Source organism: Gobius niger, assembly GCF_951799975.1.
Source record: "Gobius niger genome assembly, chromosome: 1".
NCBI lineage: Eukaryota > Metazoa > Chordata > Actinopteri > Gobiiformes > Gobiidae > Gobius > Gobius niger.
In genome coordinates, this window is record NC_136852.1 from 8114998 (window position 1) to 8259176 (window position 144179).

General features: G+C 41.3%; 2 protein-coding genes and 1 long non-coding RNA gene across 7 annotated transcripts in view; 2 read left to right on the forward strand and 1 right to left on the reverse strand.

Moving 5' to 3' along the window:
- Positions 1–11307: 11307 nt before the first annotated feature.
- Positions 11308–70291, forward strand: LOC306977108 (calmodulin regulator protein PCP4-like). Its single transcript, XM_079575278.1, has 3 exons — positions 11308–11470; positions 55574–55625; positions 69421–70291. The coding sequence occupies exons 1-3, from the start codon at positions 11462–11464 to the stop codon at positions 69546–69548; spliced, it is 189 nt and encodes a 62-aa protein (XP_079431404.1). The 5' UTR covers positions 11308–11461; the 3' UTR covers positions 69549–70291.
- Positions 70292–70516: 225 nt separating this feature from the next.
- On the forward strand, positions 70517–70909 carry LOC306967735. The gene is made up of 2 exons (XR_013793203.1): positions 70517–70697; positions 70746–70909. It is a non-coding gene; the product is annotated as an uncharacterized lncRNA (long non-coding RNA).
- A 24539-nt stretch (positions 70910–95448) lies between these two features.
- The window catches only part of LOC306975571 (cell adhesion molecule DSCAM-like), a 231536-nt gene continuing 182805 nt past the window's right edge, over positions 95449–144179 (reverse strand). For 2 of the 5 annotated variants that reach the window (XM_079573155.1, XM_079573157.1), the window contains 22 exons: positions 138176–138372; positions 136872–136968; positions 134846–134974; positions 133182–133349; positions 130768–130838; positions 128384–128627; positions 126236–126382; positions 121548–121703; positions 121304–121437; positions 119528–119681; positions 117386–117503; positions 117140–117306; positions 116783–116881; positions 114374–114562; positions 112340–112630; positions 111255–111431; positions 110823–110853; positions 110461–110576; positions 108639–108803; positions 103006–103206; positions 101507–101809; positions 95449–96723 (listed from right to left, as the gene is read on the reverse strand). In XM_079573155.1, coding sequence (XP_079429281.1) covers positions 96206–96723; positions 101507–101809; positions 103006–103206; positions 108639–108803; positions 110461–110576; positions 110823–110853; positions 111255–111431; positions 112340–112630; positions 114374–114562; positions 116783–116881; positions 117140–117306; positions 117386–117503; positions 119528–119681; positions 121304–121437; positions 121548–121703; positions 126236–126382; positions 128384–128627; positions 130768–130838; positions 133182–133349; positions 134846–134974; positions 136872–136968; positions 138176–138372 — 3872 coding nt within the window. In that variant the 3' untranslated portion in view covers positions 95449–96205. Of the gene's footprint in view, positions 96724–101506; positions 101810–103005; positions 103207–108638; positions 108804–110460; positions 110577–110822; positions 110854–111254; positions 111432–112339; positions 112631–114373; positions 114563–116782; positions 116882–117139; positions 117307–117385; positions 117504–119527; positions 119682–121297; positions 121438–121547; positions 121704–126235; positions 126383–128383; positions 128628–130767; positions 130839–133181; positions 133350–134845; positions 134975–136871; positions 136969–138175; positions 138373–144179 lie in introns of all 5 variants that reach the window. The other 3 variants (XM_079573156.1, XM_079573159.1, XM_079573158.1) reach the window with 3 other exon arrangements.

The window sequence follows — 144179 nt, forward strand, 5'->3', positions numbered from 1 at the left end:
TAGTTTGATTGGTTCATGATTGGTTTTCTCCACTGCCATGTGGATGTAACTAACCTGTTGCAGCTAACTCAGTGGCTTTCATCTGCGAGATGGTGTTGCTTATAAAAAGAGAAGAGGTCGACCGAGGCGCGGTTTATTACATGCAGCACTGATGATCTGATGGCAACATCTCATTCATTTCTTCGTTTACTGTACATCGCGCTGCCTTGTGTTCTCCCTTAAGCATGATCGGCTCCCACAGGTCAAACTAAAAACTTTATTAACGCCGTGAGCTAAACAATGTTCATGTCTCGAGTGAAAGAGTATAGACTATGTCGGTCCTGCTGTGGCACGGATCGGCACTCACTGGGCCGTAAGTGCGACCACAACAAATGCACAACCCGTCTCCCTCCCCCCTTCCTGGCTGTGGAGTCTGGTTGGAGGAAAAAGGCTCATGTATACAACTCTGCCTTTAGCCATCAGTGTTTCTCCACTCCATGTACTTCCCACTTAAATACGCTAAGTCTAGGCATGGCAAGATCTGAAAGTGCGCTCCTACTAAGAGCAAAATGTTATGCTATAGTCTGCATTTAGAAACACAGAATCAGGTTCTATATGTGCCCAAAGAATGAGATCAGCAGGACCAGGTTATTCCACCAATGGATTCCTTGGCTCGGACATGTTCCAAGACGACAATGCCAGGATTCATCGGGCTCACATTATGAAAGAGTGGTTCAGGGAGCAGCATTTTCACACATGGATTGGGGCCTCAGGACTTAACTTTTATTGAGAATCTTTGGGATGTGCTGGAGAGGGCAATGCGCAATGGTCACACTCTCTCATCATCAATACAAGATGAATGCCACAAAGCGAATACGTGCTGAAACAAATAACATTTTCTATAATTGATTATTAGAAAATGTTACAAAATCAAACAGACTTCACTGACTTTTCTGCAGATTTTGCTCTATAACCTAAAGTCCTGAACACATCACTGCACTTTAACAACTTTTTAATGATTAAAGCTGCATCAAACCCCCAGAGACTTAACTGTTGTGTCCCGGAGCTCATCCAATTCCCATGTTTTTTTGTGAGCGCGTAAACGCAGTGTGTTGCCATATAGATCCTCCTCCTATAGCTCTTCTTCTCCTTCTCTTTAGACTCTTATGTTTACTTCTCTGCAGCCCGGAGGTTGCGTTCGCAGTCTCCACGGAATCGCCAGCTGTTTTCCGAAATGTCGATCTGTTTTTCTCCTCCGTCTTTTAACCCTCTCATAAATATTTCCAGCCTTCCTCGTGGTGAACAAAACCAATTACGTCTCCATCACTTCCACCCGGAGCATTTGCATTTTAATTGCCGTTGCGCGACACCCCCGTTTTCTCTCAGCGAAAGGTGAGTTTTGGGTAGATTCTGTTTCGTTTGCTCAAATGCACTAATTGCAATCATGCTTTTTAGCGTGCTGTTGGAAAGATAATTGCGCAGTCTGTGGTTTTTCAGCATCATGCTCTTTGAAACGCACAAGATAAAAACCGCAGCTGTCAAATTCGAAATCTTGGGGCAGATGGTAATGAGCTTTTAAAATGGAGTAAAATGGCGACTCATGATGTGGGGAAGATGCTTTGTAAGTAAGAAGGTAGGTTCAAGGCCCCGATCTTCCACCTGGCGCAACAACAGCATTGCTCAAGACAAAGTTGGAATCTTGTGGGCAAACAACGGTGCGCCTGTGCCTGAGGGCGTCGCTTAGAGAAAAAAGGGGTCGTCTGAGGCGTGGTGTGCAACAACAAGCTTGCTGCTTCTTTCAGGCTCATTTATGCTCCCATTTTGTACATAAATCTAAGGACTGTGGGTTACAGGTGTGTGGGAGGTGAGACAGGACCGGGAGTTGCAGGTGAGTTGGAGACGTGGCGGGGCCAGGGGTTGCAGGTGAGTTGGAGGCGAGGCAGGACCGTGGGTTGCAGGTGAGTTGGAGGCGAGGCAGGACCGTGGGTTGCAGGTGAGTTGGAGGCGAGGCTTGACTGTGAGTTGCAGGTGAGTTGGAGGCGAGACTTGACTGTGGGTTGCAGGTGAGTTGGAGGCGAGGCTTGACTGTGGTTTGCAGGTGAGTTGGAGGCAAGGCTGGACCGTGGGTTGCAGGTGAGTTGGAGGTGAGGCAGGACCGTGGGTTGCAGGTGAGTTGGAGGTGAGGCAGGACCGTGGGTTGCAGGTGAGTTGGAGGTGAGGCAGGACCGTGGGTTGCAGGTGAGTTGGAGGTGAGGCAGGACCGTGGGTTGCAGGTGAGTTGGAGGTGAGGCAGGACCGTGGGTTGCAGGTGAGTTGGAGGTGAGGCAGGACCGTGGGTTGCAGGTGAGTTGGAAGCGAGGCAGGACCGTGGGTTGCAGGTGAGTTGGAGGTGAGGCAGGACCGTGGGTTGCAGGTGAGTTGGAGGTGAGGCAGGACCGTGGGTTGCAGGTGAGTGGGAGGCGAGGCAGGACCGTGGGTTGCAGGTGAGTTGGAGGTAAGGCAGGACCGTGGGTTGCAGGTGAGTTGGAGTCGAGGCAAGACTATGGGTTGCAGGTGAGTTGGAGGCGAGACTTGACTGTGGGTTGCAGGTGTGTTGGAGGTGAGGCAGGACCGTGGGTTGCAGGTGAGTGGGAGGCGAGGCGGGGCCGTGGGTTGCAGGTGAGTGGGAGGCGAGGCTTGACTGTGGGTTGCAGGTGAGTTGGAGGTGAGGCAGGACCGTGGGTTGCAGGTGAGTTCTGACCAGAGGAAGGCTGAGGCACGAGGATGCAGTAGATGACTGACGATCTGGCAGAGAAGTGGTGAAGGACAGGAGCAGGTGCCAATCAGTCCAGGAGCAGAGGCCACGCCCAGGAACTCCAAACAAGGTAAGACAGACAAACACAGAACAGAGGGGAGGGGGAGATCATAAGGGGCACGGACCGTGACAAAAGCAGTGGTGGTTTTGTTTGCAAATAGTTCAAATCACGTTTTAGATTAGCTGTTTGTTGTGTGCAATAGTTCCTCCCGTGGTTAGCTCCTGCTCCGTTGCCATGACTCTGGATAAACAAAGCGTCTGACGGAAAAAGATCTAGATGCAGCCGATGGAGGGGCACCTGCTCAGTGAAGCGACACTTTTCCACATCACCTCTGCAGGACAGCGCTAGTTTAAACTAATCCAGACTAATCCCAAACCTAACCTTAAGGATAGTGGAGTGTACAAAAGGCGTTTTATTGAGATTCATTAAAAAAAGATCACGTGACTCTCCATCGACTGCAGCCAGATCCACTTGCAGGAGACGGACACAAAGCTACATTCGTATCCGCATGCATTTCGAACAGAGAGCATAAATGAGCCTTTATTAAGTGCTCGTAGGACAAAGTATTTTTCCCACTGTGAGTTAAACACTGTCCAGCTCCCGAATATATCAATAGTCCCACTCCAGCTCCAGTAGTAAAGAGCGCGGGGCAAACTCCATGCCGCATTTACGTCTCGTTTTTGTTGCTGCTTTGATGTTTTTTTTCAAGAAGCTTTTAGATCTGGGTAAAGTCAACCTGGAATGTGCTCGGTTAAGGCGGGGGTTAAGAGGTTCAGAGGCAAAATTACAATTTACAGAGCAGTTAGTGGCTCGGTGCAGTCGATTACATTTATCCAACACCTTAACAATCGAGAAAAACAGTAAAAAATAAAGACGTAAAAATGCCGTTTCCAGATTTCCATTCAGCACCTGCTGTATATACTTCCTTTATCTCCTCTGAGCCGTTTTCTATTTTAACTCCACACCCCCCCATTACAAAGCCAAACTTCACAGATTGCGCTATATCTCCCCGAACTTCCCGAGCTCCGTCTAAATCCTCTCCGCCATCTGCTGCACTTGGCAACGCAAAACTCCCTCCGTCACATCAAATTCAACATCCTCCGAGCAAATCTCTCCCCGCTCCCGTCAGCGGCGTTGACGGGCAGCGGGGGACGGTGGGCCGGGTCAGAGCAGAGGCCTTAGAGCTCGTTTGTAATGGCTGTCCAGCGCTCACATCTGTCAGTAAACCCAGAGGGACCTGAACGCATCGCCAGGAGCAGACCCCGCAGCGGCCGGTGTATTTTTAGACCGGTCCTTTTGTTCTGCTCGAGTGGTCACTTTACAGTTCAGCATGTGGATTTCACTTCAAGAGGCTGAAGCATCGATTCTGGACACGAGGGAAAGAATATCATTTAGAGCTAAAATACTGTAAAGCGTTTGGGATGTTTATGCTTCTTTGGTTCAGAATACGCACACCTTTGATGAATATTATGTAAGTATGGGAAACAAGACCCTTTGCGTCGGGGTCCGGTTCGCCCTGTCGATGCTTATTTTCCGGATAGTGACCAGCGTTCTATACATTATCCCGCTTATTATATGGCCATTTGCCAACTGAACACACACAACATAAACTTCGTACACTTTTATGAAGGCCGAAAGGTTTATTTAATGACTTCCGCAACAAATAGTTCCCAAAATTTTGCTAGAAGCAGCAAGGCTAGTAGCTAGCCTGGCTACTTAGCTGAAGGCGCAGTTGGAGGAATGGTGGTGAATCTCTGGGTAAGTTGAAAGTCAGACTCACGCTAACTTCACGAGCAATTACCCCAACTTCTCTCGCAGTGACGGGGACAGAGATAGTGTCGCTACTACGTACGCGCGGAGTGATATGAAAGCACGAACTCCGTTGCCATTGGCAGCGGTCATTATTTTTTTTCTTAGAGGTCCTTTATCAGAAAATAATGACCGGTAGAACGTTGGGAAATCCCATTCAAATCATTGGAGCTTCTACTTACGTTGTGAAGAGCCGTATAATAAATATGTTTAAAGAAATCTATGTATTTTCACTTAGAAACAGAAATGTGGTTTCGTCGGAGAGATTTTAACCTCTTAATCACCACTTTAACTAAGCACATTTTCTCCAGTAAGGCAAAAAAAAGCATCATCAGAGACAAAAATGCAACAAAGTGACACAAAAGTGTAAAAAAGGTGTCATATATGCAATAAAACAATTACAAAAGAGCAACAAAAGCGAGACGTAAGTGAGGATGAAAGAGCAGCAAAAAAAAGCAACCAAAAAGTGATGAAAAAGCAACGTAAGGAAAAACCTTAGATCAGTTTTGAAGGTCTTAGCTTTCAAATGAGGCGTAACGCTGGACTAAAGGCTGTAAGCTCCAGTCGAGAAGCTTTTAGATTTGGGTAAAGCTGAAGTGGAGAAAATGCTTGGTTAAGACGGGGGTTAAGAGGTTAGAGACCCATAGCTGAAGAAGCAATGTTTAAAGCCACACTGTAAAACATTTCACCCAATAAATAGAATAAAATACAAGCATTTATTTACAAAAGGCAGCCAAATACGAGATTTAAATAGATTAGATCCTCGTCCAAATCCACTCTTAGATTACCCACTGCAAAAATAGCATTTTTTTAATGTCGTGCTGGTCCTCATTATGAGCATGTTTTGCAGTGCAGGCAAGAGTTTAATCCAAAATGTTACGCAGTGTGCCTTTAAATTTGTAAGATGTGGAACAAACTCATTCCGCACTTTCGTAACATAATAATGTATGCACATCACACAAAGGTGCATACATTAAATGTCAGCTTTTATATAAAGACAAAACTGATTTCTTTCCACTTCAGTTTAAATTGGACGTTTAAGACTGAAGGACGCCTTGAGTGACGCCACCTGCCCATCGGTCTGATTTACGGTTAATCATTGAAATCATTCCCATTAGGACACACTTTCTTCTCCCTTTGCGCTCGGTCAAGTGGAGCAGGTCCATTACAGCGCTCTGTCAATCACAGGTTCAGCCCCTTCATGTTTCCCCCCGTCCCCCTCACTGAGCCCGGCCCGTCTGCAGCCTCGGTCCAGTTTTCCAGCGTTTTTCAAGAAAGTCCTAAATTATGCAGGAAGGAGTTCGGTCGACGCACAAACACGGCCTCTGGATCTCGGACTCATTTAGCACTTTCTCCACGTGGCGCGTTTCAATCCTTTGCTTCAGGACGCAGCAGCTTCACTCTGCTTTGCACTTGTAGTGTCTGCACTACAAGAAGCACTCTGTAGTAGTGGGCAGTAGAGCTGGGACGATCCAATAGTGATACGATATATTCCAATGCACGAAGTATTACATTTGTGATTTGTCATTATAACAAACGATATTTTACCCCGAATGGATAAGAAAGCACACGTTGAGTTTCCACAATATATAATTAAATATAAATAAGTCTGATATTGATTCAAACATTTTGAAAAACAGTCTGGCTTTTGTTTAAACCAATTAGCACCAAATTTGGATTGAACAAAACTGTCTTCAAGTGAAAAACAGTGAAATATTTTTTTTCCTATGACTGAGTTGAGTATCAAAAGTATTGCGACGCATGACTTCCGATACGATACAAAGAAGTATTGCGATATTATGTTTTGTCCCAGCCCTAGTGGGCAGTACAGGCCTAACGCGATCTACACGACACTAACTTATTGTATTGTATCAATATTGATTGTGTTTTTTTTCTAAATATTGTTGCCCAAACTTCTCAGAATTTTTGTCTTACACTTGAAAAAAATCATCTTATTTTAGGTCTTTTAAAAAAAAAAAAAAAATTTAGATGAAAATGCATTCATTTGTTTAGAATAACAACAAATAACCTAGACACTTAATAAGACAGCAACATTTGAATTGAAACAAAAAATTGAAAGGTAAGAAGAAGAATCCTTCTTGTTCCATTGGCAGTAAAACCAAACCTACTAAATATCAGCACAAATTCTGATAATTCAAGTGCTTTTAAGTCATTATTAACTTAAATAAGATGGCATTAGTGTAGACTGTAGAGCCAAAATATTTACTTCAGTAAAAGAAGAAGTAAACGTGGCACTAAACAAAAACTATATACTGTATATTTAAGTAACTTTTTGTAACTTTAACATTTTGCAAAGATACTTACAATATTACTCAAGTAGAAGTAAACATTCGGAATGATATAAGTAAGTAAGTGCTTTATTTGTCATTGTACAACCATACAACGAAACAGTGTTCAGGTGTTAGTCCTAAGTCGCTGCCCCTGAGCCGTCGCCACTGTGGGTCAACTTGACCAGCATGTGTTTGGAGGTCGGGGAAACCATAGCACCCGGAGGAAACCTGGCTGCCTTCAGTCTCTGATCCTGGGTTCGACCCTGTTTCAGAGCGTGGTGTCCTGCACTGGTCAGCTCCTTCTTCTTCCTCCTGCGCAGCTCCCTCCACTCCACAAGTCTTTCACCATCTTCTCCTCGTTTGTCTCTTTTTTGTTTCCTGTAGCGCCTCTCGTGATGCCTCCACTGTGCTGCAGGTTTAGGGTTCCAGGAAACCACAAGTGCTGTTTGCAGAAAAAGGCAAAAAATGCAGCTGTACCAAGAGAGGGAGGTTGCTGCTTGTTTACACGTCGCCATAACTGCTCTTGTACAGTTTCTCCACAAAATTACTCAGGTTCTTGTAGTAAATATAACTGAATCCTACCTGGCTCTGGAAAAAAGGCCATTTAATTGTGATTTCATGACGTTTTCCTCAGCGCTCCATTCATGAAAGCTTCATTCTTTACACCACAACAATATATATATTTAAAACAATAGATTTAACGCTCTTGGTCACTCGCCTCCTTTGCCATTTAATTCTGGGCAGTTTCAGCAGGACAGTCTCACTTAAAGAAGCTACAGGTCCACAATGTTTTAACGTCGGCCGTTTATTGCACAAAGGGAGGACAAAACCTGCCTTTTCTGTATTATGACAATGGCCACTTGAGAAAAGCCGGGAAAACAATAGCATCAAAATGATTGTTGTATCTTCCACGGTGACGGCTGCTGCCTTAAGCCCACTGTACGCGAGCTCGCTCCCTTTGTTCCCACTCCTCCGCAGCAGAGGGGGGTCGCGCCGACAATAGTACATGATGTGAAATAACACTTTGCATTGACGGCGTGATGAGCGGAGCATGAAATGTCTCCCAGAGCGCCCGGGCCTCCGTCACCATCCTCAGACGCACCCACGCTCCGCAGACTCAGACATTACAGTCAGGGCCGCTCAGAAAGTCCCACAAGGCCACCGGGGGCCAGAGAGGTCTGACAAAAGCACTTCATTCTGACTCCTGACGTCAAGAGAAACAGGAAGTGCTCGGTCTTATAAGGGCCTTCTCCAGATTTGATAAAGACGATGATTTCAACAACACCCAAAATGCTTTCAAAACCAACGCTTTAAAGCAGGGGTAGGCAACGTCAGGCCCGGGGGCCAAATCCGGCCCTCCAGCACAGAACCTCTGGCCCTCAAGATGATTATGTGAAATATAATTGTACAAATGAGAGATCAAATACCTGTTAAAGTGCTCTAAAAATTTGAGAAATAGTGTCAGTATTTTAAAAATGTCCCGGGTCACGGAACCATTTTCAGTGGGTCGCGAGTCTATAGGGAACTTTAATTCAATGTTTTCCATCAGAAACTGCACGGAAGCACTAACTGTGTCTGTTAAAATGAATGTTATTGGGTTGTTTTGATCATAATTTCAGTCTTAAAGGGAAATCTACTGCTTGTTCAACAAAAACTTGTGTGGAAAATACAATATTTATATGATATATGACAATATTTTGTTTTATTTGGGTTCTCGGCTTGTCATCCGAGGGTAATGGTGGGTCCCAAAGCCTTGACACTTGGGAACCACTGATGTAAAACATTGGCATTTGCTAAAATTGTTCTTTACTTTAGGCTACAATGTTGAAAATCGTCTCTCCACGATGCAAACTTGCCGACATCTGCTGTAAAGTAAGCAGTGATTGCTATTAGCCTCATTTAAACCGCTTTAATAGTAGATATTGATGCAAAGACGATGACTGCAAAGTTCTTAGTAAATGTTGGACTTTGTAGCTTCATATTTTGTTGCTCTTTAAGATGTTTCCCTCCTGTTTGGACACTTTCTGTTCACCTTTGCCAATGCTGACATTTTAGATTCTGTCTAATGTTAAAGTTTGACCTCTTGACCCCCGCCTTAACCGAGTGCATTTTCTCCAGTTTAGTTTTACCCACATCTTAAAGGTTACAGCCTATAGGCCAGTGTCACGCCTCATTTGAAAGCTAAGACCCACAAAACTGATCTAAACGGATCTTTTTCCTTGTGTTGTGTTTTCCTTGCGTCGCCATCGTCACACTCTTTTTCCATCTTATTTTGCCACTTTTTGTTGCACTTTCATTGCTTTTGTTGTCACATTTTTGTTGATCTTTTGTGGCTTTTTCATCACTTTTTTGTTGCTTTTTTTGTCAAGTTTTAGTCTCTTTCTTTGTCGCACTTTCATCGGTTCATTTTGACGCTCTTTTCAACAAGCTTTAGATTTGGCCAAACTGGAGAAAACAAGCTTGGTTTAAGAGATTAACTTAAAGTGTTTTATTCATTGTGTATAAGATACTTCTGGTCTATTTTGCAAACCTCTCAAGAGCTCTTATAACAAGTGAATTTCTCCATCGTAAGATCAATAAAGGCCAGTGTTGGGGTAATGTATTACAAAAGGAATAAGGAACAATAAGGAATATAAAAGGAAATCTCTGACGGCACTTTTGCTCTGTGGCATTATTTCTATATTTAGTTTATACTTTGCCAAAAGTAACTCAAAAGTAACTCAAAGTCGTGTAACTCAGCTACATTTTTGAAACAGTAATATGTAATACAAACATGTTACATTTTTAGATTATACTGTACTACAATTTATAAGTAACTTGCCCAACACTGAAAAAGGCTTATCTTAATGACAATATAATATAAAGATATATTTTAAATGAAATGTTCTTATATATTTAAGGTCACATTTAAAGGTACACTGTGTAACATTTTGCACTACGAATGAAGCTTCAGTGCAAATTCAACATGTAAGACATACCTGCAGCCTTTATTCATTGCCTCATCATCAGCAGCCTTTACCAATCATCCAATCACAGCCCCAGCTGTAGCCGCACCTCCGCATCAGCCAATCATCACCCAGGATCCCCTTCTAAAGCCCCCTGGTCAATATACTCGGCCGTTTCCCAGCTGTGCTGCGCCCCTCCTCCGCCCCTCCCCCACCTGGTCTCTCCTCGGCTCTGCTCGTCGTCGCCGCCAACGGCAGCCCCAGGTCGTCCTACCACCACCAGTGTCCGGGCTCTGAAGGAAGAATCTGGCTATGATCCATCAACGCCATGTATTCCATATCTATTACTGGAATCTTCCGCCGGGGTCTGAGCCCCAGTCATGACTCACGTTAAATAAAACGCATTTTCTGTCTTCTCAGGTTGAAATGTCAACAGTACAAAACATGATCCCAATGACAGAAAATAGCCTACTACTATTTTTAATCAAAGAATGGATCTGGATGAGGACCTGACCTACATGAATCTCAAATTCTGCTGACTTTAGTCACATCTCCATGGAGACGAGCTGGAGACGCACCCACTCCCGGTAAAGCTACTGTCATGTCTTTAGGAGAGCTGAGCCGCTCACAGCAGGGGCGGACTGGGACTGAAAAACAGCCCTGGACTCTGACCAGCCTGGCCCAAACTAGCGTAATTGTGCACTTCCACAAATACATTATGTTAACCTCTTACCACCCGCCTTAACCGAGAGCAAAGGAAAGCTAAGACCTACAAAAGTGATGGTAACTTTTTTCCACGTCATTTTTGTCATATTTTTGTTGGTTTTAATTCATTATTTTTTTCTATCATTTGTTTGTGTTTTTCTCACGTTTATGTAGTTTTTTTGTCCGTGTTTTTCTCATGCTTTTGTTGCCTTTTCATCACATTTTTTGTCAATTTTTGTTGTTTTTCCAGCACATTTTTGTTTTGTTTTCATCCTCTTTTTCTCACTATTTTTATGCTTTTCTTTTTAGCATTTAGATTTGGGTAAAGCTCAGTTGACGCGGGACTGGTGGCCCTAGAGCCAGTGGCCCTTCTGTGCTCTTCCAGAATGGACATATGACCAGTCCGCCCCTGGCTCACAGCAAAGGCACATGTTTGATTGCACATTTATGAGGTATTTTTCAATGAGGAAAATATCTGTCATACTATAAATGCTTGTATTTGAATAGTATTTATTGGGTAAAATTCTACACGGTGTGGCTTTAAAGTCATGTATATGAACCAAAATCCTTATCTTTAACATCGTAGCTACCATTATCCTTTCCAGCTGATCCTTCACCAAAAGACATCACCCCATCTCCACCTTAACCTGACTCTGCATTGCTGCGCGCCAGCCTCGGATGGGTGTCAACTTGCGGGGAGACACATTTCCCCGCGGCGGCTCCCATTGGTTTGTCCGTGACGTGATGATACGGAGGAGTTGACCGTGAACTCTTTATAAAGCCCGTGCGTCTGCGGCCGGCGGCTTGAACGAGCGCTGCTGCCACTTGTACCACACAACTACTACGACTGCTGCTGCTGCTGCTGCTGCTACTACGGGTACTACTACTCCAACTTCTCCGCGTAGAGGAAGCTGACAGCTCGACCAAACCGCGCATCATGAGCGAGGTAGGACTATGGCCAGTGAGACTCCATTACGCACAGCTTTTCTGATTCCCCACAACTTTATTCTGTCATCTCGCGGTTTTTTTTCCGTCAAGGAAGTGATGCTGCTTTGTTGGACGCGCGCATCTTTCCCCTCTTTGTGACAACTGTGCGCCTTCCCCTCAGATATAGATTATCCCCGAGTTTCTAACTTAATAGACGGATGAATGTGCGGTGTTTCAAGCCAAGAGCGCTTAGATATGCGCGGAATAACGGTCAGGATTACGAGTGGGAATCCTTCATTGTGTCTGTAATCTAAAAGTAGTCAGGAAAGGAGATTCAAAGCCCCAAAGCCCAGATCTAATATATTCTGTGCAACGTGCGATATGTGCGGAGCGGAGAGGGATATTAATAGCTCTTTTTATTATGGGATTTGTTTTACTCCGCGCGTTTGTCTCCGCTTCTGCTGTTGCTGCTGCTGCTGGTTTGATGTAATACTTCAGACAAAGCTGCAGGAGTGGAAGTGGGAAAGACTCTGAAGGCAAAATGTTTGATGGAGTCCTTGCCCAAAGATTGTGCCTGCGTTATAGCGCGCGTTCATGTCATTTCTGGGTTGATATTATAGTTTTAATCAGGAGGAGGCAGACTGGAGCCTCTTGTCACACTACGGAGCATTCATTAGCATAGAAAAATGCCCAACACTGAGCTTTACAGGGAAAAAGGGGAGCAGGAAATCCTGATATGAAAATGAAAATCTGGTTCATGAATGGGGAAAAAGCTGAAACAGGCTAATTCCCAATCATTTCCTGTTACTCTACTCCTCCTTTAACAATATGCAGAGAGTGTCAAGTCAAATTATTAAATCGTTTGATGATTAATTGTGCTTAAAGCAACACTGCGTATCATCTCACAGAGTCTATAGCAGACCTGGGCAGATTATGAGATGATTGAATCCGGCCCACGACTTGTAGGGCATACATTTCTGAGTATGTCAAAAAAAAAAAAGGAAGTCTCTAACCCATCCTTTTGCAGAGTTATGTTTTTTTTTTTAAAGAAATTACCAGAATGCTCACTCCAGCCACTAGGCGGCAGCATAAATACAAATAAAAGGAAAGAATTCCACACGTGTCCAGCAGAGGGCACTGACACAATGAGAGGTCAGGATATAAACAACACATTGATCCTGTCAGGCTCATTATTTTTCATTTAATTAAACATATTTTTTATGTAGGAGCTTTTGTTGGATGAATCCCGGCAATAAACTCCCCATGTATGTTTTGGCCCCCACTGAAAATTTACCTGGAGACCCCCACCCCCAGTGCGATTGTAGAAGTTAATAAGTATAATTAGTTAAATAAGCTTAAAAAAACGATGCACACACATGCACGTCCTTGGCTTGATATGGCTAAATGTTTTCAGAAAATAACAGTCCTACTAAAAACCAGTATCAGATATTCAAAATACACAATTTAGTGTAATGAGTAAGTGCAGAGAGTTCTTGTTGGTGTGGCTCCGACTCAATTCAGGCTTCTTATGTGGCCCCTTATGAAGATTAATGCCCCCCCTGGTCTATAGAATGAAATGCAAGCCTTGTGGGTGCTTTTATCGGTGGAAAAATATGTGCGACTTTATTGTGACGCCTCAAACCTGCACCGGGACGTCACCTGCTTTCACCGTGCAGCTGCTTTCCATGGCTTTTAAATACGTTTTAAATGTTTTAATCTGACATCTCTCAATGACATCTTGAGTCACTATATAAAAGTTCTCTAAAGATTCATGATAAGAAAGGCACACGATTCCATCACTGTCATATCCTCGTAAAACACAAATTTCTCAGCTTTGAAAATTTGATAATCCACCCAAGTCTGTGTTTGATGTATAAGATCCTCCAAAAGTTCATCTCTCTGGGCTCTGAAACAACAGCTCGAACCACTAGATCTACAGTGCGAAGCGAATGCAGGATCCCGAAACGAAAGACAGCATTTGGAAACTCTGCTTTTTCTTGTGTGGCCGCTCGTCAGTGGAATAAGTTGCCAACAGAGCTGATAACATGTTCTCACGCCTGGCAAAGAAACGGCTCTTGTCAAATCAAGCTTGCACCCACATGTGACCGGATGTATGCGTGTGTGTTTTATCTGATGGTTGTGGATGTGAAGATTTGCTTTTACTCTTATGAACTTGGTCAATGTAAATGCCATTATCCATGTATGCATGATGTTTTTATGTGTTTTACTATAACATCAGCCTGCCCAGGGACTACAGGTGGAAATTAGCACTTGAGCTATAACCTGGCACATCTCTCCCTTTGAGGTTAATGTTTATTGTGCACTGTCCCTGTTTTTTCTAAATAAATAAACTAAACTAAACTAAACTCACTGCCTTAATAGCATTTTCAGAGCATAGTTGAGCTTTAGGGGCATGTTGGGTATTGCTGTTGTGATGTCGCAACAGACATTTTATATATATTGTGGTTTTCCGGGGATTTTAAGAAGTAAAGTATAGAATATGTTTGTTTACTTCACGGCCGGAAGAAGAAGTCACAGAAGGTCACCTAAAGCAGTGGTTCTCAAGTGTGACGCGACCTTTTCCCGGATACATTTCTTTCTATATTCGTCTTTTATAAATATATAGAAACATCTGTATCTGTACAAATGACTGTTGTTTTGTTCATAATTTCAGCCTTAAGATGTTTAGTGTTCATTCATTAATCCGTGGTGGAGAATACAGTATTTAACTTGATTTATAAGAAGTAAAATACTGCCATTCTAAGATTATGCTGGGCCCTGACGACATCCCAGTTGAAAACCACTGACCTACAGCAAACAAGCAAGTCATTATATAAAAGTCTTTGCTTGCCCCTGAATTGGTTTTGCAGTCTTTTCAGTGTTTGCATATTTAAAAATGGCCGGATTCACGATCATTAAGAGACTCTAAATCCATATTGACTTTTGTTTCCGGATTGTAGATCACCAAATAATAGTAAAATCAAATCAAATTCAGCACAAACAGAGCTTTTTCCGATTAGTCGCACGTTCTCCCGGCGCCTCGACCCGAGCCGCTCAAACAGACGAGTGTCAGACGAGCTCAGTACTTCCCAGCAAGCTGTTTAGAACCAGTCGCTCTGTAGCCGTCTCCTTAAGTGATGAATTCAAGGCGTATATAACAGGAAGTATAACAGCGGCTGAATAATTAAACTCACGGCCGACTGCAAACTCAAGCAGGCTTTGCATTGACACCACGAGCATCTCCTGTTGATTAAAAAAGGAGGGGGCACTTTGGCAGCCGTGTGGAGTGGACTCGAGCTCGGAGAGGAGAGTTTGTCTTGACTGTGGAGGAGGGAAAGGGCTGTTCAGCACAATTTAGACAGATGGATGAACAAGGGAGTGGTTATTGGAGCAGGACCCACCATCACACAATGACGACAAGCCAAGACCAGCTCTTCTCTTTGGTCCTCATGGCCAGGAGCTGAAATTGCTGCAATACCACCCCCTCGTGGCCAGGAGCGACTCCAAAAAGGAACTTTTAAAACCAGTGGAGACATTACACTTCCCAAAAATAGCTTAAAAGCTCGTTATTTAACTACGCTGTTAAAGCAGCACTAAGTAACGTGTTTACCTTAATAAATCCTTTTCGTAGTCCCTGTTGGGGTAATACAAGTGTTTATGGGATGATTGGAGGGTCTTTCATCTCCCCCTGGTGTCTCTGGCCAGAAAACCATGTTTGCAACTTGACTGCCACCGGTGCGGAGGAAGCAATACACACTAATGTAATCACGAAGAAGAAGCTAACATGCTAATGGGCAAAGCTAACTGCGGGCTAACGTCACTTTAAACAGTATTTACAGCCAAGTTTGAGTGAAATGTTTTTTTCCATTGTATAATTGGATGCACAGTAACCCTCTCTCCCTTCGCCTTTCCTGTCAGCGTAGTATTTACTCTCCAAGACAATTAATAAGTTAAAAAATCGTAACTTGCTACTACACCTGCAGTTGCGCTTATGGCCTGTAGGGGGAAGAGTTACTTAGTACTGCTTTAAAGAGCGGGTATTATGCTTTTGTCAATCACATAGCACCAGTCTATATCACACTACAATGATGACCAAACCTTCTGTTGGTCTGTAAATGCAGTAAATTAGAATAACTGCCTTGTATAAAATTGCTCTCTCAAAATGGCTGCAGCGAATGTCTTGAAATAGGCCTCTGTCTCTTTAAGAACCTCTCACTCTTTCCGACACGCCCCCTCCACACGCTGTCTGTGGCATCAGTGGGGAGGGGGTTCTGCTGAGGAGCAGTGGTTGGTTACTCGGCTGGTGACGAAAGCTCGGAGGCGTCTCCAGGAGGTGGAGGCGTTTCTAGGAGGACTCAGGCAAACCTATCCCTAAAATGGCCGCCATCAGAGTTTTTACAGATTACTCAAAAATACGTGAATGAGCCAAGGCAACACTTCAGGCATGTTTTTAATGAGGGAATGACATAATAACATGATGTAAAGCTTGAAAAAGTCAATTTTGCATAACACCCCACCCCCTTTAAAGCAGAAACCAGTGGAGACATTACACCTCCCAAAAATAGCTTAAAAGCCCGTTTTTTAACTACGCTGTTAAATTAGAATGTTTTAGCTTGGGGTTTGGATTGGCAGGCTCTACATTGGCCCTTCCTGCCTTCTCACCCGTTTTAGGATTATTTTGCTGTTGAAGCAACGTGCCCCACTTTATTTTCACAAAAACACAAAACTTTAAGCATACATAGTTTTGTCAATGTGAAATCTGTAAATATTGGGCACCATGGTGGCACATTGGTTTGCACTCCAGCTAGAAGGTCCCGGGTTCGATTCCCACCTGGACGGGGCCTTTGTGTGTGGTGTTTGCATGTTCTCCTCGTGTCTGCGTCGGTTTCCTCCTGGAACTCCGGTTTTCCCGACCACTCAAAATACAGTATGTACAATAGGTTAATCCTCCAGCCCGGTGATTCTGACCATTAGCCTGGTAACTCTAAGTAAGCAAGTAACTCATGCCCCTAGAGGCCATGAGCGCCACTGCAGGTGTCGTAGCATGTTGCGTTTTTTTTTTACTTTACTAGTAAATACTACACTGACAGAAAAGACAAAGGGAGCGAAAGATATTGTACATTGTGCCACAACCCAATTACACAATGGAGATTATTTTTCTTATTCAAACTTGGCTGTAAATACTGCCAAAGTGGCGCTAGCCCAGTTAGCTTTGCCCGTTAGCCTGTTAGCTTCTTCTTCATGATTCTTCCGGAGGCAGGGAAGTTGCAAGGGTGGTTTTCTGTCCAGAGACATCAAGGGAGAATAAAAGACCCCCCATTCATCCACACTTGTATTACCCCCAGAGGGACTACGGAAAGGATTTATTAAGGTAAACAAGTTACTTAGTACTGCTTTAACTTAAATCCATTGGCCTGATCCCGCTTTGACACCTACACATAAAACTGTGCAGTTCAGTCTGTTAAAAACAATGTTCAATATCTGTATTTTACCACAGGAAAAAAATGATGTAAGCATTAAATAAGTTCATAAAGCTAAAACCGTCAACAAAACAATAACGACCAGCCATTTTAACAGCAGACTCAGGTACATTTTCAGTCAAGGAATGTTGACAGAAATTAGAGTTTTTTTAAAGCAATATTGACTTTTTTTCTAAGATGACACAAAAAAACATCCAGCGTCAGAATAATCAGTAACAAATATTTGCGGCTTCCTTGCAAAATATGTTCTTTATCTCTTGTATGGACCAGATGGGCCCACAAGTCCATTATTCCTGCTTTAATCTGGCTTGTCAGACTCCTTTGGACATCGGCCCCTTGATATTTATAGAAGTATGAATTGAAAATATTGCATAGTGTCTTGAAAAATCTCTGGGAACATGAAGTAATCCAAAACACCAGCAGAGGGAGCTAGTCTCTATCTGGAAACATACCAAAAAAACGAGCTAGAAGGAGCAAAGGAGCTTAAGTTTGAGCCATTAGCCTAAATCAGGGTAAATCTGTGCTACTTCTTTACTGCAATTGAGCAAAATGGACAAAAATAAGTTTGTCGACAGGAAGAATTGCAAACAGCTCCACAACAATGTCATTTATTTTAAGTTACACACAATTGTACAAATAAAGCAAAACCAAGCTGCTTTTACATTGGAAGCTGAAATCAAGGCAGAAAGCATTAAATCATTAATCCGAGGCCAGCTCAAAAACATAACTTATGTATGTCTGAATTTGAGAAGTAGCTCGAGGACGTCTCCAAACTCCCGCCTGAACAGAAAACCATCAAAGGCTTTGCTGTTTGATGCCTTTGTGCTGATACAGAATAATGTAACGTATCCATGTGTTTCCGTGTCCGTGCGGATGTGTTCGGTCAGAAACGAACGTATTCTTTGCCCCATTAATTTTTATGACCTGCAACATTTTGGCACAAATTGGTCCAGATGGGACTACAGTAAGAAATGCTAATTAGTTTGGATGGATATTAGCATAAGCAGAGGCAGCTCCGAAGCGCAGCATGTTTACTGCCGCATGGCGCATTGGGCTCGTGCTCTGCCAGGCTGCTCCGGTGCCCATAAAATGTCATTGTACATCTGCTTTATTTACGAAGTATGGCTGTGTTACACTGGCTGCAAGGAGTCCGCCATTTTCTGCCTCTGCGGCATCCAAACGGCACAGCACTTCTGCTCTGATCGGATTTGTTTTGGATGCAGACAACAAGTCCTGCATATGGATTTACTTAGTTTAATGAGTAAAGACTGACACCGGGAAGTTGCAGCTCAATGAAGAAAAGTTTGAAAAAAAAGTGAAATAGACATAGGGCTGAACGATATTGAAGTAACTTGTGATATGGGATACGGATTTGCAGGATTGTGATAATGGTGCAATATTTCAGTAAACCATTTCAACATGTTTTAAGTAACTAGTTTTTCAGCAAATTGTGTCCAAAGAAGACATTAAAAAATAGTAAGTAAATAGTAAATGTTTAAGTCAGATGAAACTTGATATTTTGTGATACATTTTGCAGCCCTAGAAAAAGGGATAATTCCACATCCCAAGATAGAACTGGGAGTTGGTCCTTTTGCACAGTGTGGATACACAGGTATATTATCTTAACCTCGTCTTACATCACGTCTTGTGCCCATTTCCAACAAGGAAACGTCTAAAACTAAGGCTGCACCAAAAACATGTTACCTGGATGGAGGGCGCGGCGATAAATCGAATGAATGAATTCATGCTTTTGAAAACAGACGATTTGGAAAATGGCTAAATTGTAAAATCCCCAGCGGAGAAGCAGAGACTTCCTGACGATCTGCTGCTTTACAAAGGCCAAAGTGTTTTAAGAGGTGGAGTTTTCTTCCGCTAAAGCAGAGTTTCTGCTCCTGTGCCTTTCTCTCACTCTCCTCTGAGCGGACCATTTAACTCCGCCCCTTTCCCTTGAGTCTCCATGGAGACGGTTGTCAATCACAGCAGAGGCATGAAGACGATAAAACTAAAACACTTTTGAAAACTCCATGGCTTATTAAGAGGTTTTACTTTTGAAAGCAGACGAGGATTATCTAAAACAGAAATAACCATTTTTATTTAAAGGGTTATATTATCTTCATGGGCCTCATTGTAGCTACATTATGAAATATTAATGAGCAGGACTCTGAGCACTTTTCTTCATATGAAAGATCAGGAGACTTTTTAAAGTTTATTTCAAATAAAATTGATTAAAATCTTAATCGTCCAAACTGAGCAAAAATATTTTATTTTTCGGCCATGTCGCCCTGCCCTACCTGGATGTAACAAACTGTTCTGAGGGTCGCTGCAGTTGGCAGGTTTAGGTTCAGCAACACTATGAGCCCAAAGAATGAGATCAGCTGAACATCCTGAGTGACCAGGTTATTCCATCAGTTGCCTTCCTCTTCTCTAATGGCACGAGCATATTCCAAGATGACAAGGCCAGGATTCATCAGGCTCACACTGTGAAAGAGTGGATCAGGGAGCATGTGACATCATTTTCTCACATGTTGTTAACCAATTTTCCTCACTATATATCCTCTCCATTCAGGATGTATATGCTCACAGAGCCTTCAGGAGATGAGCGACACCCGGGAAGCTGAACTCTCTCCCTCCCTCTGTGCCACTGGGACTCACAAACCGGGATCCACTCCAGCCCCTCAAAGACAATGAACTTCACTCCCTCACGCACAAATCTGTAGCAACTATATGAGCTATGACGCCATAAAAAGAACTGTTTGGATCCAGCAGACGCGAGCGGCCGAATATTGCAATCCCAGCTCTGAATGTTATTTCATCCGTCTGACATTTATGACCACGGCGACTTGACGCATTGTGTGTATTTACGGCGTGCGGAGTAACTGAAGCCATCTTATTTGTGTCCATTATTGCGAATTCGATCTCCAGATACGCCAATGCAGTGCTTTTAACGTTTGAGGAAATGGATGAACTTCAGAGATCGCAGAAAAAACTGAGGGAAAAATCAAGAAAAAAATATGTCATCGGTGCCTCTGTAAATCTAAATGTACAATCTAAACATTACTTAAGGGCGCGCGTGCTGTTCACAGACGTCTTGTACAGTTGACCTTGATATACCGCTGCAAACATTTTTTCTGGCGTTGCGTAAGAGACTTGAGATGAAGCGCACTTTGACACTCTCTGCTCTTCAGGCTGTGAAAGCTGCAGGATTTGTCTCGAGGCGAAAGTACTTTGGTCGTTGCTGGTTTGGGAAAATACTGAATTGCACTTTTCCCTGATAATTGTTGATCCCTCCTGAGATTCCTGTGCACGTAGACGACCTCATCAGAAAACATGTGGCTTTGTTTAATGCTTGCTCTACTGTACTGGACACTCTTGTAGCCAAATGAAAGAATGTCTTATTGTCAATTGACTAAAGAGCGAGAATAAGATTCTTAAAGGGATATTTCAGGATTTTTGACATAGGGCCTCATTTCCTAGTTGTCCAGAGTGTTGTTGATTTCTGGAGATATTTTGTAATTCAAGCAGTTCTTATATTTGAAGTTTGTTCAAAGTTTGTGGCGCTAGGCTAGTGCAAGGCTAGCGCATTTCTATGGTATCAGCTAGCCTGCATTAAAACCAGTCTGACCCGCTCCACAGTGCACCTGAGGCAAATCACTTATAACACCAGACTAACCATATAAATGTCTGTGTCGATAGAAGCAATTTAACCATTTTGCATTTAAAAAAAAACGTATATTTCAGCAGGTTAAGCTACGCAGCGGCGGAGTGATCTGCTAGAAAATAGTCTCTCAAAATGCGATCATTCATGTGATGCAAGGTCAGTTATATTCCAAAAACTATTCTATATAATCCCACCTTTTGACAAGTCCCTCAACCGTCACCCAACCAAGCTTGTTTGTTTATCCCATTATTTAAAACGAAATTTTGTGTCTTGTTCTGCTCCTAAATCTAACAGATTATAGACAGTGAGAGGTTGATGTAACCAGGGGGTATTTGGAATGATTTCATTTTTTTTTAAAAGGGAAAACTGAAAGAGACTAGATGCAAGTTGGTCATTTTTATACTCACTACTGCCACCTCAGGTTTTACATATAACTGCAGCTTATATATTAAGCTCGTGCATGACGGCGCTTCCGACCCGAAGTAAAAACGTTTTGAGTGACAGTGCAGGATTTTAGAGGCAGTTGTGGTGAACAGGTCTGGGCTCATTCTACACATAAGGACATGGCTGGAACATGTAGGGGGAGGAAATACTTAGTATTAACATTTTTAAACTCCGCATCGTCCCTTTAATTCTGTATTTGAACATTATGGTCAAGGTGTGTTGAGTGTTGGCCATTCACTTTCTAACTAACAAGCTATACCCTCGAGGCCGAGTGTAATTGAAAGGCCCCGGTTGTATGCGAGACTGGTTTCGAGGTCACTTCCTTTGGTTTGGCAAAGGGGCCCCAGAGCAGCCTTTGGTGAGGGGCCCTCACAAAGCAAGAAACGACTGTCTGAGAAAATGAAGCTATAGAGAATCTGCTTTCGGATTGCCGCCGTGATGAAAAGGCCAGACAGCCATTTCCCGCTTATTAACTCCATTTAGTTTGCAAATCTAATTAACCAATCCATCGTCAACAGTGTTTACAAACCGCAGTGAAGACACAAGCCGCGTAAATCACCGGAGCTGACACTAAGCTTTCAGTAAAACTATTACGCGTCTCGGCGGCAGAACGCGGAGAGTTTTAAAATGGCCGCTTTGCTTGTTCTCTGATTAATATGCGTCCGTAAATCTTCGGCAAGTGAAAAGATCCCCCCGACTGAGGAGGTAAAGCGGATCTATAAAACCGAATTGACAACTTTATTAAGCCGTCGCCAGATTGCATTTGAAAGCCTGACATGTGTTTGGAAACGAAGGAATAAAACAAACGCTGTAACGAACGAGACGGCTTCGCTTTGTGTTCTCCGTGTACAGTCGCGTATGTGCGTCGTCAGAGAGAACCTGCCCCTTTTGCTCACTACAAAAAGTAAATATCAAGCATTGGCTTAAATGACTTGAATTGAGGAAATGTATCTTGTTTTGAGGGGTTTTCACTCATTTAGACCTTTTTCCTGATCTGACCAAGATTATTTTGCTAGTTTGAGGACATTTCAGACTGGTTCTATGGTAAATCTCGCTTGAAATAAGAAAGTAAAACTGCCAATGGGACAAGACCATTTTTCTTACCCCATTGGCAGAGTAGAAGAGTAGCAGAGTAGAGTCAGAAACCTCTCAGAACAAGTGAAATAATCTAGGTGAAATGCCCAACTAAATCTTACCTAGTCAAAACAACTAAAATTTGGATTATTATGCTCAAATTGAGACATCTAAACTAATCTAGTAGATTACTTTTTGCAGTGTGCCCCTGAAGTGCCTTTTTCCCTCCACACCTTTTATTTATTTGTATTATAGTTTGTTTATCCAAAGCTTTGTCCCAATAATCCTTATTAGCTTATATTAGTAAATAAAATCCGAAATGAACCTGCCCCTCGTTAGTTCATCGTTTGTTTTCAAGGCTCCGCCCACCGGCCCTGCAGCAGCAGTGAGGGCTGAGGCATCTCCTGCACAGAACAACGATCTCATCACCTTGTGCTTCAGATCACTCTTTATTTTGTATCAGTCGGCCTCATAATTACGAACCAATGAGGTCAACAAGCCGACAGTTTTGTACCATCTAAAAGATAAACCTAGTGTCGGACGCGAGCGCTGTTCTATTAAAACAACGTGAAACTCACGCCCAGACATTCTCAATAGTTTATGTTATTTTCTTAAATGGATATTTCACGATTTTTGACATAGGGCCTCATTTCCTAGTTATCCAGAATGTTGCTGGTACCTGGAGATATTTTTTTTGGTAGTTCATGCAGTTGTTTTATTTGAAGAGTATCGTGGCGCTAGGCTAATGCAAGGCTAGCGCATTTCTACAATGTCAGCTAGCCTGCATTAAAAACAGTCTGACCCTCTCCACAGTGCACCTGATGCAAATCACTTATAACGCCAGACTAACCATATAAATGTCTGTGTCGATAGAATAATTTTTGGAATATAACTGACCTTGCATCACACGAATGATCGCATTTTGAGGGACTATTTTCTAGCAGATCACTCCGCCGCTGCGTAGCTTATACAACCACGAAGCTGATGCTGCTCAAATATAAGGTGTTTTAAATGCGAAACGGCCTCAAAATTGCCTCAGGTGCTCTGTGGAGCGGGTCAGACTGTTTTTAATGCAGGCTAGCTGACATTGTAGAAATGCGCTAGCCTTGCATTAGCCTAGCGCCACAAAACTCTTCAAGTATAAGAACTGCATGAATTACAACAAAAAATTATCTCCCGGTACCAGCAACACTCTAACTAGGATAACTAGGAAATGAGGCCAAAAATTCTGAAATATCCCTTTAAGCCCCTGTTTTCAGCCACAGCCCAGAGAAGAGAGAGACATGAGGGAGACAGTTGTGAAAGTCTGTGTTTCTGCAGGGGCGCTGCTAAGACACTTGTGGCCCGGGGCAGATGCTCCTGAAAAGTGCCCCACTAGCAAAAGATACTGGCAAGAATAGTATTAATAAACTGAAAAAATCTATATTTTTACCTTTTACTTTTGTATAAATTAAATAAATAAAATGGATTTGTTTTTTGTTTGTCAGGGGTCGCGGGAGGGGGGGTTGGGTGTTAGTGCCCTTTTGATTTTTGAGCCCCCGCCCCTCTGCAGCTCTCTGCGCGGCCCTGGTCCTCAGCTTCACCGGGTTTTTTCCCGAAGTCAGTCACTCGCAAAAGCCCTGAATTAACGGGAGTGACATTTCCGCAGCACACGGCGAAAATTTACCTCCCGCAAAATAAATCATTACACTGTCACACGCCGAGGGATTTGAGAACGGGAACAAACGCCCCAGGGACCGTCGGAAAAAAAACCCTATAACCTAAGCAAAATCTCCATACTGTAGCACTTTATTTCACAGCCAAACTTTAAGGAAAACATTAACGCGCGGGATTGTAAGTGCGCTTCCTTTTTTCTTTTTCTTTTTTCGAGTGAGGTTTTCAGGAGCAAATTTGGCAATAAAGCACCGTAATTGCATCTGGTCCATTAGCATCGGCGCTAGTTCAATTTCTGACGGGCAATAAATGTCACGACTAATGACAGATGGGACGAGTTGGTCAATATACTGTAAATGTAATAGAGGAGGAGATGATTCATGTCGCCTGAACGTTATAAGCCAAATGGACCCGGACCCATTTGTAGAATTACTCCGAACCAAAAAAAATGTGCTTACTCCAGAAAAACGATGTGTTTTAGCCTCGAGGAGTGGTCTGGAGGAGGTGAGTGTAGTTCCCAGGATCGGAAATGGAGCTGTGAATGATCGGGCGAAGTCTGTAATTGTTTGGCTCGTGCTCTTGGACGCTTCGATGTTGGAGTAAAGGTTTTGTGATGAAAGATTGTTCGACTCTCATCCAAGAAGCATCAGTTCTGAAAGGATCCGGGTCACGAAACTGGATTTATGTGCCATTTTCTAAGGGGAGGAGTTAGACTAGACTAGACTAGACCAGGAGTTCCCAAACTTTTCAGGTCTCAACCCCCAAACATGGCAAGACCAACAACTCAAGACCTTTAAAACCCGGTGTAGTGATGTTTGTTTAAATAGTACACTGCAAAAAATAAGCATCTCAATTTCAGCATAATCATTTACATTTGAGTTGACTAGTTAAGAGTTAGTTGGCCATTTTCCCTGTAGATTATCTCACTTGTTCTGAGATGTTTCTGACTCGTTTCAATATATTTTGTCTTTATTTCTGGTTAATTTATTTGCCAATGGGGGTAAGAATATTGCTTGTGTCCCATTGGCATTTTTACATTCAAACATCAAGCGAGATTAGATAGAACAAGCCTGAAATGTCATCAATCAAGCAAAGTAAAACATCTAAATGAGTGAAAATCGTTCAAAACAAGATTTATATTCTCAATTTAAGTCATTTAAACCTATGCTTGATATTTATTTTGTAGTGTATATTGATATTTGCCTTAATTTCACAAAAATATGCTGTTTTCAATTAAAAAGACATCAAATTCAGTGTCATAGCTTTAAAAATATTGCCTTAAAGAAGAACTAAGTAAGTTGTTTACCTTAATAAATCCTTTTAATTGTCCCTCTGGGGGTAATACAAGTGTTAATGGGATGATTTGAGGGTCTTTCCTCTCCCCCTGGTGTCTCTGGGCAGAAAACCACAGTTAACTTCACTGCCTACGAGTCAGAGGCGCAATACACACTAATGGAATCACGAAGAAGAAGCTAACAGGCTAACGGGCAAAGCTAACTGCGGGCAAGCGCCACTTAAACAGTGTTTACAGCCAAGTTTGAGTGAAAAATGATCTCCATTGTGTCATTGGATGTACAATATCCCTCTCTCCCTTTGTCTTTCTGTCATCGTAGTATTTACTCACACGGACATGGCTTCAAGGGGCATGAGTTACGTAGTACGGCTTTAAATAATTTGGCTGCCCCCACCTGAGTGTCCCACAACCCCCCGGTGTGTTCCAGCTCCCACTTTGAGAACCACTGGACTAAACCCTTTGGCCGAACCTCTTCATACCAGTGATCCTACTGTGAGGAATTTAAGAACACATGTATTTATTTATAAAGCACATCACATGTAGCACAAATTGCAGTACTAAGAAACATCGAATACAGATATTTGACTCGTAAAATAAAAGCTTAGTGGAGGCTTGTGTGAATAAAAAGCTTACGTTTTGGGATGTGTTATGAAAAGGTGGGAGAGGCCGCAGCTCCAGTGGGAGAGAGGCCGGTCAAGTGTGTTTTGAAAACGCAAAACAAAGAATTCAATTAGCTGCTTCACACACTCACACACTCATGTTGTGAGCCCTGAATGCAACTTTTGAATAATCCAATGAGCCAGACCAGCAGCAGAGACACAGTGTTTTTGATGACGATTAGATCATGATGTGTTTTCAACCAGAACGTCAGCCCTGACTCAAAAAAGGTGGAAAAACAGTTTGCATGAACCTAATTTGAGCTCGATAAATATTGTCCTGATCTGGGGTGAGGCACAGAGTCGTGAGGTCATGAGCAAGATCATTTCCATGTTGTTGTTGTAATCAGGTCCTCGGACATTGGTGTAGATGTTTCCAGACCAGAGGATTATCAGAACTGAGGAAGCTTCTTGGATTAAAGGCATCTTCAGTTCTGCACTGAACGACAAAGAGGGTTTTTTGCATCGGTGTTGAATTTTCGACAAATGCCCTCCATAAAAAGTGATAAAGCTGGACACCTGAATGGTTCACTGGTAGTTCATGCGTCTCCTCTTCACGTGGAACTGTGTGGGATTGAACATCGGCTGGTTTTTAACAGTATGACTCACGCAGTTAAACAAAACACCAAAGTGGTTCCGCCATATGCTGCGCTTCCGATGTCAGCTGCTGCTTTTGGATTTTGCGGCTTTATGGGCACTGGCTCTGGAAAACCTCACTGAAATGCAAATCGTGAGGACTAAGAACAAAAGTAAGTGCTAAGGCTGCATGATGTGGTTAAAGTTGGTGTTTATTACGACAGGTGCAACTGAGAGCTTCCTCTTCCTCCTTCTCATCTTTGTCCTCCTCCTTCTTCCCTGGTTCTGACGTCACTCTTCACGTGAGGGTCACCTGTAGGCCTGTCACGATCACAAATTTGAAGTTCGATATACTGAGGCGGGAAAGTATCGTGATAAACGATTTTATTGACTCTTAATGATACTATATACTGTCGACTCTCAAGCATAAAAATGACAGTTGTTCTAAATGTGGATCATCATATCCTAAAATACCACACAAGCTGAAATAAACATGAAATATAACTCAATTTGCTTCAGGTAAAAATCAAAGTTTTACAAAGAACAAATAGGGATCAAGCCCAAAAATATATCATTTATTTTTCGAATGATAAGTCGATATAGATACAGACGGCATCTCTGGAATCGCCCATTCATGGTCATGTTTGAAAACAGTTTAGGGGGAAAACAATTTGGAGAAAAGTCTCAACTTTCTCTAATTATTCAAAAACTACTGCTGAAATGTGAATATAGTTTTCTACTAAATAATGATACAAAGACATGGAGAGGAGCAAAGCGGTTCAACAGCCCATGAATACATAAAAAAAAAACGGAGAATGCTAGCATCATGCTACATGTTAGCATCGTGCTAATGCTAACGCTAGCTAGCGCTTGCTACGATTGCCGTTTTTTCACTTAAAAATATCCATATGGACCCGATTTACACTTGACTTTATTTATGTGATAAATAAGTTCATATTCCTCCAGAAAATGGCTAAAAAGAGGGAAAAATTGTGTTTCCCAAAAGATTCTATTTTCCCCCTGGGCGAGGCCACGCCCCCTTCTATGACGAGGTGCCGTCTGTGTCTAGAGTACAGTCACCATCTTCTGGGAAGAGCGCAGCACACAAATATAAATCATCCTATTCTCCATTGAACGTAGCCAGATTAATAGTAGGGATAGAAGGCTTGTGTGGTTTGCGAATCTTGCCTGGATACCTCCTTGTTTGCCCCTTTTTTTGTTTCCTGTAGCGCCTCTTGTGCTGCCTCTACTGTGCTGCAGGTGTGAGGGACTCTTGGTGCCTCTTCATTGATTCAGAAGAAGAAAATGCCAGACCTTTAGATGATCAGCGAGCTGTTTGTTGCAGTTGGGGAACTAAAATCTACAATTTGGCAAGTAAATGTCAAGGAAAGGAAAATTAAATTTGACTTGCTGTTATCTAAAGCTTGAGAATGGATTTCCAATTTACATACCTGAGACTCCTATATGTGTTAAAGTTTTGAGATCTATGGTAAAACACGAGGCTAGTCTTCTGTGTGCATTTGTTGGCCGTGGTCTCAGGTGGGACGGGGGAGCGGACAGAGATCCATCATTGCTCATAATTAGCCTCCTAATTTTGAACACCTTGCTCTTTCCGGTCCACTTGCCTGCTCTCCTGCCGCGCGTCCCACAAACGGCAGACGGGAGCGTTTTCTGGGTCGCCCGGTCACGTGGGGTCTGTCGTTGCGTCACTTGGACTTGGTCTCGCAGCTGATCGGGGTCTTGGCAAACCAACACAGGAGGCGACAGTTGATCTAGAATGGCGGTGCCAGCCCACAGTCCGAGCCAAAACATCCGTTACTGCATTACGCGCGTCATGCCTATGAATCTGTTATTACAGATTACGAGGCTAAGAAGCTTTCAGCATCCACAGCATTGATTTTTTATAATCCAATGTGCTGAAAGTAGAAAGCGCCAGGGCTAAACATAGAAACTGTTTGGAGTCCAGCAACATTTCTTGTTCAATAACGCTTCCAAACTTTTAACCATTTGTGACCATGCTTACAATAAGATCCCCCCATAAATCACTGAAATGAAGCTGTTCTAAAGGTTACTGTTTTTGTGAGAAATAATTCCCTCTTTTGCAACGAGTCTGGACAGTTTTCATATCCCCGTTTTGTCTGAGCCCCATTTGCCGAGGACTTTCCCGGACGCTTCTGCCTTAGGACAGAAAGCAGAAGTGGCTGGCTCGTCAAACTAACAAGATCACAGCTTTACTCGATTGATAAGACACTAAATTCCTTTGACGGCACCAAGTCACCGCCTGATTAAACTCATTTCTCAAAAACAAGACTCTCTTGCCTCAAACAATTCATGGTTCAGTCGGTGCAGACAGTTCGCAAATCTTCGTCGGAGACTTGGCACTTTGTCTTTGAACATTTTAATCAGTCGCTTTGCACATTATGCAAACTGTGAGCACTACTTTATGTGTGCTCTATGAATGACAATGATTGAACGGTTGTTTTCCTGTCCAGGCAGCAGGTATTGACAAAAAAATTCACATCTTTACCAGAAAGTGCGATCGATTTTGACGTTGGTTTGTTGGGAATAGAGTGCAGTGTGTCAGTAAAGCGGATGTAAGGCTTTTTGCAGGTATATGGCGTCTTACAGTTTGAAAAAAATATTACCTAAAACAGCCGAAACATAATACCTTGTAGTTTCACTTCCTGTTTTTTTTGTTCATTTCATGATTTAGAGGGACTAAATGCAAGTTGGTCATTTTATACTCACTACTGCCACCTCAGGTCTTAGGCGTAACTGCAGCTTCTATATTAAGCTCATGCATGACGGCACTTCGGACCCGCATTAACACCTTTTTGAGTGACAGTGCAGGATTTCAGAGGCAGTTGTGGTGAACAGGTCCGAGCTCCTTATACACCTTAGGACATGGCTGGAACATGTAGGGCAGGGGTGCCCAAAGTGGGGCCCGCGGGCCAAATTTGGCCCGCCGACACAATTGTGTTGGCCCGCCAGAGAGTGACCTACTTTTGCGGTTAATATGGATGCAGTACACGTTTTGACCACAAGCGTCAAATTCGGGGCGCTGTTTCACTCCTTTCACAAAGTTAAGGAAACACTGTTGAGGTGTCTTGGTGTTTATCAATCACAGAGCGTTGTAGCATCAACTTTCACAGTTTTCCAACTTTTATTGCAAAGGTTGTTACATCAACATCAGTATATGTTAAAAACTGACTTATAAAAGAATTGATGCTGAACTGACACTTTCATAATAATCTAATGTGGCATTTTCTTTGAGTTAACGAATGAGGTAAAGTTACTGTAGGTGCTGTAGATACAGGTGTTTTTTTTTTTTTTTTTGCACTAAATTGCTACAGTTCGTTTTAACCCCTTAACTCCCACCTGAACCGAGCACATTTTCTCCAGTTTGGCTTTACCCCAGTCCAAAACCTTCTGGAAAAAAACTGAAAATAGCAACAAAACTGAGACGAAAATAATGATGGAAATGTGACAAAAAAGTGAGAAAACATTGATGAAAAAGTAGCAAAAATGTCACAAAAATATCACAAGAAATTGCCAAAAAATTGCCGAAAAAACTTGACAAAAAATTACAACAATGTGACAAAAAATTACAAAAAATTGATTAAAAAATGTGACAAAAAATGACAATGTGATAAAAAAATGGATGAAAAAAATCACAAAAATGTGACAAAATGTGACAAAAAAGATGACAAAAATGTGATAAAAAATTGACAAAAGCATGTTTTTTGCATAGATAGAATCAAATGCAAATGTAGGCTATTGAAAAAATAAAAAGTAAATAAAATAAAGTAACTTTACAATTTGCAGTATGTGTTTTTCGTGCTTGACATTGTCGTGTTTGGCCCGCGACTCACAGGCACTTTTTCATTTGGCCCTCGGAGACGAAAAGTTTGGGCACCCCTGATGTAGGGGTAGGATAATACATAATTTAAACTCTGTATAGTCCCTTTAACCAGGAATATGAATCTCATTTCCAGGGGAGTCCTGACCGCAGGAGGGAAGGTACTGCACATATTTTAGTGATAGGGGAAACCGGAGTACCCAGAGGAAAACTAACTGTGCCGTTGACACCGAGTCTCCGAGAGGCACCACACTGAGGCCAACGTGATCGAATAGTGTTGCGCAGGATTTGCACCTCTGTTTTATTTATGCAGCTGATAAAAGAACAGCTCGTATTCAATGAGAACAGTGTAAAAGAAAATTATAGAAATGTGGCCAATGTGACCGATGATATAACGCACATAGGAATCCTTGTGCCGACCAGGGATCGAACACAGAACCTTTTTGCTGTGAGGCACAAGCACTAACAGCTGCGCCAATGTGCCCGTAAGCCCCTCCCACACACGACTGCTTCAATAAAGAGTAGATGAATAATAAGAGGTTTTCCCCTTTTTTCCTACTTCTCTTTTTTCACCTTATTCCGGAGGTTAGGATTCCCCCCCTTTTTACCCCTTTTTTTCTTATTTTTTCCACACTTTTTTGATTTCCACATTTTTTCTCCCTCATTTGTCCTCTTTTTTTATTCCTAATTTTTTCCCTATTTCCCCAATGTATTTCCTATTTTTGCCCCATATTTTTTTCATCACAATTTTTCCTCATTTTTGCCACAATTTCTCCCAATTTTCCCCCATTTTCCTAACCTGGCTAACACCAGGCTGCTGTGTGCGCTCGAATTATTTCGAACTGCACAACAGCCTGGGGACCATGGCCAAATCTCCGGTGGATTTGGGAACCAATCACAGAGCGAGGAGGGACGGCAAGACGATGACGCGCTATTCGATATACGGAAGCTTGTAGTTTATTTACGGATAATAAAAAAAAAAGTTTATTTACGGATCCAACGTGACAGCAGCAGACGCGATGGTATTTTTTGATCAAGCTTTAGACCTTGTTCTAAATAATTTAGCTCAAAAGTTTACAGCGGGTACGTCATACGTCATCTCATACGATGATATGATTGGCTGGGGCTACGTGCAGACGCATGAGACTTTTTTTTTTTTTTTTCCGTATCGCCCAATAAACGACAATGCACGATCGTAAACCACACCTCTCCTACGAGAAAATGAATTGGTGGTCCCCAGACTAAATATCACTTGTGATTTTAGTCTGGTGTTAGCCAGGCTACCATTTTCCCCAAATTATTCCCCATTTTTTACACATTTGACATTGGAGATGAACCCGATATTGTAAATTTGCACATCTTCCACACAATGTTCTCCTGTTCTCTGGTTCTCGATGATAAAGTATCGGGAAAAAGTATCGTTCAGGTATTGGTATCGAAAACCAAGTATTGTTAAAGTATCAAAAATAATGTGACAGTACCCAGCCCTAGTCATGGCTCATGTGGCTGCGGTGAAGTTATAGTGATTGTTTTTACTAAGCTTTGCAAGCTCAGGATTAAGTTTAGCAAGAGATTGAGAGGTGAGGGAAACATTTCCTGGATATGTGTGACCTCAGGAGGAGCTTTCTGGGATCTGCTGCCAAGAATAACCACCGGAGAAGATTAAAAGGTTACTCAAAGATGCGCGAGCGGGTCAGGCATCTTTGAGTAATCCATCTTTGAGTAGCAGCTCCAGGTTTGTTTTTGATGAGAGAACCACACGATAAATACTATATCGACTGATCGTTCAATGAAAACGGATAAACGATACATTTTTGGGCTCGATATTTATCGTCTGTACATTTATTAGCATTTCCCCCCTTTTCTTTCTTTGTAAACTTTGATTTTTCACTGAAGCGAATTGAGTTTCATTATATTTCATGTTTATAGCAGCTCATGTGGTTTTTCAGGATATTATAATGCACATTTAGAACATAGGTTTCCTGTCATTTTTAGGCCTGAGAGTTATATCCAGTATCGTTACACTGCAAAAAGTGGATTCTAAGCAAGTAAAAAATGTCTTACTTTAAGAAATAAGTTCTTATTTTTTCCCCAAAAAGTAATAATGTCTTGTGGAGCAAAGTTTTCTTGTCAAAAAAAAATCTTATTTAGGAAATAAAATCTAGCCATTTCTTGTTCAGATATAATTACTAAAAAACATGCACATTTTTCTTGTAACACGAAAAAGAAAAACTTTTTGAATCTTCTTCAACTTTAGACAAAGAATATTTGTTCTTATTTTAAGAAAAACTAAGATCACAACAACTCTTAATGTAAGAACTGATTCTCACAGAGAGATAATACATTCCATTCTTTAAAGTGGGCGCCTCAGCTTCACAGCTCGAAGGTCCCGGGTTCGATTCCCACCAGGACGGGGCCTTTCTGTGTGGAGCATGTTCTCCCCGTGTCTGCGGACGTTTCCCCTACCACTAAAAACATGTACAATAGGTGAATCCTCCAGCCAGGTGATTCTGACCATCAGCCTGGCTCCACATCATGGAGATGGGTCCCCGGGCAATATTTTCCTTAAATATTAGTATTTATTAAGAACATTTTTCTCAAAAATGTGTGTAATTTAGAACATTTTCCTTAAATCAAGCAACATTTAAGTAAAATATCCCACAATTTTTCACTAAATAAGAATGTTTTCCTTAAATTATTCCATTTTCTGAGGATATTTTGCTTAATTGTAGTTATTTATTTGCTTAGTGTTTCTTTCTTGTTTTATGATGAGAAAAATATTCTAGAAATAAGAATTCTTAGTGCAGTGTAGATTCAATAATATCGTTTATCGCGATACTTTCCTGCCTCAATATATCGAACTGCAAATTTGGTATCGTGACAGGCTTATGTAAACACAGTAAAAACACCTTTATTTCTCAGGCTTGATTGAAATTCTCAGAGATAGATTCTCATAGTCTAGCCTTTCCAGATCCAAACAATGAAGGCTTTGCACTAAATCAGTCAGTAAGTTACTCAGGCGGATAAAGAAATAGAGCCTTTTTTTTTTGGTAAACAATTTGCTAACACAGTGTTTGGGGCTAAATTAGTATCGCCTTGTTTAAAGCCAAAAAAAAAGTAGCCCCAGATTGAATTTGCTGTGGGCAGAAACAGCTTGTGTAAATCAGCGGGCCGGCGCTCCGAAGCCCAGACTAATCACGGGGAAAGTCCTGCGTCTCTTCATTGGCCCCGACTTGTTCGTTTGTTGCTCGATTCTTCGCCGTCGCGCTCCGTGGCAGGTCGCCGCACTACCCTGGCGTGGAGCGAGCGGTCTCCTGAGATCGCCGACACCTACGCCAATGGAGAAGGGAGAAAAAAAAAAAAACACAAATGTAATCTCGCCAATTTCAAGGCTCATTATGCTGTGTAACAGACGGTGTGTTTGAGAAAATAATTTGCAGAGGGAGCGTTGATCTTTTTTTTTTTCTTCCCCTCCTTCCAGGCGGCTCGGGCTGTGGATCCAAGTATCTGTAACGTGAGCCAAAGTAAAGCATGATATCGTCAGCTAGTTTGGGTTTTTTTTCCGATGTTGCAAGCTTTGTTCTTTTGACCACATATTTTGAAAACAACATGGAGAAACTTGCCATTTTTGTACGGTAGAGCTGCATGATTTTGCCAAAAAAAATTGTGTTAAAGGGATATTTCAGGATTTTTGCCATAGGGCCTCATTTCCTGGTTATCCAGAGTGTTGCTGATTTCTGGAGATATTTTTTTTGTAATTCAAGCAGTTCTTATATTCAAAGAGTTTCGTGCCTCTAGGCTTGTGCTAGGCTAGCGCATTTCTATAGTATCAGCTAGCCTGCATTAAAAACAGTCTGAATCACTTATAACACCAGACTAACGATATAAATGTTTGTGTCGATAGAATAATTTTTGGAATATAACTGACCTTGCATCACATGAATGATCGCATTTTGAGGGCCTATTTTCTAGCAGGTCACTCCGCCGCTGCGTAGCTAATACAAACACGAAGCTGATGCTGCTCAAATATAAGTTCTTTTAAATGCAAAATGGTTAAAATTACTCTATCGACACAGACATTTATATGGTTAGTCTGGTGTTATAAGTGATTTGCCTCAGGTGCACTGTGGAGCGGGTCAGACTGTTTTTTAATGCAGGCTAGCCGATACCATAGACATGCACTAGCCTTGCATTAGCCTAGCACCACATAACTCTTCAAATGCCATGTCATCACATTTTTATTTTATTTTTTACCAAGCTCCCAGATGTTTAGTTGAAAGTGAATCTGCACAATTGAGTCTTTTGGTTCCCTTGGCATTGAAATTTAACATTTTGAATAGAAAAATGTAATTAAAAGACAGTAATGAGTGAGAGACAAGGTTGGTCATGGTTTTCGAATTGGCTTGGTGCGCCCCCTGCAGGCACAAGTAGGAATGAAGCCGAATAGAAATAACGAGCTTTCAATCTCAGCGAATGGGATGATGGATTTAATGGGCTTTAAAATGTGGTTCCAGGTTTGTGCCCCATCTGTGACTCGAGAACGCTTCAGCAGAAGAAGAAGAAGACGTGACCAAAGTGCGTGCTGATTGGCTGTGTCGTCGATTTTGGCCTTGGAATTTTTAAAGCTTCACCACACCTGCTCTGAGGCGATATTTATTCAACCTGCATTGATGTAGTGTCATTATGTTTGCTTGTACCTCGTTTTCGATATACATTCTTACATTCTTACATAAGCCTCTGAAACCTCAACTCAACCAAACTCAGTCCAATTGATAAGTAGAGCTTTACTAACTCTCCTAATTACTGCAACGGATTTGAAACTTTTTGTTATTATCTGTGGATTTCAAGTCCAAAGCAGTTGGCTATTGGCTTCACTCCCTGCTCAGAACGTTTGATTTTTGCAATCAAACTATCTATATTTCCCCAAAAAACAACCCCAACTCTTCTCAAAAGTGTAATTAGCTCTCAGGGTAATTGGCTGCAAAGCTTTTACTGCATTTTTTCTCCTTCTTCCCTTCGATTGGATCAGCAACGGCCGCTCGACAAACAAATGTCCCAATCCTCGGCGGACAGTTATTGACCCAGCGCCTCTGCGGCTACACTTGAGTCTGGCCCGTAGCCGGGAGTCTGACAGTGTGCTTTATGTAACCTCCGCAGGGGCCGCCGTGGATGAGTGGAGTGTGCACATGCTTCACTCACTTGAGCATTGAACGAGCTGGAGGCGGAGTGTTGAAGAGCTGAGGAGGCACAAGCACCAGCTCCACATCTGACAAACTGTGGTTATTGCACTTTCTACCTGTGCCGAGTCTGCCGTGGATTAGCATGACACCGGTTTGTTGCTGCAGGATAAGCCATTTATAAAAGTTACATGTCCTGTGAGTGGTGGTGGTGGGCTGCTGCACTTGGAAAAATTCTGAAGCACCTGAGCTCTAAATGCCGACTGTGCCAGAGAGAAAATCAGGTTCTCCCTTCACATGGTGACCTTGATATTGTTGTTTTTGAATGGAGACATCTGTGTTGAGCTGTTATTAAGCTGTTCATTCATGTACATTTGACAAATCCTCTTCACCTTAGTAGCTTCTTCTTCTTCTGCCCCAATCTCTACTTTTATCGAGTCAAAGGAAAAACAAGAAACTGTCCTCCAAATGTAAATTTAAAGCCCATAGATACAGACGGTATCTCTGGAATCGCCCATTTCTCTAATTATTCAAAAACTACTGTAACAAATTCTGAATTCTGAATATAGTTTCTACTAAATAAAGATACAAAGACATGGAGAGGAGCAAAGTGGTTCAACAGCCCATAAATACATAAATAACAGAGAATGCTAACTTGATGCTACATGTTAGCATCGGGCTAATGCTAACGGTTAGCTAGCGCTTGCTACAACTGCCGTTTTTTGACTTCTACTGAACAATCTGCTGTGAGAAAATATCCATATGGACCCGATTTACACTGGACTTTATTTATGTGATAAATAAGTTGATATTTCACCAGAAAAAGAGTGGAAAATTGTGTTTCTCTAAAGATTCTATTTTCCCCCTCGGCGAAGTCACGCCCCCTTCTATGACGAGATGCCGTCTGTATCTATATTCCAACATCAGATTGGTTCTTTGCAGTTTTGCGCTGAATGTGTTTTCATCGAGGCACCATGGAGTTGAAAACCATGCAGTGTGATGAAATTGAAAGTTTGTTTTTTGACTGAGTTATACCCATTGCTGCCTGCAGAGGAATGCTGAGGCACCCAATAAAACGGTTATGAGCCTCAGTTCTGCATTTGCCCACTTAAACATACTTTCTCCAGTTTTGCATTATCTAAATCTAAAAGCTTCTTGATAAAAGCGTAAAAAATGAGACCAAACAAGGATGGAAATGCAACAAAAGGTGACCAAAAAAGTGACAAACATGTGCCACATAAAAGCAATAGAAAAGGGACAACAAAGTGATGAGTGCTGTAGCTGCTAGCATTAGCCATCAATCGTCACAAATTATGAACGATCCAGATGTTTCCAGCTGCTGTCAACACACCCAGCCGACCACACAAAGGTCAAAGCCCAGTTAGAAATCATTAATGAATGTACAGAAATGTAAAGATTTTGCCTCTGAGCTAAATGCTAACTCAAATTCAGTAACCCTTGCCCCTAGAGGCCATAAGTGCAACTGCAGGTGTTGTAGCAAGTTGCGATTTTTTAAGTTATTAATTGTTTGTGAGAGTAAATGCACGCTGATATCCAATGCCACAATGGAATTTTTTCTTTTCTTCACTCGAACTTGGCTGTTTAAAGTGGCGCTAGCCCGCAGTTAGCTTTGCCCGTTAGCCTGTTAGCTTCTTCTCCGTGATGCCATTAGTGTGTATTGGTGGTTCCGGTCCGGTGGCAGTCAAATTGCAATTGTGGTTTTCTGGCCAGAGACACCAGGGGGAGATGAAAGACCCTCCAATCATCCCATAAACACTTGTATTGCCCCCAGAGAGACTAAGAAAAGGATTTATTAAGGTAAACATGTTACTTAGTACTGCTTTAACATCATCTTATAATTTGTTGATAAAGAATCCACAGAAATTATATAAATGCCACAAAACGGACATAACACACCTCGCCATACTTTAGTATTGTGCCTGTCTTATGGAGGATGGAGCATACAGTTTAAATCAGGCCAACACATTTGTAAGAACAGGCTCTGTGATTTCCATGAACCAACCTTATGTTTCAGTTACTTCCTGTAGTCTTTGCTCAACGTGATGATGTTGAGACGTTACTCGCTGCTTCACAGAAACATCATGCTTCTAAAACAAGAAGTGCTTTTGTTGCTCTTTTTAAGGCTGTGCACTTAATTCGATTCGAAATTTGATTATGATTTCGATCATTACACTAAACAAATACATTAGCATAATCGGAAAAAAAATCAATTCAAACTCTTTTTTTTTTGCAAAGCAGACTTGCATTATTTCATGGTGCTAGGATTATTTTCCCTTCGCATTTCACGTTCCATGGCTCATGCTTTTGCCTGACATAAAAACAAACAGCGCTGTGTGATGATGTCCACGCTGCTCAGTTAGCTTGCGCAGGTGTGAGGGCTGGCCAGCAGGTGTGAAACAGAGACCTCTACTTAATCGAGGGAAACTTGAAATCATTTGTACTTTTATGACTGTTCAGAAAACAGAAAATATTCAGCATAGTTTTTTTTTATTAATAATATCTTTTTCCTTCCCCTCAATGTATTCCAAGAGAAGTTGTCTCTATCTATTGTCACTGTCGCTCTGCCCTTGATCGAAATGAAACTAATAAAGCCTTTACTGACCTTTTGTTGTGACTCTTGCCTTTTGAAAGATCTGAGACTTGACTTCCGCTTCTTACTCTGCGTTTTCAAATCTAAATCAATGGATTCATGTTCACTTCAAGACGCCTGCCGTGACTTTCCACATTTTTCCGATGAGCGCGATTTTCTCTGACTGAAACGGGCCGCACACAAACCTCCAAACAACTCCGTTCAGTTCATTACATTATGGAAACTATCTGTGTTTCCTGAAAGTCTCCCGCTGTGGCTTTGATGTCCTCACAGTTTCCCATTCAAAAGCGTTCAGCCACATTACTATTCCTAACCTTTCATGTCCGCGCCGAGATCGCTAATGCCGCTGCCATGTTTCACCGCGTCGCCTTCGCCTTTTAACCCGCGGGACACCTCCGGAGTGCGTAATCCAGATTTATAACGCCGTAATGTCAGTGTGTGCAGCGGGACGTGAGATTTATCTTTGTCAATTACACGTGCGCAGTTATCAAGGCAGTCATCAATATTCATGAACGTCCGGAGACCGTCAGAGCCTCTGCTGTAACGGGCCGAGGCGAGGATAAAATGAAAACAGACCCGCCGTAATTCCACAGTAACGCGAGGAGATTCTCCGCGGACCAAAAATCGGATCTTAAGTGTTATTTCTCTCCCGGCATATTAAAATGTAAATGAACAGAAATAATGGCTTTAATTTCCATCCCCATTTACAAGATATGAAGTAAAGTGATGGAAATAAAGCCGGCAACGTCGATCTGAAAGGAAGTCTCTGGGTGACGACGAGAAGTTTGCGGAGAATCTGGGCTTAACTCCAGCATAATTAGGGTCATTCTGCCTCCATCATCTCGCAATGAAACTGGTGAAATTAAAAACAGCATTGAGGCATTCGGAGAGGGTTTAAATGGAGAGGAAGGGAACTGCAGTGAGAGGCAGTGGGTTTTATCAAAAAAGACTTCAAATGAGATCAACAATGACATGAATTGGGTTATTTTTAAGATGTTAGAGCTATAAAATAGGCATTAAAATAGGCTGAGAAGCAGGGGTGGGCTTGTTTAGCACCTGGATGGGAGACCGTGAGGAAATACTAGGCGCCTGTGTGAGTGTTTTGTGGTGGCCAGAGCGTTGGCGTTGCTGATGTAGCGTTTGTGACCGAAACAGCTCTTCAAAAGGGGTTGGTGCAAATAGGATCTCGTTTTTGAAAAGAGCTGCATTTTTGGATGTGATTTTTGCTGAAATGTAACTGTGCAAAGACTAGAAAGTGCCACAGAAACCACAAATGATTCCCAAATATGGACTTGGTAAGGCTGTTGTACAAATGATTTGGCGTTGGGACCCACTATGACTCTTGAATGATGAGCTACGGCCCAAATAACAATCGACGGGTTTATATATAATGTAAAATACTGTACTGTACCTCACAAATGATGATGATGATGATGATGGTTGTTGATTAAACTGTAAAAAAAAGCTGAAATAGTAATCCGATAATCTGAAAAAAAAACATTCCAAAGCAGTCATTTCAACAGACTCGGAGTTTCCTTCAAATTTCACTACATGCATGTTGAAATATTGGTGCCTGGGAAAGGCTTGTGACCCACTGAGAAGGATCTGTGGGCAGCTTTTGGGTCCCGACATACCAGCTGAGAATCACTGATACAGACGGCATCTTTGGAATTGCCTAAGCCCATATATGGTCATGTTTGAAGCAGCCAGAGTGGGAAAACAAAGAAGAGAAGAAACCCTCTCCCATTTCTCCACTTTTACTTTAACAAATGCTGAATTATGAATATATTTCCAGCAACATGATTTCATGATACATTCATGCATTACTAAATCATGACTTCTAAGGAACAAACGTGATTACATGTTCATGGATGACTTCATCCCTAAATTAAACGTCTAACTACTTTAATGAATTTATATGAGAACCTTAATAATTCAGCATAATTCATCATCATTAAAAAGTTTAGGGTAATGCACAACTTTAGTTGAGGGGACATCATTTGTAAGTAAATTTCCACCATATGAGCCATGATGTTCATGTATGATCCTCATAATCATGATTGGTTGATCATTTTACTGTCATTTCATTGCAGTTTTAGTGAATTAATGGTTTTCTTATGTGATCATGATCATGATCATGATGAATTATTTTCATTTACAGTCATTACAGTAGTTACACTATGAATTCAGGGATGAAGTCATCCATGAACCAGCATGTGACCATGTTTGTCCCTGAGAAGTCATGATTTAGTAATGCATGAACTCATGTACCATTATTGTCAAGTGTCACCTATTTTTCTACTTAATAAAGACTTGGAGAGGAGCAAAGTAAGTCAACAGCCCTTATTAAATACTTACAAATGGACAATGCTAACCAGGAAGCTACGTTAGCTTCATGAGGTGCATACCTTCTCCCCGAGTCCTATATTCCCCCATTTCTATTGGCCCTAAATTCTGTTGATTTAGGGCCATGTTAACTTTATAAAAATAAGTTGGTACAATGACCGTCTTGGTTAAGTTGAGTGAACTCAAAAAAGCTTTGCAGCCAGTTGCTTTACTATTGTAAGTTGAGTCAATTGTTTAAAGCCAATGCTATAGACTTATCCATGGAAGAAGATAAAACCATCCACAGCATGTCTCCAAGTATTATTTCAAGTCTGGACTGTTTTTAGTAGTAGTAGTTTTTCTAGTTATTGAGTGAAATGTCACAGAGTGTGGCTTTAACAATAGCTACTGTATTTCCTCTGCTTTACTTGAAAGTTGTACCTTCACTGCATGAAATCCTCTGTGTGTGTTTTTCTTCCCAGTTAATGAAAATAAGCCTCTCCACTCCAGACTTTAACCTCAGACCGTCCATATTTGCATAAAAAGGTCTATCTACAAGCACACACTGCTCTTCTTCTGCTGCCTCACTGACCCTCCATCCCTTTCCCCTTTAAGTCTCCTAATTGGACGCCTCATCCTGATGTTTCCTCTCTGGGATTACTGCAGTTATATTTACAGCCGAGATGCAGTAAACATGTTTGTTGACCTTGCATCCCGTGCCCTGGGGACAACTTAAAGCCGGGCGCTGTATGTATTTTTATCTGTCCCTCGTCATATCATTACCGCTGCTTCCGTTTGTGTGTCCACAGGTGAACGGAAACGCTGATAGGTTTAGATTGTCTCCACTGGCAAAGGCTTAATCTGTAAATAAATAAATAAATAAAATAAAGTGGATAGGCCCTTTTCCGCCTCTGGTAATCTCACTCATCGAGCTGCGTTTATTGCAATTTACACTTGGCCCCGAGCCCCACAGCCACTAAACCTGAATAGCTTTAGAACGGCTGCCCCCAGGAGCGCCATAGCTCCTCCTAATGCTGCAGCCGTAAACAAGGCGCTATAGCCGGATCCCAGGAGGCAGGGCTATCAACGCTCTCATCGGGATGTTGTTCTGAGATCTTTCTACGGGCTGGAGATGTGGTGATTACAACGATTTTTTAGTAGAACTTGTAGGGATGTCAAGATTAACCGCATTTACGATTACAACCATTACAAAAGGGCGCGTCAGGTTAATGGTAAGAATTTTAGGTTTACCGCTGAAATCTCCCGTGCGATGTAAAGCTGCTGCACGGCACAGGCATAAACTCACCGGTAGTTCAGACAGACAGAAGGACGGATCCCGCAGAGTTGCATCCACCCAAAGAAATGACTGGAGTCAGCAGAGTGTGAGCACTTTGGGGATCAAAAAGAAAATCGCTGATGGACGTTACAATTGTGCCAATAAGTTTACGCAACCTGCGGGATTTTTTTGGCCATTTTTCAAAGAATATGAATGAAAACACAAAAACCTTTTTCGCTTATGGTCAGTGATGGAAACAGTGGAAGAAGATGGATGGATGGATGGATGGATGGATGGATTTCAAATCACTATAACAAAATAGAATACCCAAATGACCCTGTTGAAAAGTTTCCACACCCCAGTTCCTAATACAGTGTATTGCCCCCTTCAGCATCAGTGACATGTGCAGGTTCTGTATATAACGGTAAAACGGCCCATTCTTCTTGCCCAAAAGCCTCCAGGTCCTGTAAATTCCTGGGCATGAACTGCTCATTTGAGCTCCTTCTCCACAACTACCACAAAAGACCTTGTGGTGCCATTGATGCTGAAGGGGCAATACATAGTATTAGGAACTGGGGTGTGTAAACTTTTCAACAGGGTCATTATGGTATTTTGTTATGGTGATTTGAAATGAGTTCACAATTTTTTTTTCACAATAAATGGCTTCACAACATCACTGACCGTCCATCCATCCATCCATCCATCCATTTGATTCCACTTTTCCATTTCCGGGTCAAATCACATTGCACCAGGCCCTTATGGCGCCTCCTGCGGGTGGTAGGTCCACAGAAGGACGACCTCACGATTCAAACCGGGTCTGTTGGTCTCTCATAAGGGGCTTCTGAACCACTCTTTGTCTGATCCGTCACCAAGGACCTGTTTGCCCTGGGAGACCCTACCAGGGGCACGAAGCCCCCGACAACAGAGCCCCCAGGATCATTCGGGCGCTCAAACCTCTCCACCACAATAGGGTGACGGTTTCAGGAGGGGAACATCACTGACCATGAGTGAAAAAAAAAGTTTTTTGTTTTCATTCATATTCTTTGAGCACATAATGAACTAAAGTCTAATTATTTTCTCTGAAAGGCGTCCAAAAGTGGTGAGCGTGATGAGGAATGGAGATTTCTTACAAAAACTGTATTTCTCCCATAGAGTTGCATTGGCCCCTGCCTCCACCTGACATTATGACATCATCACATTGTAAAACATGAATGCTACCTATTGTCTAGACCTTGTTCTGCCCTTATAAAACACAACACTCATTTTTTGTTATCCTACTTTTCACATCATCCCTTTTCAAAAGCACAAATGAATCAAATCGAATGAATTATCGCACAGCCCTATGTGTACGTGTCTGCCTGCTGTAGAAATCATAAATTCATGGACTACATTCTTCAAATTCTTCAAAGACTTGGTCGTCTGAATCAGTGGACACGTCTGTCCTAGTGCCCCATCAAATGAAGGTTATGCAAATTATTAAATCATACACCGAACAGCCATGGAATCTTTTGGACATAACTTCACATTATCCTCAATCCCGCACCATAAAAAAAAAAAGTCTTTGAAACGCACAGAACCTAAAGATTCGTCTTCGGGGGGAAAGAGCCGTAAATCCCGTCACCGCGAAACACATTCTTGGGGAGAATGGGTCCCCGCTGGTCACGATTTGGAGCAGAATGCAAAGCAGGAGCGTCGCCTAAGCACAGCCGCAGATAAGTCTCCGTGGCAATAATTCAAAGTAACTGCGCTGGAAGCATGTGATTATGACTCGGGGTTGAAGAATAGAAGTCTGCAGAGATGCGATAACGGCTGCAGAACGGTGCGAGCAAACACAGCGTTTTTTTTCTTTCTTCTTCTTCTTTTTTTTTTGTCCCCCACCACCAAAACCATAAAGCTGCTGTTCTGTTCCGTGGAGTCTCAGGACGGAGCTGCACCAAACCAGCCCGGGCCAGATATGAGGTGCCGCATCGACTTCTTTCGATCTTATCACGCGTATCTGTGGGGCTCGAGCAAGTAATCATGAGTCTGGGAGCTCTCGGAGGATTGGAAACTGCGGAGGTACACCCGCCATGATTCACATTTACTGGGGATGAACTGATATTTATTAAAGCGAGTGAACAGCGGGACTTATCTGCAGGAACAAAGGCTCAGGGCGGGACGACTAAAGGTGCCATGAGGCAAAAGTAGTTTGGACCAAATGGGTGCTAACAAGCAACTCAAAGGTGCTGCTAAATACTTTACAAACACACACAGATTCAAATCCTGCTCTCAAAGTGTGTCCCCTCCACGAACGATTTAAGCTGGAGCGATCCCAGATTGATGTCAGAGCTAACTGTAGTATCAATGGACTGGACTAGAGTGTCATTTCATCATTTTAGTTGGAACAGGGGCCGATACAACTCAATGGAAGAGACGCAGCTTTGGAAAGACTTCTACAAATTGAAAATCTACAAATGTTTTCTTTGATCATTATTTGGAAGTGATTGAATTCACAAACCTCAGATCTCATTGCCTTTCATGTGACCACCATCGAGCATGTCATTTTGAATATTGTGTTGAATGGCCTTGTACAGTGTTTGCGGCGCTGCTTTATGAACGCAGCTGACAGAAGAACACTGAGAACGATGAGAAAAGAAGATGTCGGCGTCTCCGTGCAGCGTGAGGAGACTTCACGTGCGGCTCGCTTTGTGATCGCAACGCTAAGGGCCGCCATTGTCCGCCATCGCTGTAGTACCTCCATATAGAGGCAGCAAAACAAGCTAGTTTTCCCTTAGAAAGCATTGCACTTTACACACGTTCTAAGCAACTGCAAAGCCTGGTTTCTAATTATAAAAAGCATTCTACAGATAGACCCCTCCTGGAACCGCCACCTTAACGTGGTGGAGGGGTTTGAGCGCCCGAATGATCCTGAGAGCTCTGTTGTCGGGGGCTTCGTGCACCTGGTAGGGTCTCCCAGGGCAAACAGGTCCTAGGTGACGTGTCAGACAAAGAGCGTTTCAGAAGCCCCTCATGAGAGACCAACAGGCCCGGTCAGAACCATGAGGTCGTCCTTCTGTGGACCCACCACCTGCAGGAGGAGCCATAAGGGGGTGGTGCTATGTGATTTGGGCTGCTCCAACAGCTGCCCCCATGACCCGGCAATGGAAAAGTGGAAGAAAATGGATGGATGGATGGATGGATGGATGGATGGACAGATAGATATTCTACAGATAGATATTGCCCCTGTGATAATGCTGGGTTCGTTACAATTAAAGAAACTAGACTGGTTTTCATAAGGAACATTTTAGAAATCTCGTAAACTAATGAAAGTCGGACTTTGATTGACAGGCCGTTAGCATTAGAGCTAACAGCACGGGCGCAGTTACGATCGATCTACACGTCAGAGTCTACAGTGAAGATCCCGCCTTATGCCCTTTGTAGGAACATGCTCCGTCAGAGCTGGGTAGGAGGAGTCTGTAAATCCACCATGGATTCCCTTTCGAACACGGTCATTATAGCAAACGGGGAGGAGTGAGAAGACGCCGTCTGTTATTTATTATGTCTAAGGTAACATTAGCGTCATGTAATTAGTGTTCTCTGGTGCCAGGGCTCACAGCGACAAGTGAAAAAGAAAGTAGGGGAAGGTGCAGAGAGGGAAGACACGTCTGAGATGCAGCTGCAGGGGCGGAGCAGAGAAACTCAGGTTCTGGGGACGCCAACTATTAAACTGTCACATCTAAACAAACTCATTCTTGGTGTTGTTTCGAGAGTGTGTTTGATGTTAATGAGTTACACTGTGTTCCCTTTTTCTGCTTAGGGCACCAAAATGGACCCAATATGAAGACAAAACATTATATTTAACACCAATGTCACACTGAAAATGGCTACCTTCTGCCAAATCAATAACTACTTTAACAATTTAAATTACAGGTGAGAAAGCTATAAAGTTTGCTCCGAATGATACATGATTTGAGAGTCTTGTATCTTTGATTGTCACATCATTGATTTGCTTCTGTGACTGGAGCGATACAAAGCCATCAGTTTTGGGATTGGCTCAGTGCAAACTCACAGACTCCTCTACTTTTGAAGCAGGAGAGTCTGACTGTGCAGGCTCGCAAACTACAGGTACTACTCCAGGTATGTTTGGACGAGGGAACAATTTTCCAAGATTAAAAGTCGATTTTGCATGATGTCGTTTGTCTCCTTTGGATTTTGGACACCGTAGCCTTGATATTTTAACCTCGCCTGAACCGAGCACATTTTCCCCAGTTTGGCTTTACCCAAATCTTCTTGAGAAAAGCGTCAAATAAAGACGAAAAGGTGCCGAAATCACACAATAAAAGAGTGACAAAAAACAGTAAAAACATCAAAAAAGAGACAAAAAAAGAGATGAAAACTCAAAAAACGCTTACAAAAATTTGACAAAAATGACAAAAATCAGTTCTGTAAGCTCTCTAGTCAAGAAGCTTTTAGATTTGGGTAAAGCTGAACTGGAGAAAATCTGCTTAGTTAAAGGAATAGGCCACCGTTTTTACATACTCAGATATGTTCTTACCTTAGCTTCGATCAGTGTTTCCCAACCAGGGGTAGGGGGACCCCTGGGGGTACTTGAGCACTTAGGGGGTACTTGGAATTATTTCAGATGCAAAAAGAAGGTGAAACTGAATAGAATTTCAATATGAATTTCAAAGGAAAGTTAGTTTTAATTATGTTTTTTAGTAAATAATTTGATTTTGAGAGTATTTTAGCTTAATTTTGAACACAACACACTATTAAATACTGTGTAATATTAATTTAGTTGGTCACTTTGTAATAATATTGGCAAAATCCTCAAGGTAGGGGGTACTCAGAGTATAAATCCACGACTCAAGGGGTACGCGAAGCAAAAAGGGTTGGAAACCACTGGCTTAGACAAGTTCATTTGTACCTCTTGTACCCCTAGTCTTCTTCATGCGTGCCCTCAGTCACTTAAACACAGCACAGACGGCGCTAGCATTTAGCCTCTCCTCCTCTCCTCTATAGCTCCAAACCAGGTGAAGTAATATCTTCACTTTTCTGTGCGATGTCGAACTACTTCTGGTATTATTACGCCTCACAATATAGTTCCCCTTTTTATCCGCTTAGAAAATCCACATTGTTTAATTTTATGTAATTAGTCTGGAGCTATAGAGGAGAGGAGAAGAGGCTAAATGCTAACGCCGTCTGTGCTGTGTTTACGTGACTGAGGGCACGGGTGAAGACCAGACAGGTACAAATGAACTTGTCTAAGCTCAGGTAAGAACATATCTCAGTATGTAAAAACTGTGGCCTGTTCCTTTAAGGCAGGGGAGTAAATAAAATACACCTAGGACTGTAGATGTTATGAGATGTAGTTCTGCAAAACAACCACGGAAGGCAGAGAGAGAAATGAGCCAGATTCCTGAAACATATGAAACTAAACCCTCGACTGATATTGGAAATTCGAAAAATGATTGGAAATCCTAAGTAAGCGCTGCTCGTCATAGATGAAAGTTATTGAAATTTCGCACAAACAACGCCGAGTGTTGAGTGTGAATTCTTTTTCGGGACGTTCCACTTTTCCTTGCCTTCATTTCATGGCCATTACAGCCAGGCTCGTCTCTTTGAACTCGGATTACGCACTGGAAGAACAAAAGTGTGCTCTTATCTGACTGCGCTGTGTGTTTGGGAAGCTTCAGAGTGCTTCACAAAGCCCCGCCACGCCGCCGCTGCAGCTCTTTTTTATTATTATTTTATTTCCTGCAAGGCTCCAACCTGCTCCCTTTTGTCATCCGCGCGGTAAACAAAAAAACCACACCGCCTTCACAACTCTGCTGGCGAACGCCGTCAAATTAGGCGGCGTCGTCTCTTCCCAGAGGCCTGTGCGAGCGCTTCAAAAAATCGGATAGTGACCCGGCCCCTCGAAACGGCATCAAAGCAAACGGCACAGCGGCGTTTGAAATTCATTGAAAGGGTTTCGGATTAATAATGCAGGGAGAGGAGCTGGCAAAAAAAAAAAGAGGACAGAGCGCGCACGGTTTCTTCTCCATGTCCCGGCAATTATGACACGGAAAACCCTTCTGAAATGACCGAGTTAAAAGGGATCCGAGCTGGGGGAGGGTGCAGGTAAACCGGTGGGGGATGAATGAGGTAAAGTGGAGTTAGTAACGGCAGAGAATCCCCAGGGGAAGCGTTTGCTAAATTAACCGCTTTCTTCACACGCTCAGTGATTGCCCCGTTGCATGAAACTGCTGTCTGCAGAGAAACTGAAGACAATCTGGGGTCGCTGGATTGAAATACATTATGAATGAGGCTTGGAGAGTATTAAAAAGCATCAAACGTTATCACATTGTTTGTGCCAAAAAAAAAGGCCTTATTCAGTCATTAAAATGCATCACATTGGATTCAAACCCTGCATTAAATCAACATTTCTTGGGATATAAGGACATTGCTCAACATTTTTCCTGCATAGGTTGTTAAGATGCACAAATTAAGATTTTGAATATTGGTATTTGATCTGTTTGATGGAATGTTTGCAAACCCAAAGAAATTAAATGATTTTTTTGTTTTTGTTTGTAGTATTAACCTTTTAACTCCTGCCTGAACAGAGCACATTTCTCCAATCTAAAAGCTTCTTGAAAACAAAGCAGGTAAATAGTGACAGAAATTAGACTTAAATGACGAAAACGCGATGAAAAAGTAACAAAAATGTGCTGAAAAATTGAAAAAAAGGGGGCGAAAAATTGACAAAAATGCGTAAAAAAATTACAAAAATGTGTCTAAAAAATGACAAAAATGCGTAAAAAAACGGATACAAATCAGTCGAAAAATGGACAAAAATGAGTAAAATATGGACAAAAGTGTCAAAAAAAAATGACCAAAAAGTGACAAAAATGTAACTAAAATGTGACGGGGAAAAAAACCTTTAAAAACGCTTAAAAAGTGATGGTAACAACAAGGAAAAAGATCAGTTTAGATCAGTTTTGTAGGTCTGAGCTTTCAAATGAGGCGTTACCCTGGCTTATAGGCTCCAGTCAAGAAGCTTTTAGATTTGGGTAAAGCTGAACTGGAGAAAATGCACTCGGTTAGGTTGCAAATACGTACAGTATCTCCAGAGCTTGAGCTATGTTCAGTGAGGAGCTGGATAGTTTAAACTACTGCATGTTTTGGATCAATGGGGGCAAAAAAAAAATTTTAATTGTACAAAACGCTTCTGCTGTTGATTTTTTAATGGTTTAATGGTTTTCTTAATGGTCTTGTATTATCCCTAATTGCTTTAGACGCCCTTGCATTTATTTCAAATCTTTACAAAATGAATGTATCGTGAAAATATAAGTAAAACAGACATGCACATTGCAGAAATCTGAAAAGCCTTTCATCAGACATAAAGGGCTGATCTGACGCCTGGAACGTCACTTCAGTGGTGCGTATAATAAGAGATCAGGAGTATACAAGCTGTGCGGATCTTTTTGCATTTTTCATAGTGAAAATATACTTCGCTAGACCCCCCCCCAAAAAAATAAAAAAATAAAAAATGGATTTCACTAACTGTTATGATCTGGGGTTACTGCCGTTGGTCATGAGATGGCTTGGCACCACAGAGTTCATCTTAACCCCATTGAGAATCTTTGGGATGTGCTGGAGAAGGCTTTTGACAGTGGTCACACTCCCCCATCATTGATACAAGATCTTGGTGAGAAATTAACACTAGATCAACTAGATCTAGATCTAGATCTTAACACTAGAACAACTAGATCTTCTCACATTGCAGAAGCTGATTGAAACAATGCCTCCTCTGAAACGGTCCACCTCCTGGGTTTGTTCCTGTTTCAGAGCGTGGTGTCCTGCACTGGTCATCTCCTTCTTCCACTTCCTCCTGCGCAGCTCCCTCCGCCCCACAACAGTCTTTCACAATCTTCTTGGAAGAGCTTATATTCGTTTTTGTTGTCTAGTGAACGTCCATTAGCCAGAACACTAGCAGGGACAGAAGGCATGTGCGGCTTAGCTCTGATTCTTGCCCGAATACTTCCTCGTTTGTCCCTTTTCTTGTTTCCTGTAGCGCCTCTTGTGACGCCTTCGCTGTACTGCTGGTGTGGGGGCTCTTGTTGCCTCTTCAGTGTTTCAGAAGAAGAAAATCTGTAGGTCTGAATGTCTTTAGCTCAGAAGCTAGCTGTTCACTTTTAAGGAGCTGCTTTCTTCAGGACCATTACGGACTTTCTTCACCACAGATGCAGTTCCCAAAAAAAGACAAAAAAGAGATAGAGGTTGCAGTGTAATATTTGATGGTGATATAATAGCATGCTTACATTATGTTTATGCTTTCCAAATCAATTTTACACATTTATATAATCCTCTCTCCTCCTCTCTCCTCCAATGTCAATTATTTCTCCTCACAGTAACCGACCCAGGCCATTTTTCTTCTCCTTGGGCCAATCTTTGTAGAAATAAGTACATGTTGAGTGTAGAGTGAGGAATCGATCCCGCTCCCCATCCGCACTCCTCTGTGGGATAAAAAAAAAAAAAAGGATAGAAAAACACCATTATTAACCGAATGCGGCGGTAGTAAAGCGCGGTGAGTGATTTTGTTTGCGGCGCGGCGCTGGCAGTGACGGAGTATCGCAGTTTAGGGTAGTTACGTGCAAACACTAAATGGAGCCTCCTCATTAGTCGCACTATAGAAGATGAATGGGGGAGCGGGTCGGTCCCACACACACACACGCCTTGGGGGGGGGAGTGGGGGGGGGGATCGGGCTCTACAACTTTATCTGATGCTGAATTCATTAGCGCCGGGCAGATATGGATGGGTGTAAACAGAGCGGATCAGTGGGATACACGGGTCTGCAGGGCGGTATTCTCCGGGTGGTTTCTCCTGATTTGTCTTGTGATCGCTCAATTTAAAACAACACTGCGCAAGAGTTCAACCAATAAAAGGAAAAGAAAGACATGCATTTAATTTTTTTCATTTTATTTGCAAATAATGGCGAAAAAAGTCCAGGAAGCTTTTCAGACTTTGTTACATTAGCCTGTTCATGTATTTTTCCTATAGCCACTAGCCTTTAGCCATAAAACATAGCAAATTATGAACAATCCAGGTGTTTTCAGCTGTTGTCAACACATCGACCACACAAAGGTGAGGTCAAAGCCTAGTTAGGAATCGTTAATAAATGTGCAGACCTTTTGGGATTTTTCTGTTGACAAGAATTAGCGTTTAAAAGTGGCTTTAAAGCTAAATGCTAACTCATATTCCAATAGCTACTAAACATCATCTTATGAGATGTTAATCCTAAAGAAACCACAGACATGATATAAACGCCTTGAAACAGACATATCACGGCATGTTTTAAAGCAGTACTAAGTAACTCTTGCCCCTAGAGGCCATAAGCGTAACTACATATGTCATGGCAAGTTACGATTTTTTAACTTAAGATTGTCTGTGAGAGTAAATACTACGCTGACAGAAAAGGCGACGAAGGGAAAGAGGGATATTGTACTTGACTGTAAATACTGTTTAAAGTGGCGCTAGCCTGCGGTTAGCTTTGCCCGTTAGCATGTTAGCTTCTTCTTCGTGATTCTATTAGTGTGTATTGGTTGCTCTGGTCCGGTTGCAGTCAAGTTGCAATTGTGGTTTTCTGGCCAGAGACACCAGGGGGAGATGAAAGACCCTCCAATCATCCCATAAACACTTGTATTACCCCCATAGGAACTGCGAAAATATTTTATTAAGGCAAACAAGTTACTTAGTACTGCTTTAATATTGGGCCTGGCTTCATGATTCATATGTATGGGGATAGAGCACTCATTCAAACAGGTTCAGGTTTAGGTTTAGTCTTTTCTTAGAATAGTCGTAACTTAAACATTGCCAAACAGTGTTTAAAGCAGTACTAAGTAACGTGTTTACCTTAATAAACCCTTTTCGTTGTCCCTGTGGGGGTAAAACAAGTGTTTATGGGATGATTGGAGGGTCTTTTATCTCCCCCTGGTGTCTCTGGCCAGAAAGCCATGCTTGCAACTTGACTGCCACCGGACCGGAGCCACCAATACACACTAATAGAATCACGAAGAAGAATCTAACAGGCTAACGGGCAAAGCTAACTGCGGGCTAGCGTCACTTTAAACAGTATTTACAGCCAAGTTGGGGTGAAAAAAATATTTCCATTGTATAATTGGATGTACAATATCACTCTCTCCCTTCGCCTTTTCTGTCAGCGCAGTATTTACTCTCCAAGACAATTAATAAATTAAAAAATCGTAACTTGCTATGACACCCGCAGTTGCGCTTATGGCCTCTAGAGGCAAGAGTTACTTAGTACTAGTTTAAATAAGTTAGGTTAGCTCTTCTATTTTGATAACCTTCACTAGTTTGTGTGTCAAGCTGATCATTGCCTGATGGTTGTTTTTCCTTTAAGTATTTTGTCCAGTGTTTGTGTTGGGTTTTGGCGGAGTGCTTCTTTAGTCTTCCTCTGATTAACACATCGTAAACGGGTCTAAGTCTGAAACATAGACCAAGAAAAGTAAACTAAAACATATGCAGACTGTCCCTTTTTCCTCAAAGTCTCCTCAGTCTGTGAATACAATTGACTGATTTCTCTCAAGTATGAGATCAAAATCGGGTACAGTCCCTTGAAGGTGATACAGCCTCTCCCAATTACTGCATCTCGTTCTCTCCACTAGTTTGTCCTTGGCACTTTGTTTACCTTCTCCGTCGCTGTGTTGAATTCTTAAAAGCCGTATAACAATGATGTCCTAATAATAGCCTCACTTAATCTGTTTACCTGGATAGAGTGTGCGTCCCGAGCGCTTCCTTTAACCACGACGCGCCACACAAATAGGATTAGACGAGCTCCGGAAATAAATATTTAAAAGCCGCGGACAAACACGGATGCATTTTTTAAAAAGTTTGTCGATTCCTGGAGCTCCCACGCCGCTTTTGCGAAAGTGGCTCGTGCAAACAGAGCGGAGATTGGGAGGCGCACACATCCACGCGCCCCGTGATTTCTCCAGAGATCCGAGCTGTTTGCGCTTTAATGAACGGAAAGAACAGGCAATACGGGGCAAAACAAACGGCTGTGGGCAGAGCCGGCTGACGTACGGGGTGAATAAATACAGCTGAAGTCATAATAATGGAGTTTGTGTCGGTATTAAACGGTGCAGAGGTGCCACAGCTGTAAATGTTCTTCTATTCCCGAAAATGAAAATCGTTTAAATTTTAATGTGGTTCTGTTTCTCGAACAAGAAGTGAACTAACAGTATTACCCCCTGACGGCTGTGTCTGAATTATTGTTACCTTTGAAGCGAGAGGAATTAATCATGTTTTGGTGATCCCGCTTAAAACCTGCTTCGTGTTTATCTGAAGAGCTGAAAATGGTCTTTTCCAAACCAACACTGTCTTCAGGGCTTCACCACTTTAACATGTATCCATAAATCATACTTCACTCTTCTTTTACTTTACTTAAAGGCTTTATAATTTCATTTTATTTTATTATAAACAATGAAAGAGGGATAAAGTTAAAGGAACAGGCCACCGTTTTTCCATACTGAGATATGTTCTCACCTGAGCTTAGACGAGTTGATGTGTGCCTGTCTGGCCTTTGTGTGTGCCCTCAGTCACGCAAAATGAACAAAGATGTTGTTGGCATTGGCCTCTCCCAGTATATTCCTATAGCTCCAAACTGGGGCACAAAGACCAGACAGGTACACATCAACTCGTCTAAGCTCAGGTAAGAACATGTCTCAGAATGGAAAAACGGTGGCCTGTTCCTTTAATTGTTTAATTGTCGTTCCCAACCTTTTCTGTCCCTGTACCCAATTGTTCATTTATACTCTACCTCGAGGATCTTATCAATATTATTACAAAGTGGCCAACTAAACTAAGATTATAAGCTGCTCGAGTTCTGACAAGAACCAGGAAATACGTCCATATTAGTCCAGTGCGCCGGTCTCTGCACTGGCTTCCTGTCAGTAAGAGAATAGACTTTAAAACAGCTCCGCTTGTTACAAGTCTTTTCATGGTTTAGTCCATCTCTGAAATGTTAGAGCCGTATGAACCATCTCAGGCCCTGAGGACTTCAGGTCGGGGTCTCCTGGTGGTTCCCAGAGTCAGGACTAAACACAGTGAGGCTAAAGCTAAAATCTTCACGAGGCTGTGAGACAGACCTCAACTCTGAAAATGTTCAAATCCAGGCTGAAAACAGTTTGTTTTAGCCGTGCATATGACACTGAAAGTATTTATCTGCACTCTTGCCTTTTACTGTAATTGGTAAAGTTTATGTTGATGTTTTTATTGATTTTATCTGTTTTCTTTTTTTATGTAACTGTGAAGCACTTTGAATTGCCTTATGTATGAATGCTCTACAAATAAACTTGCCTTGCCAATAATAGTGTGTTCAAAATGAAGCTAAAACTATCTCAAAATCAAACCTTTTACTGAAAAAACATATGGAAAATAACTTTCCTTTGAAATTTATCTGGAAATTCTACTCCGTGTTACTTTCTTTTTTAATCTGAAATATTTCCAAGTACCCCCTGTTAAGGGCTCAAGGACCTCGAGGATCTTGGGTCCCCATACCCTTGGTTGGGAAATTACTGAGTTATGGTACACACTTATTTGTAACTTTCCTAACGCATAACACATAAAATGTGCCAATTCTTCACCAGGACGAGTTTATAGGTATGGGATTGTGGCATAGGTCACTTTCACAGAAATGCTAGAAAACTATCAGGAAAGTTCATGAAATTGATTCAAATGTTTTATAATTTGATGATTTTCGCGAACGTCTGAATATACAATATACTAAAGGATGACAAGACAAACTTAGAAAAATAAAATCAGGTATGGTGCCTTTCAGTAAATCTGTTTTTAAAATGGAGAACTCCTTCCTGATCAGTGATGGACTGATTTTATCCTAGACCGAGTTGTCGTTAAAACTTCCTCCAAGCTGAGCGATCGCTGTTGTTTTTCTCAGTATACTTGGCGCATGGAGGCAAACATGTAGCACTGTTTGTTTAAATTGCAAATCTGTCACAGCCCAAGAGAAACACGGCTCTGTTCGTGAAGGCTGTTTTTGCTTATCGAAGCAAATAGTGCCATATATTATATTTGCTTACAGAGCTGTTAATATTATTCAATACGTTTATGTTGCCTGACGGTGGGACATTGTGATTGCTTTTATTCTCACATGAATGCTTCTAGTGCTTGTACTCTGATTTTTTCTTTTCTTTTTTTAACCAACCCACTGGTGGTTTGAGCCAATCACGCGGCAGTATTGAGAGAGCTTGTGTAACATGGGATTTTTATCAAAACTAAACAAAGCAGCCATGACGAAAAACACAAGGTTCTGGTACAGATTCATGAACACATTTGTAAAAACAAAATATATAATGGATTTATGGTTTTAGGAATTGAATGTGATTGGCTATAACGAGGCCTACTTGATCCAATCATTAGCAAAAGTTTGCCCTCTCTTTGAACAATTTAAGCTGAAGAAATCCCAGAGGAAGGTGAAGATGGCTTAGCATGTTGGTCACAAGAACTTTTTTTTATTTTTAAGTTGTCAATATTTATCTGTAATTTAAAAGGTGTTTTGATCCGTTTATGTCCTATACATCCTTTGGGAGTTTGAATGACATGATATTTTGGCTGCTGGATCTTGACTAACCTTGGCTTAGTGGTTAAGGTTGTTGGCACATGTGCTGGACAATGGATTTGTCTAAAAGTCTAGTCAAATTTAACCTGTCAATCAAAACAGAGACCACTAATGTTTGAGGAAAATGAAAGTCTAGAAGGACATTTTTCATGCAGAGCTTGTGTGACATTCCTGGATGCTCAGCAGTCGTAAATGTAGAAAGTCAAACACTGTCAGGTCGGTTTACTCTGTGCATGTCCCGGGGCCTGCGGGTGATTTACTGACACAGGTCTGAGCCCCTCTCTGCCCGGATCAGGAGGTCTCTCAGGGACACACTGACGCCGGGGCAGAGTGAGCGCACGTGAAAAGCGGCTGATGGATGCTTTGTTTCCATGTTGGAAGGAGCAACTTTAACGATTTTGTTTTGTCTTTTTCTTACAGAGACAAGGATCCGGGGCAGCCACTGGGAACATCAAGACGCCTGCGGGGCAAGGTACTGTAGTTTCATTTAGGGCTGGGAAACAAAATGGGAAAAGAGAAAGTTAGGGTTTGATTAAAATCTCTATTTTGACATTGTGCAATTCTGTTGCTTTTGATCCAGCAACGTTTGGCATAATCTGAACTATTACTCCCATAATACTGTGTTTGAATGTGCAAGAGTGGGGTGTAATGCTAGAGCAGACAGGGTGTTTCATGCATATTGAGGAACTGACAAAGAATCTTTCACTCGTAAACCTATAGTATGTTGAAGGTTGCAATCAGAAAAAGTATAAGTTTAACATTTTATCAAAGCATCCACAGTCAGTCCTATTAAGCCCTGATGAAGACCTTCTTGGCTTGGGCGTCTAAATAAAGTCCTTCCTCTATTTGTTTGGAGTGCCTGGGTTTGATTAGCAGACTGAGCAAGTGGGGAGAGAGGCACAGTGGTTAGTTTTGTTTAGTTTAATTTATCACTAGGATCCCCATGAGCTGTGCTTTACAGCCAGCTAGTCTTCCTGGGGTCCTTGTTAAAAGCATACATATACAAAAATACTGTCAATGTGACAGACAACAGACATAAAATACATTATGAAAAGAAAATACAATGTAAACTTGACCTCATTCTGCCTCCTCAAAGATAATCGACACCAATATAGATCTTCAATTATTCTTTAAAAACAGTTTTGTGGCCTAAGACGTCCCATCATAGCCCTATACATTTGTTAAGTGGTGACGTCACAGCTCTACTTCCAGGTCCCGAGATGTGTGAGAAACTACAAAAAACTCTTTAATACCACAATCAATATTTCTGAAACTCAACCGAGAGTTACTGAACATACTTATTTATCAGGCCCATTAGCCAAAAATGCTGAACCTACTATAAAAGTAATATTTACCAAAATTGCTACATCCGGGTTAGCAGAGATAAATGCTAACGGCGTAACAGGTACGCTAACCCCGGAAGTAGTGACTTTAGTAAATATTACATTTTAGCAGTAGGTGCGGCATTTTGGTTAATGATTCTGAGAAAAAAGTAGGTTCAGTAACTCTCTGCTGAGTTTCAGAAATATAGATTTTTAAGACTTTTAAATGTTTTTTTTCTCGCATATTTGCCGGTCTGCTAGGACCTGGAAGCGGAAGTCGTGACGTCACACTTAACAAACGTACAGACAAAAATGCTTTTGAGAAATTCTGTATTTGCTTTGGGAATTACATACAATTCACATTTCTTTGAGCGCTTGTGCCTCAAAAACAGGGTCCCAGGTTTGACTCTTGGGCCTGTTTGTGCCGAGTTTGCATGTTCTCCCTTTGCGTTGTTTTCCTCTGGGATCTCCAGTTTCCCAACCACTACCTACACTTCCCTGAAACATAAATAAACAGAAGACTGCTCCACTGTTGCGGAGGCTGCTCAAGATGAACTGGAATGAACAGCTGCATGGGTCACAATGATGAAAAACACTTTCTAAACATAATACAACAGGCCCATTGTATTTTGGCATTTGCTTTTGTTCCCTGTTTGTTTTCGAAGCTATATTTTGTTCTAGTTAACAAATAAAGTGCGTGATATAGAAATGTGGTATTTTTACACCTAATTAACACAGATACAGTAACTGCTTTTGTTCTGTGAGTCTTAAAACTTTTACACAATTACATATAGGGTGAATACTTTGGCATTACATAATTCACAAAACACTAATAACTTCTGATTGACAGTCGCCGCGAGCCTCTATACTGTACAAATACACACGGCGTCCAGAGGGGGTTCAATCTACATAATTCAAACTGTCATGAAGGACAATATAGAACATTCGATGTGTATTTCAGTGCTTTCTGATTCTGTGTTTGTGGGGTTCGGCTGAAGCTCTCATAAATCACGGGGCGACCTGGGACTGCGCTAATGCCCTGAATCAGCCCGGCTCAAGACAAGACAAGTCAAAGCTTTATCCCCGAGGTAGTTACTCTTTTAGCTCGAGCCCAATGGGAAATAACACGATTGACCAAGACTAACTGGTCGTTAACGCTACAGCTGACGAGGCGGTGTAGCTATTCGACTATCGCTTGTTTTCCCTGTCATCTGACAAAAACGCCACACGCCGCCATATTGACGCCGATCGCTATATAGAGTAAACAAAAAAAGTAATTCTCCATCTTGACTGTGAACGTCACCACTTTGTTAAGTGGTGACGTCACAGCTCTACTTCCGGGGTCTTAGATGTGTGAGAAACTACAAAAAAATCTTTAATACAACAATCAATATTTCTGAAACTTAACGGGGAGGGACTGAGCATACTTTGAGCTGCTTTGAGTGCCTAATGTAGGTGGTTATATAAAAGCGCTATATAAGTTGAGACCATTTACCATTTACCATTTCTCAGACTCATTAGCCAAAAATGCCGCATCTACTGCTAAAAAAGTATTATTTACTAAAACCGGCACTTACGGTTTAGCGGAGATAAATGCTAATGCTACGCTAACCCCGGAAGTAGTGACTTTAGTAAATATGTCTTTTTTAGTAGGAGGTGCGGCATTTTTTGGCTAATGAGTCTGATAAATAAGTAGGTTCAGGCACTCCCCGTTAAAGGAATAGTCCACCGTTTTTACATACTGAGATATGCTCTTACCTTAGCTTTGACGAGTTCTTTAGGACCTGTCTGGTCTTCACCCGTGCCTTCAGTCACGTAAACACAGCGCAGACTGCGTTAGCATTTAGCCTCTCCTGCTCTCCTCTATAGCTCCAAAACAGGTCAAGATAGAAGCTACCAAGCTCTTCCTCGTTTTCCCTATTTAGATATGGTTACGTGAAGTGTTCCACTACAAAGTATAATTACACAAAATTAAACAATGTGGATTTTCTAAGCGGATAAAAGGGGGAACTATATTGTAAGGCGTAATAATACCAGGAGTAGTTCGAAATCCGCGCAGTAATCTTCACTTTACTGCGCAGTAATCTTCACTTTACTCTGCGGATGCAGTACTTAATGAGGGTCGGACTGTTAGCATTGGAGCTGCGCAAGCTACACGTGACATAAGGGCGGAGTCTACAGTGAAGATCCCGCCCTTATGTCCTTTTTTTTAGGAACAGGCTTCATCAGAGCCATGAATTCCCCCATGAGCATGGTCATTATGGTAAACGGGGCGGAGTGAGGAGAAGCTGTCCATTTATATACAGTCTATGGTCTATAAGCTACAGCTGCTCCAAGCACATTAGAAGCGCCATCAGCGTCCTTGTCATAATCAAGTATACAATATTTAGGCCTAATTTATGGAAACTATATCAGCTACAACATAGCTTTTTGTGGGTAAAAATTAGGCTTGTAAAGTTACAAACCAAAGAGGGAAGTGCAAAAGTTCGGCCCTCGGGCACAGCGGTTCACATTTTGCAAGTACGACACTTACTAACACAAATTTGCACAAAGGGCTTACATCACAGATTGTCGTGAAGAATTACTCGTCCGGTTGAAAGCCTGGTTTAGTTGAGATGTCATTTTCGCCGCCCTGCTCTGTCTCCTGGCTGTGGGAACCTTCTGTGTGCTCAGCAGTGTTCGGATGCACCAGCAGCACTTTGAGCGCGCCCTGAATCAGCAACTGGAGATTTGTGATGCTGTAGCCCAGTCTTTAACCTCCGACCCAAGGTGAAAGACGGGGAAATTCAGCAAAACAACTATCAAATATGGATACAGTCACCGGAAACTGTATTCAAGTCAGAGGAATGATGTACTTTTTGGCCATTGATACAGTATTGTTTTTTGTCTTTTCTTTCAAGACGATTATGTTTATATTGTAGATTCTCACTGAAGACATTATTTATGAATTAACACATGTGGAATTATGTTTTAAATCAAAAAAGTTGAGATAGATTCTTCAAAAACATCCACCTTTTGCTTTGATTACTTCTTTGCACTTTTGACATTTTCTCAATGAGCTTCACGATGACTGTTAAATCATTTCAGGTGACGACCTTTTGAAACTCATTGAGAAAATGCCAAGAACAAAGGGCGACAATTTGGAAGAATTTAGAATATTAAACATTATGAGTTATTTCACCCTTTGCAGTAGTTCCCAACATTTTTTTGTCTTCGTACCCCTCGAGTCTTTCAGTTCTACTCAAAGTACCCCTTACTTCTAGGGCGCCTTCAATTATTTAGAACATGATCTTGTGAACTCAGATTAATTGGTACTTAATTGTGTGCTGGGTTCAAAATAAGGTTTAAACACTCTTAAATGCAAACTTTTTACAGGAAAATATCATGCAGAAAGGCAATTCAGTTTTTGATCTGAGAAGAAAATCCCACTGTCCATAGAGGGCTGCCTATTGTACATGTTTTTAGTGGTAGGGGAAACCTGAGCACCTGGAAGAAACCTAAGCTGATGTGGAGAACATGCAAACTCCACACAGAAAGGCCCCACTTGACCAGGGACTTGAACCCAGGACCTTCATACTGTCAGGCGGGAGCACTAACTATTGCTCCACTGTCCCATTACAACTATATCAACCATATAATTGTTGTTGTCCGATCATATTTTACTTTATGCATGCCCTTACAGTCTTATAGTTTTCACAGTCACACTTAACAAACGTATAGAACGTGATTTACTGTTATTTAACTGTTGCCGGACTAGGTGTGCATTATAGATACAGATGGCATCTCTGGATTTGCCCATATATGGTCATGTTTGAAAACATAGATACATAGATACATAAATAACGGAGAATGCTAACATAATGCTTCATGCTAGCATCGTGCTAATGCTAACGGCTAGCCAAACTTCCATTTCCTTCACTTCTACTGAACAATCTGCTGTGATGAAATATCCATATGGGCCCGATTTACACTTGACTTTATTTATATGTGATAAATAAGTTCATATTCCACCAGAAAATGTCTATGCTGTCTGTAAATATCACTTTTTAACGGACACTCTCCAGCCAATCAGAATCGAGTATTCACCCAGACCATGGTATAATCCGTGTTATTCTCCAGTGAACGACAGGGGCGGACTGGCCATATGTCCATTCTGGATGAGCACAGAAGGGCCACTGGCTCTAGGGCCACCGGTCTGGCATCTCACTTTACCTTACCCTTACCCCCGGGCATAACCGAGCTTTACCCAAATGTAATAGCTTAAAGGGGGGGGTATTATGCAAAATCGACTTTTTCAAGCTTTACATCATGTTATTATGTCATTCCCTCATTAAAAACATGCCTGAAGTGTTGCCTTGGCACATTCACGTATTTTTGAGTAATCTGTAAAAACTCTGATGGCAGCCATTTTAGGGATAGGTTTGCCTGAGTCCTCCTAGGAACGCCCCCACCTCCTGGAGACGCCTCCAAGCTTTCGTCACCACCCGAGTAACCAACCACTGCTCCTCAGCAGAACCCCCTCCCCACTGATGCCACAGACAGCGTGTGGAGGGGGCGTGTGGGAAAGGGTGAGAGGTTCTTAAAGAGACAGAGGCCTATTTCAAGACATTCGCTACAGCCATTTTGAGAGAGCAATTTTATACAAGGCAGTTATTCTAATTTACTGCATTTACAGACCAACAGAAGGTTTGGTCATCATTGTAGTGTGATATAGACTGGTGCTATGTGATTGAAAAAAGCATAATACCCCCTCTTTAAAAGAAAAGCATCCAAAAACAAAAATGTGCAGGAAAAGCAACAAAAAGTGACAAAAAAGTGACAAAAACACAACAAATTGTGACGACAAAGCAATGAAAAAAGCAATGAAAAAAACAATAACATGAAAAAAGAAAATGAAAAACAAGAGACGAAAACACAACGAAAAAGTGACGAAAAAGCAGCAAAAAGCAAACAAAAACATGACAAAAATGCAGCCACAACGTGACAAAAAGTTACCATCACTTTTCTAGATTTTAGCTTTCAAATGAGGCGTTACAGTGTTGCTCTCCAGCCCTTGATTTGGGCTTTACCCAAATCAAGCCTTTTGATTTGGGTAAAGCCGAACTGGAGAAAATGCTCTCGGTTAAGGCGGGTGGTAAGACATATGTATTTGTGGAAGTGTCGCATTTACGCTAATTTGTGCCAGGCTGACCAGAGTCCAGGGCTGTTTTTCAATCCCAGTCCACCCCTGGTGAACGAACATTAGTCAGAACTACAGTAGGGATAGAAGATTTGTGTGGCTTTGCTGTGAGTCTTGCCTGGACTCCTCCTCGTTTGTCCCTAGTTGTTTCCTGTGGCGCTTTTTGTGACGCCTCCATTATGCTGCAGGTGTGTGTGTGGGGGGCTCTTGGTGCCTCTTCAGTGTTTCAGATTAGCAAACATACAGAAAAATTCTAATCAAATGCCGCTATAACCCCGTTGTTCACCTCTCCCTCGCGCCTGCAGCTGTCCAGACAAGTACGTCCTTGAGCCTCTACAATGTTACTTTATGCAGAAATACAGTCCTCTCTCTCTTACCCAACACCTCTCTGCGTCCAAACACAAGCTTGCAGGTCTCAAATTAATTGTCAAGGTCAAACAACAAAGCCATGTGCCCGGATGCATGCAGTGCGCTGTAGACCTCCCGACTTTTAAGTGGCTTTTGAAGCTGACCTGGAAGCTAAAGGCAGAGGAAATTGGTCCCCGGCATCACAACAGTCAAGATGGTAAAAGTGTATGTGGCGGTAATTGGCTGTGTGGAGGTATTGAAATGGAAGACACAACTCGACTGTTGTTTTAATCAAAGCAACACGGCGGCTTGTTATTATGGAGATGGAGAGTAATGAGTTTTGTTGTAACTTTTGGAATAAATTAAACACATATACACACTATGTATCCTTAAGTAAATGTGCTTTCTTAAATTACTGCTTCGTGCTTAAAAAATAATTCTGCTCATTTTGCTAGAACCATCAGCTGGCATAAGTTATACAGACCTTATTATCTACTGTTTGTGGCCTGTTCTTCAGAAATATTTGCATTCTTCAAGGGCAGCACTAAGTCAAATGTAATGCCTTTTAATGCCATTGTAATTCTTAAATACTTTATTTTTAATGTCACAAATGCAGAAAATCTTGTCCTATTTCATTCAGTCAATTCAAATTCAGTCAGAACGGCAGCTGAATTTGTTTTAGACCAGTGATTCACAAAGTGGGGGTCACGGGTCACTGAAGTGGGGTTTGCAAGATGATTATGAAACACTTTTTTTTTCTCTTTTGAATTTGATATATTTTTGATTGATAATAGCATATTTTGGTGAAATTAAGCCAAATATCAAAATACAGCATCCAAACTGACATCATTAAACCAGATTTTACATGCTTTGCACCTTAGAGGAACAGGCCACCATTTTTCCCTACTGAGATATGTTCTTAGCTGAGTTTAGACGACCAAAACGACCAAAGATGTTGTTTGCCTTACGCCTCTCCTCTTCTCCTCTATGGGGCCAAACGGGGGTGAAGTTAGAAGCGACCAAGCTCTTCCACGTTTCCCCTATTTAACTACGGTTATGTGAGCAGTTACATGATCCAAGTATAGTTACACAAAATTAAACATGTCAAAGGTCGGGGGTTCGAATCCCGGCTCCTGCAGGTGCAGACTTTCGTTGTGTCCTTGAGCAAGACACTTTCGGAGGTTGGTGGTGGTCGGAGGGACCGTTGAAGCCTCGCTTCTGTCAGTCTGCCCTCCCTTTCATGTGGGAAGTGCTCTGGGTGTGACTTGTGTCATATAAAAAGCTCTATACAAATAAGATTCCCCCTTCCCTTCCCTACTGCGCGGACGTCGAATAGCTCCTCAGGTTTAGTGATTTTGAGGGTCGTGGCCTGAAAAGTTTGAGAACTCCTATTTTAGACGATAGTTTTGGTGTTTTTGAAATGTCATTGATGTGGGTTCTGTTTTTTAAGAAATGTAGATTTAATGAGATTTATTTTAATGCTTTGATGACTTATAAGGCCTTCATTTTGACATAATTCATTGGATGACTTGTAATGTCCCACAGAAACCTTGAAATCAGACTGTTACTGAGTACTTTTTAACTCTCAGCTATCAAGCTGAAAAATCCCCAAAATTTGGGAATTTTCAGCTCTCGGCCGATCTAATGCCGATAAAAGCCGATATCTCTGTAAACCAAAGTGATAGAGACTTCCCTTTTTTTGCATTTGAATGAGCCTTCCCACACCTTCCCAGGCCTCAAGGGAAGTGAAAAACATCTCAATGAAAATCGATAACAAGTTTGTTAAGTTTTTATATTTTATATTGCAGACTTTTGTTTATAACTGCGGAACCGTAGAGACTTACAGCTTTTCGTTTTGTAATCTGCTGATTACAGGATTTTCTGTTTTATTACAGTTCAGAAGCTTCACACACAGGATTATTGACAAGACATTTGGAAAAATCTGTCAAAAATATCACCCGTGCATATCGGCATCAGCCAATGAAAATCTCCAAAAATCAGCATCTGCCTGAGAAAAACTCATTTCAGTATTTACAGCATGTGTGTGTTTGGTGCAGCCCTGTGATATAGGGCTATACAAAACAATTATTGATTAATTGATTGATATAAGTTTAAGTTTAAAGGGATATACGGAGTTTAAAAATGTTAAAAGTAAGTATTTTCCTCCCCCTACATGTTCCAGCAATGTCTAAGTGTGTAGAATGAGCTCAGACCTGTTCACCACAACTGCCTCTAAAATCCTGCACTGTCACTCAAAAAGGTGTTACTTCAGGTCCGAATTGCCCTCTCGAGGGGGGGTGGGACAGGAGACACCATGTGAATAGTGATGAACAGACTACAGATGAATAAAATTTTGCATCATAATAGGACAAAGTCTGCAGTAAGAAGAAGAGGATGGCGCTCAGTGGACTAAAGCACTACATTTTCATTGCACTTACTCTTGCTTGAGTGAAACTGTTGGCTACTGCGCTCTCTGCCTGCACAACCTCTGACAACCAGCCGAGATTTGTGGTAAAAAACAACATTAAATTAAATCTTTTACAGTCAATTATTTCACTTCATAGAACCAGTTAATGAAGGTCGCTGGTTGTACATTTTAGTGTAGTTTTGAAAAGGCAGCATTAGTGTTTGTATCGCATTTATCACTGCAAAAAAAAAAACTCCATTCACATGTTTATAATGGCGTTCTCCATAATTAGCTCATTTGCGTGAGTCAAACAAATGCGGCCTATTGACAAAGTGCAATTATAATCTCATTACCATCCTTGCGGACCAGTGCGGAACCTATTTCTTTATGTAAATGTGTGGAGTGGTGTAACACGGGCTCCTCTGGCAGCTGTCTAAATTTGCCTCAGCTCACCTCCCAGGTCCAAGTCTATAATTATCCGGTGACACTCTCCAAACGACCCATTTCCTGCACACTTTTTAATTAGCGCTACTGTACTCAATTATACGGCTAATGAATTTATCTCGCACTGTCAGATGTCGGCGGATGCAAACCGCAGCGTTGCTTTAGACGTGAGAACGGCGATCAGATTTGGGGGGGATTTCTGAAGCTTTCGAGAGACGACGTAATGAAGCGCAAACCCGGTGAGCTGCGGTCGTTTATTGATCGCGCTGGTTTGTCTCACGCTTCGCTGCGCTGTGGACTGATGAGGCCATGAGGGTGACTCGTATTATCTAGTATTCTTAAACTTTACAAAATAAGAGGATGAGAAAGTAGTTTTTTCTCTGCTTCAGTTTAAACAACTCCTTCTCTCAGTGTAGTATGTAGATACATTTCCTTTCTTACAGCTATTTCTCCATTTACAGTCAAGGAATGAAAGTGATGGCACCCCTGAAATCGGTACATCAAATTAAGTATTTCTCCCAAACTATTACACAAAAAAGCTGAGGAAAACGTTGACATAACTTTATACAAAACTTCAAAAATGCACAAGGATATTATTGGCACTCTTTCAAAAATGTGGGATTAACTTTGTTTCAGGATTGGAGAACTGCCAATTGATTGGAGAACCCACTTTGTGGAAAAACATCAACGGCATCAAGGTTACAAGTCTATCTCAAGAGATCTTAATGTTCCTTTGTTCACAGTACACAAGATATTTAAGATGTTTACAAGCCATGGTACAACAACTAACATCCCAGGATGTGAACTATCAATGGTTACACACAACACATCCATCAACTATCCCAGTTAAAGCAGCACTAAGCAACTTTTTACTTTTTTAGTATTTACGCTCTCGAAAAATTAATGATTCAAATACCGCAACATGCTACGACACCTGCAGTGGCGCTTATGGCCTCTAGGGGCATGAGTTACTTAGTACTGCTTTTAAACAAGTAAATGAATAGAAATGTAAAATATTACAAAATATTACATTGGTTAGTGAAGTGCAAAGAATCAGATGTCCATGCCATGCTGTCGATTTAAGAGTCTGATAGATGCGGGCCTATAAGAGGACACGGCTCGTTTGGTTTTCAGAACCAGGGAAGAGAACCTCCTGCCAGACGGAAGCAGCTGATACTGGTCTTGGAGGTTATGAGTGGAGTCTGATGAGATGAGTTGGCGCTTTTGTAATACCACACCTTGGAGTATTGTTTTAAGAGATCCCTGTGATATTCCAACTATCTTCCCACTGACCTCATGATCTTATTGAGAGGGCTTTTCAGATGCTAGAGGTGAGGGTGGACTAGATAAAACAGTTATAAAACAGCTGAAGAAGTGATTTGTTGACCACAAAAGTGTTGCTACTGAAGTTCAGTTTGTGGTCAACAATCGTATATGTATTCATCTGCTCTCAGTTACCTGGCCATCTAAATGTAACGGCAAATCATCAATGGAAGAACGACCAAAGTAGATGAGGATTTCTTTGGACTTAGAGACGTTCAAACAACTTCTACAGAGATTCAAGCTGTCCTGCAGGCTCACGGTACATCGTTTTCGGTCCGAACTATCCGTCAACGTTTGAGTGAGATTTAATGCCAACACTTTTGTCCTTGACAGAATGTGGAAGTGCTTAAAGGCCTACACTAGTTCATCATCCCAGCATTGTGGGTTTGAGTCCCAGCTTTGACAGTTTGCCGGACATCTTTCCCCACTCCCCACGCCCTACTTACGCTGAACTGTCCTCTCAAGACAAAGGAAGTTGTGGACATACAATCTGTAGCCAAAGATACTTCTCTCAGCTTTAAAAATCAATACATAGCTTACCTGTACCCACTTTCTCAATTTCCATTATGTCCTGGGGGAGCGTCAGACTTTAATTTTGATAAAAGCCTTTTCCCTATAGTGGTTAAAGCTTTTTCCTTATAGTAACGTAAACCTCCTCTACCTCACTGATGAAGGCATATCAATTCATGCATGGAAATAATTACAATGAGCAGAATATCTTATAGAAGCGAGCCAGAGTTTAATTTAACTACACACCTTTGAGAGATGAAGGGTCTCCTTTTGAGGAGCGTGGGACGTCTCAATTGTTCTTTACAGTAGCTGACCATTTTATAGCGAGTGTTGAATAAAACATTGACCTTGGGTGAAGGTCTCCGTGCAATCCCTCCTTTAATGCTTCACTCCTTGCATCAAATCCCTCATACGGACGACGGGGCTTTAGCTTGAAAAATCAATACGACGTGTGGCTCTATGAGGAATGTTTTTAAAGACAGCTCTTCCAGAACGCCCTGTTACGTATGCGCCGCTTTCAACTCGAGAACAATAGAGCTCGGGATTGTGTCTTCAAAAAGATTTTTTGGCTTCCTGGATTATAATGGAAATGTAAAATAGTTGAGTTATTGTTCACTCTCCATTCATCCACCATGTGACCCAGCAGGAAGCAGAGATAGTTCCACGGTTCTTCTCTCTACTTCTTATGTTGTTTTTAGCTGATGTAAGTGTATGGGGAATGTCTGCATGGTGACAGCCTGGCAACAGAAGCCAAATGAGTTTTCAAAGTTATGAAATTATACTTTGTTCTTACTCTGGAACATTGAGGGCTCTGTTGAGAATTGAAATGCTGTAAGTGCAAAGCTTCTATACTGCGGACCTACCCCAGCACAGATAGATTGACCCTGACAGATAATAATCGTAGATATTGTGCCGCTGTCATTCGGAGACAGAAGGACTCAAAGCGCCGCCGCAGGTAATGGAGTTCAGAACGTGCGGCGTAGAGGGAACAGATAAATCCTTCACGTGGAGAGGCCATTCGTCTCTGTCACATCCAGAGGCCGCCTGCTGCTGTACCTGCGACTACGACTGTGGACAAATTATGCTTATTGTTATTCACAGGTTCTCCAATGCAAATGTTTGAGGCTGGTAAAGCGGGACAAGTGATTTCTTATGTACTGACGGATTAAATCGTCTTTCCTCCTGCACGGATTTAAGGTTAGAGCTCCGGTTGGAGGCCTGATGTCAAACCCGTCAGTAGATGCTTACTGGCTTAAGACTAGGAATATGGGATTGCAGGCGCCATGAAGTACGCTGGATTGTAAACAAAGGTTAAGTTCAGTTTGTTAGCTATTCGCTGTATCAAAACCACATAGGAAAAAGGTGCAAGGAGCTCAAAGTGCACTGACGACATTTAAAAGGACATTACATGATATAAAAACAAATGAATGCCACATAAATAAGAATACAATTAAAATCCATCCATCCATCTTCTTCCAGTTTTCCATTTCCGGGTCGTGGGGGCAGCTGTTGGAGCTGCCCAAATCACATTACACCAGCCCCTATGGCTCCTCCTGCAGGTGGTGGGTCTACAGAAGGACGGCCTCACAATTAAACGGGCCTGTTGGTCTCTCATAAGGGGCTTCTGAACCACTCTTTGTCTGACCTGTCACCTATAGGACCTGTTTGCCATGGGAGACCCTACCAGGGGCACAAAGCCCCCGACAACAGAGCCCCCAGGATCATTCGGGTGCTCAAACCCCTCCACCACGTTAAGGTGGCAGTTCCAGGAGGGGAATACAATTAAAAGCCCATACAAAAATCTTGAGTCGTGCATGTGGAAAGAAATCCTTGTATAATGTTTGATGGAGCAATATCTTTTCCTAGAATGAGGGATTTCCAAAATGGCCCTTGCAAGGTGGACAGATGCATCAATGTTCTAAGTCTTCTTTTCTTTCAAAGTGATATTATCAAACCACATGATAACAGAGCTCAACAGTTCCACCAACTTCAAGCATACTTGACAAGTTTTGGACTTGAAAACAAGGGGTATTTTTCTTCCCATCACCACAACCAAGCTCCAAGATGGGGTAAAATACGGTAGTTTCCCGACCAAAACGGGGCATTTGACAGTTATGCCAGCTTGTGACAACTTCCACCGGGCCAGTGCAGATGGCATTTCTCTTCTCTCGAGTCTAATTTAGTGGCAGAATTCAGTTTCGAGAGACAGAAGAATACTTACTATTTTCTTGTACTGTGGAAGATTTACATGATAATACAAACACAGGAGGACGGTGGAAAAGAGGGGTAAAATGTGGTAGTTTCCCGGCCAAAACGGGACACTTGACAGCTCTGACTTCCGGTCACGTGCCTGAGTCCGGGCTTAAAAACAACACTGAGAGTTTAAAAGCACAACGCCGGCGAATCAGCTATGTGCTAACTACCAATCATTGAGCAGATATTTTACAAGAAAGAAAACAATACTTTACTACTCGGGTCCGAAGTGCTGTCATGCACGAGCTTAATATAGAAGTTGCAGTTACACGTGTGACCTGAGGTGGCAGTAATGACCATAAAATGACCAAGTTGCATCTAGTCTCTTTAAGGATTTGAAGGGGACTGGTATGCTTCGATTTTTAGCAGCATGTTTTTCATTCTGCTTTCTGATTTGATATTCCTATGAACTGTACCGTTAACCCACCCATTGACACACCCGAGTAAATGATTCTTACTCACCTCTTTCCTCTTCCTCCAGATACCTCCAAGACGGACGTTCCCGAGGACTTCGACATCGACATGGGAGACCCTGAGACGGAGAAGGCGGCGGTGGCCATCCAGTCTCAGTTCAGGAAGTTCCAGAAGAAGAAGAACGAGAAGTCCTAGTTAGCGCTCCCATGCTAACGTGAGCGGCGCGGCGTTTGCATGTCAACGAAATCCATACTGTTTGAACTCCAGGGGATTTGGGGGGCGCTTCGTGGGAGAGAATGCAATAGCCTGTACAACATATGTCTGTGAATTGAACATATTTATTAATTTTCTTTTCTATTTTATGTCTATGCTAAGTATCATATCCTACAGGCCTAGCTAAACGTTTGTTTCCAGTCCAACTGTTTTCGTGCTAGCTTTGTTCAGCTAATGATTTACAAAAAAAATGGCATTTCTCCATATTCCAACCTGTTTTTCTTAGATTGTTTCAAATCATTGCTCTTTTTAGTTTTGAGTTTCCGCAGTTGTTCGGCAGACTACCCAATTTATTTCTTTGCTAACTGATGCTAACCTAACTGCTCAAAATTAACGACAAAAACGGGTCACTTCTTGACGCCATCTTCCAAACATTTTAAATCTGACATTTTAAGTTGATTCTCTATGTAAATCTTTGCTGGTTGCGGCAATTGTTTTAAGCTAAAGGTTTTCTGGGCTAATATATGCTAAGCTAATAAACAAACCCGTGCTTTTTTTGTTTTGTTTTTTACAACCTACAATTTAAATTTTTCTTACCTCTTGCTAGCATTTGTTTCAAAGCGTGTGTTAACCTGAAAACTCTTCACTTACAAGATTCTTGCCCATTATTTATCCCAGTGGTTCTCAACTGGAGGTTTGTGGGCCTTTGCTAAAAGCTACTTAAGTTACTTTTTTAGTAGTTTTAATGGCGAAATCAACAGAACAGAAAATAGGCAACTGTATTTTGACATTACATCCTACTTCCCCCACTTAAATACATTTTTCTTACCAAAGGCTGAACAACAATAAAAAATAATAATTTCACAATCCCACCCTTACGACTCTGACATTGAGTGACATTTTACAAAACAACAGAGATGATCACTAAGAGGAAGCACAGCATTCAGACTTACTAGTTTACACAAGCCCCTCCCATTTTGTAGTATTTTAATAGAAAATGGACTCCTTAAGGGGCCACTTGGTCCTGGGGCCCGAGCCAACTTGCCCTATTGCCCACCCCACTGTCGACGGCCCTGCTAAGGAATAAAAAAAATCATCAAATTTATCCCAAGTTTTGAGATTGAGCATTCTGTATTAGTGTAATTGACATTTTTTCCCTAAACATGATTTCTTATTTAGTTAGAGATGTATGTTGTCAGATTGAACGCAGGCCCTGAAGCTACTCCCGTTGAGAACCACTGCTTTCGCCTACAGCATTTTCCCTGTTTTTCATTCCCGCATGGTTCTATCTAAAGCTGTGTATCACTGTACATTGAACAAATAAAAAAAAGACTGTGTGTGAACTGTGTGTGCCGTGCATGGAAACAAAACAACCTCCAGTGGCACAGTGAGGCTGCTGTATCGCTCTAATGTATTCTCGCCGTGGATCGCACTGGGACCTGTAGCCTGATGACAAAACTATAAATAGAAGCCTCCACAGACCGAAGTCGGATGTATCTATTCCCCGCTCGGCTCCCTGACCTGAGCGGGGTAAGCGGCTGATTCCCAGTGAGAATGGCAACTCAGGTGTCTTACATTAATGTGGATAGTGTGGCTTTGTAGGTAGAGTGCGCACCCGCAAGTGATAAGCTAATATCACAGTGGAAATACAAGACTAAATCTAAAGATAAATGCATTTAAGTTGTAAATGTTTGACAATCAACTTGTCAAAAGAAAAAAAGAGAACTTGGAGTTGTTGTAGTAGAGATTGAAATATTCTCAACGCAGTCCGGTTTATTGAGTTGATGTTTTTCACAAAAGGTGCTGAGTGGGTGTTCCAAGATTTCAAAACACAAAAAAGAAAGATATTGACACTACATTTGATCAAGTTTTTAATTGAAAACACAGAGTAAACTTAACACCTTAACCCTTGCCTGAACAGAGCACATTTTCTACCCAAATCTAAAAGCGTCTACTGTAGAACAAAGTATCAACATAGCGAAAAAGTGACATGAAAAGTGAATAAAGAAGTGGCAAAAAAGCTTCAAAAGAGCAACAAAAAAGTGACAAAAATGCAACAAAACAGTGACAAAAGCACAACAAAAAAAGGCAAAAAAGGGACGACACTGCAAGGAGAAAGATCCATTTAGATAACTTTTGTAGGTCTTAGCTTTCAAATGAGGCGTAACACTGGCCTATTGGCTGTAACCTTATGGATTCCGGTGTAACTGAACTGGAGAAAATGTGCTTGTTTAAATCAATATTGTTAAACCCGATTTGTTAAAGGTGCACTATGCAACTTTTAAGGTGAACAAAAAAAATCTTAATATTCCCTCACAGTGGCCTATGTTTTAATGGTGAAATCAACTAAACAGAAAAAAGGCAACTTTATTTTGATATTAAAGCCTACTTCCCTCACTTAAATACATTTTCTTACCAAAGACTTAACGACTATAAAAAATAATAATTTCACAATCCCATCATTACGACTCTGACAGATCATTGACTTACATTTTACAAATCAACTGAGGAGGCATACAAATCACTAAGAGGAAGTACAGCTTTTGACAGACTAGTTTACACATGCCCCTCCTATTTTCTCGTATTTTAATAGAAAATTGACACCTTAAGGGGCCCCTTTTGTCCTGGGGCCCGAGCCAACTTGCCCTATTGTCCACCCCTATGTCGACGGCCCTGCATGGCACCTTTGCTTTCCCTCACAGTGGCCTCTATGACGCTACAGGATCAATTGTTTTTAGGGGTTCGCACCAGAAACGAGCCAGAAACCCAAAAACAATTGACTCTGGAGCGTCATAGAGGCCACTGTGAGGGAAAGCAAAGGTGCCATGCTGCACCCATAACGCCACTGAGCCACTAAAAGGTCAAATACACACAAATATCAAGGCTTTTTTCCCCCCACAAATACATCCCTACATGCTTCAACAATGTCCTAATATAAGGTGTAGAATGAGCCCAGACCTGTTCACCGCAACTGCCTCTAAAATCCTGCACTGTCACTCAAAAAGGTGTTAATTCGGGTCCGAAGTGCCGTCATGCACAAGCTTAATATAGAAGGTGGAGTTACACGTATGACCTGAGGTGGCAGTAGTGAGTATAAAATGGCTAACTTGCATATAGCCCCTTTAAGCATTGCTGCTTGTTATTACGATAAGCACCAAAACTATTTAAAGTCTGGCTCCTGAGGCACATTTTGGTGGGTCAGGAGAGACAGGAGATATTACAGCCTAGTGTGACTCCTATTTGAAAGCTACAACCTAGTTTCTTGCCGTTCCTAACCTTAAATCATAATCCTAACTCCCTAATCGGGGGGACGGCAAGTAACAGGTTAAAACATAAACAACATAGAATAGAAGAAATAGTCTACCATGGTATAAATTCATCTTTGACTCAGGAACGCATAATAAAACGGCCTTTGTAGCTTCAAAATAAGACCTAAAAATGACAAATCACCACCTCATATCATTGTTTTCTGAGTGAACAAAACCCTATTACAGCAGAACAAGCGGGTTCAGCATCAATTTCAAGTGTGACAGTGGGTATTTATGTTTTTGCTCTGAACCGGCACTTCATTATCCAAAGGAAGTTACCAATTATTCTGGCTGCAAAAGGAAATAAAAGTCTTTCAAATTGTTATTACTGCAAACGCTGCGTTAGACAGACGGTTCAGAAGTCGACACGCTTTGTGCAGTTCATCAGAGCCCTATGATTTCCCCATTTTGTGAGCGAAAAGAAGCAGCAGATTGAGGCGTGAGCATCTGTCCCGGCGCAGCAGCGTTCCTTCCACCCAGCGCATCGGAAATAACCGTCTTCTGCACACAGCGCTCAGTATGAGGTCTGAGCTCTACCAGCCCCGAGGCCGGGCCAGCACAGTGGAGCTGCCAGGAGAACAGTGTGCTAGAAAGCGAAGGAAGAGCAGCGCCGCACAATCTGAGCAGACTTTTGAGGTCGCGGTTTCCTCTGTGCGTGTTGCCGACGTGTCATTAGGCGAGACACTTCTTCACCCGGTTTGACTCTTGCATCTGCAGCACTGGTTCATGTTGTTTGCATTTGTTAATCTGGACTTCATGTTATGCTTGTAGAAAGAGAATAATTTACATGCAAGAGACAACAACGGTAATATGCTCGAGTTATGGGATTTATGCTTTATCTTTAGCCAATATAGCCAGTATAGAAGAAGAAACAGTTTATGTAGCACTTTTCTCAGATAAGATCACAAAGAGGATCACAAAAACAAGTAAAACAGAAAAGGGATGTTTCAGGATTTTTGACATAGGGCCTCATTTCCTAGTTATCCAGAGTGTTGATTTATGGAGATATTTTTTTTTAATTCATGCGGTTCTTATATTTGAAGAGTTTCGTAGCGCTAGGCTAGTGCATTTCTATGGTATCAGCTAGCCTGCATTAAAAACAGTCTGACCCGCTCCACAGTGCACCTGAGGCAAATCACTTATAACACCAGACTAATGATATAAAAGTCTGTCGATAGAATCATTTTAACCATTTTGCATTTCAAATAACTTGTATTTGAGCAGCATCAGCTTCGTGGTTGTATAAGCTACGCAGCGGCGGAGTGATCTGCTAGAAAATAGTCCCTCAAAATGCGATCATTCATGTGATGCAAGGTCAGTTATATTCCATAAATGTTTCCTTCGACACAGACATTTATATGGTTAGTCTGGTGTGATAAGTGATTTGCCTCAGGTGCACTGTGGAGCGGGTCAGACTGTTTTTAATGCAGGCTAGCTGATACCATAGAAATGCGCTAGCCTTGTACTAGCCTAGCGCCACGTAACTCTTCAAATATAAGAACTGCATGTGTAACGAGGAAATGTTATTTATTGAATTTCATCAAAATGTATCCGATTATTAAAATCATAATCAGCTTTAACCCTCTTTTTATTTGGAGTGTATTTTGCCTGGCAGAGGTGGTTTCCATGGCTACGCAGTTTGCTCCTACCCTTTGACTGCTGTGTGATGTGACAACGGGGCAGAAGAGTGGATCAGACCACCTGCAATCACCTGTCCTGCTTATGTGTGATTCCAGAGATTCATATAAAGCCACAAAACCTGTTCGAGTGGTCTCATCATTGCAGCCTGGGTCAAAGTTCGAGGGTTTACACATGCATTACAAAAAAAAAAATCTCCAGAAATCAGCAAATGTCAAAAATCCTGAAATATCCCTTTAACATAGAAATATTCATAGCCTTGTCAATTAAAAGCTCGTCTGAACAGCCATGTCTTCAGTTGCTTATTAAAAGAATCACCAGAGTCGGCCACACGTAGCGACAGAGGGAGGTCAGTCCACAATTTTGGAGCAACAGCTTCAAAGGACGAGTCTCCTCTGGTTTTCAAGCGGGTCAGTGGGACAGTGAGGGGGTTCTGGAGGAGTGGAGAGTAGAGCAGGTCAGACATATATTTGGGAGCCTGACCATGCAGTGCTCTAAAAGTCAGAACTAAAATCTTAAAGGAACAGGCCACCATTTTTACATATATGTTCTTGCCTGAGCTTAGAGTAAGTAACTGTGTGGTATTTGTGCGTGCCCTCAGTCACGCAAACGACCAAAGATGTTGTTAGCATTTGGCCTCTCCCAATGTATTCCTACAGCTCTAAACGGGGGGTGAAGTTAGAAGATGCCACGCTCTTCCACGGGCACAAAGACAAGACAGTTAAGCATCAACTCTTCTAAGCTCAGGTAAGAACATATCTCAGTATGTAAAAACGCTGGCCTGTTCCTTTAAATTCAATTCCAAATTCGATGGGGAGCCAGTGCAGAGAGTATAAAATGGGAGTAATGTGTGACCGTCTGCTAAGATCCTGTTAAAAAGCCGCGCTGCAGCATTTTGAACCATTTGAAGACGATAAGACGGAGTAAAATGTGATTACAATAATCTAACGAGAAGAGATGAAAGCACGAATCACCAATTCAAGACCAGAGTGGGATCAAATTGGCCGTAACTTGGCAATGCTTCTCAAGTGGTAATAACAGTTTAAGACCAAATGTCTCGAATGACACCGTTATACTTTTTGCCAGTGTTTGGTAATCATCTCAAACACATCTTCACCTCTATCTTACACTTTGTGGGTTAGAAAATGCAATATAGATCTAAAACAGCTGAAACAAAATATCGAGTTTCACTTCCTGACTTTCACACAATCTCCCCATAGATACAGACGGCATCTCCGGATTCACCCATATATGGTCATGTTTGAAAACAGTTAAGGGGGAAAACAATTTGGAGAAAAATCTAAATTTTCACTAATTATTCAACAAATGCTGAATTATGAAAATAGTTTTGTACTAAATAAAGATACAAAGACATGGAGAGGAGTAAAGTGGTTCAACAGCCCATAAATACATAAATAACGGAGAATGCTAACATGATGCTTCATGTTAGCACCATGTTAATGCTAGCAGCTAGCTAGCGTTAGCTACAACTGCCGCTTTTTCACTTCCACTTAACAATCTGCTGTGATAAAATATCCATATGGGTCCGATTTACACTTTATGTGATAAATAAGTTCATATACCACCAGAAAATGGCTAAATGGATAATTATGTTTCCCAAAAGATTCTGTTTTCCCCCTTGGCGAAGCCCCGCCCCCTTCTATGACGCTATGCCGTCTGTATCTATAAGCCCCTCCCACCACCACTTCTCCTCTTGCTCCTCTTCACTGGGTGGCTGTTTCAATAAAGACAAAAAATAAAAGTGTGTGTGGTTTAAGTGAAGCTACGACGAGTGTTTGTACTTTGCGATGAAGTGATTGCAGGAGATGCTGGACGAGCTTTTTGGGAAGTGTCACCACGATGCTGAGAATAGCCACTGGAGAAGGTCTGACAATTACTCAAAGATGCGGGAGTGGTTTGAAACACAGATGAAAGAACAACGTAACATGGCAAAAAGCTCTGAAAAGATGATTCAAAAGACTGGCTCATTATTATACTGCTTTTTTACTGCTAGAATATAGACAGGAAAGAATAAAGAACTTTCCGCTCACTGTGTAAACCCTGATGAACTATCTCAGGTATAAGTAAAAGTGATTGTACCTTTTGTTACATTACCCATTACTTAAAGGGAATGGGCTGCAACAAATGGAAGAGCCTGATGTTCCTCAGTTTGAGAATCCTCTGCACCGAAGGGATGTTTGTTTGTTTGCCGATGACTCAAACCTCCGCAGAGAAGCGACGTTCTCCCAAGCCAATATCTGTGTCTGTAGTTCCCCACAACAAAACAAACAAACCTCCTCCTAATGAACATGGAAATCTTTGTAACTCTGCCTTTGATGTTGAGACATGCCTCCCGTCAAAGTCTCAGAGCAAACGTGTTCCTTCCCATCTCCAAAAAACTGTTCTTTTCAAGCACGTGTTTGTGAGACCGTTTAACCGATGACAGGTTAGCGACCACTTTTTTCAAACTGAATTTTATTGTGTTCTTTTTTTTCCTCCTCATTAAATCCATTTCAGTTCTGCTTAGATCTACAAACTTTGGAAAAAGCAAAGTCACAGATAATGTGAAAATAATACACTAATTGGCCTTTTTTCCCCATATAAAATTTAAGCATGGGCAGAAATACATTTCACCTTTTAGTACACTCTTGGGGGTGTCAAAGATGTTTTTGTTTCTTTGTTAATTTTTTTCCCTCCAGTGTAGCATTATTGATTGTCCCTTTGGCTTCCATTATAACTACACTTTTTGATTACTCTTTAATGAGACTATAAAATCATACAGTCTTAATCCTTAGCTGTCATGAGGTCAAACTTGTGTATGTTTAATAGTTCATACTGAAATAGAAGCATTTACACCAAAGACAGGCCAGTGTATAGAAGGGGAAATTTCGCATTGCTTTTCTATGGGGTCAATCACTCTAAAAGTTACGTTAAAGTGCAAGTGAGCACAGACTATAGCGATACATTTTGCGCTGAGTAGGAGCGCACTCTCCAGACTCTCCAGACTTAGCGCGTTTAAATGGGAAGTACTGGGGTGGAGACACCTTTTCCCTCCAACCAAATCGACTCATCGGCCGGGAAGGGGTGAGGAAGAGGGTTGTGGGGGAGTGGGGTGGGGTGAAGAACACAAGGCAGCGCAATGTAACGAGGAAATGAATGTCAGCGGTGCTCCCGTCAGAGTAGTCACCTCCTCTTTTGACGCCCTCTCACAAGTGGCGAAGGCGAATAGCGCATATCCGCCACTCGGAAGATCTTAGTTCGCTAGAGGATAGATCTGGCCCCAAAGATGTTGTTAGCATTTAGCCTCTCCTCCTCTCCTCTATGGGGCCAAACGGAGGTGAAGTTAGAAGCGACCAAGCACATTTTCTCTATTTAAATACCGTTATGTGAGTGTTTACACAAGCGGATAAAAAGGGGAACTATATTGTAAGGCGTAATAATACCTTAGGAGCACTTCGATGTCCGCACAGTAATATCTTCACTTTACTGCGTGGAGGAAAGGAGGAGAGGCTAAACTCGTCTAAGCTCAGATAAGAACATATCTCAGTTTGTAAAAACAGTGGCCTGTTCCTTTAAAGGGACTATACGGAGTTTAAAAATGTCAAAATTATGCATTTTCCTCCCCCTTCATGTTCCAACAATGTCCTAATGTGTAGAATGAGCTCAGACCTGTTCACCACAACTGCTTCTAAAATCCTGCACTGTCACTCAAAAAGGTGTTAATTCGGGTCCGACGTGCCGCCATGCAGGAGCGTAATATAGAAGCTGCAGTTACACGTATGACCTGAGGTGGCAGTAGTGAGTATAAAATGGCAAACTTACATCACCCTTTAAGGGTGTTTATGAATTTAGTGCTTGTGCCACTATAAGGACTAAATGGAGTAAGCTAACATTAGCAATGATTTTTGCCATTGATGGTCAATAAACATTACAGCTTAGAAAGACCATATTATAAGTTACTGTGCACTGAGGGTTAGCATCATGTTCAGCCAGTGTTCATTTCTTGTCAAAATTTTACTTTTTCTAATAAAAACAGATTTCGGTTAATAATGCCCCAAATGCGAACACAGCTTAAATCTGTGTGCAATAATACGATCTGGTTGTGTGATCTCAGAGCTTTTGATGGATTGCGTTTATGTCAGTCATCAGCCGCCTGTCAGCCGAGCCACAACATCCAAAAGGCCCTAATGAGAAGATTGATGCGTCTGGAAGGAGAAGAAAAAAAAGGTTTGGGATTATAACAACCAGGAGCGCGAACAGAGAGTGAACGCTCCTTTGGAATTTCCCTTCATCGCACCTTCAAAACCTGAGCGAGTTGATCAGTCGGCCCATCAGGCGCTCCGCCGTCTCTGATCGAAGTCTGACTCTGAAAAAGCGGAAGTCTGATGGTTTGAAAATTGGGTTCATGCACAGACAGGACCCCCGCGGCGAAGGAAGTGAGGCAACACTCGCTCAAACAACGCAAACTTTACCCACTGTCAGGCCGACGTGAGAAAACAACAAGATTTGTTACATATAAAATGTCAAAAGTGGGTGAAACACTTTGCATGAAGTCATTCTGTCTCGTTTAACAGTTTAAAAGTAATAATATTAGTGATATGTAGGTGAGACACAGCAGATGGTTTGGGGAAAATACACACGTTTGCTGACAAGAGAGAAAATGAACTGGTAAATTTCTGTTAGAGAGAAATCGGATTTGGAATAATAACAGTATTGTCTTTTTGTAAACTAAAATATTTTTTTCAAAATCTGTAAAACATCCAATATTGCGTCAGGAAGGTTTTGGGAAGTGGAGCAATTGTCCCTAGAATTACGAAAAAATGCAGCTTCTCTTAAATCTACAGCAAAGTTGATTTAGTGAAATAATTAAGCAGATCAAACCATGTGTTTCTAGTTAAAAGATGAATTTATTAAACCAGGAAAGTCCCACTGAGATTCAGGGGAGTCCTGGCCCCAGAGGGTGACCTATTGTACATGTTGTTAGTGGGAACCCGGAGTACCCGGAGGAAGCCTACACAGACACGGGGAGAACATGCAAACTCCACACAGAAAGGCCCCGTCCAGGTGGGAATCGAACCCGGGACCTTCTTGCTGTGAAGCACGAGCCTGTCCGTCCATGGGAGTGGATCTCTCCTTCTGTGGTTCTCCCCAAGGTTTCTCTTTTCTCCTGCCGGGTTTTTGAGTTTTTCCTTGCCGTACTGGAGAGTCTAAGGACGGGGGACACCCGCGCCGCTCGTCGCTACCTTTGGACATTATATTTGCCTGGATTCACCTGAACTTTTAATTGTCATATTTATTGCTGTGTTTTATTGCCTTGATGTTTGTTGCAGCCCTTTGAGGCGACTTCTGTTGTGATATTGGGCTATACAAAACCATTAAACTTGAAACTTGAAACTTGAGCCACTGTGGCCGAAAAGTTGAGAGGTTATTATCATTTCCTTTGCAGTGATTGGGAAGATTTATTGACATGTATAGTTTTGGTGATCAGACCCCGGGATAGACATCGATGAATGTATGAAAGTCAGTTTGTATGAACAGCTTGGAGATAGGGATGTCCTGGTGGTGGTATGGAAGACCCGTGAAGATGCAGCAGGGAGAAGCCGTGGGCGGAAGAGGCGGAGATGGGGTGGAGGTGGGTCGCAGCACAGTTGGGAACCGAACGAAACCAGGATTGCTGGGGCTTAAAAGTGGGACCGAGGGCGATGATCGGCTGCTACGGAGGTGCAGCTCTTATGCTGATGGCAGTTGGCATTGGCTGGAGGAGGTGATGCTGAATATATAATGTTATAATATTAGACTGAAAGTGCTAAGACTGCACTTAAAGGGACGGGGAAGGGGATTACAAAGCAAACAATTACAACGAATACAGTAGAAAGTTACATACAGTGAATCACATTACAAAGATGGATAGATGGATGGATGGATGGATGGATGGATGGATGGATGGATGGATGGATGGATGGATGGATGGATGGATGGATGGATGGATGGATGGATAGATAGATAGATAGATAGATAGATAGATAGATAGATAGATAGATAGATAGATAGATAGATAGATAGATAGATAGATAGATAGATAGATAGATAGATAGATAGATAGATAGATAGATAGATAGATAGATAGATAGATAGATAGATAGATAGAAAACTTGGGTTAATACTTTATATATAAACATGTTTGCAGATAATTTGGAACGAAAAGTATCTAAATGTCAAGCTCCCAGTTGGAAATCTCTAAACAAGCAGGTTTTAAGTTTTTATTCTCTCGCAGAGCCTGAATGTCCGTCTGTGGTGGTAAAGTGCGGCCAGTGTGTATAAAATGATTACTGAAAAGCCCACAGCGCTGTGTTTGATCAGGCAGAGTTCACTCAGGGCGCCTCAGTCAGAGCCCAGATCCGCTTTGCGAGCTGTGACCGTGGAGAACATCCAGGGACAAGGGCTGCAGGACACGCGAGCGGCCCCAGGTCAGGGCGCACGAAGAGGGCTACAGCGGGCGGGGCGGAGGGGGGGGGAGGGTGGAGGTCAACCATGAGCACGGGAAAGTCAGATCAGGCTGCGAGGAAAGTGGTCAAGGGCAGACACTTTTTAAAAGAGTTACAGTAAACTAACTCATCAGCCAAAGTAATGAAGGATTTAAAGGAATAGGCCACCGTTTTTATATACTAAGATATGTTCTTACCTCACTTTAGTCGAGTTAATATATCCCCGTCTGGTCATTGTCCGCGCGCTCTGTCACGCAAACGGAGCACATACGCAGCCTCTCCCATATGTGACATAGCTCCGAAAAAGCTCACGATAGAAGCTACCAAGCTCTTCCACGTGTTCCCTATTTAAATAAAGTTACGTGAAGTGTTTTCATGCGAAGTATATTTACACAGAAATGTAACGTGTCGATTTTATAAGCAAATAAAAAGGGGGACTATATTGTGAGGCGTAATGATACGAGGAGTAAAACGTCCGCGCAGTAACTCCTAAAGGTTATTGACGGAAGTGAGCGGGGGAAGTCTTTAGGAGTTACTACGCGGACGCTGTGCTCCTCGTATCATTACGCCTCACAATATAGTCCCCCTTTTTATTTGCTTATAAAATCGACACGTTACATTTCTGTGTAAATATACTTCGCATGAAAACACTTCACGTAACTTTATTTAAATAGGGAACACGTGGAAGAGCTTGGTAGCTTCTATCGTGAGCTTTTTCGGAGCTATGTGACATGTGGGAGAGGCTGCGTATGTGCTCCGTTTGCGTGACAGAGCGCGCGGACAATGACCAGACGGGGATATATTAACTCGACTAAAGTGAGGTAAGAACATATCTTAGTATATAAAAACGGTGGCCTATTCCTTTAAGGAGCCACATTTATTTGGATTATATTCTTTACTCAATTTAAACAGTTCCACAGACTTCTAAACCCAACTTACTTGAAAACAATGTAAAATGATCCATCCCCTCACTGACCCGCAGGCCTATAGAGGTCACACTTAAAGCCACATCAGTGACAGAAGCAGAATGTGCGTCTAGGCAGGTCAGAGGTGAGGAAAACCCTCAGGCGAATGCTCACACTGCACAGCTATCATGACATATTTACTGTGGCTCTGTTTGATTTTCTATGTGTAAATGTCGGCAAGGCAAGTTTATTTGTAGAGCACAATTCAAAGTGATTCACAGTTGCATAAAATTTCAAGAAAACAGATAAAATCAATAAAACATCAACGTAAAATTAATCAATGACAAAAGGCAAGAGTGCAGTTGTCATATGAGCTGACCCAAGTTGAGGGGTCCCAAGATTGACCCCTCGGGGACTCCACATGTCATGGTAATATAGATATTTTTCATGTTTTTTCAATCCCTTTTCTTAGTTTCTTCCCAAAGTAACACATGGAAACATGCACTTTTGATCCAATATTGCAAAAATATATAACAGCTCCAAATATGTGTGTCAAATAATCAGTCTGTTCTTGTTGCTTAGTGGTTAAGGCTGTACCTTGTTTTCTCAGACACAGGAGCAAAAAACTTTCTTTTTGCGAAAAAAAAAAAAAGTTCTTTGTTGAAAGTGGCTCCGTTATGCAGTTCCAAACTTGAACCAAACACCGGTGTCCTCTGTCCGCCATTTTTACCAAGTGTTTCTGGACCCACTCGTATTAAAGACACACTGTGTAACATTTTGGACTATACAAAACATGCTCCTATTCACCAGCTCAACACAGAAACGGCTATTTTTGCTGTGGGTCAAAGAATGGATCTGGATGAGGACCTAAACTGTTTAAATCTCAAATTCTACCGACTTTAGTCACATCTCCATGGAGACGAGCTGGAGACGTACCCACTCCTGGTGAAGCTACAGTCAGGTCTTGTCAGAGATGATCATGTTTTTGTACATTTATGAGGTATTTTTCAATGCTGAAAATATCTGTCATAAAATAATTGCTTGTATTTCAACTATATTTATTGTTTAACATCTTACGAAATGTGGCTTTAAATGTAGGTCTATTGTTATTGATTACATGACTGTAAAAATGCACACCATTGTATAGGCCGCAAGGTTCAAAGCAAATGAAAAAAGCGGCCGGAAATCACGGTAAGTAAAAGTCCCCAACATTTGCTGCTCCCCTGCCTTAACAGTTCACTAAATGCTTCTTTACACGCCGGACTCTCATGTCAGTGGATCCACATTACTCACAACAGTCACCTGTACACACTCAAAAGGATCTGGCTTGTTCCGGTCAATAAAACTCTGCAGTTTCTCTCTTTCCTCCCTTCTCTTCCTCCACCTGGGACGACACACACTCCTGCTCTCTCCTGTGCTCCGGCAAAGATTTGAACCACATCTATGTTACTGTGGCTGACTCCTCTCACATCACATCAACCACAGCACCTCGGGCTCAGCGTGCACCGCGCCTCCAACAGGCCACAGCCGCCCACAGCCAACTACTCCCATTACAGTCAAAGCAAAGCCTGGGGTCAAAAGCCGTCTCCAGATCCCACTACTGTACGGGCCTCATAGGTCCTCAGTCAGGACGGCTTAGCAGGAGGGTTCGCTTCTTTCCTTCACTAAAATACAGAAGTAGAGGTGTAACACTGACACTGAATCTAAGTTGTTTTTTTATTGAATTGAGCCCAATATCAAAATACTGTATCCAAACTAACATCATTAGCCTCTAAACTCCCGCCAAAACCAGTTTAGCTTTACCCAAATCTAATATAGTAATGCCTCATTTGAAAGCGAACACATATAAAACTGATCTCTCGATTTTTGCATTTGTCACATTTTTTGTCACATTTTTTGCCACATTTTTGTCCTTTTTCGTCTTGTTTTTTTTTTAATCTTTTTCGTCACATTTTTGTATCTTTTTTGTCACATTTTTGTCTCTCATCACATTTTTGCCTTTTTTTCGTCACATTTTTATCACTTTTTTGTCAGTTTTTCGTCAGTTTTTCGTCAGTTTTTTGTCCATTTTTTGTCAGTTTTTTGTCCGTTTTTTGTCACTTTTTCCATCACATTTTTGTCACATTTTGTCACTTTTTTGTCACATTTATGTTATGTTTTTTGTCACTTTTTTGTCACTTTTCTGTCACTTTTTTGTCATATTTTTGTCTCTTTTTCATCTTTTTTTTTAGTCAAATTTTTGTCCATTTTTTGTCAGTTTTTTTGTAGCATTTTTATCACATTTTCATCACATTTTTGCCACATTTTTATCACATTTTTGCCACATTTTTATCAAATTTTTGTCACTTTTTTGTCACTTTTTGTCCGTTTTTTGTCAGTTTTTCGTCCGTTTTTCGTCATATTTTTGACTCTTTTTTGTCAATTTTTTTGTCATATTTTTTATCACTTTTTTGACAATTTTTTGTGTCTTTTTTTCGTCACATTTTTGTGTCTTTTTCGTCACATTTTTGTCCGTTTTTTGTCCGTTTTTTTGTCATTTTTCTGTCTCTTTTTTTGTCAATTTTTCCATCACATTTTTATCACCTTTTTATACATTTTTCGTCACTTTTTTGTAAAAATGTGCTCGGTTCAAGTTTGGGTTTAAAGGAATAGGCCACCGTTTTTATATACTAAGATATGTTCTTACCTCACTTTAGTCGAGTTAATATATCCCCGTCTGGTCATTGTCCGCGCGCTCTGTCACGCAAACGGAGCACATACGCAGCCTCTCCCATATGTGACATAGCTCCGAAAAAGCTCACGATAGAAGCTACCAAGCTCTTCCACGTGTTCCCTATTTAAATAAAGTTACGTGAAGTGTTTTCATGCGAAGTATATTTACACAGAAATGTAACGTGTCGATTTTATAAGCAAATAAAAAGGGGGACTATATTGTGAGGCGTAATGATACGAGAAGTAAAACGTCCGCGCAGTAACTCCTAAAGGTTATTGACGGAAGTGAGCGGGGGGAAGTCTTTAGGAGTTACTACGCGGACGCTGTGCTCCTCGTATCATTACGCCTCACAATATAGTCCCCCTTTTTATTTGCTTATAAAATCGACACGTTACATTTCTGTGTAAATATACTTCGCATGAAAACACTTCACGTAACTTTATTTAAATAGGGAACACGTGGAAGAGCTTGGTAGCTTCTATCGTGAGCTTTTTCGGAGCTATGTCACATATGGGAGAGGCTGCGTATGTGCTCCGTTTGCGTGACAGAGCGCGCGGACAATGACCAGACGGGGATATATTAACTCGACTAAAGTGAGGTAAGAACATATCTTAGTATATAAAAACGGTGGCCTATTCCTTTAAGAGGTTAAACCAGATTTGAAATGTTTTGCACAGACATGAGCACTGAATACATTTTTCGGACTTTTGACTTTTGTGACGTCCCATTCTCTAGAAACTTTAAAAGGCAGAACTTCTGAACTCTTGAGAACACATTAATGAATGAGTTCTAATGAATGAATCAGAACAATTTCACTGTATCTCCATATTGCAAATGTATCGACTCCTTCGTTTCCATCCTCGAAACAGAACTTTCTCCTCAGCCGCTTCCTGATCCCGACTATACAGTGATGCAACCGGCAGCAACTCGCCGAAATGTTTAATTCAACGCCCCTTCCTCCACAATCCCATACATTCTGACTTTAACGTCTAGGTAGAGGGGGCACAGGGAGACTTTTCTAGAACTCTGAATCTTTAAGTACTTCTCCCTTCGGTGACTAGTTTCCAATTATCTGTGATCGATTAGGAGTGATTAACCTTTGTGTCGCGGTTGAACTTTTCTAACAGGCCAATATGTCAAGTAAGTGAGGCCACTAGCTGGAAAAAACCCAGCTCTACTGTGTAAAAAGTTCAACAGATAAAGTAGATTTTAAATGATTTTTTTTACATTTAAAAAAAGCTTCAAAGTAAAAAGTGTGTTTTGTTCATCTTAAAAGCCTAATAATGCACACTCCAGAACAGCAGATGGCGCTGTGCAAATGTGCAACGCCAATGACACACAACAAAGAAGGTTTGTCCCCATCGTGTTGCCGTACAGAGAGGCATTCAGGCACAACTTTTTTTTAAGCTGCAAATTTGTACTTTCTACTTTTAAAAAAACTTGAGTATTTTCTCCACAGACACTTAATCATTCTCACTGAAGTCATAATTCGACAGTGCAACTTTAACTTATATAACTTATGAAACCAAGTACCACTGGTCCTCGGTTCAATCAGGCCTCCTCCAGGTGCTCCGCTTTCCCACCCAAAACATGTACAACAGGCCAGGACAACGAGAGGAAATTAGGCCATGGCTACAATCCAGTGAGGCCAGTTTACACATACATTATCACGCACTGACTCGACCCAATTTTCTTCCTGTGGCACAAAACAACCTGCTAAGCTTTGTTTTATTATTGTTATTATTTTCAGGTTTTGAGCCAAATTGGTTTCTTAACATATAAACTTTCGACTGGAAATAAAAAAAAAAACTAATCTTCACAATAATTATTGCACTGATTCAATGTGATAGATATGGGACATTTTTCTCACAATATCTCCACATAAGCAGCACCTACAGACTTCAGATTTTCCAGCCTTGGATTGAACAATCTTTTGAAGGTTTTTTTCAGGGAGTTTTATCGAATTTCAATTTTCACAGATTATTCCCTTAATAAACAGCTTATTTTAAAACTAAACAAGAGCTCAAAAATCCCCTCTGAAGAGGTCTTTGTAACTAATATATGAATAAAACAAAACCTTAAGTTTAAACCTGGCTCTATCCATTATTCAGATTTTGCCAAGAAAATAATGGGACTTTTTTGTGGGCATTTCTAGGCATAAAAGGCCTTATTTTTTATATGAAAACATAAAATGACAGAAAACTTGCAATACATTTTTTTCTAATATTCATGCCAATGATCTACAGCAAGAGTTTTAAATTGATATCTGTAAATCGAATAAGTTTCCCTATTGACCTCAAATCAAATCAAATCAAAACAACTTTATTCATCCCAATGGGCAATTCTGTTCACTGCTCTCTGGTCATAAAAACAGTAAATGGAGACACATACAACCATATACAGACGTCATGAACTGAAAGTGCATCAGGACACAGGGGGACCAGTAAAAATGAGGGGGAAAAAGAACAAGATAAACACCGCCTTCCTAGCTATTGTCATTTAAATTTCTGACAGCAGTCGGAATGAAGGATTTTGAGTAGCGGTTTCTTTTCTGCTGGGGGACGACATATCGCCTCCCGGAGGGCATCAGAGTAAAGTGCGATCGCAAGACATGGTTTTGTTGACCCAAAATCGATCAAGTCTTTTGGACGACTCTTTTCTTACAGAGTGAGGCAAGGTCTTCAAAACGCACACCAGAAATCTTACTACACACTTTGACAATGTGGTTCAGACTGTTCTTATTTTTCACAGACAAGCCATAAAACCAGCAAATAAAAGAAAAGGTTAAGACACTTTCAATAAAAGAATGATAAAAGTTACTTAAAATATTTGCTGATACATTAAAAGAGTTCAGTTTCCTCATCAGGTGAACTCGCTGCTGTCCATGTTTGACAATTTGCTCTGTGTTTTTATCAAATCGTAGAGAGGAATCAAAAACAGTCCCCAAGTACTTAAAAGAGTCGACCTTTTCCACCTCTTCCCCGTGGATAAAGCTCGGTTTGGGGCACTCTGGATTTCTCCTAAAGTCAACAACAAGCTCTTTAGTTTTTGTCACACTATATTCAGAGCAATGTATGTGCCCAAAGAATGAGATGAGCTGCTGACCTGAACATCCTGAGTCCTGGGGAGAGAGAGAGTTCAGCTTCCAGACCTGACAGGAAGGTGGATGAAGCTGTTCTGTTGGACCATCATTACCAAAGCCTTTATCCACGTCACACACACAGTCGATACAGGTCGCAATGACGGGGCTATATGTGAAGTCAAGGTCGGCGCCTCGGGTAAGTTAACGCTGAAGGACGTTTCCCTCGGTGACGACAGGGCAGTATGTGAAGTACAGGGGCCGGCGCTTGTTCCTGATGTGACACAGAGCTCTCGTGGGAGACAGTCTTCATGTCACAGACGTCCTGCTCATCCTCCACGGGACACAAAGGGCACACAGCAGATCGATGGGGACACAGCACACGGGCAAAGGCAAAAGTACATCATGAGACTCATACAACTACTATGGTGCTCTGTTCTATAAGAATGAGAAAATTTCTGATAAATCCAGCTTCAATTTCTTGTGTAATTTTCTCTAAAGCCATATTTGCATGGTCTTTGAACTACCAAAGAACCTCAGGTAAATCACTGGCATCCTTCGAGGTTCTTCTAGTTCCATGTGTATCGATTTGTCAAATTTGGAAAGTTTTTAACCTGCATAACGGACTCTAAATAAGGGCATGTTAATATTTATGTCCATATTTAAAGCAGCACTAAGTAACTCGTGCCCCTAGAGGCCATAAGCGCCACTGCAGGTGTCGTAGCAAGTTACGGTTTTTCACTCATGAACTGCCCATGAGAGTAAATACTACGCTGACAGAAAAGACAAAGGGAGAGAGGGATATTGTACATCCAGTTACACAATGGAGATTTTTTTTTTCACTCAAAGTTGGCTGTAAATACTGTTAAAGTGGTGCTAGCCCACAGTTAGCTTTGCCTGTTAGCCTGTTAGCTTCTCTGACCCGGTGCAGGGAAGTTGCACGCCGGGTTTTCTGGACAGAGACGCCAGGGGAGCATGAAAGACCCTCCAATTATCCCATCAGCACCTGTGTTTACCCCCAGGGGGACTACGGAAAGGATTTATTAAGGTTAACAAGTTACTTAGTACTGCTTTAAGCTGCATTTCTCCAACACAAATACAATTTGTTTATCCATTTTAATCTATTCGCTCTCATACAGCTTCCTCGGTCTAAACTTTGCACCAAACCTATCCAAACCTTCCCTCAGAGCCTCCATGTTGGTCTGTCTAACGTGGCCATGACAAAGGGGCTGTGCTTTCAGTTCACTTTTAACCTGTTGCATGTCGTTCCCCCTGATCATGGGGGGTTAGGTTTAAGGTCAGGGTTTAGGGCAGGGTTAGGCAAGTTTGCGTCACAGAGGCCGATTTTCATCATTGCCAAAACACCAAGGGCTGAACCTCACCATTGTAGCCTAAAGTTAAGAACCATTTTCTACAAATGCCAATGTTTTACATCTGTGGTTTTAAAGTTCTGCGAGACCTGCCATTACCTTAATAACAACCTGCGACTCAAATAAAACTGTAATTTGTCATATATCTTATAAAATATTGTATTTCCCACACACGTTTTTATTGAACATTGCTTTTAAGACTGAAATTATGATCAAAACAACCCAATAATATTACTTTTAACAGACTCCAGTGTGTTTCTATGTAGTTTCAGATGGAAAATATTGAGAGAAAAAACGTCCCTATAGATTTGCAACTCACTTTTGAGTCCCGACCCACCAGTTGAGAATCACTGTTTTACATTATATATGACCAAGTGGGATGTTCTGCAAGGACATTTAAAAAACCCACTATAAAAAGACACAATTTTTCGCATTTTTAGAGTACTTTAACAGGTATTTGATCCCTTATCTGCATAATGATATTTCTGAAAATCATATCGGGGGCCAGAGGTTCTGTGCTGTTTATGTTGTTGTTCTGTTGTGTCCATCATTCAGTGTCACTGTTTATCTGTCATATCCGGAGAAAAAGTCTGTAAAAATCTATGACTTACTGACATTGCTTATCCAGTGCTCATAAAACCTATCGATGTCCTGAGGTAGTTTCAGTTTACCGACGCCCCCAATACATTTACATTGATAAAACATTGTCAGAACTCGCACCAAAAGTCTGTTCTCAGACTTCCGTGGTTGTTGCTACCAGAGGTTAGGCGAGGCTGCCTGGTGCGGCTGACGTCGTGTAAGCACTGGGGTATGGGCTTTCCGTTTCACGCTGCTTAAAATGTCCTTCCCCGTCTCTCGGCAAGTCTTCAGGCGCCTCATTATCACATCCTGTTGGGAAAACACGGCTCTATTCTGAACTCCACGTTATGTCACGCTCCTCCTGGGTCCACCAAAGATAAAACGATGTATTTCCGCAAAACAAATTCACCTCCTATTCTCCATTGTTGGTATTGGGTAATGTTTAGGAAGCCACACGTTTCAGTCCTGTTACTTTTAATGTAAGGACGAGTATTTCGAGGAAGCAGGTGGCACATCCGTCTTCATTCTTGACAAATGAAGCAATCATTGCCTCACACCTTGTAAATCTCTGGAGGAACCGCTTTCAAAGAACCATTAAAAGTGAGGGTCATGGCGATATAGTTCACCGGCCCAAATGATCATCATTAAAGCAGGGAACAATTTTTGGTCAAATTTGATAAAAATAGATTAACAAGACCACATTAGGGGCTATAGTGACATGACCAGGGGCGCATCCTGTGTGTTTTCATTGGGGCTTTACACACACATTTAACACTAGTATTTCAGCATTGTGGTAAAAGTGCACACATGGCACTTTTGGTGTAAATGTTTGGTGATATTTCAGTGTTTTCTATTAATAGTGGAGGCTAATGTGGCCCTTCATACCCCTTTTCTTTTCTCCGTTATAAAACAAGAAGAACAATACAGTAGTATAACTTAAAGGGGCTAGATCCAATTAGTCATTTTATGCTCACTACCGCCACCTCAGGTCTTTTGCGTAACTGCAGCTTCTATATTAAGCTTGTGCATGACGGCACTTCGGACCCGAACTAACACCTTTTTGAGTGACAGTGCAGGATTTTAGAGGCAGTTGTCGTGAATGGGTCTGAGCTCAAAACTTAGTTTTAACATTTTTAAACTCTGTATAGTCCCTTTAAGTATTTTCTTAAACATATAAAACTATTCTTTATAGATAAAAAGAATGTTAAAAGATTGAGCGCAGATGCACCAAGTGATTTTTTTAATAAGATAATTTTAAAATGTAATTAACCTCAATGTACATTTGGACGTGTTTTGTGTTGGGTGGGGTTGTAAGTTAGATGGACCTCCAAACTTGTTTTTTACAAGCAAATGGTCTTGTGGTCTTGTAGTGTCTGAAAAAGTATAAGAAACACTCCCATAGCCTCAGCAAATTTCATGAAAAAACATACAACAACCTCTGCCTCATATGTCTCACTATACGCTATAAAACCATTATGGGATATTCTATGTTATAATATTAAAATAACACATCTATTTACATTCAAGGAATGTAATCACCATTAAAGATAGATGGGGAAACTATCACCCATGTATACGCCTGCATAGTGTACGTTCCAAAGTAGTCGACAGGGTTGCCCTTTATCACCTGCACTGTTTACTATATTTAGGGACAGAATCGCTTCATTTATTTACTTGAAACTGTGTTATTGCATTGTTGTTGCACATATGTGTTAGTCCCCACACAGAAACTGCCTTGTCTCCTCCAGGCTATAGGAACCAGTCTCTTCCCCTTCAGTGTTGGACATGAATGATTCACTGTTGCTCTGCTCCTGCTGCAAATGACTCTGTCCCTCTGCTGCTCTTCAAGCCACAAAATCATACTCCAACATCCATCCCTCAGAGCTCTCCTTCAATCCTGATCTGAAAAAATAAATATCTCTCCTCCAACTGTATGTAATGGTGACTCCACAGTGCCATCTGTTGATAAAATAGTCACACTGTCGGAATAAGCAGCAATGGTAGAGGGCAGATAATCATAACACAACCATAATACAGTTGTGCTCAAATGTTTTCATACCCAGGCAGAATGTTTTGACCATTTTTCAAAGAGTATGAAAGATATTCATAGTTAGTGGTTGTGTGAAGCCATTTGTGGTGAAACTGAGTTTACTCTTTGTAGATCATAATGTAAAAAGAAAAGTACCACAATTACCCTGATTCAAAGTTTACACAATCCTGTTCTGTGCATCGGCCCCTTTAGCATCAATGACAGCTTTGAGTCTTTGTGGTAGTTGTGGAGAAGATTCTGTTAATAATTTAATGGTAAAGCGGCCCATTCCTCTTGATCATGAACTTGGGATCAGGGTTATTAGGCCCGAGCGGCCTGCCGTCGCAAGGGCCTATTGTAATCGCAATCGCAGCGCAGTGCGCGCAGCGCACTGAACCTAAGTGCGCGGAGCGCACAAAAACAGCGCGAAGCGCTGTCCCCATGTCAACCGTAAACTCACCATGTAAAACAGTGAAGCCCACACCGGAGGTGTGGGGCCTTTATACTTATTATTGCATTAAAATGAATGGAGGTATATAGTGTGAATGGGGGTATATAGTGGATGACGAGCGCGAAGCGCTCGTCATCCACCCAGGACCCCCACGGATGCGTGCGGATCGTTGAAAGCTTTCCAAAAATGTATAATATGATATCGTCGCGAAAGCGACTATATTGTTTTTGCCAAAAATATTATTATTCTTTCTCGCTTCTTCTTCTTTCTTTCTTTCTTTCTTCTTCTTCTGCTCTTTGAGCAGGAATTTGACCCCCTGAACATAGTCGAAAACTCACGAAACTTTGCCCAAAATTCAGGTCCGGTGAAAAATTAATTAAAATGTGTGTTTCATATTGGGGGGGAAAAAAATGGCGCGACAGCGCCACCTACAAAAGTGAAAATACATTACGCCAATGGGGGAGGGGCCGAAGTAAACTTTGTCGTAGAGCGACGAGATTCGGTACAGATATTCGTCATGTGACGACAAAAAAAAAATATTATTTTGGCCACGCCCCCTGACAAACCGGAAGTCCGCCATTTTGACATGAAGTCCGGAGAATGCTGAGTCAGCGTTTTCGCTGACGTCGCATTTTAACGAACTCCTCCTAGGGCGTTTCACCAAATGAGCTCAAAATCGCTCCAGCTCATCTCAAGATGTGGGGCATCAAAAGTTATCCAAATTTTTTGGCTAAGTTTTACGGTTTGTTTGCGGCGAAGCCGCAATCTTTCCGAAGTATTTTGCGATTCATCAAAAACTAAAAATCGCTCCCATTCGCACAAACAAACTCCCATTAAAAATCGGAAATATACATTTTATTGACCTTTCACCCCTGGACGCAACAAATGTCAAAACGTGACATTGGGCGCGATAGCGCCCCCTCTAGGTGCAGCCGAAAAAATGCATTATGGGAAAAAAAATAGTTTTTCGGAAATGGATGAAATTTGGTACAAAAATAGTTGATGGCGTCCCGATCCAAAAAGCCAATGAGACCCATATCGTATTTTTTACGGTGTTGCCATGGTGAATCAAAATACATTGCGTTTATGGAGGCGGGACCAATCTGGGCCAACGTCAACTTTGTCGTAGAGCGACGAGATTCGGTACAGATATTCGTCATGTGACGACAAACAAAATATATTATTGTGGCCACGCCCCCTGACAAACCGGAAGTCCGCCATTTTGACAGGAAGTCTGGAAAATGCTGAGTCAGCGTTTTCGCTGACGTCGCATTTTAACGAACTCCTCCTAGAGCGTTTCACCAAATGAGGTCAAAATCGCTCCAGCTCATCTCGAGATGTGGGGCATCAAAAGTTATCCAAATTTTTTGGCTAAGCTTTACGGTTTGTTTGCGGCGAAGCCGCAATCTTTCCGAGGATTTTACGATTTATCAGAAACTAAAAATCACTCCCATTCGCACAAAGAAACTCCAATTAAAAATCGGAAATATACATTTTATTCACCTTTCACCCCTGGACAAAACAAATGCAACAAAGTGACATTGGGCGCGATAGCGCCCCCTCCAGGTGCAGAAGAAAAAATGCATTATGGGAACAAAATTAGTTTCTCGGAAATGGATGAAATTTGGCACAAAAATAGTTGATGGCGTCCCGATCCAAAAAGCCAATGAGACGCCTATCGTATTTTGTACGGTGTTGCCATGGTGACGCCCGGGGCTCCCCATGTTATTGTAATGGGGCTGACACATGAATCTCACATTATACAACATTACAGCGCGTTAGCGCCCCCTGTCAGGAGCGTGTGGACAGTGGTCATTGAAATACGGCCCGTTAGGGCTGTCTGATGCTAATTGTGGAATTAAAAAGTTTATGCGCGCGCCAGCGCCCTCTGCAGGCTGGAGCCATTATTCACATGGAGAGGCTAAAATGTAGTTTTGATGTTTACTGACAAAGATTAATGGCACATTGGGGAAATAAAATGCAGTGTGGCAACGCTGGCGCCCTTGGTAGGGTTGTGGCACGGATATATAGAGGCGCTAAAGGAGGCACGGCCCGCGAGGGCCGTTCGATGCCGCTTGCGGCTTTAATTTTGGTACTTTATGTTTTCATTATGATTTAAAAAGAGCCAACTCACATGGCCACTAACTATGAGTGAAAAAAACAAAAAGCTGTTTGTGTTTTTAATATTCTTTGAAAAATAGACAAAAAAAAATGAAAAATTCTGCCAGGGTATGTAGACTTTTGAACAATTCTACTCTACGTATATATGGTTTTGTATTTTCAACACTATTTCCATTGTATGATTCTCATTGAAGGCATTAAACTATGAATGAACACATGAGATTATGTAGGTATTTTAAATTCTTCAAAATTGACACTCTTTATTCTTGGCCTTTTCTCAATGAGCTTTACAAGGTCATTCCCTGAAATGGTTTAAGAGTCTGTGAAGTAAAAAAACATTACTGGTGACGACATCAAGAAGCCCATTGAGAAAATGTCAAAAGTGCAAAGCAGGCGGCCATTTTAAAGAATCTATTTCAACTTTTTTTGTTCAAAACATAACTCCATATCTCCTCCTGGAACCGCCACCTTAACGTGGTGGAGGGGTTTGAACACCTGAGTGATCCTGGGAGCTCTGTTGTCGGAGGCAAAGAGCGGTTCAGAATCCTCTTATGAGAGACAAACAGGCCCGGTTTGAATCCCATGGACCCTCCACCATAAGGGGCTGGTGCAAAGTGATTTGGGCAGCTCCAACAGCTGCCCCGACCACCCGGAAATGGACAAGTGGAAGAAAATGGGTGGATGGATAATTCCATATGTGTTCATTCATAAGAATCTTCTTTGAGAAGCTACAATGTAAATACTCTCAAAATAAAATATAAAAACAGTACCAGCACAATGCATTTGATTTTGGCAGCATAGTCCCAAAGGTTTGTCTCATACATGTGGTGAAATCAGACACAATGTTCATGTTTTTGAAGCTGCAAAGTTGTTGGAGCTGATACGTGTGGAAGAAACCAGCACTATATTTTAAAAGATTTTATATATACAAGCCCAGCTTTTTAATAAATGTAAATAGATAATTATGATGTGGTAGGAGTGGCTTGTTTATTTTGTTTATCTACTAAATTTAAATCATTTGATCGAGAAATGAAATCACGTACTTCGACCCTCAATGCCCGTGCGTGTAATAAATCAAAGTCAAAGAGTTGTGCAAACATGACTAAGGACTTTATTATTCAAATCATTTTCCCCGTAATATCCACAAATAAAAGTGATCTCTTTATATATATTCACATTGTATACCTTTATAGTGTGACAAAAATTCTCTTTTTTTTTGGGATTTCCAGCCATTCCTATTAATTGTCATTTATCGGTCGCCATGCAGTCGTCGGGAAGGTTGAAAAACAATACGATTGGTCAGCATAGGCGCTCCAGTCCAGTGTCCTCCATTGGCTCTTCATAGTGGTTCAAACCCTCACTTACCCAATCACAGAATTCATCACACTGCCACAAGAAAACCAAAAATAAATAAGAAAAGTAAAGTTCTCCACGTCCCTCCTCTCTCTCCCTTCTGTTTTTAGAATATTTTCTGCTTTTATATAATAATAATAGTAATAATAATGACTATAATTGTCCTCGATATAAATTTAATAGCATTTTTTTCTCTTTCTGAAATTTTTAAATAAATCATTTTGGCAATCCTCATAAGTCGTCACTTTAAAAGAATACTCAAGTACAAAATAAAAACTGAAAATCCAAGGAGCGATGTGACAGAATGAAGAGTGCAAAAGCAACAGAGAAGTACGGCGGCTCAAAAGGGTCACAGCGCTGCAAAGGAAGACGATGCGCTCGAACGGACCTCCGGTGGCATCGCGTCGTGGGCTGTGCTGTGAGCTCGTCTGCGTGTGTTTTCTTCTTCTTCGACAATGTGGTGAACCCCCTGGGCCACCGTAGAAAAGAGCGACAGAAAGGAAGAAAAGAGAGAAAGAAAGAGTGAAGTCGACGCATGTCAGAGCTGTATGTACAGAGTCAGAGTGGTCCAGTCCTGGCGCTGGCTGTGCAGTTTGTCGGGGCCGCTGTTATACCAGCGTGTAGGACTTGGCGTAGGGGTTGTTGCTCTGTTTCAGGTGTCCTCTGGAGTCCAGCAGAGACTCCTGGGAGGTGCTGAGTTTGGCAGCCTGTGCTTGGGCCAGATCTCCTGACTGCGGTCCCTCTGGCCGGACCTCTCCCCGGGCCTCCCCTCGCTCCCGGGCATCCCGGTGGGGCAGTGTGGAGGCACTTCCGGGCTGCCACTGCTGCACCTCTCGGGCCGAGGGCACCTCCATGGTGGGCTCCATGGGCGGGGGCCTCTTCAGTGTGCGGCTCCTCTGAGGCTCCAGACAGGCCTGGCCCATGGCGCCTGCTGCTCCCACGGGCACCAAAGCCCTGCTCTCCCCTGTAGCACCGGCACTTCCGCTGGCTCCCGCTCCTCCCGCCCCTCCACCGATGCTGCTGCCACTGCTGCTGCTGAGCGCGGCCCCTCGAGCGGCCAGAGGGACGCTGCGGTTCAACAGGAAGTCCATACGGAGGTACGGAGGCAGGTGCACCAGCTCGCCTCCTGAGGATCACACCAGGACAGAGGTTAGAGTCACATGGTGTTTTTGTTTGATAGTTTTATTCAGTGCTGCAGCAAGAATCCAATAAAACATGAAAACAGATGCTGGACTAACAGCAGCTGACAAGTAAAACTGCAGCCATATTTTCTCTTGTTCCTTATGCAGGTATACATCACATTCACACTGGCTTCAATGCCCTGAGGCCCAGAGAGAGAGACTTTTACCCAAACTACTCACTGTCTATTAGTCCTTCCTCACAGGTGAAGAACCTGGGTGTGATCTTTGACTCTGAGCTGGCGTTTATTCCACACATTAAGAATATCACAAGGATAGGTTTTTGCCATCTAAAGAACATAGCCAGAGTCCGCCCCATTCTCTCTCGGGCCAACACGGAGACGCTAATGCATGCTTTTATCACACTGCTTTCTGGTCTTCCCAAAGAGAGGATCTCAGGTTTACAACTTTTACAAAATACAGCAGCTCGTGTCCTGATGAAGACCAGGAGGCGGGACCACATTACACCGGTTTTAGAATCGCTGCATTGGCTCCCTGTGTGTTTCAGGATCGATTTTAAAGTTCTTTTAATGTTTTTAAATGTCTTAATGGTCTTGGTCCTTCTTATCTTTCAGAGCTGCTTTTACCTTACGAACCTTCACGGCTCCTTCGCTCCTCCGGCAGGGGTCTCCTTGTTGTTCCTAAAGTCAACAAAAAGACTCAATATTACGGCCCTCGCCTCTGGAACGACCTGAGGAGGAGCTCAGGGCTGCAGAGAACGTTCATGTTTTTAAGAGCAGGCTCAAGACCCACCTTTTTAGCTTAGCTAATATATAAAATATATATATGGGAGGTTGTGCCAAGCGTATTGTTTTAAATATTGTAATCTGTAAAGCACTTTGTGAAACCTTTCGGTATGAAAAGCGCTTTAAAAATAAAGTTTGATTGATTGATTGATTGATAAACAGAGGAATACACAGAGGGGTATGGACGACTTCCTGAACCCACTTTAGGACCTTCAAACAATGACACACAGTTGCACAACAGCAGCTGAACTCTTGGCTTTGTTCCTTTGCCTTAATAGTCCCTCTCCACTGTACGGAGCTCATTTACAGTGCGGCTCATTACATATTTAAGAGAGCAAACCGTCCCAGCGCTCACAGTATTGGATTGCAAGGTCAACTGCTCCACTGATCCCGAGATCGACTCTGAACGAGCTGCCGGTCGCTCCCTGCTCTCCTCGGACGTACCCGCCTTCACGTACCTGTGTGTGTCAGGGATAGTGATAATCCTTTTAAAGCGACGCTGACTTTAGCGTTATGCAAACATCGGTCTGCAGACGACGCCGGCGAAATCTCGGGGCATTTGAATAATTGACTGCGTTCTTTAATAAAGCCCATTAGCAGCGGAGAAGATGATGAATGAACCGCGAGTGTCAATTGGATTAGATGTAGATTTAAGTGCTGCGCCGGGAGCTGCGAGGGAGCGGAGGCTGGAAATTCATGAGGCTGTAAACTGCACATCATACGGTAATCAGGCCGTCTGTACACGGGAAAAAAGACCATTCTAAATGAGACAAATGACTTAAAACTGCTTGAATGAAGGCTCTTTATGTTGAATTTGAGTCTGTTTGAACTAATATTAGAAAAGATAGAAATGTTAATGCAAATGGAACAAGCAGAAATCCCACTTGAAATCAGACAAATTCACTTTTACTTTTTCTCATGAAATAAAACAAAACAATTTCATTTAACAAAAAATGTGCTTGTTCCATTGGCAATAAAATGTCTTGTCCAAATCTGCTCAAATTTATAGATTTAATATCTTAATTCAAGTACATTCATGTAATTTCTTCCTTAACACATTGAGTGCTGCGCTGGTTTGTGGATTTGCCTGTACAGTGCGAACAATCCAGACCATTTGTCATGATATTTGTAGCACCACAGCGTATTCTGTGTCATAGCTATGGCTCGTTTGAAAGACGAGACTCTAAACTCGCTGTAGGTGAAAACAGTTTATGTGCCTTTTTCTAGATTCGGAGAGTGTTTAATAAGACTCTCTCCTTTCTGAGTAACTCCTCTCTCCTCCTCTCTCCTCTGGCACTAACGTTATGTGAAGAGGCAATGCCTACATATATTTGTTTCAAGTAAATTTTCAATGACAACATTATGACATGTTTTGAAACACCGCGTGTTATTGATCGCTTTTTGTCGCCTGTGTATTTAAACAGCCTGGTTCTCGGATTGAAGACTTTAACAGGATGTTTCTCAGTCGTCCTTGGACCAATTTTGACCATTTGAAAACTCAGAGAAATGTTAAAAGCTCAACTGTTTCGATCTGTCCATGGGAAGCTGCTCTGCTTTGTCAAACGCGCTCGAGAGACCGAGAGAGAAGTGTCAGGTTCCCCTCGGACAAAAAAAAAGAAAAGCAACGCAATAATATATATAAAATGTCCGGATCGTGACTTTTCATAAGTTTTTGATCGTCATTTATTTCACTTCTGTTCATCACAGAGCTACCAAAACCACATATAAGGTTTATTAGAGTGTCTAGTTTCGCAAGAAAAAAAACAAGTTTTATCCATTTTTGGCACTTAAGATGGCGTTAAGATGCTTGTTTTTTTTCCAGTGCAAACGATCCAGTTCAAACTTTTCTCTCTCTCGTTATTTGTACCTCTCTTTCCATCTCTCCTTATCATCATGTCCACATCTATCAAAGAGGAAAGCTGGTATCGTCGCTGAGGAAGAGCCTTCAGTGGATCGATCTATCCATGTCACTGTTGTCACCTGAGAATGCTCCTCGTACATACATTAATATCCTTTATGTTGATGTAGGGGGGCCAAATGCTCAGACCAAGGCATGTTTATTTATATCTAAAAAAGGATTTCAAATAGAAGACAGAATCCTAAAAGGTTCTATATAAACCAGTGTCTATTGTTATGTTTTGTGGAGATTTTAACAAACAGTGTCAGGTTGGGGGGTAGAGTGCTCCCTCAAATTGTCTGTGGTAAAATGCGTGAACAGGGAATGTGCACCGACACCCGATCGCCACACAGACATTTTCTGGTTATGTGGCAACTGATCTGCCGTAATGAGATGGCAACAGCACGCGCTCCGCCAACTCAGCCACTTTTGTTACCGACACCACACGGGACGGGCAGACCGAGAGGCCGAGAGGCTGCTCGCTCTCTGCTGATGTTTTGTACAGATTGACAATGGCTGCAGATGGAGGGATCAGATCGCCTGCAGCTGCCCTGTCTCCCTGTGTGTGTAATGAGGACAGAAATGTAAGAAGTGCGACGCGAGAGGACAGGGCACCCGGACAGCCCTGTGGACAGGACAGCAGAGACAGGACAGGCTGTGACCTCCTGCTGCAGGGTCACATCAGGTGAAGCCACAAAATACCTTCAAATATTTTCAATTTGTTGTTGAACCCTTGCTCCTCATGTATAGTTTTGTCATTGTTTTTAACTGCTCACGTTTTTATCAGTACGTTGTAGGGGTGGGCCAAGACAGAGATTGAGTTCACGAGACGAGATATGAACGTAATTTGGAATAATAAATAAAGATTAAATATTTCCTTTTACTGAACAGTTAAAATGAAATTAAAATCAAGCACCTTTAAGCTGTCGACAGTGAGTATAATGGATTCAGACCAGTAAAATAAAGGAATAATCTCACGAGATCTTGTGGCCCGAGATCTCGCCCATCTCTAGTATGTTGTATATTTTAAGGCAACTATGACAATAATAAAGACCAATCCTTTTTTATATTGAAGCAAGACCTCACCTCAGACCCAAGCGGCACATTCTTCAAATGCATATGATGAAGGAAATGTATAAATGGAATGGGCATTATTTTCCTTATTCTTGCAGTACTGTCTATGGCAGTAGATCTCTGTGGTGTCAATAATATACATCAGACCCTGTACAACAACTACTTTCCGAATCGTGGTGTTTTACCACTGTATAGAGTTCAGGAGGGAATATTATAAACTCACTGTTACAATGGAAATATGCCATGTTTGAGTGTCCCAGCAAAGGTCGTCCATAAACTAACATTAGCTAAAAACAATATAAAAAAATGAACTAATAAATAAAAAGTCGTGGAGCAACTGCCGAGTCACTACTGGTAAATACATCAAACACACCGTACGTCCAAATGGCAATGCTAAAAAAAAGGAGATGCTATAAATAATAATGCTTTGCGATACGACTAGGCCTGTCACAATGGCTAATTTGAAGTTCGATATACTGAGATAAACGATAGTGCTGAAACAAAATATCGGATCGGACAAGGATTGCGATACTTTGTGCTGCAATAACAAGTATCAACACTTTGCGCTCCTTTGTTTTCCAGTAACAGCACGAAGTTACATTTTGTGTTAATTCACTTTTCGATCTTCACATTTCAATAACTGTCAAATGGCATTGGGTTTGTAAACTTTAGACACATGACTGTTTTCTTTTTATACATTTCAAGGTAAACATATTACAAATCATAATAACGTATTGTATCACAATACGTATCGGATCAGCCCCTGAGAATCGTGATACGTATCGGATCGTGACGAAGGTGTATCAGCCGAGCCCTAATAAAAGTTATTATTGACCACTGAGCATAAAAATGACAGTAAACCTTTGTTCTAAAAGTGCATAAAATACCACACAAGCTGCAATAAACATGAAATATAATGTCTATATAATCCACTTGGTTCATTTTATTGGACCTTAAACCTCGGAGTAACAATATAAAGGCTTTTACTTCCTGATCCGCAGCGCCAGGTCTTACCGGGTCTGTGGGCTTTGGGCACGGCCATGTTGATGACGCGGCTGACGTCCTGAGGCTTGGGCGGCGAGGCGGTGAAGCGGCAGATGCCCGACTCGGACGGCGTGCTGGAGGTCATGCTGTCCGTGTACTCGTTGGTGCCGGCGGTCATCTGCTCCGACGACGTGTCCGAGATGAAGCACTCGGTGATGGTGAACTTGGCGTGGCGGAGCTGCTCCTCCATCTTGGCGTGCTCGTAGGCCCGGGCCAGCTCCTCGTAGGTGGAGGAGGCGCTCTCCGTGGACACCATGCTGCTCCGCGCTCGATCTGGGCACACAGGCGAAGGTTAGTGTTGACCACAAATGTAATTGTTCAGCCTTTTAGTCTTTTGGACTCAAATGCTTTTAGTTTAGATTACACATTTACTCTTTAGATCAACATTTACTCAATCAAAACCTTTAAGGAATATTTAAAAAAAAGTTCACTGCAAGTATGTATTCTTTTGCCACATGATTGGGTTTCTGTCTGGCGCCCACTGCTGGTGAAAGTTGGGATTGAAGCAGTTTGTAATCTGAATGAGCGGTATTGCAACTGCTTTTAAAAAGACACAAAAGTACTTTCTAGTTGCAATATCCTACAGTATGTGTGGAGTATTGAAATAAACTTTTTTGCTATCTTTTTTTTACTTTGTATTTGACATTTATTGAGTGAAAAATGTTCCACTGAGATTCAGAATCTCTTTTCCAGGGGAGTGTTGACAAAAGAGGCACCCTGCAATTCAGCTTTACCCAAATCTAAAGGTTTACAGCCTACAGGTCAGTGTAACACCTCATTTGAAAGCAAAGACCTCTCTGTATTTAAGTAGAGGACGTATACAACGTATAACTTTGCTTCACTACATTTGAAAGACAATGCTTTCTTCTCCATTTCATTTAAAAACAAGGCTTCAAAGTAAAAAGTAAATTTGGCCATGTTTTTATTTTATTTATTTATTTATTTATCTATCAGGGACTATACAATCAACATAGTTACAACTAATATTTGCAGCTGATGCGATGCATGAAGAGCTTTTAGCTAGTGCTACTTCGCAGCTCATGTCCCTGGTTGGGCCTTTTTACACAGTTTACAATAATAAAATACATTAATACAACATTCTGCTGATTTCAAAAGCCTAATAATTCACACTCCAGAACAGTAGGTGGCGCTGTGCAGATGTACTGCCAATGCCACTGACTCACGAGCAAAGAGAAGAAACTTTATCCCTGTTTTGTTGGCAATTTTCAAATTTTTTTTATGCCACAAAGTTTGTTTTTCCTAAATAGTTTTGTCCTTCAGTAAAAAATTGATTGAGCAACTTTTACTGTTACTGGAGTAATTGAAGTAACCCCCTGAAAGTGTTTTAGCAGGTGAGGCCCCTCAAACATCCGTACTCCATTACCCCTTGATTGAGTCACTCCCCTTCGACTGAGCGTTCCACCTACTATAACTAAACCTGGCCATAGCATATTGTGTTTAGCCGATACCTGTGTCTTGCGAGGGGCTGACGCTGTAGCTGTCACTCTCCTTGTCCACTGAGCCCGTGGCCCTGGGGGTGGGCAGTCTCCAGTCGGTGGTCAGGGTGTGGGACGAGCTGGTGGGGTGCGGGCGGTTCAGGGTCCACTGACTGGCGTATCGGCTCCGGGCGGCGGCAGGACCAGCTTTGGCAGTGCGTCTGGCAGTGGGGTCTGTACAAAATCACACGAAACAGTCACGCTTTGGTTGACGGCAGTGCTTCTGTCACATATATACGTTTTCCTTACTGTCCTTAAATGTTTCATATCGAATGAAAAATGTGGAGATTTTTTGATTTGTACAGCAGGATATTGGTCCAAATCAGGGTTACCCACACAAAACTTGTGAACATAATTTCCACCACATTTTTCTAGTTTTTAAGATCCTTTGGGCCAGATCTTGTGCCTGGCGCAAGGACAGTGGAAGCCTTAAGCGCTATGGTTATCTTCCATGTGGTGCAGCTGTTGCGCCACTTGCTAGAGGGCGTCGCTTTTAAAAAGAGAGGATGTCGACTGAGGCATGCTTTATTACTACTGCATTAAGAGTGGTCTCTGATGGCAGCATCACATTCATTTCCTCGTTGACATCGCACTGCCTTGTGTTCTTCCTTGAGCTTCCTTGACTCTCACAGGTCAAACTAAAAACTTTATTAACTCCATCATGAGCGAAACAGTGTTCGTGTCTTGAGAAAAAGACATGTACCGTATTTTCCGGACAATAAGTCGCTCCGGAGTATAAGACGCACCAGCAACAGGCACCACCAACAGGCTGAATAGGTGTACGGTATGCTAACGTTAACACATTGATGGTTAGCTACATGAAGCATAAACAACAAAGTAAATATGTGTCTGGTATGTTAACGTCACATAGCTAAACAGTTCAGATAACTACAGCATAAAGAACAAACCAAACTATCGATCTCACTCTAAATCACTAATTCTATTGAATTCAGAACAGTCGCCTTGGCAATGACCTGAGCACGGAGGCGTAACTGCACCGTTGACAAGCCTCTCCCGGCAGCATGTTTTGCAAGCTCTCATTTGTGAACTTGTTCCTCTAGCTGTGGCCATCGAGCTTTTAGCCCTTGATTAGCTTTGTTTTGTTGTCTTCTCTAAGAGTAACCTCCGCTTCTCGCTCACTCCAAACTTTCTTTCTGCTGCTCGATTAGCCTGCAGTGCCCTCTAGCTGCATGTGAAAGTATGCAGATAGAGGGCCAAACTGCCAAACTATGAAAAAAGTGTGACTTATAGTCCGGAAAATACGGTAGCTCCAGCCGGTCGGCACTCGCTCGGCCGTAATTACGTTAACGCAACCAAAACAAAAGCACATGTTCACCCCCACAACCCATCGCCATTCCCCGGCCGTGGAGTCTGGTTGGAGGAAAAGGCTGTTCTTCATAGCCATTGGTCATACGCTATAGTCTGCATTTGGAAACACAAAATCGGGCCCTTTGAGCTCAAACTCATGATCCACTTTTCTCTCACACATAAAGAACTGCTCTGTTGTCTTTGCACATGAGGTCTTACCATTTGAAATTAGGATTGTTCATAATAATATGGCTTTAATAAACATGATTTAAGTCTCCAAAAACAACTCAATTCTGAAGCAATGAGGCAACCCTGAACAAAAACTTTATTTAAAAACCAGACAAGCTGTTTTTCTCTCATCATTTTAGATCACAAATACTACAAATAGAAAGTACTGGTATCTCTGTCCAGACGACCTAAAGAACGCATGTCACCAGGCTCCACACGGACGCTCTACAATGTGTGACCCAGACATGCCACTGTTCACTGGCCGAGTCTAAATCAGATCATTTACAAGAGACAGAGGAGAGACAGTAATTCTATATCCGCCTGTAGGAAGGGCACAGGATAACAGGATAACAGGATAGCGCCAACGAGGGTGTCGTCTGTTCATTCTGCCGTCGATTGCTGTTTTTGTGTGGCTAATTTATTAAAAGACTTGAAAGAAAGCAGGCAGAAACTCTTTTGTGGCATAGAAAATGAGTGCGGTCAGATGAAAACAAACCGAGGCTGGTTGCTTGTGTAGGATTCGAAATTAGCTTGTCATATCTAGGACAAAAATATGTACCCTCTTAACCTCTTGTCACATTTTTGTTCTTTTGTTGAGTTTTTATACATTTTTTGCTGCACTTTTGTCATTTTCTTGTCACATTTTTGTCACTCTTTTATTGCGTCTTCATCCGTTCATTTTTTTTTTTTTTAAAGGTTTGGGCCAAATTGGTCTCTTAACCAAAAACATCCCTATAATCTTCACAATAAAATGTTTATTTTTGCACAGGTTCAATGTTTCTCCATAGATTTATATGGGAAATTATAATTTCAAGGGCCATATTTTTCTCAAAATGCATTTTCCTGATGCAACAATCTCTCTCTCTCAATCTCCTACAGACTTCAGATTTTCTAGCCTCGGACTGAACAATATTTTGAAGGTTTTTCCACAAGATATTTTTTTTTATATCTAATCCCTAACCTGATTTATTGAGTTTTAAATAAAAAAATCCCAAGGCGAAATTTTATTCTTTGCTGATTTTTCCACTAATAATCCACTTATTTTAACAATAATAAGATATGCAAAATCCCCTCTGAAAAAGTCTTTGTAACTCATATGTCGACAAAATAAAACTATACATTCAAATCTGGCTCTTTCGATTATTCACATTTCATTGCCGATGAAAAAATGACTGAAAACTTGCAATACATTTTCTTCTCATAAATATGCCAGTAATCTATAGCGAAAGATTCAAATTGATATCTCTAAATTTAAATAGTTTCCCTATTCACCTGCAGCGTCTAACCTTAAAGGGATATTTCAGGATTTTTGACATAGGGCCTCATTTCCTAGTTAGAGTGATGTTGATTTCTGGAGATATATTTTTTTTTTTTTAAATTCATGCAGCCCTTATATTTGAAGAGTTTAGTGGTGCTAGGCTAGTGCTAGGCTAGTGCATGTCTATGGTAACTAGTAGCCTGCATTAAAAACGGTCTGACCCCAAGCACAGTGCACATGAGGCAAATCACTTATAACACCAGACTAACCATATAAACGTCTGTGTCGACTGAATAATTTAAAAAAATTTACTTATATTTGAGCAGCATCAACTTCCTGGTTGTAAGCTACACAGCGGCGGAGTGATCTTCTCGGTTACCGGATCTACAGTAGTTTGTTTTTCCTGCGGCCGGCATTGCTACACGAGGAATTCACAAAGGGGCAAATCAGATATGGCAACGTTAGGAGGACGACCCAATATTTTGAAGAGGTTTTTAATGCAGGCTACTAGTTACCATAGACATGCACTAGCCTAGGACTAGCCTAGCACCTCTAAACTCTTCAAATATAAGGACTGCATGAATAAAAATAAAAAAATCTCCAGAAACTAGGAAGTAAAGCCCTAAGTAAGCTAAGGAAATGTGCAAATTGCAAGGTTTCTTTATCAGACAGAGATCACCCTGGATAGTTAGTAACCAGGTCAGATTACTTTAGCTTCCTCTTAATACTACATTAATGTTGCTTGATTTCACAGACAAATAGGTAACGCCTGCAACTATAATGCGACTTGAAATACTTTACGTATAAGTTGTATTTTCTTGCAGCCATGGTGGAAATACACAGCTTTTATTTAACCGTGGGCCGGTGGACTGAACATCCCCTCACGCCGGGCTGAGCAGCAGGTGCCTCAGTCTGCGGCTCCCGCGGGTCGGTCAGCACGGGGCGCTCGGGTGAGGACACGTCAGAGCGCGGCAGAGAGATGGCTCTTCTTCATCAGTTCTGCTCCAGCGAGGCGCAAACTCCGGCGCCCACAGCTGCACCAATGCAATTTCTCTAAACCTTAAAGCTGGGACTGAGCGAGAGGTCAGGCGGCGAGGAGGAAAGTCGTTTACCCCGGGAAAATGTGTTTAGTTACTGAGCTTCTAAATTCAGTGTCCGAGCAGTGACTGGGAAAACGTTATGAAGATCTATGTCTCTGAGCAAATAGAGTTCAAATACACACAAGGCTTTCACTCTTTCCCCTCATTTATCTGTGTAAGAAGGGCTACAAATCTTTAGAAATGACAAATGTTTACTTCCTGGTTCAATAAAGGTTTAATAAAGCTCAAATCGCATCACTTTGTTGCTGTATTGTCATATAAAGTGACCAAGTTGAGCCAAGCATTCTGTTATTCTGCTGATATTTACAGTAAAGTTGCCGCTTTAATTCTTTCTCCGTTATTTCTGAGGGGGAGCCATATGGAGCGGACTCACTTTAACATTTTCTAACAGCTGCGGCAATTAACACCAACTCAAGCACATGATCGGCTTTTCACTCCTCCATAAACACGCTTTCTTACAAGTTTAACAACAGCGAGAGCCTCACACCTCCTGCCTCGCCTTAAGCTGCATATTAAGAAACACAAGCACAAGTCAGCCTCTCCGTATGTGAGCACTTTTGTACTTTATGGTCCCGTTGTGCGATCGTTCGACCAGTGCCTCAGGGAAACCTTTCAGGAGCAGTGAGCCGCTGTGGTGCAGCACCCGAGGACCTTTCTCCAGACATTAGGATCTTGATTGGGATTACCTAAAGCTGCTGTGACGCCTAAAGTGTGGTGAGGGATAAATGCGCTGTCAGTGGGAACCCAGGGTGCTGAAGGTGATGTAGCACCCCGTGGTGGATGGTTTGCGCTTTGCATACAATAATAAATAGGAAATAAGAACAGAAAAAGCGATTTTGGGGGCCAATCTTGTTCCTAAGCATCCCCTATCCGAGGTCTGTTCCCACGGCTCTGCCTCAGAACAATTTTGGGTGGCCGTCAGGCTTCTTGTAGCCTGGTCAGCCAGAATACACACTTTTCCTATTCCTATAGACGTGTAATCTGGGATCAGGGGTGATTTCAAATTCCCGATGCTCATCCACTAACTTCCTTGTTTACAAAAGATGCGGAAACAAATGCAAACGTTCGACCTCTGTCACAAGTGTTAGCAAAGGTTTGGAGTGTGGTTCAGGGCTTTCTCTTGGAGAGGTTGGAGCTGAGCTGTTGAAGCTAAATGTTAACCGGTAGCATGCTAACATCTTAAACACTGACTCACTGGTTTCTTCACAGTGAGTGAGTGTTTTTACTGTGTTTTTACTGTGTTTTTACTGTGATGTACTCATGATTATGAGTACATAAAAATGCCACTGTCAATCAGTTGTCTTTCATTTTCAGTAGAGATATTGTTGCATGGGGTAGTACTACATAATGCTACTTTGGTATACAAAATGGCCGCCATAACAACAAAGGTCACATGACTGAAAGGCATGTATAGGAGAATTCAACTTGAATGTGCAAAGCCTGTTTCAATAAATATACGTTTGGAACGGGACAAAAATACTTTTGATGGACAGCAGCAAGAACATTATTTTTAAATCTAAGAACAATTTTATGATGAGGTTTTCTTGTGCTACTGACCTGCCCAAACTGCACGCACCTCATGAAAAGTTTGTTACAATATATTGTTAGTACTGAGACACACAGACAGTAGGAGTAGGAGTAGTAGTAGTATTAGTAGTAGGAGTACATTAGTATTGGTGTTAGTAGTAAAAGTAATAAATGTTGTCACTGACGGTGGTGGGACTCACTGGTTCCGGGCCTGGCGTCGGACACGTCCACCAGGGGCCCCGTGGCCTGGGACAGAGACTGGTAGTGCACTGTGTGGGTCACCGTGGACGACTTCTGCTTCTGGGTCTCCCCAAAGTCATTGTCTGTCAGCAGCACCGTGGACCTGTCGTCTGTGGGACAAACAACACATGTTAGGCCTGAGACACTGGGTCTGCACACAAACAGCCTGTGGGGTTTACACTGAAAGGACAAAAAGGAAATGAAATCCAAAGTGCAGCAGTTTGGTGGCGTCTGTTCTGATGCTGAGCCCTGGGCAAATCTACAGCCTGTCCCCATCTTCATCACTATCTTGCACTTTGTTGGTTAGACAACTGAAACAAACATGCACTAGTTTTGCTTCCTGATTTTAAAGCGATCTCTTGCTTCCTTACGCTGTGCAGCTGTTTCAATAAAGAGAAAAAAAGTAGTCAGTGTGGCCCGTGTGGCTGTAGTGAAGCAATGGTGAGAGTTTTCACTCTGCAATGAAAGGATTAAGCTTTGCAAGAGATCGAGAGGTGAAGAAATAAAGCCAGGAAACACAGGGGGCCATAAGGTGAACCCAAACAAACAATTTATTGCCTTTTGGTGGAGGCTTCCTCATCCACACACACTTCCTCCACCTTTTCAGCCTTTTTCCCAAGCCACAGAAAGACATAGTCCCAACACCTCACCAATATTGAGTATGGTGTTTGTATAGCGCCTTTGACAGACATGGTTACAATACATGGGACAATTTACATTCACTCCAGACTCGGTTGTAGTAAGCCGCACGGCTCCAGGGAGTAGACTGATTGAAGTGAGGCGACCAATCTGCGTCATCAGTCCCTCCGACCACCACTACCCACTCAGTGACTCACTTCACACCATTAGCCATGTACATGTTTGTACTAGTGGCAGGGGAAGCCGGAGTACCTGGAAACTACAAAGACAACATGCAGACTCCACAGAGAAAGGCCCCGTCCGGCCGGTGAATTAATTTTTCCCAGGATGGGAAAGGCCAATCGCTGACATTGGGCCGATGGTGGTGCATATGGTAGAGCGGGTCGACTCTTGATCGGAAGGTCGGGGTTTGAATCCCAGCTCCCGCAAATGTACATTGTTGTTGTGTCCTTGGGCAAGACACTTCACTCACACTTGCCTCGAGTGTCTGCGTACATTGGATAATGGATGACATTAGAGGCCAATGATAAGTGGAGCTCCAACCAGGACGTCACCTCCACAACACAACACTAGTTTAAGATAATCCTATCTCACCGTATACCTGACCCTAATCCTAGTTTTACAAACTAACCCTAACCTTACTTTAGCCCTAACCCTAAGGATAGCGGAGTTTACAAAAGATGTCTTTTAGGCGTGAGCATGAATCTGACCAATCAGGGAGTCAATATGCAAATTTGATCTTTCCCATCCTGGGGGGGGAAAAAAATCATGTCCGGCCGGGATCTTCTTGCTGTGAAGCACGAGCGCTAACCACTGTGCCACCGCACCGCCCAATTAACACTGGTATAAGAACCTTCTCAGAGTACATTGATAAAAGGTGAGCTTTTTGTGCATTTCCAGGACTGGCCTGTTTGAATGAAAGTGGTAGCTGGTGGTGAAAGTGCAGATTGGCAGCTCCCGTCAGTCTACTCCAAGGCAGCTGTGGCTACAATATCTGCTTACCGCCACAAAGTAAGGAGTGAATGAATAATGCCAACAGAGCAGCACTTTGAGAAACCTATGACACAGGCTCGTGAAGTGCCATGATGATTGTTATAGTGCAGTGATTGTGTGGACCGGAGCAGTTACCGATTGTCTCCATGGTGTCCCTCTCCTCGATGAGCAGCTGAGCTCGCGGGATGTCGATGTGCATGCGGAGCGGCTGCGGCTGCTTGTTCACCGTGTCGGGCGTCCGCGTGTTCTTACTGAAGAAGATGAACGGGAGAAATCCATTATTACTCCCTCTCTCTCTGCCATGATTTTGCATTGTATTGCACAAATGCTAATTCAATTCCATTTAAGTTGATAAGTAGCGATAAGCCGGCGGCAGAGACGGCACCGCCAGTCGGCGATATATTTGATTTTTACTGATAGCAAAGGGCCCCGCTGTGATTTATGTTGGGTGCTTAAGGGGGGAGCATTGAGCATAAATTAAAATTAAACGTACATACCTCATCAGCATTTCTGCCAGGCTCTTCGCATCTGTGAAGTCAGCAAAGAGGCGGTTAATGCCAGAATAGTGCTGTCGCCTTTGATAAGCTACAGCAGCGAAAGAAAAACCCAACACTCGCAAAGACATTCGCCTTGAGGAGGCAGAAAGTGCAATGAAAAGACAGAAAGAAAGCTATGACAATGTTTAAATCAGTGCCAACTAAATATAATACAAATGTGGAAAAAGTGATGTGTTTAGTATGAATGGTACATGATACAGACTTGTGATTCTCAAACTTTTCACAACAAAAAAGGGCAAAAACTGACTTAAATCTAGGCTTTACGAAAAGGCGATTTAAGCCCAGAACAAACCACATTTAAATACACTACTAGAGCATAAATAAAACTGTATGTAACAGAAATAAAGACCCTCAGTGTTTATAAGCCATTACCTCTGAGTCTCTTGAGCCGCTGCTCTCTCCTCCTCCTCTTCAGCACCATGAGCATGATGAAGACCAGCACGGCCACCACCAGGATGGAGGTGATGGTCACCACCATCTTCAGACCCCCACTGCCCGACATGTTGTCTGAGACGGGGTCTCCTGTCTTCAGCAGGGGTGGGATGGTGCCTACAGCGTAAAGTATAAAATAATTATCACAATGTTTCACGGCAAAAATAATTCATCATCTGTTTCTTGAAATCATAGATTAAAGGGACTATACAGAGTTTAAAAATGTTAAAAGGAAGTATTTTCCTCCCCCTACATGTTTCAACAATGTGCTAATGTGTAGAATGAGCTCAGACCTGTTCACCACAACTGCCTCTAAAATCCTGCACTGTCACTCAAAAAGGTGTAAATTTGGGTCCAAAGTTCCGTCATGCACGAGCTTAATATAGAAGGTGCAATTACACGTATGGCCTGAGGTGGCAGTAGTGAGTATAAAATGGATAACTTGCATCTAGCCCCTTGAAGTTTGGCGTTTATTTGAAACACATCGACAACAATGATGTTAATCGACTCCAGGGCAACTTTGTGTTGAAAAACAAGTTCATTTCTTTGTTACATTTATTAACTGCTTTAAAGGCTGCTCAAATCAGAGAACAATACATTTAATTAATGGCCGCTGTTCTCTTTGTGTGATCACTTGTGACTGACTGTCAGCTATCAGTGACAATACATTACAATTTAAGAAGAAGCTTCATCGGCAGCACAAATGATCTCTGAGTCTTGGCAAAAAAAATCTGCTTTGTTAAGAAAATGACTTAAAAGTGCAGAGGTTCTTTGCTGATTTTAACTTATTGTCAATGGAACAAGAAAGATTTTTCTTGCCTAAATACTTTTCTGTCACATTTTCTTATGTACAATTTAATTTCTGTTATTCTTAATTCAAGCACTTTTTAGCAGTAATTCAATGATAAGATTTCATTTTTCCAGTGCAGGCATATTATAAAAGACCAGTGGGAGGAGTTTAACAAATGGCGCCTTAAGAACCTTTGTCTCCGATATCTCTCACATCTACAACCCTAATCACTCACTTCCGTCTCCGTTGAGCGTGGCGAAGGTGACCCTCTTCTCGGCGGAGCCGGCGCTGTTGGTGACCTTCATCTGCAGCTCGTACCACGTGGCCTCCTGCAGGTCGTAGAGGATGTAGCTCTTGGTGAGGGAAGTGCGCTGAGCCGTGATCCACCCGCTGGAGTCCACGGCTCTGTACTCCAGGATGAAGGAGGTGATGGGGCAGCCGCCATTGTTCCAGCCCGCCAGGTTCAGCCGCACCCGGCTGGCATTGATGCTGGTGAAGAGCTCGTGTTCTTTGGCAAACTGGGGTTCTGAGGATGAGAAGAACAAGTGTGAAGGTGGGTCTGAAGACACATAGAGGAAGAGAATTTAGATGTCTAAGGGAAAGAGTCAGAAAAATACTTATTGTACAGGTTTATTTGTAGGAATAAGAAAAGAGTTTATACAGGCAGCAGCAACTCAGTGTAATGCTTTTCAATGCCAGTTTTATGCCTAAACATAACTTTTTTATATGTAATGTTATACATGCGTTTCCAATGACATCACGCATAGTTCCGGCAGCCATTTTGAATACCGAAGTAGAATTATGCAGTGCTACAGCATGTAAGAATATCTCTACTCAGGATGAAAATGAAAGACAATTGATTGACAGTGGCATTTTTATTTACTCGTTATCATTGTTCAAGAAGATAACAGTTACAACACGGCCCAAGAGACGCACGTTTATGTGAAGAAGCCAGCAAATGTGGAGTTGCGTCACCGTCAATTGAGCTACAGCAGGATTTACTAAAGACCTGCTTCACTCCTCAGACTAAATTAACACATCAAAGCGAAAAGAGAAAAACTTTCTCAGGGATTTTTAAAGTTTATCATGTCAACAGAGTCTCAGTCTGGGTCAGTGTTTAAGCTGCTCAAGACGTTAGCATGCTACTGGTTAGCAACTGTCAACAATCAACTGTTGATGGCTTCAACACTATAAACACATGTGTGGCTCACATCTATGAACACTAGGGCTGCAACTAACGATTATTTTGTAATCGATTAATCTATCGGTTATTTTTGCGATTAATCGATTAATCGCTTGGCTGTGAATGGTGTCAGAAAATTTTATTTTTTCTATTTTTTTTATCACATAAAGCTAAAGTGGTGCTGCTTGAGGATGTGGTGATGGGAGTAAACTTAAAGTAAATATTTGTAGGAGGCTCTTAACGCTAATTCTGCTTTCTGATTGGATGAGACTCAGACAGATATTCATGAAAAAACACTACAGACCCAAACTATGAAAAACAAAGTAGATTTTCATCAAAAATACAAAATTTTCATGTCATTTTTGCTCTATTTGAGTCTGTGAACCAGAAAACGATTAATCGATTACTAAAATAGTTGTCGACTATTTCAATAATCGATTAGTCGTCGATTAATCGATTAGTTGTTTCAGCCCTAATGAACACTGATGAAATACTTCAGTAACAGCTCAGCTCTGACCCCTGTCACATGTTGTATCCAAGGTTTGGAGTGTGGTTCAAGGCTTTCTCTTAGGAAGGTCAAAGCTGAGCTGTTGAAGCTAAATGCTAACCGGTTGCTGCTAACATCTTGAGCTGCTGAAACTCTGACTTACTGATTTCTTCACATAAACGTGCGCTCTCTGGCGCCGTGTTTTTATTGTTACCTTCTTGAGCAATGATTACGAGTATATAAAAATGCCACTGTCAATCAGTTGTCTTTTATTAACATCCTGAGTAGAAATAACTACCATTGCCATAACAACAATTGTCACATGACTGAAAAGCATGTATATGTTTAAGATTTTCTCATAAAGAGAAATTATGAAAAATTGGGATATTTAATATAAAATTGGACATAACCAGAAGCTTTTGAGCCCAAAACAAAGTGAAAAACTGGCCTTAAGTGTAAAGAATATTCATCAAACCTGCAACTGTATGTTTTTGGACCGTACGCATTTTCAATAAACCCCTGGTGTAAAGTCCCAGCCCTCTGACTTGTCTTAAGTGCTTACAGTCACAGTAGCAGCTTTTCCGCACGGCGTGGCTTACCTTTCCCATGAGTCTTTGCTTCGATGATCTCGCTGATTCGGCCCGGTCCCACGGCGTTCTGCGCCGTCAGGGTGAATTTGTACCAGGTGCCGCACTTGAGGTTCTCCAGACGGTACGAGCGCTCGCTGGGGCTGATGGGAAAACTGCCCCACTGCTCGCTGTTGTCCTCCGAGTACTGCAGGATGTAGCCTGGGCACAGAGGGGGAGCTGCTAGTTTAATCGGCTCATTTAAGTAGATTTGGTAAGAAATTATCTCAAACTATCACTTTTACTAGGTATAATTACACTGGAAAAATCTTAAATGAGGAAAATGGCTTAAAATTGCTTGAATACAGGTTCTTTATGTTGAATTTGAATGAGTCTAATATAAGATATATATTAAAAAAAATGCTAATGCCAATAGAACAAGCATAAATTCCGATTGAAATCAGGCAAATTAACTTTTACTTTTAAAGAGATTAATTTTTAGCTAAAATGATACATAATAAACTGAATAAAGACAAATAGACTTATTCCATTGGCCATAAGAGGTTTTCTCTGATCGAAGACCAGACCAAATCTACTCCAACTTTAGATTTAATCCCTTAATTCAAAAAATTATTATTACAACTATTTCTGTATTCTTGCCTACTTCTATATGAACTAAACCAGAGCCTTTTAATAAATGACATTACTAATATAATTAAACCTCTTAATCCCGGCCTGAACTGAGCGCAGTGCCAGTGTAACGGCTCATTTGAAAGCTAAGATCGCATTTTTATCCCATGTGTTTCTGTAATTGTCGTGTCATGTTTTCATCGTGTTTTTGTTGCTTTTTCATCGCTTTTTTCATTCTTTTTTTGACGATTTTTTTGGCTTGTTTTTGTGGCTTTTTTGTTGTGTCTTTATCCTCGTTTTCGTCCCTATTGTGAAGCCTTTTTCAAGACGCTTTTTAGATTTGGGTAAAGCCAAACTAGAGAAAATCTGCTTGGTTCAGGTGGGGGTCAAACTATAGTATTTGGTGAAACTGCTCGAGATATAAGAGCAGTTTTGGTCAGTATGATCTTATTTAAAGTTTACTACCAATATTTAGGTATGTACGAAGAATAAAACATTGGAAAACAACAAACATTTCTACCACAATTAAGACACAAGGCACTTAAAAAAATGTCATAATACTGGGCTTATGCAGGAAACAGTAAGTCCAATTTAATGCTTTATAAAGCCATTTCATTTATTGTGGTGTTCAACACACACAGATGTGGTATCATTACACAACCAGGACAAACCTAAAACAAGTCAAATCTGCTTGAAATAAGAATATATGACCTTGATCTGAGACGGCAAGTGAAATAATGTGCCAATGAAACAAGTCTTTTTGTCTTTTTATGTTGAATTTACATTTCTCATTGATGCCCCCACTCTCCAATCTTTGTATTGACAACTCCATATGCAAATAAAATCCAGCAAAACCGAGCCATAAAACTGTAAGCATTTGTCTGAGATGATAAATGAAATCGTTAGCGGAGGAAAACAAACGTCAGGCTTCGTCAGTTGTGGGATAGGAGTTGGCTCTAGATAATGATAAATCACCGCCGTTGGCCTATCTTTAAGATGGAGCGCTTTAATCTCACACTTAAACACGTGTAATCTTTCCTGCTCTTTTTAATCTGCCTTTGAGGCCGATACAATTCATCCTCCCACTGCGGCATTAAGACAGAAGACTGGTGCAGGGTCGGGCCGGTCAAACTAAGCGGGGAGTGTTCTCCACTTTAGAGAACAGACAGTAACATACAACTCATCTGATAAACATATTCAGCCCAAAAACAGAATAGAGGAAGAGCAGCTTCACTGGAAAAGTAATAGAAGTTAAACAAGTGATCAAAGTGTTTGGTAAAAAGTAAGTAAGAGTAATATTTAAGTATTGACGAAGAATAAAACATTGGAAAACAACAAGATCTTCTATTACAATTAAGACACAAGGCACGAGCTATCCACTTTATAAAATTTCATAATACAGGGCCTATGCAGGTAATAGTAAGTCCAATTTAATGCTTTATAAAGCCTTTTAAATGCCCACATACATTTATTTTATTTTTTTTGGATGATTACGATGTTAGAGCGGTGGTTCCCAACCATAGACTAAAATTAAGAATGGACTCGGGGTGTGCTAGCTGAAGCTCGTTCATGCTAGCAATGTGACTGGGTTTTTGGAGCCGGCTTTATTATCTTCTAGAAATTATTCAAATAGTGAAAGGATAAAATCAGGACGATGTTGCACACGATGTTGCTTTTTAATTGACATTTAAGGCACAATTCATTTAATAACCTGTAGGCTTTCGTCTCTGCTCACTGTGAGAAAGTCCATCCACAATCTCATGAAACTCATTGTGCTCCTGGAGTTTATTATCTTGTTTATTTGGATCTCACCTCTGATGGAGCTGCCCCCGTTGTCCCCCGGTATCCAGGACAGGGTGATGGACGTGGTGGTCGTCTTGGTAACGGTGAGGCGAGGCTGGTCAGGAGGGACTGGGTTCAAAATGAGGAGGAAACAAGTTTAACTATGATGGTACGAGGACCCCTAGTGTCAGTTTTCAATGAAAGGCTTGACTTTGAGAGTATTTTAGCTATAGTTTGAGCATAACACTAAATAAACACTGAATAATCTATGTTTAGGTCCCCACTTTGTTGACATTTAGGGGCTAGTCAGAGTTTAAACTAATGCCTCAAGGGGTACATGAGACAAAGAAGGTTGGTAATGTTATGAAAAACCAAAGTGTCTCTTGCCTTGAACCTGCAGGTTGAGCGTGATCTCGTCCGAGCCCCAGTTGTTGCTGGCCACGCAGCTGTAGTTCCCAGAATCCTCGGCTTTCACGGTGCGGATGATGAAGCTGCCGTTGCTATGGACACTGCGCCGGCCGTCCACCAGGACCGGAGTGGGCGTCCCGTTGGTGCTGCGGGGACAAAAAAAGCACTTTGAGCAAAGGTCCCGCTCACTTGTGGGGTTCAGACGGTGATGTTGCCGTTTCTCACTTCAGCTTGAGCCACTTGACGGTGGGAGGGGGGTCGCCCACTGCTTTACAGGGCAGCACGATGTCCTTCATCCAGGGAGTGGTCACCGTCCCGTTGAAGGTGAGGATCCGGGCCGGAGCTACGAGGGGAAAAAGAAGGTTCAGTTAAATAATATAAATAAATATGACAATTATTTCCTATTGTGTCAAGCACTGTGAAACGCTGGAAGGCTAATGTACAAAACTGAAATAGCCTAAATGAACTTCTTCTAAAAATTAGGATCCTGAAGAAAAACACAGAAAAAAATGTTCAACAATTTGTTTAGTTCAGTCATTTTCTGTGAAAGTGAAGTGAAATGTTCTGCAGTGTGGCGATAAAGCAATACAAGCTAATCTTAAAATCAGTAAAATTTTCTTGAAATAACTATAACTTTTTGATTTGAGAAACTAATTTTAAGAAATCTGTTCATGAGGCAATATTTACACTTAAATTAAGATAAAAGGAAGCACCACACTGAAACAAATGAGAAATCTTAATTTACCTAACGGTTAGTGTAGTTGTTTAATCTTAATTTAAGTGTAATTATCTTGTCCCATAGACTGAGATCTTGAAATTTAAATCAAAACTATATGATAAATCTTCATTGAAAGACTCATAAATCAAAGACAAATTTCACTTATTTCAAGATTACTTTTTTGTGCGGGACAATATTGATCAGTCCCTCCAGGATTTTGCGGGCATTTTTGTGATTGTTGCTGGGTAAAATGCCTGATTTCGTGGGCCTTTTTTCCAAAAGTTGCGATGAAAAGTTGCGATTTTATTTATTTATTTATTTTTAAATATAATTTTACATACAAAATTAACTTTTCTTTGTATTTTACATGAGTTTTAATCAAAGAGACTCTGGGGAACAATAAAAGACTTAAAATATCTGTTTGTTTTTTTAGATAATTGTATCATTTAAATAAAACAGACCATGTGTGCCCCTCCTCTCTCATCTGCTCTGCTCAGCTACAGAAAGTGGGCGGGGCTAACAGACACCTGCCTGTTTCTGTGAGCGCAGGGTCTGACTCCACACAGTGTTAATTTTGACAACATATTTTAGTTTAGTTTTAGTTTTAGTCTTTTGACTAAAATGTAATTTAATTTTAGTCGAGATCTAGTCAAAAAAATCTTTTCAATTTTAGTCTAGTTTTAGTCGACTAAAATTGCATGTCAATTTAGTCGACTTTGCATTGATAATATTCATTATAATCATATTTAATCTTGTTCCTCTGCTTCATGGAGCTGCTCCACATGAACAAAGCTCAGAGCTGATCCTTTGGCAGAGAATTTACATGATCTGAGGCTCTTTCAGACGGTCGATAGATGTTTGGATGATTTTTGTCTCTCCTTTTCATTTTTATTTAGTCTTATTTTAGTCGACTAAAATATCTGGACATTTTAGTCATAGTTTTAGTCTCATGAGAAACTTTTAATTTAGTTTTAGTCCAATTTTAGTCGTCAAAAATATCACTTTGACTAAAATTAAGACTAAATATTTTAGTCGACGAAATTAACACTGACTCCACACAAATCCCATAAGATAGAGCTATGAATTTTTTTTTCTTTTTTTTTTTCTCATTTCTGTTTTTTGTCATTAATTTGAGAACTCGAGCAGAAATAAAAATAGACATCTTCAATGGAAAAACTCAAAGGGAGAAGGTTTAAGCAATTTGCGTATAACATGCTCATCCTCCACTGTGATTACATTGTCACCGCACACAGCTACATTTGAACAGCATACTCATTATAACAAGCATATGTACCGTACAGAACACGGCTGTAATTTGAATTACTGCAATATATTTTGTCGGTAAATCTGTGTCCAGCCTCGACTATCAAACTGTGGTGAGATCATGGGCACTCACAGTCAGTCTTATATTCCTTCTGTGTATCTTTGACATGGTTATTAGCATTGTTTCTCCACATTTTCACAAAGCTAAAGGCGCCCATGCAAAGGAGTTCATTAACACAGGTGTAAAGATCCAGGCATTCAAGGTTTATCAAAAAACATAGTCAGCTTTAACTTGGTTTAGTCCAAATTAAAACCGTATTTGTGTTAAAGTCGAAGGTTTGTGAATCTGCGCTGTAGTACTTGTCTGTGCGCTTCCCCCTCGGTACCTTTGGCCAGCGGCTCCACTGTGATCTTCTCGCTGTTGTTGCCGTGTCCCGCCGCCGTCACCGCCACCACCCAGATGCTGTACTGTCTGTTCCGCGCCAGGTTGGGAATCCTGTAGAAGTACGCGTCAGGAGAGGCCTCGAACTCACTCATCACCTGCAAACGGGAGAGAGAGGAGGGATTCATGTACTACCGTCATCACCGGCTTTCACAGAGGAGCAAAGGGAAGGGAAGGTAATGCCTCATTTGAAGGCCAAGACCTACAGAAGTGTCATAACTTTTCTGTCACGTTGTTGCCAAGTTTTTGACACATTTCTGTCGTGTTTCAGTCTCTTTTTCGTCATGTTTTTTGTCGAATTTTGTTGGATTTTCATTGTTTTTTGTGTGTGTGTGTGTTTCGCCACATTTTTGTCACTTTTGTGGCTTTTTTGTTGATTTTTTTCATTGCTTTTTATGTCACGTTTTCGTCACATATTTGTCACTTTTTGCTGCGTTTTTTTTAAGCTTTTAGATTTGGATAAAGCCAAATTAGAGACAATACCCTTGCTTCAGGCAGGAGGTTGAGGTTGCCACAAATGCAAAAAAAAATCAAAATGCAGTATCCAATCTAACATCATTAAACCAGATGCTTTACACCTTAGGTTATTAAAAATCACATTTTACAGAAGGGGGTCCCGAGTTGTTGGTTGAGCGATTCATGGCCTGAAAAGTTCGGGAACCCCTGGCCTAAAGCATAAGTAGCTCATGGGGGGAAATGTTGTAGAACTTTAAGGCGAGACACTGCAGGTGAATAGGGAAAAAATGTATATTTACAGATATCAATTTGAAACTTTTCTGTCGATCACTGGAATAAATGTGAGAAAAAAATACATTGCAAGTTTTCTGTCATTTTATTTTTTCATATAAGAACAAGGTGTTTTATGCCTAAAATGCCTTTTCGGCGACGAAATCTGAATAATGGATAGAGCTACATTCAAATTTATGGTTTCATTTTATTGATGAATGAGTTGCCAAGACTTTTTCAGAGAGGATTTTGGATTTCTTGTTTAGTTTTAAAATAAGCAGTTTTTTTAGTGGAAAAATTTGTAAAAATTTAATTTTCGCCTTATTTTTTGACATTCAAAACTCAATAAATGGGGCTAGGGATTAAATAATAAAAAATCTTCCAAATATTGTTCAGTCCAAAGCTGGAAAATTTGAAGTCTTTAGGTCCAACTGACGTGGACATAGTGTCGCCACAATGACAGAAAAATGTGTTTTGAGAAAAAGGCCCTTGAAATTGCATTGTCCCATGTAAGTCTATGGGGGAACATTGAATCAGCGCAATATTTAAACATGTTTTTGTGAAGATTAGGCATATTTTCTGTATCCGGGTGAAAGCTTGTATGTTCAGAGACCAATTTGGCCCAAAAAATTGAGTTTTGCCTGTAGTGTCTCCCCTCAAGTAAAATACAGGTTTTAGAGAGTCAAACCATTACATTCAATATTTTAGCCATGCTTCAAAGGTGTTTCAGAGTAGTGTTTTTAATAAATGCTACAAAAATGCGATATCTAGAACTACTTTCTTTCAATTAGTGGAGTAAATCTGAGTAAAAGAAGACATTTGTAGCCTTTGTATTGATCAAGAACGGGCAGAATGGTTGTTGTAAACATTGCTGTGACGTTCCTGCTCTCTGAAAGTTGAAATGTGCTTATGAACACATCTCTGTGAAGATTTAGGATGCTAGAAATATCGAATCGTGTACTCCAGCGATCTCGTGGTACACAAATGCTATTACCATCGGGTGCAGATTGGAGCAGAAGACGATGTACTTCCTGATGATCCCGTTGAGCTTGAGCGGAGGCAGCCAGGACACGAACACCACGGAGCCGCTGGACGCCGCCGCCTTCACCCCCGCGGGAGGCCCGGGCACTGCAACCGGACAAAACCAAGCCTGGGGTCACTTCAGAGCAACTCACAAGACAGCCTCACACTGCCGCAAAGGGCTAAACCTAATTTTGTAATGTATATCGTTGTCGTACCGTCCTCCTTGGTGCGCACGTAGATCTGCTCGCTCCGCACCCCGTCCCCGGCGTTGGTGAAGGCCAGCACCTGGATACTGTAGTTGGTGTACTTCTCCAGGCCGTCCAGCTCCAGAGAGGGAACACTGGTGGTCACATTACGGATTTCTCCCAGTTCTGCGACACAGGAAATGGAATGAAATGCCTTAATCAGTAGCACTGCACAAAGTACGAGTTAATTGGAAAAGTCAAAGTGCTCAATATTGGCCCAAAACACAATGTCTGAACTGCAGCCTCCCTCCACACGTCCCCGGGCTTTACGCCAGGCCCTGAAGTTGTTTCTGGCAAGTGTAAAGTCCTCATAGTTATCAATATCCATATAATAGCGATCTGTCTGGAGTTGGAGCGGCCCGTAGCCTCTGTGGGCCATGTCAGCGCCCCGTTATGATGAGAGCCAAGAAGTAGATCCTCATCCATTGGTTTAAACAAGTGTGAATTTTACTGTAAAGATATTTGTGAGGTACATAACTGCAGTTACCACCTAAGTGTAGCTCTCTTAACAGCATTCAAAAGAACATTTACTTTCAGTGCAATCTGAAAGAAATCTGGATTCTACCCAATATTGGCCCACATTGTATAAACATTTTACTCTTGTGAGGTTTATATGATATTTCACTGTATACGACCATGAAAAAGACCATGTATCGCCTTGTTGTGGAGTTTAGGAGCAGCAAATGAAAGCAAGGATAATTACATATATTTCATGGTAATAACTAGGGATACTGGTGTTGGATATTGGAGCTGATATTGGGGGAAAAAAACGCTATACCCGGGGTAGGCAATGTGAGGCCCGGGGGCCAAATTGGGCCCTCAGCATAAAACCTTTGGCCCCCAAGGGAAGTTTTAAGAAACATTTATTCATAAATCAGAGACCAAATACATGAAAAGGACTCTAAAATGTGGAAAATACTGTCAATATTTTCACATTTCCTAGCAAAACACAACATTAGGTCATATATTATGTGCAAAACTTATATTTGTAGAAAAAAGGTGCTTTACTTTGGGCTACAATTGTGAGTTTCGGCCCTTGGTGTTTTGGCAATGAAGGAAATCGGCCCTCCATGACACAAACTTGCCTACCCCTGCGCTATACCGTGCATTGGCTCCAAGTATCTGAAACTGAACCGACACCAGTTCTGGCTCTCACCAATTTAATAAAAACACAACTTTCATAAACTAAATCTAAGTGAATATGAGCTCAGGAGGGACAGCTCTGTCCTGGGCTGCCCCCTGGACTCTGTGGAGGAGGTGAGGGACAGGAGGGTTTTAGCCAAACTCACATCCATCATGGACAACGCCTCACACCCACTGTAATTGCCCTTTAAAGGAGCTATCTTTGATTTTTGTTATTTTCTGTTATTGGAATGAGATATTTATCCAAAAAACATTGGTTTTAAAGCCTTTTAAACAGTCTTGTAGGCATATTTTACAGTGAACTGACAGTTTTCCTCCCTGAAAGTTGTGAAACCTGATTTAAACTCAGTCCCTGACGAATGTTGATGTTGCAAATGCATTAGGAAAGTTTGAGATGAGTTTGGACCAGGAAATAGCAATTTGAAATTTGAGTGACCCTGTTTCTTTGTACAATCAGGTATAGCTCCTTTAATCATTATATATAAGATACTTCTCGTTACAATTACTTGATTGGACATTTCCTGTCTATTTTGCACCCACAGAGTGTTTCCTGAGAACTGATGTAACAAGTGAATTCCTTCACTGTGCGATCAATAAAGTCTTATCTTATCTTTTAAAGCTCAGAACCTGTAGACTTCAATCACTGTGTTGGTTTTAGTTCTTCTCATATACCCAAGGATATTAAGTGTAGGAAAGTCCTTGGATCCTTGTTTGGTGTTTTTCCATCAGTTTATAAATAGATAATTGATCTGTGATGTCTAGTTTGCAAGATGAGATGAGACTTTATTGATCTGACAATGGAGAAAAGAGGACCATCAGTATCAGTTAATATCAGATATTGGCAAATACTCAAACCTCCAGTATCGGCATTGGTATCAGAAGTAAAAAGCTGGATCGGTGCATCTCTAGAAATAACCCTAACCCAGATAAAGACCTATATTTCCAGGAAACAATTATTTTCTTGGTAATAAATTGGGGATAGGGCTGTAAAATGCATTATCATCATTACTATGTTATTACAGGGCAGGGCTCTGTTTTGGGGATGAAAAATACAAACAGATACTCAGCATATCAGCGCCAAGAACTACAATTTGGCAGATTGCTGTGTCAGCTTTAATACTTCCACTTGGGGGCGCTGTTAAGATCCAGCATGCCTTAAAACAGAGATCTCCAACCAGTATCTTAGTAGCTCAAAATCTTTCTACATTTCTCATTTCAACACATGCTAGACAAGTTGTATTTTAGATGCTGTTCTGAACATCTTGAACAGAATCAGTAAAGTGAAGGATAGGGACATGTAAAAGTAGCTCATCGTGTACAAAAGGTTAAAATTAAAATATGGTGCTTGCAAATGAATAATAAACAAATCACGGCTGTTTGTGATGAGATATATCTTTAAAAAGTAAATGTGTGCTTTGCTGTTCAACATAAAGAGTCAAATATAACTTTTCTAACCTCATTGAAAAGTAAATCAGGCGACTGGTTGAGCGCAGGCATCATTTCTCATTAAACTGGTGCAGTATATTGTACTTTCTGTCAATAAGACCATATTTTTCGACCCCCTCCGTCTCCAGCCTGTCACTCAGCTGAGGCACTAAACCTGCCCAGTTATTGCATCGTGAATTATTGATGCAGACCAGCCAGACTCCGGGCGAAAGCACCACGGCACCACTGTGGTGTAGTGCATTAACAGACTCTCCACAGCACTCAACTATAGAGGATATTACGTATCTGTGTTTCTTTTACCTACACAACAACTACTGCCTCATTTATATTTTGTAAGACAGTCTGAACGCAGATTGTCTGAGAGCTTGTTTGCCCATTTTGTGTTGAAGTACTAGCACTTACTAGTCATAGTTAATAGCTATATGGTGTAAGGCAGTGGTTCCCTGGGGGTCCTCAGAGACACTACAAGGAGCCCCCCCAAAGCTTGTCTACACAACAAGTACATTGACAAAACACTAATTTTGAAAGGAAATGTACATTTATTTGCTAAAATATACCACTTTTAATCAGCATTAACTACAATTGTTGTTTTTCATGTAATTTTAGCAGTAAAATTTAAAAAATAATAAATTAATACTATTGCGGGGGCCCCGCGAGGTTTTCGGATCAATAAGGGGGCCGCGATGTCCCGGACTTTGGGAATAGCTGGTGTAAGGCATAGTGATATGAATTTAAATGGGTATTGGTTGGGTCAATTTTATATTTTATAGATTATGCTGTATGTATATGTGTTTTTAATGTGTGGGTCAGTGTGGGTTACGAGTCATCCAAAAATATTTGTAATGATATTCGGGTCATGGTCGGTTGGGTTGTTGAATTGAAGAAGATTAGTACTAGTCTAGTACTAAAAAATGCGGGTCAGGAAGCGGGTCTGGTACAATTTTCTTTTTTCCTTTTAATACATTGACCCACATCACTGGTGTGGGTCTTTACTTACACGATCCTTAACTTTTGGGGAGTCTTGTTTCCAGAGGTGAGCAGTGTGGCAAAAATATTTACTCAAGTAAGAGTAATGCTACTTTGAAATCATTTTACTCAAGTAAAAAGTAGAGACTTAAATAAATACTCAAATAAAAGTAAAAAATGTCACTGTGACTGTTTTAGCACAAATGTCTGATTTATGTTTCAGTTGAGACATAAATGATGAGAAACAAAACATGAAATTATCTAACAATCATCAACAAAAAAATACCCCACAGCCATGAAACACAAACTGATACTGTATATATACTGTATATTTTAGGGCGACAAGAAGCTTTTGTAGTTTTAAAATGTACTCACAGCGGCACAAGTAACTATTATATTTTACTCAAGTAGGAGTAGAAGTAAAAAGTACTGAATGATACATCTACTCTAATAAGTACAGTTTCTTCATAAAGAAATTTAACCGAGAACGACTCGCCTCTGCCCATTTCACAAAAGAAACTCCATTGTAAAATTAAAGCAGAAGTAACTCTTGCCCCTAGAGGCCATAAGCACAACTGCAGGTGTCGTAGCAAGTTGCAATTTTTTTTAACTTATCAATTGTCCGTGAGAGTAAATACTACGCTGACAGAAAAGACAAAGGGAGAGAGGGACATTGTACATCCAATTACACAATGTTTTCACTCAAACTTGGCTGTAAATACTGTTTAAGTGGCGCTAGCCCACAGTTAGCTGTGCCCGTTAGCATGTTAGCTTCTTCTTCGTGATTCTATTAGTGTGTATTGGTGGCTCCGGTCCGGTGGCAGTCAAGTTGCAATTGTGGTTTTCTGGCCAGAGACACCAGGGGGAGATGAATGACCCTCCAATCATCCCATAAACACTTGTGTTGCCCCCAGAGGAACTACGAAAAGGATTTATTAAGGTAAAAAAGTTACTTTGCTTTAACTATATATAATTATAGCAAGATACATATTCACGTTCCTGCTATGTTTTAAAAGATGATCCAGTTTGAACCGTTCACATCACCTAACATTAATTTGACTTGAACTAAATGATGTGCTGTCATGTCTTTGTCTCTCTGGTACCTCCGTCGGGCAGGTTGGCCCAGTAGATGACCCGATAGCCCTGCAGGTTCCCATTCAGAGCCTCTCGGGGCAGCGGCATCCAGGACAGAGAGATGACCTCGGGAGACTTCGCCACCGCCAGGACGTTCTCCGGCGGCCGAGAAGGCACTGGACACGAGACAAGAGAACAGGAATTAACGAGGTTTATTTACAAACATGTGCTAAAAATATTAAAACTCAATATCATAATTGCACATACATCAAATTAAGGGTTATACAGGTAGCAGCTTGTCAAAATAAATCCTATTATTGCATTTACAATTTCTAAAGATTCTTTCCATTCCTGTGGACAAAGAAACAATGAAAAATCCGGATATCTAAAAGCAAATTGGACACCTAAACACGCTTTGGAGTGAAAATGTAAAAAATTGGCAATCTGAATGTATTCAATAAGCTCCTTGTAAAACTGTTTTTGCTAAATTTATTCAGTGGCCTTGACTAAAGATCAATGTAGGGAAAAACTGCCTTAAATTTACCAGTGAAACATTTTATACCATAGTTTGTAAATTGCACTTCACAATGTGTCCACTAGATGGTAGAATACTCCATGGTTTAAGTCTGTGGAGATGAACTGAACTTTTTTCTTTTTTTTACTATAATCAATGTGTAGCTCTTTAGGGACATACATGTATTTATCATGGTGGATTAGTTTATGAGTTATATATTTTACTTTGTAAGGTATTTGAAGTAGATTCACAAATATACAGTTGTCGATTAAGAATTAGATTAAATACAGTATCAATATTTCTCAAATATCTTGAATCATCTTAGGCCTTTCTGTTCTGTGCTCGCAACCACTGTCCTAGAGAACATTTACTTTCAAATTTATTAATGAGAAAGTCGGAAATCACTGCTTCAATCTCTTATCTTTGAACAATAATCTGTGGGGAAAGTCCTATTTTAATAAGATAAGATAAATACCATTTTTACAAAGAAATATCACCTAAATATTACAAATAGCCTTGAATTAAATGAAACAAATGCATCTAAGTTAGTCAGAATGCTAATATTTTGTTTCCAATCGCCTCGTCCACACCACGCAGTCTGAGAATTGGGTTTCAACAGGCAGCGGCAAGTCAAATTTAATGCCTTTTAATACCATTTTGAATGCTATAAAAAAAATGCCACAGTCGCAAAAATGTGCATATTCTATGTCTAAGATTTCCATAAAACAGAGGAATGAGGAGAAAATGTGATATTCAAAAGCAAATCGGACACAGCAAGCAACTTTTTTGAGCAATTTCTGCCAAAACAGCAGCTAAATGCGTTTCACCATAACTTTTGGTTATTCAATGAACTAGTTCCAAAAAATGATTTAATGTCAGTTTGAGTTGAATTTAATGCTTTTTAATGCCTTGATTTTGGCACAATTCCTTTAAACCGATGAGGTTTAGGGTCAGGAACAGCAAATGTTATGCAAGTTGTGTTTCACTCACACAGATCTTACACATCCTTTTTTTGCCCCATTTTTACCCCCAAATTTTTCCCCATTTTTTCCCCAATCTGCCCCAAATTTTCACATTATTTCCCAAATTTCTCCAATGTTTCCCAAATTCACCCCAGTTCTTTTTTCTTTTATTTATTGATTTTTCATTTTTTTCAAATTTATTTTTTCTTCTTTTTACTTTTTTTTCTCTATCTACGATTGTTCTTTCTGATATTCCATACATAGTGTTGTTGCCGTAGCTGTGATGTATCTATTTCATTTTTAGTTTTCTGTGTTTTGAGACGTGTGGCATGGGGGTAGGGGGTGAACAGGGTGGAGGGAACGGGTGAAAAAGGGGGGAAAAAAACATGTTGTGTACTGTAGACAATATGACTTGCAACATGAACACATCCTTTATTTTTATAGACTAGAAGATCTTGGCTTTCAAATGAGGTAGCACACTGGCATATCGGCTGAAAGTTCTCCTGTTAATACACTTTGAGATTTGGATATGCATAACTGGAGAAAATAACCCTAACCCCTAAGATGGCAGATAACGGGTTCATGACTTTTTAACCCAGTTCTTGCTCTGAAGCACTGAGCCTCAACAATCTGGTGCTTGTGCCTCCATAACAGACCTACAAGTCTTAACCATGTTTTTCTAGAGAACACATGAGCCTCACCGTCCTCCAGCGTCTTGGTGACCACCTGCTGGGACGAGGGCCCGGTCCCGGCGCGGTTGGCCGCCTGCACCACGACGCTGTACTGGGTGAACTTCTTCAGGTTGTCCAGGAGGATGCTCTCGCTGGTGTCTCCGGTGCTGTCCACGCTCAGGATGGTGAACTGGTGACTTCCCCCGGGACTGTACTCCCTGTAGCCCACCTGGTAGCCCCGGATCACCCCGTTCTGCAGGTGCTTGTGCGGGGGCTGGAGGGGAGACATAAAGGTTCAGGAAGCAGAAATACCTCTCGATAATGTTCTTACGCAACAATGGTAAAGTGTGACTCTGGCTTAGCTGAGGGGGAAGAAAACCTCTCATGGGAATCACAATGTTTCTCTCTTTTTAGCCGTTTTCTGGAGGACTATAAACATATTTACCACACACCATGTGGGTGTTTTTTCACAGCAAATTGTTCAGTAGATGCGAAAAACTGCATTTGTTGCTAATGTTAGCATATGTAGCATGAAGCTAATGTAGCTTCCTGGTTAGCATTGTCAGTTTTTAAATAAATTTATGGGCTGTTGAACCACCTAGCTCTTTGCTGAGTAGAAAAATATATTCATAATTTAGCATTTGTTAATGTAACAGTTCATTTTTTTGATCATCTTTGTTTCCCTGCGCTGGCTGCTTCGATCATGAATATACATGGGCAATTCCAAAGATGCCACCTGCATAAAAACTTTGATTTAATGCCTCAAATGCAAATTAAATCAATGAAATACCATGTGCGCATTCCATAAGGAAAAAAAACAACTACATATATTCAAAGACAAATAGGTTGCGTTCATGACATCCAAGAATGTCATGTCATAATTTCAGTTCAACAACTCAATGGGAGGGACATAGATTTGGAAAGAAACCTATGACCAGGAAATCTGAATGGTTTCCCTGATCATTATTTGGAAGTGACTGGAATCACAAAGCTGCCACATTGATCTTATGGCCGAAAGTCCCTTTCATCCGACCAACATTGAGCGCAATGTTTTGAATATTGTCTCCACTTTGAGACACCTTCATGAGACAGTAACTAGACCTTAGTTCATGTGGGCTTTGAGATAACTTCGTGACAGCTTTTGTTTCATGTGGATATACAGTAGGTCCAGCCCATAGACTGTAAAAAAAAATGGACGTCTTATGCTCACTCCTCCCCGTTTACCATAATGATCACGGCCGAATTCATGGCGGATTTACAGACTCCCCTTCCCCAGCTCTGACGAAGCATGTTCCTAAAAAGGACATACGGGCGGGATCTTCACCGTGGACTCGGCCCTTGCGTGACGTGTAGCTCACGCTGCTCCAATGCTAACAGTCCGACCCTCATTAAGTACGAGATTTCAAAAATTCATATTACGAAAACCAGCCTGGTTTCATATATTGTGATTAACCCAGCGTTATCTCAGGAAGAATATCTAGCCTAGTCTAGTGTTGAAAAAATTGAAACCAGGCGTTAAAGTTGTTTTTAAGGTGTCTAAACTCCAATGCTTTTCAATGGGGGCCTAGTGGTCATACCGCCTTTGCGATGCCCAATCCCGTCAGACCTTGGAAGCTAAGCAGGGAAGGGCCTGGTCGGTACTTGGATGGGAGACCGTTTAGTAACACCAGGAAGCCTAGCGAATGTAGTGTGAGTGAGTGGTTGGTGGTGGTCGGAGGGGCCGATGGCGCAGACTGGTTGCCTCGCTTCCGTCAGTCTACCCCAGGTCAGCTGTGGCTACAATAATAGCTTGCCACCACCGGGTATGGAGTGAATGAATAATGCAATGTAAAGCGTCTTTGAGTGTCCAGAAAAGCGCTATATAAAACCGATTCATTATTATTTTTATTAATATTAGTTGCGATATGGAGGTACTACAGCAATGGCGGCCCCCACGTTTGTGGTCAAAAAGCAGGGCTGCCAGCAGCCATTGGTCCAGCCATTACAGAGATATTGACTACCTTTTGCAGCCAAAATAGCTGAGCAATCTCATTATTTTCCAGGAAATTCTGATTAGATGCCAGTTTGAGTTCAATCTAATGCCTTTATAATACCATTTAAGGCCTTCATTTTGGCACAACTGATTTAATGACTTTTAACGCCCGGTGGAAGACTGGAAGATTATTTTGTGTCATTTCAAGTGAGAAAGTAATATTTATAAAGGCAAAATTTAATGTGTTTGATTTCAAGTGGGATTTATGCTGTTCCGGTTGCATTAGCAGTTTTTATCTGAGATTAGTTCAAACTGGCTCAAATTCAACACAAAGAATCTTCATGTGAACTCCACACATGACATTTTTCTGTGCTTTTCGGTATACAACAACACAACTTCTAATCATCAGGTGTGCAACATGACATTAGACTCGAGACTTTACCTTCCAGGACACCTTGATGGTCTGCGGCGAGGTGGGCTCCAGCGTCACGTCTTGTGGAGGACCGTCAGGAGCTGAGAGACAAACAAACAACCTCCATTACAATCCACTAGAGGGTGCTGTTGAGCCGCAGATGACGGCACGTTCCGGCCTTGGATAATTTACACACCTTTTAGCTCTGAACCAGCTCCCTAAGAATCAGAAAATGCTCCAACATCATCATCAGCTTAACCTTTAATTATGAGGGAATTGATTGGATTACTCTATTTTCGCAGTGAATCCACTCAAATGGGCCGTTTTACACTAAATAAATGGCTACTGAAAACTGACACATTTTATCGCATATGCAACAGGGCTAATTGGTTTATGATTTATCAATTTGCAGGGATTTGGCGGCAAAAAACATCTTCTTAACACCTTTCCGTTGTAATTTTTATGTGGCCTATCGCCTGCTAAAAACCCTTCCTCGGCTGATGCAGGTTTGATGTTTCAGTCCGAAAAAAAGAATATATTCAATGGAGTGGATTCACAAGAAAACCAACCAGAATCTTGCTGTTAATCAGATCAGCATATTACTTCAGGCATGATTGTTTTTCCTTCTATACAAACAAATTAGGATCTTTAATAAATGAGAATTGTCTGTGTTTATCTGGAAGCATTGGGCCCTGGCAGGTTGGCATAGACTCAGCTTGTGCATGAGTGATGTTGGCCTACTCAGGCTGTCAACAATGAATCAACAGAGGCATAAAATTCTCGCAGAAATATTATATTCAAAATGGATCTTTTCTCGAGGGGAATAATGTGTCATATGTGAAAGATAATAATAATAAAAACAAAGAAAATAAATCAAAAGGACACACTGTGAATTTTCTAATTTAAAGTGCTTATGCCAGGTTTTAATGCTTTTGAAATGAAATATGACTTATTTAGATGGATAACAGTTGTAAGTAATAATTATCATCTTATATCAGTGAAGCAGCAAATTAAGGAACAAATGTCGGGCAGAAAAGTTATTTTTATTATATTTTTTTAAACTAGTGGCAGGAAGTGGCATTGATGGAGGTAAAGTTTCATTCACTCATTCGTTCCCCACAGACGACATCTCTGGAATCGCCCATATATGGTCATGTTGGAAAACAATTTGGAGAAAAATCTAAACTTTCTCTAATTATTCAAAGAACACTTTAACAAATGCTGAATTATGAATATATTTTCTACTAAATAAAGATACAAAGACATGGGGAGGAGCAAAGTGGTTCAACAGCCCATAAATGCATAAATAACTGAGAATGCTAACACAATGCTACATGTTAGCATCGGGCTAACGCTAACGGTTAGCTAGCGCTAGCTACAACTGCCATTTTTTCACTTCTACTGAACAATCTGCTGTGAGAAAATATCCATATGGGCCCGATTTACACTTGACTTTATTGATGTGTGGTAAATACATTTATATTCCACCAGAAAATTGCAATTGGCAAAGCCACGCCCCCTTCTATGACAAGATGCCGTCTGTATCTATAACATGGCTGGCACAGCAACAGTTATAAATGGTTTTCCTCCATAGATACAGACAGCATCTCGTCATAGAAGGGGGCGTGGCTTCACCGAGGGGGAAAATAGAATCTTTAGAGAAACTCTTTTTAGCCATTTTCTGGTGGAATATGAACTTATTTATCACACAGAAATAAAGTCAAGTGTAAATGGGGCCCATGTTTTTTTTTTTTGCCACAACAGATTGTTCAGTAGGAGTGAAAAAATGGCAGTTGTAGCAAGCGCTAGCTAACCGTTAGCATTAGCCCGATGCTAACATGTAGCATCAAGTTAGCATTCTCCGTTGTTCATGTATTTAAGGGTTGTTGAACCACTTTGCTCCTCCCCATGTCTTTGTATCTTTATTTAGTAGAAAACTATATTCATAATTCAGAATTTGTTACAGTAGTTTTTGAATAATTAGAGAAAATTTAAATTTTTTCAAAATTGTTTTCCCCTTAACTGTTTTAAAAAATGACCATATATGGGCGATTCCAGAGATGCTGTCTGTATCTATCAATGTCACTTCCTGTCAGTGTCCAATAAGGAAGTGAAACTATAAATATAAAGAAACTAAAGAAAGTTGGGTATTATTATTATTATTATTTTTTTAATCAAAAATGTAAATATAATTGTGCTAACTATGTTTCAGCAAATCATGTCTAATGTGTCATATACACATCGTACATAAACGTAAAAAGAAAAATAAATGCACAGTGAAATCAACAATAATACATAATCAGTGATGAAGAGTAAAGAAAACACAATATGCACAATTCAAGGCGAGTGTGAAATTGTAGTTCCTTTATATTGGACTTACAGAGATTTTTCAAATGTAAAATACTGGATTTATTGTTCACACTTAAGAAAGGACTTTGACTGACCGGCTTCGTCCGTGGTGATGGTGAGCTCGTTGCTAGGGTTACTGTTGCCGATGATGTTCTTGGCGACCATGCGGATGTTGTAGGTGGAGGAGGGGTGCAGGTCGATGATGGTGGCCTGGTTGAGCTGCGGCGACACGTCTTTGGTGACCTGGGCCGACAGCCACGACGCTGCGAGGTTCAGGAGAGACACAGAGTGGGTCGATGGAATGTGTTTGACAAGTGGCGGAGTCTAACAATGATCATAACTATTATCTACAGCAGTGAAGCGGCCATTTTGTAAAAGGAAAGTGGCTATTTGTATGTTCTAAAGCAGCGGTTCTCAAGGTTTTCACATCAAGTACCACCTCATAAAATACCACCAGGCCTAAACTGAGGTGAAATCGGGACTAAACCAAGTCAAAAACGGTCGCTAATTGAACTAATTTGTACTGCACTGTCAGGGTTTCTATAGGTGGCAGGAAGTCAAATTTAACATGATTTTTTACCCATTAATTGTCCATGAGAGTAAATACTACACTGACGGAAAAGACAAAGTGAGAGAGGGATATTGTATATCCAATTAAACAATGGAGATACATTTTTTTCCACTCAAACTTGGTTGCAAATACGGTTTAAGTGGTGCTAGCCCACAGTTAGCTTTGCCCGTTAGCCTGTTAGCTTCTTCTTCGTGATTCCATTGATGTGTATTGGTGGCTCTGACCCGATGGCAGCAAAGTTGCAATGGTTTTCTGGCCAGAGACACCAGAGGGAGATGAAAGAGCCCCCAATCGTCCCATTAGCACTTGTATTACCCCAGGAGGGTCTACAAAAAGGATTTATTAAGGTAAACAAGTTATTTAGTACTGCTTTAAAGCCAAAATAAATAAAAAATAATGACACAAATGTGAAAAACTGGACACAATGGGCAACTTTTGAGCCAAACATTGTGTAGATTGTGTCAGAACTGTAGCTGGTTTTGTTTTAGACAATAGTTTTTGTGTTTTTGACGTATCTATGCAGTAAAAATAGTCCTTGTTGGAGGTTCTGCCTAAGGAAAAACATATTTTCTAAGAAATTTAGATTGAAGGCCAGTTTGAATATGATTGAATGCTTTTGAATGACCTTTAAGGCCTTCATTTTGGCATAATTCATTTAACTTTCAATATTCCGCAGAAACATTAATTGTGTTTAAACTAGTTGTTTACTAAAGCAGTAATGAAACTATCTCTGATTAAAAGGAATAAGAACTAAAATTGCAGATGACTTTATCCCAAAAAGCCCAACAACCACCGGTGACACCACAGTTTGGGAAACACTGTTCTAAATTACATCCTGTAGTTTTTCATATAGTTTGGTCAGTGTTTATAGCCCTCCAGTAAATACTTCCTGGGGGTGATTTTTCAATGTGGACCGTCAGATTGATATGATGAAAAGTACTAATATCTGTTTGAATAAATGCTTGAGTTTGGGCAACCACAGGAGGTTTGGTTCTCCACCTTTCAACTCTCCCTGACTCCTGTTTGTTTGAGCAGATGAACATGAGATATTACGGATGCTGTACTTCATCGTATTTGAAAGTACACAGTATTGATATTGCCTTAGTATAACTTGGTATCGGATCAAAAGTCATCTCCCCGGTTCTGCCTATACTTAATAAACTCATCCTCCTCTTCATCTTCATCTACCTGATTTGTTCTTGCACTCGATGTCATATCCCGTGATGGGACTGTTGCCGTCGAAGCCCATTGTCCAGCGCAGAGCGATCGTGCGGTCTTTCACCTCTCGGATTTCCACTTCGGGAGGGTCTGGCGGTTCTGAGGGAGAAAATAAAATAAGATCAGACAAGTGGAAAACTAAATAGTACTGGAAAAACTGTGCCTTTTGCCATATTTAGGACTAAGGCTGGGCAATTAATCGAAATCTAATCGAAATCGCAATCTCTACTTTGGTCAATCTCAATAATCGTCATGGGACTTAATAATTGACATTTATTTGGCACAAACAGTACCTAGTTTGGGAGTTTGGATGGAAGACTTTGGTACATTAATGAAGCTGGAGTAAAACAATTGTTTTTGTTTGAGCTGAGGTTTGAATAAAGGGTTTCTCTAATAATATAAATCAGCAAGATGTATTTCATTTATAATGAAAAATAAAATCAAATTGAAAATCGAGATTGATCAATATGGGGAAAATAATGATGATATGAATGATTTTTTTTTTTCCAAAATCGCCCAGCCCTATGTAGGACTCATATTTCATGAAAATCTTTCTGAATTTGAAATTATAATAAGAGTTTGTGAGGAATACATTAGCTCAGCTGGCGGCACCTAAGTTCCTTTAACACATGTGATTCCATGTGCTATTTTACATTTCAAGAGCAGGTTTCCATGTTTTTTCTAATTATTACATACTTTAATAGGATTGTGGGGTGCCTTTTTTAAATGTTCTACACCAGTCGTTCTCAAACCTTTCACACCAAGTGCCTCCTCATAAAATGTTTTGACCCTACAAGTACCTAGATCAAAATCAAAATAGTTCTAAAATGAATTAAAGTCGAAAATTTGACTTAATTATGACTAACCTGACTGCAAACCATCTATACAAACCAAAAACAAACATCTAACTTAAATGCATGACTTAAGCATGAATACAACGACCCCTAACTAAAATGAATAGACAATAAACTGTTTAAATACACATCAACTTCATGTTGTTTTTCTTTCCTAAAGTAGCATATGTGGCAATAACTGTAGACAATGTTACAAGTAGGGGGACCCCTGCAATATTCAGGATGGAACAAGGACTAAAGCACATTAAAATTGCTACCTCTTCTTATATCACATATCTTATAATACGCGAATTGAAGACCCCAAAAATGTAAATCCAGGGCAAGTTAGATTTAGCAACATTTACATTGTCTTAACTATGTTCTAGGCCAGCCATTCCCAAAGTCGCGGACCCCTTATTGATCAGAAAATCTCTCAAGTTTACTCCATTCAAAGGAATTTTATACAATTTTACAGCTAAAATAACGTACAAAGTAACATCTAGTAATGACAGTAGGCTAAATACTGGTTTAAACGGGTGCATTTGTCCAGATAAATGTATTTTTCAAATTAAAATGAACTTTTTTCTTTGTACTTGTCTTGCAGACAAGCTTTGGGGGCCCCCTGTAGTGCCTCTGAGGCCCCCGGACCCCACTTTGGCAAGCACTGTTCTAGGCAATGAAATGGGTGGCTTTTTTCGCAGCCTGGACACAATAAGATCTTGCTTTGCACCTTCAACTATAACACTTATACACCCTGAAGTTTGCTATATACTGCTTCTATACTTAGCCGACATTTTCAAGCAATTTCATAGCTATGTTCTCGTAAAAAGTGCAGTCTCGCCACTCACACGCGCTTGAAATAATGTGTTTTGTATCAAGGATTTACAATAGAATAAAAAGGAAATGTAACTAGTGTGTACAAAACAAAGACAGCAGGCGGATCCCCAAATAGCATCCGCAGACAAGACAGATGCATCAGCTAAATTGCGGCTGCCGTTTTCCCCGCAGAGCAATCACGGACAGGTCTGCACAGTAGGCAGCGGTGAAATTAAAAAATGAATGGATTACATAACAGGAGAGGGGAAACATTAGCTCCCCGGGAGGGATTTGGGCAAATAAAAATAGCCGTGAGTGTGGTGGAAGTATCCAGGGGGGAGATGTACCTTGCACGGTCAGCTGGATTATGCCTCTGTCTTCGCCGAAGGAGTTGATGGCGTGGCAGGAGAAGAAGCCCGAGTCCTCGCGAACAGTAGGCATGATCTGAGGAGAGAGGAAGCACTAAATAAGACACCGGAGCGCGGGTATTATGCATAATTCAGGCTTTTTTTTTACTGCCTAATCCATACTAGTGTTTCATTTTACGGCATGTTAAAGCCACAAGAGTCAAATTCAAACATTCTGTTCATTACGGGGGTTTTATTGGCGAATAATACCTCTCGCATAGTTTAAATCTGAAGAGAAATAGAGCCTTCAACATTGCAAATTGAGAGGAAAATCAATAAATAACATTGCAGACTTTCCCCTCGGTTTGCTGCTGTTTCTGGGATGGGATGCTAACTCTCTGTTGCTATGGTATGACATCACACCCATCACACATTGTAGGTTACCAAACATGGGTCATCTATTTCCTACAGTTCAGCTTAACCCAAATCTTAAAGTTTCTTGACTGGAGTTTACAACCTATAGGCCAGTGTAACGCCTTGTTTGAAAGCTAAGACCTGCAGAATTCATCTGAGCTTCTTCCTTGTTATGATTGTGGTTTTTGGTGGCGTTTCACCACGACAAAAGTGTGAAAAAACATGTAAAAAATGTGGGGGGAAAAAACCTGTCAAAAATGTGAAAAAATATGTGAAAAAAAAATTGAAAAAAAAAATTGGAAAAAAAAATGCGGAAAAAAAAAAAAGTGGCAAAAATGTGGAAAAAAAAACGTGAAAAAAATGTGGACAAAAATTGTGGGAAAAATTTGGAAAAAAACGTGTCAAAAATGTGAAGAAAATGTGACAAGAATGTGGAAAAAACATTTAAAAATTGTGTCAAAAATGTGTCAAAAATGTGTAATTTTTTTTTTAAAAATGTGGAAAAAATGTGACAAGAATGTGTAAAAAACATGGAAAAAATGTGGTAAAAATGTGACAGGAATGTGGAAAAAACATGGAAAAAATGTGGAAAAAATGTGTCAAATTTTTTGAAAAAATGTGGCAAAAATGTGGCAAAAACTTGACAAAAACATGTAAAAAATGTGGTAAAAAACATGACAAAAATGTGGAGAGCCCATAGGGATGTTCATTATTGGTACTCTAATGCATTAATTTGATAATAAAGTAAATAGTGATAACAAAGCGTAACAAAGTAACTTAACGACCGGTAGTTACTTTAAAAACTACGGTTCCCCAAAGCTGCATATATCCACAAAGGCAGGGAGGTCTCCTGCCTCCATAGACCGCACTCACTGGGCTGCAGGACTCACCACCAGAGTGGAGATGACCTCGTCGGCCACCTCTTTGACGGTGACCACGTAGCGGCTGGTCTCGGGGTTGATGATGCGCTCCTCCTTCTCCCAGCGCACCATGATGGGCCGCTCTCCGTGGGCGATGCAGCTCATCCTCTTCTCCTCGCCCTGAGTGGCCAGAGTGGTGTTGGGGTACGACGTGATCATGGCGGGGACTGGGCGGAACAGGGGGCGCGACATGGAAGAGACGGGGAGAGGGTTAGAACAGAATTTGGGGAACATGTATACGAGTAACTGTAATACAGGTATTCTGTACAATGTGTGTATGAAGAGCTGGAAGTACAGGAAGGTTATTGTCATTCAAATACAAATCGTGGACAGTTTGTTTTCATATACCAGGTGCAGCATGTTAAGAAGAGACACATGAATGGTCAACACAAAATGCCAGTGACTGCTTCAAACCAAATACTGTTTAAACTATTTCTCAAAAACCTTGTAGACAATTCACGGTTTACACACAGATCACAACATGTTTAGTCTCTCTTAGTCAGACACTGGGCACTTTCGAACATAATTACTGTATGTTGTATATGATGTGACAAAAATGTGGGAAAAAAATGACAAATATGTGGAAGAACGTGTCAAAAATGTGGAAAAAACGCAACAAAAATGTGGAAAATTTGTAAAAAAATAAAATAAAATGTGGCAAAAACGTGACAAGAATGGAGAAAAATGTGGACAAAATTTGGAAAAAACTTGGCAAAAATGTGGGAAAAAAACGTGACAAAAATGTGACAAAAATGTGGCAAAAATCTAAAAAAAAAAAAAAAATGGAAAAAATTGGTCCAAAATGTGGAAAAACAAAAAAAAAAAGTGTATTTTTTTGGGGGAAAAACGTGTAAAAAAAATTGGAAAAAACGTGACAAGAATGGAGCAAAAATGTGGAAAAAAAACGTGACAAAAATGTGACAAAAATGTGGCAAAAATCAAAAAGAAAAAAAAATGGAAAAAATTTGTCCAAAATGTGGAAAAACAAAAAAAAATGTGTATGTTTTGGGGGGAAAAACGTGTAAAAAAAAATTGAAAAAATGTGACAAGAATGGAGCAAAAATGTGGGGAAAAAAATGATTTTTTGGGGGGGAAAAAAATGTCAAAAATGTGACAAAAATGTGACAATAATATGACAAAAATGTGGGGGTCTCTGTTTTTATAACCAGATTAGTGGCATTTTTTTTTTTTAAACACCAGGGGAGTTGTGGCCCCAGAGGGAAAGTCTACTACAAAAGATCTGGAGACCAAGGACAAGAGAAAAAGTGGAACATGATTAAATGTTACTTTTCAGGGCTTGTTGCACCTTATTTTCCATTTGATATCGCCTGCGTTACAATATTAGAGCCACAAATCTGATATGAAGACACTTTTGTCCCCCAGTATGAACCATCCACCACACTTAAAACAACATTTGGTCTTGTCTCCTTCATTACAAGCCAAAATCACGCTCACGATGCCTCCGCACGAAAGACACACTCAAATCGAAAACGACACGCAACATCCTTCACTCCCTTTTGTCACCTTTCACGCCGCAACTCCACCGGGACGATTGTTAACTCTGCTCATCTCTCGGCAGATTAAAGGTGCGCCCTGTGGGTAAGCCTGCTCCGCCTTTGATAGCGACGCCGTGGTAGCGCAGAGAGGCAGAGGAGAGCGGCGGTGACTCCTGCCTGAACCCCCCCCCCCACACCCCTCCCTCCCCGAGCCGGGTACGAGCGAGCGCCGAGACGGTCTGGCTCTACGGCGTAACCACACACCGCCGGCCTCATTAGCAGCACATCTACTCCTCTGTCAGACGGGTGCGCGAGCGAGAGGGGAAGAGGGATGACTTACAAACGTACTAAGCCCGCGCTAAGCTGGCAGCCCGCGCTCACTCTGTCTCTTTCTCCCGTTGCCTCATTCCAACACGAGTTGACGTTTTCAGATGATATCAAAAACTATAATGATCTCCGCGGTGTCAGCTTTCAGAACGACGGAGCAAGTTATCAGAATTTAGCCGTTTGAGTGCAACATGTTCTGGGGGAAACGTGCAACTAATTGTTTACATTTCTAAGCCTGGAGAAGTGTTGTGTGTTACGTCTTCAGGTGAAAAAGCCTGATAATCTATAACATCACCATATATCTGGGTCACTGTGGCGAGGCCTGACAAAGATATATTGTGCTTAACTACAAGGCAACACAGGGATACTGCAGTTTGCCACTTTATAGTGGTCTCGAGTTCAGTTTCTGCACCGAGAGGCTTTTCTTTGTGATGTCTCCATGTTTTCTCAAGCTAGGTTTTCTTGATCATTGACTCCTCACAGGTTAATGCTGAGTACGAACTTTCAGCCAAGTTTTTTTTATATTTTATACCAGTGGTTTCCAAACTGTGGGGTGGGATTGTAGGGGGGGGCTGAGCTTTGCCTTATTATTTGAGCAAAAATAAATGGTCTAAAATCCTCAAATATGACTGAGTAAGGACGACAGGTGCATTCAACACTCAGTTTCAGTTTAATTTAATTTAACTAATTGAAATAAATACCCCCTCCTGGAAGCGCCACCTTAACGTGGTGGAGGGATTTGAGTGCCCGAATGATCCTGGAGCTTTGTTGTCGGGGGCTTCGTGCCTCTGGTAGGGTCTCCCATGGCAAACAGGTCCTAAGTGACGGGTCAGACGAAGAGCGGTTCAGAAACCCCTTATGAGAGACCAACAGGCCCGGTTAGAACCGTGAGTCCTTCTGTGGACCCACCACCTGCAGGAGGAGCCATAAGGGGCTCCAACAGCTGCCCCCACGACCCGGCAACGGAAAAGTGGAAGAAAATGGATGGATGGATGGATGGAATACTTATTAGCAATTATTTTCATGTTTTGATTTGTGGGGGCCACACTCGACTACAGCACACACAGGGGGGGCTTCAAGGAATAAAGGTTGGGAACCACTGTTTTATATTATACTACAAGAACATTGTAGCAACTCATAAGGCAAAGAGGAGATGCTAAGGACTCCCAGACCAGAAACAGCTGTTGCTAATAAGCTAGCTTTGCTTAGCTCAACATTAAGTTGCCATTCTCTCAGAATACTAGCCAGGCTAACACCAGACTGCTGTGTGCACTCGAATCATTTAGAACTGCACAACAGCCTGGGGACCATGGCCGAAATCTTCACATGGATTTGGGGACGGAAGCTTGTAATTTGCTTAGGGATAAGAAAATAAAAAAAGTTTATTTACGGATCCAACATGACAGTAGCAGATGCGACGCCATCTTTCCATCAAGCTTTAATATCACTTGTGATTTTAGTCTGAATACAACCCTGAGCACCAAAACAGTAAGCATTTAGTTAATATGACAAATGTATGTGTGTACTATATATGCTTTTAGGCTTGTGCCATTTGTTCCAGTGCATTCTCCCTCATCTGTATCATAATGTAGCAGTGTGTCTCTTCCTACTGCTTCGCCAAAACCAGTCCAACGAGCAAAATGGTCTGAAGTTGGAGAGCTTTTTAACCCAAAGTCATTCCAATAAGTGCTAAAGTGCCCCCTGGTTGGGAAACACTGCCTTAAAGAGTTTAAAAATGGTCAAACTAAGTATTTTCCTCCCCCTACATGTTCCTGCCATGTCCTAATGTGTAGAATGAGCTCAGACCTGTTCATCACAACTGCCTCTAAAATCCTGCACTGTCACTCAAAAAGTTGTTGATTCGGGTCTGAAGAGCTTAATACAGAGACTGCAGTTACACGTAAGACCTGAGGTGGCAGTAGTGAGTATAAAAATGACCAACCTGCATCTAGTCACTTTAAAGCAGCGGTTCTCAAATGGTGTAGGTTTGGGACACACCTTTAACTTACCATGACAAGCTGTGACCAAAACAAACAGATTAATCTGACCTTCAATAAATATTACAGTATATTGCAGTTTAACCATCATATTTTATATCAAAACACAGCACAATATTCTGCTGATTCACATACTGATTAGGCAAGGCAACTTTATTTATACGGCGCATTTCATACACAAGACACAATTTCATACGAAGACCTACAACTTTCCTCACCATTGATGATCATACAATGTGCACGGATGCATCTTTTCATTGGTGTTTCACGTCATTACATGTATGAGTTTTCATTGAGAGCAAGGAAAGCTATTAAGCCCCTAATATCAGCGCATACAAACCACCTGGACCTTTCCTCTCTCAGCACAAAGTGAAGTGCAGCCGTTTAGATGAAACTAAAAGCACTAGACACGAGCTATTAGCGAGGCATCAGTTTGAGTGAAGCTGTCTGGGCTGTAGTGAGCTCTTAAGAAGTTGGTAAGCTGAATATGCAGTTACTTAGACAATGCATGAAGGGAAAACGAAGAAAGATCCAATGAGAGAACAACATTATCATTGTTATTTCACGTTTAAAGGGACTATACGGAGTTTAAAAATGCTAAAATTAAGTATTTTCCTCCCCCTACATGTTACAACAATGTCCTAATGTGTAGAATGAGCCCAGACCTGTTCACCACAACTGCCTCTAAAATCCTGCACTGTCACTCAAAAACGGTGTTAATTCCATGCACGAGCTTAATATAGAAGCTGCAGTTGCACATATGACCTGAGATGGCAGTAGTGAGTATAAAATGGCTAACTTGCATCTAGCCCCTTTAAAGGCAAATGCCGTTCACGATGTATATTTACTGTGGGTCCTAAAGTTCTTACCATTAACCTACTGTGAGCTTTCATAACCGTGGTAATTGTAAAACCGATTAATCTTGACATCCCTACCTCGCAGTTTAGCTGTTATGGCCGAGGGGAAAGAAAATCTTTTTAGCTGTTTAGTCTTAACATATTTATCGTACATAAATAAACTCAAGCCAAAATCGGGTCCATGGATGTTTTTTTTTCCGCAGTAGAAGCGAAAAGCAGCACTCGTTAGCTAACGTAGCATGGAGCTAATGTTAGCTTCTCTAGCTTCCTGGTTAGCATTGTCAGTTAGCTGTTGAACTCGGTTGGAGCTTACAACCTATAGGCCAGAGTACACCTCATTTGAAAGCTAAGACCTACAAAACTCATCTAAAAGGATCTTTTCCATTGCGTTGTTGCTGCGTTGTTGTCACCTTTTTGACATTTTTGTTGCATCTTTGTCACAATTTTTGCCACATTTTTGTCCGTTTTTCATCATATTTTTTGTCATTTTTTCGCTACATTTTTTACCTTTTTTCATCACTGTTTTGAAATTTTTTTCACTATATTTTTGTCATTTTTTCATCACATTTTGATTTTTTTTTACCACATTTTTCGCCACATTTTTTGTCATTTTTTACCACATTTTTGAATTTTTTTTGCCACATTTTTGTATGCTTTTCACTAGTCTGGTCACGGAGCAATTGGAGCAGTTTGAACGGGCGGGCCTAACGCGCACAGATTGTCAGTGAAATATACCAATTAGCGATTAGCGGATGTGACGACAGCTGTGTCCAATTCAAAAAATATGAAGTGAATATAAACTCACGCGGAGAACGCGAGGCAAAATCCTTGACTACTTCATCCATGATTAGTTTTAGCTAATGTTAACGTTAATTGAATTAAAAACATAGTGGTGCAGCGAGTGACGTAACCTTCTCATTTCTCTGTGACGGTCGTGATTGGTTCGGCTAGGCCTGAGCCGCCAACTTGTTTACCGTGCGTGGCCAGACCCACTTTCTTTCATGCAGAAAGAAGGTGGGTGTGGTTTATCAGGCTAGCTTTTCACCACATTTTCAGGATTGTTTTTCATCAAATTCTTGATTTTTTTTACAACGTTTTTGACATTTTTTCATCACTGTTTTGACATTTTTTTCGCTATATTTTTGTCATTTTTTCATCACATTTTGATTTTTTTTTAACCACATTTTTGACATTTTTTCATCACATTTTTTCTTATCACATTTTTTTGTCATTTTTTCATCACATTTTTTCGTCACATTTTTTTGTCATTTTTTCATCACATTTTGATTTTTTTTTA

Coding starts and splice junctions, on each gene's coding strand:
- LOC306977108 (XM_079575278.1), top strand. Junction 55,626..69,420: donor CAAGACGCCTGCGGGGCAAG/GTACTGTAGTTT, acceptor CTCTTCCTCCAG/ATACCTCCAAGACGGACGTT.